At 37.2% G+C, this 144,179-nt stretch overlaps 6 protein-coding genes across 9 annotated transcripts in view; 4 read left to right on the top strand and 2 right to left on the bottom strand.

Annotated features, from left to right (window-relative positions):
- The window catches only part of cpped1 (calcineurin-like phosphoesterase domain containing 1), a 46,840-nt gene extending 1,512 nt beyond the window's left edge, over positions 1-45,328 (top strand). Inside the window, exons 2-4 of the mRNA XM_052611216.1 lie at positions 4,188-4,406; positions 14,775-15,197; positions 43,232-45,328. Coding sequence (XP_052467176.1) covers positions 4,188-4,406; positions 14,775-15,197; positions 43,232-43,455 — 866 coding nt within the window. The 3' untranslated portion in view covers positions 43,456-45,328. The remainder of the gene's footprint in view (positions 1-4,187; positions 4,407-14,774; positions 15,198-43,231) is intronic.
- Positions 45,329-56,693: 11,365 nt separating this feature from the next.
- LOC128025162 (myocardin-related transcription factor B) lies at positions 56,694-85,764 on the top strand. Of its 3 annotated transcripts, XM_052611212.1 has the most exons (16): positions 56,694-56,845; positions 68,317-68,530; positions 73,287-73,352; positions 74,706-74,761; positions 75,018-75,093; positions 76,610-76,771; positions 76,876-77,045; positions 77,139-77,276; positions 77,374-77,624; positions 78,150-78,318; positions 78,975-79,763; positions 79,849-79,971; positions 80,867-81,034; positions 81,129-81,245; positions 83,487-83,547; positions 84,038-85,764. In XM_052611212.1, the coding sequence occupies exons 2-16, from the start codon at positions 68,395-68,397 to the stop codon at positions 84,526-84,528; spliced, it is 2,973 nt and encodes a 990-aa protein (XP_052467172.1). In that variant the 5' UTR covers positions 56,694-56,845; positions 68,317-68,394; the 3' UTR covers positions 84,529-85,764. The 3 variants fall into 3 exon arrangements, with proteins under 3 accessions (XP_052467172.1, XP_052467171.1, XP_052467173.1); XM_052611211.1 differs by having other exon boundaries at positions 76,876-77,276; XM_052611213.1 differs by lacking the exon at positions 79,849-79,971 and having other exon boundaries at positions 76,876-77,276.
- An 865-nt stretch (positions 85,765-86,629) lies between these two features.
- Positions 86,630-100,610, bottom strand: LOC128025165 (uncharacterized). Its single transcript, XM_052611217.1, has 9 exons — positions 99,692-100,610; positions 95,318-95,468; positions 94,819-94,950; positions 91,190-91,285; positions 91,043-91,084; positions 90,885-90,926; positions 90,727-90,768; positions 90,430-90,571; positions 86,630-89,833 (listed from the first exon to the last, which is right to left on the bottom strand). The coding sequence occupies exons 2-9, from the start codon at positions 95,454-95,456 to the stop codon at positions 89,725-89,727; spliced, it is 744 nt and encodes a 247-aa protein (XP_052467177.1). The 5' UTR covers positions 95,457-95,468; positions 99,692-100,610; the 3' UTR covers positions 86,630-89,724.
- Positions 100,611-104,207: 3,597 nt separating this feature from the next.
- Positions 104,208-113,582, bottom strand: ubald1a (UBA-like domain containing 1a). Its single transcript, XM_052611218.1, has 3 exons — positions 113,313-113,582; positions 112,715-112,774; positions 104,208-105,783 (listed from the first exon to the last, which is right to left on the bottom strand). The coding sequence occupies exons 1-3, from the start codon at positions 113,418-113,420 to the stop codon at positions 105,484-105,486; spliced, it is 468 nt and encodes a 155-aa protein (XP_052467178.1). The 5' UTR covers positions 113,421-113,582; the 3' UTR covers positions 104,208-105,483.
- A 443-nt stretch (positions 113,583-114,025) lies between these two features.
- On the top strand, positions 114,026-123,354 carry LOC128025163 (probable E3 ubiquitin-protein ligase MGRN1). Of its 2 annotated transcripts, XM_052611215.1 has the most exons (17): positions 114,030-114,735; positions 115,049-115,167; positions 115,257-115,345; positions 115,475-115,621; positions 115,947-116,064; positions 116,206-116,272; positions 116,373-116,416; positions 116,885-116,932; positions 117,470-117,538; positions 117,686-117,845; positions 119,041-119,153; positions 119,658-119,854; positions 119,938-120,052; positions 120,888-120,930; positions 121,127-121,243; positions 122,132-122,174; positions 122,517-123,354. In XM_052611215.1, exons 1-16 carry the CDS (start codon positions 114,648-114,650, stop codon positions 122,167-122,169), a joined length of 1,572 nt encoding a protein of 523 aa, XP_052467175.1. In that variant the 5' UTR covers positions 114,030-114,647; the 3' UTR covers positions 122,170-122,174; positions 122,517-123,354. The 2 variants fall into 2 exon arrangements, with proteins under 2 accessions (XP_052467174.1, XP_052467175.1); XM_052611214.1 differs by lacking the exon at positions 122,132-122,174 and having other exon boundaries at positions 114,026-114,735.
- Positions 123,355-124,330: 976 nt separating this feature from the next.
- LOC128025490 (forkhead box protein J1-B) lies at positions 124,331-128,149 on the top strand. The gene is made up of 3 exons (XM_052611903.1): positions 124,331-124,655; positions 124,787-125,373; positions 126,605-128,149. The coding sequence occupies exons 2-3, from the start codon at positions 124,819-124,821 to the stop codon at positions 127,403-127,405; spliced, it is 1,356 nt and encodes a 451-aa protein (XP_052467863.1). The 5' UTR covers positions 124,331-124,655; positions 124,787-124,818; the 3' UTR covers positions 127,406-128,149.
- Positions 128,150-144,179: the final 16,030 nt, after the last annotated feature.

Genomic DNA, 144,179 nt, shown 5'->3' with positions numbered 1-144,179 from the left:
ATGGATCCTCCAACCACAACACTGATGGAGACTGGCAGACCCACGGCGATCCTACCGCACATACAGTGGGCTGAGGGCAAGCAGAAGGGCTGTCTAGAGACTCCAGAGGCGATGAAGACTAGTACAGAGCTGGTGGGAGAGGGAGGCTGAGCGGGAGTTCAGGGGGCTCAGGAACTGTGTGCTGCCAGGCTTTTGCTCCACACAACCAGGGTGATGGTGGGATGGGCTCTGGATCAGGGGTAGACGCTCTCCAGATACCAGAGGATTGCCTCCCTCCAGCACAGTCCAGTGATGTCGGAGAGGTCAATGGTGATTAGCCTCCATCCTGAACAGTGGGTTTAGTGTCGCATCGTTGAAAGCTGTTAAAATGGTGAGCTTGCTGAACTCAACAGCATTGTCCAAAAGGGGAAGGCCTTGATGGGCTAGGGTGTTGAAAGTGAAAAGAAAAGAAAGTGACATGACATTCAGCCAAGTATGGTGACCCATACTCAGAATTCGTACTCTGCATTTAACCCATCCAAAGTGCACACACTCTGTGAACACACACCCGGAGCAGTGGGCAGCCATTTATGCTGCGGCGCCCGGGGAGCAGTTGGGGGTTCGGTGCCTTGCTCAAGGGCACCCAAGTCATGGTATTGAAGGTGGAGAACGGTACATTCACTCCCCCCACCCACAATTCCTTCCGGCCCGAGACTCGAACTCTCAACCCTTCGATTGCGAGTCCGACTCTCCAACCATTAGGCCACGACTTTTCTAATAGGCCACGACTTACCAATGAATAGGTCAGCAATATCCATAACTAACCCTGACAACAAACACGTTTAATGGTAATCCACAAAAAAGGGGTCTAACACAAAGAGTAACATCAACAATACCAGACAGGATATAGTGAACAGAACACAACTTAAGTAAGCTGGCAAATTAAAATAATTAACTAGACACACCTGAACCAAATGACATAATGAACAGGAGACAGAAACACAGAACATGGGGAAAGAAAACACAACAAACAGTCTAGGAGTGTGACAGATTATACTAGAGTAATGGCTGATGGAAATTCAGTTTTGCATCACAGAAATAAATTATATTTTATAGGATGTCAAAATAGAAACCATTATTTTATATTGTAATAAAATTTTGCAAGATTACTGTTTTTTCTTTTCTGTGTTTGTGATAAAATGAATGGAGCCTTGATTAACCTGATAACTGTCACTCACGTTTTTGAAGATAGACTTGAATGTGCATGATACAAACCTAAATTTTTATATTTCATGACTGAAAACATTTTGTAACATGATTTTGATGTGCCATTTACATGGTAATGCAATGTCTGATTTTAAAATGGGTTTTGAAGGATGAATTTTGAGATTTTATGTTTTCAAGTGATATATAGCTTCTGATGATTTCTAAAAAGTGATAGAGAAAAAGGCAACGAGGAAGTCTTTTTTTTAAACAAAGGTCAAAGCTCCTTTTGTAATGTAGATTTCTGAGGGTGCACTCTTGTCATAAATTGATCTATTACTTTTCCTACATAATTTTTAACAAAAAATATTGGTATAATATATATTTGGGAGTCTTAGACCTTTCCAACGATATATAGTTTGTCAAGATTAGATTAAATTTGATTGTAATATAGTATAGTCAACGTAGCTGTCCCGAATACGGGACGGGGTGACATTTAACAGGTTAACATAAGAGACTTCTTTAAAAAACATTACAAGTCTTACTGATCCCAAACATGTGACCGGATATAAATCATAGTGAAAAGGATCGTCATAACATTTTTGATGAAAAATTATGAGACCAAAATAAAAAATAAATAAACATTAATAGATAAATTGTTCAAAATGTCATCAATAATAATGCATTTAGAAAATATATTTATAATTTTAAATTTGTGTGGACTATAACCTTTGATTTGGTGTTTTTTCAGTGTGTATGTGTTTTGAAGAGTTTTGTCCCTATGTGGTTCCTCTGCTTGGCTGTTTATGTAAATCCAGTCTGAAATCTTTATCTCAGACTAATTTCTTGCTTATTCTTTGCTTTGTGCTGGCAGTGTTCCCCTTTTTTTGTGTGAGAAAAACCTACACTACAGCAGTGGCTGTTAGTGGATGCTGTGAGTTGAGTTGATATTTTAATGCTTTATCACAGGAGGCTTTTATCTTGACTTATGATTAGGTTAGCAGTATTTGAAAGCTCCGGGAATCATCTGAGATACCCCTCTGATTTATCTTTGCTAAAAGAGGCTTGTGCTCATTGGCTGTCATCGGAGCTTTGTCTGCTCCTCTCAATTCATGTTGTTTAAAGTTGCCTGAAAATAGTTTCCAGTCTCTGGGGACTGTACATGAAAGCGTTAGGCAACAAACAAGATTCCAGGCAGCAGATGGTACATTTTAAATGCCTTTAGAATTGGTCAGATATCATGTGTTTTTATTTTATTTATTTTATTTTAAGCAGGTTTTGTGCTTTCCCAAAGAGATGCTCGAAGCATAGCAAACCCTTCATCTTGTTAGAATGACAAAACGATTGGGATAACATGGTTGCTCCATGGGGACTGATGTTGAAACTTCATGGGCTGTACAACTAATTAAAATGCAGCTCATTTGGGAATAATTCTTTTTTATTTTTTTATAAATTACACAATAGTTTCCAAGAACTGATTCTTATTCAGAATTCCTTTTACAATTCTTCCACAATACCATGCTGAAATACACTGACAGTTTCCTGCATTACTTATTTAATGGTGCTTCAACAACGCTATCTAGAGTGATGAACAGTGAGCATACACCACAACCTATGGCTGCACGATATATAGTTTCAACATCGAAATCTCGATGTGCGCATGTATAGTATAGCTATCGTTTATCCATATGGACCAGGTACCAGGGTTCGAAACTCAGATGATTCTTGGATTAATTGCAAAGTTTAACCATCATACGATGGAGGTTCATTATTTTCATGTGTTTTAGGTCCTGTTCGTTTAAACATTCAAGAAACCAGTCGAGCGTGAGAAGGCGCAAAATAGAGCTCAATTATGAACATACGTACAGAGCTATACAGATGCACATGAACACAGAAATCCATTCATTTTCGCGTGTAAAATGGTGTCAAAATGCATTTCCCTGCAAGTATCCTTTCCTTGTATACACATATGGCTTAGGTGAAGCTAAACAATTGAGAAAGAAAACGGATGTGTAATAGTATATTGGTTCACAGCAGTTGAATGATCCTGTTGCTTGATTTGTGTCATGAATTTTGATCAAACAACAAAACACCAAATATCGCAATGTGAATTTTTTTCCAATATCAAATCTAAAACATACTGTGCAACCAGTGTAGTCTGATTCCACAACAAATTGCTCTTATTGAGCTCTTTTTTGGACTGTAAATCGAAACGCAGTGAATCAAAACTGCAACAAACGGCACAATCTGTGTAGTCTAACTCCACAGCGAATGACTTTTATGAGCTGGGTCTTTTTAGTGAATCATGCAATTTATAATTAATTTGTGAGACATAAATCTTAGAGCTTATTGACAGTTGTTCACATGAGTTCACAATGTGTAGCTAAGGATAAAACGGAATCTTAAAATTATTTTTCCTTCTAGGCTGCACTGTCAGGATCAGGAACAGAAAGGAGTTCTCTATTTGTCTTTTAGCTTTTAAGGCTTGCTGCTCTGTCAAAAACCTTTTCACACACTCAGTGTAAGTGAGTTTAGTGGAAGGCAAAGACAAGACTTGTATGATGTTCCCAGCGGGGGTATCTTCTTCATTTATATTTTGACCAAGTTTTAATGCTGGAAGTTTCTCAAAGAATCACGGGTAAAAACTGTTTCTGAGCTGCATCTGTGCTGTAAACCCAGAGGTGTGAAAATCAACTTTTTTTTTTCCTGCCGTTTTTGTTTCCTTACAGCACAAGAACTGCTGTGAAGGTGTTATTTACAGCTGAAGTTTCTATACGACAAGCTAGACGAAAGTTTCCACACGTTCCAGGTGTTGGAGCTGTGCCCTTAACTGACTCTCTCACTTGAGATAAAAAAAATTATAAATACTTTTAACAGTTTGATTGTTAGCATCTTATGTAATTTTCAATTGTGCAAAACATTGTATGCATTATCTACAAATTTTTTTTGATATTTAAAGTAGATAGTTTGTCATCTTTTGGTTATTTTTCTTCTGTTCTTTCCAGATGAACAGAAGGAGTGGAGTGGGCCCTTTTACTTCATCCAGGCTGCGGACCCCCAGCTTGGCCTGATGAAGGCCTGGAGGATAGGAGACTGTGATTCAGGAGGGGATGAGTGGACTGAGGAGGTTCAGCTCACAAAACAGGCAGTTCAGGCAATCAACAAACTACAGCCCAGACCTCGCTTCTTGGTCCTGTGTGGAGACCTGGTCCATGCTATGCCAGGTAAGCCACCCGTTCCACCGAAATGGTGCTGATGGAATGCTAAAGTATTGCTTTCTCCAGAAAGTTTAGACCTCTATAGTAAGAAATATACTTTAAAGGGTTCTAAACGGGGCAATTTAGTAGAAGGAACATTCTGAGTACTCCAAAGAACCTTTCTGTGAATAGTTTATAAAATAAGTAAAAGAAGAACTATTCTTAGTTTGAATAATATTTGAATAATCTGAAGAACCTATATATATATATATATAAATAATATATAAAAAATAATATATATATATATATATATATATATATATATATATATATATATATATATATATATATATATATATATATATATATATATTATTTGTTTTTATTTATTTTTTTAGATTTGGCCAGTTACACGTGAACTCTCTTAGTGTAGCAGTATTGAGTTCTATGAAATAAAGCTGAATGTGACAAAATAAGCTGTGCAATAGTTTTGGGCACATTTGTGTAGATTTGAATACTTGTAGTCACTTAATGTTGATTAATTGCAACACAAAAAAACTGATTTGATTGACTCCGTGAACCATACCACTGCAAACACAAGTCCAGCCAATCATGAAAATGGATGTTAAAGGTACTGTAGCTGATTGCTAGCTTTGCTTCTCTACTTGATAGTAACAGCATGGGAACCATAAAATAACTCTCTAATGACCTAATAGGCTAATTCGTCCATTTTAATTAGGAGAAGGAGACAGAAATTATCACAAAGGTTTAAGTTTTCTGTCCCCACAGTCAGAAATATAGTTAGAATATTGAAGGCCACTGAAACAATCCTTGTGAAGGAAAGATGTGGTAGGCTGAGAAAAATATCTGAAAGTCACAGAGTGGTAATAATGGTCACAGACAAACCACAGACCACCACCAAAGAGCTCCAAGAACATGTTGTTGTTAATATTGTCATTGTACATCTATCCAAAGTCCAGTGCACTTTGCACAAGTAACAGCCCATTGAAAGGGTGATGCTTAATTCTGCATACTGCCAGCAAGCCATTTGAGTTAAGCAAAGGCTCATCTGGACAAACCAAATCATTTGTTGTGGAAAGATAACGCAGATAGAGTTATATGGTCACAACCAGAGATGCTTTGATTGCATGGTGTAAAAAGAACACCATATTCCAGGAGAAGAACCTGCTCTCTTCTGTAAAATTTGGTGGAGGGTCCATCATGCTGTGGAGCTATGTGGCAAAATTCCAGCAGATTATACAATGGAATTATGATAATTATTAGGGGTGCCCAAACTTTAGCAAAAGACTATATGTAGTGTGGCAACAATATTAAGTGTGAATCAGTAGAGATTTTGCTATATTGTGTATATTGCTACACAGTAGGGCTGGGTGATATATCACATGTGATGATCACACGCATCTCATCAGTAAAGTCTGTTCCATGATTAGCGGTAAATCTCCATCACCTGCTTTCAGATGGAGCGGCATTTAAAAGACAGAACCGTAGTTCATTGACAAGCTACACCATATCGCTTTCATTATCGAAGAGTCTTAAAGTGATATCACTATAATATACCTGGTGTTAGTTTGAATCAAACTACAAAAGAAAACAAAACAATAATTCACTGCTCTTGACACAATCTTTGTTAGTTGTAATAAAGATCAATATGTTTCATTCATACTGTGAAGACTATGCACTGTTTAATTTTTTACATTTGATTATTCAATTTCTATAGTATTTCGTACCTGCGTAGTACTGCTGCCAGATAGAGACCAAACCCTTTATTTCTTTGTCTTATTGCCCTGTAATTTGCTCATATTTTTTATAACAAAACTAAAATAACAAAAATATCTAATAATAAACATGAAGAAATGTTTACTTGCGAAATGCTTAGATTCTACAATACATTTTATTTACTGTATTTAAATAATATTAAATAGTTTAAATATAAAATTAAATAGTATTAAATAGTTTAACATTTCAAATACAAAATTCTATATTACTTTTTATATGTTTTTATTATTAATATAATGCTTCTTTGCAACAAAATAAGTGTGTTGAGTTGCATATTAGTTATTTGAAATAAGAAATCATGCAATTGAACTGGTATTGCTGTTGACTATACTAAAAATTTTGAATAGTTAGACCAATATAAAAGATTAGATGCAGAATATAAATAAGAAACAGGATTATTTGTAGAACAAAAAGGATTGAATTTATTAGACAAAAAGCTCACTTTAGGGCAAGAGGCAAGAGTCTTTTTTTCAAGTCCGTTAAAATGGAGCTTGTGGAGCTGAGGGCCATCTACAGTCTCGGCACCTATCTAACTGCCTCCGCTCAAACTGCACAGCACACATGGAAATAAAAACTTACCTCTGAAGGCTGGGCGGTAGTTATCCTGCACACATGAATGTGCTGACTGGAAGTCACCTGTGAAGGTGACGAGAGTGTTTGTAAATTAGGTTTCATGCTTTGGGCCTCTGAGTCAATATTTCTTGCACTTGAATGTCTTGCACTTGAGTGCCAGTATCAAAGTGAAAGTACATTTAAAGCTGTCATAACTGTTTCTCGCCGCATGAATTTAAATCACCCAAATGTTGACAGTAACTGTTTTTTCAATGGCTGATTTATCAGATTACCCTGTTTTAGGATCCGAGGGAACTCTGAAGTGTCTTATTTGCTTGATTTAATATGAGCCCAGGTTTGTGGCTTCCCTGCTGGATGTAATTTATAGGTCAGGTTATGATAAGCTGCCTGTAAAGGCACAGCCATGGAACTTTATGAGGTTTGGAGACCTTTAAATGGCCTGGTGTCAGCACCCATTAGTGTCAGGCTAGAAGAGCAGGCAATGGATGCCATATGCATTACACGCCATGTCCGTCATGCAGCGTGTTTCCTGTCTCTGCACCGCACAGGCTTCACCAGACTTACACCACCTCCTCCTCACCACTTCTTCATTAAGCATTAGGGCTTTAATAGCAGAAGTCAGCAAAAGAGAACAGTTAACTCAGCATTTTATTTGCCTTTGCTCATCTTTGATCTTCAATCAGAATAAAAATCTGAGAAATCTAACAACACACCTACAGAAAAATAAAAACAGCAGACAAATAAAAGAAAAACAGGAGTGTGACTCTGATGTGGCAGTCTTGGGTGATGGTTTGTGATATCTAGACAAGGCTACAAAACGTGTTTTGACAAAGCTTTTGATTCAAAAGAAATGGTTTTGTTAAAGTCCACCTAAGAGTCAAGTCAAGTCACCTTTATTTATATAGCGCTTTAAACAAAAAAAAATTGCGTCAAAGCAACTGAACAGCATTCATTAGGAAAACAATATCAATAATGCAAAATGATAGTTAAAGGTAGTTCATCATTGAATTCAGTGATGTCATCTCTGTTCAGTTTAAATAGTGTCTGTGGATTTATTTGCAATGAAGTCAACAATATCGCTGTAGATGAAGTGACTGCCAACTAAGCAAGCCAGAGGCGACAGCGGCAAGGAACCGAAACTCGGTTGACAGAATGGAGAAATAGAAAATAAAATAAAATAAGGTGAAGTTGTTGTGAGATAAACAAGGAAATAAATACACATTTTTAAGATGCAGTTACAAGACTAAAATTGCAATTTGTGAGAAACAAGTCATACTGTAAGATATAAGTAAGATATAGGGCCCTATTTTAATGATCCAAATGCAAAGTGTAAAGCACACGGCGCAGGTGCACTCAGGGCGTGTCCAAATCTACTTTTGCTAATTTAACAAAGGAAAAAAGGTCGGGGCACATTTTTGGAATGGGTTGTCCCTACTATTCTTTTAATAAGTAATGGGCATAACGTTCAATAAACAAATCAGAGTGTCATCTCCCATTCCCTTTAAGAGCGAGATGCGCTCGCACCATGGTGGGTGCTATTTACATGGCGGAATTTGTTGGCGGAAAAGCTGAATGCTTCTCAAGCGAAGAAACCGATCTGCAAGCAGGCATCCACCAAAGCTTCCCGAAGTGAAGAAGGCTTGGGATGAATTAGAATTTCATTCATCATCATAAGTAGTAGAAATAGACTGAATTGCAAATAGGTAGCCTAATTCTAATACACACAATCACTATCCAATATTACATTTTTATATTTATGTAGGCTACACAATAATATTATTTGACACCGTAAACCTTTTGTTTTTTATATTTGGCATATTTGTGTGATGCGCATCCCTGTGTGTAATAAGCAAAGTCTGTGCACTGTGGACCTGCCCAAAGGCGCATTTTCTACCAACGCGCTCTTTAAATAACAAAAAAATATTGTGTCATTGACTTTAGACTTTAGACCAGGTTCGAGTTGGTCTATGGCGCAGTCTATTTTCAGCTCCTTAAATTAGTAATGCGCCAGCAATGCGTCGGAACACACCTCTTTTTTAGACCAGCACCAGCAAATGCATTTGCTAATTAAACAACGTGGCGCTGGATGGAAATTGTGAATGGCGCCGGACTGAAACTAGCAAACACACTTGCGCTGCGTCTTGTGTTCCATTGTGCCTGGTGTATGATAGGGCCCATTTAGTTTTTTTTTTTTAAACCGGTGGCTTTCATGTTATTTTTTTTTATTAGCACCTTACCCCTTACCTTAAAATCTCCTATTTATCCTATTATAAATTGTTTATTGTTAAACATCAAATCAGATACATGTACAAATTTTTATTTAAATGTAATATAAATGTAATGATAAGCCAGTTTTTGTCTCAAGAGTAAACCTAAAAAAAGTAAAGAGTTGTAAGTCACACTATGAGATATTAAGTAACAATCATGACTGTAAAAGCTTTAATGTACCTTAAAATGTGCACAGAAATCATTCTATTATTCATTTATTACTGAAGTTATACTTAAAATAATTACTTATTCAGCAGATGCACTGCCAAAAAGATGTTCTTGCCTACCCTGGTGTTAACAGCAGGTGCTGTTGTGTAACCACGTGTAAACATTGCATAACCTATGGTTTGTGTCTTTTTGAGTTATACACATGACTGGGTGATGAATAAAACTCCGCGCCATGTTAAAAACAAACAAAAAATATAGTTATGAATTAGAAGGGAGCAAGTAAGTGTTAAAATTCCTCCACTATATACTAAAGTGCAAATTCTGAGGGGGTGCAAAATGTGTTATGAAGTTCATATGTACAGGAGTCCTCATTAAGTGTATGGATAGTTTGGGTGAAGGAGCTCCTCCAGAACCTCTTAGTATTGACCCCAAGGCTTTCTTACTGCAGCAGTGAGAAGAGTCTGTTGTTTGGATGGCGGGGATCTGTAATGATTATTTTGGCTTTAGTCCTTTTTATCCTGCAGGTTGGGAATTATACCCTCTGTGATTCATTCAGACTATCACACCTTGAGCAGGTTCTGTGTGGTGCAGCTCACACAATAGACAGTAATTCTGCTGCAGAGGAGGCAATAGTACACTTAGTATCTGTATCTTGGGGGACACCCTGAACTTTTCCTGGGGAAACAGGCATTGCTGTGTCTTTGTGATCGACTCTATCTTTTGACTCACATAGACTCAGAGCAGAACTGAATTCTGTAGTTTCAACTGCTGGAAGCTTGCTGTATATTTTTGATTGAGGATCTTACAGAGCTTACATATTTCTCAATGCTTGAATTTGTCAAATAATCAGGTATCAATTTGTCATCCTTAAATGGAAGTTCCACCCCAAAATAAAAATTTTGTCACCATTTACTTTGTCATTAAAAAGCATTGTGACCCACTCCACACAGTAAAGTTGAATGGTGACCAGATGACTAAATGTAAAATAAAAGTAGTCCAAAAGCTTTTGTGCTGTAGGCCTATTCCAAGTTTTCTTATACCATGTGTTAGCTTTGTGTAAGCAACAGATTCGTAAATTAAAATTGTTATTCAGGAAATTGTCTCTGCAGTTCTTAATTCTGAAAGAGGTCGGTAAGATTTTATGTATTTGAAAGAAACATTTTATTTAATCAAAAATACAGTAAAAGTAGTAATATTGTGTACATTATATATGTCTCGTAAACATTTGTGACACACTTTGAATATGTACACATTTAAATCGCATTAATATAATGACATTTTTCAATTAATAATTTGTTAGTGTCATCTACTTTACCATTGGTCACCATTTACTTAAATATAATAAGATCTATTAGATACTATTAGATCCTGCCTAATATCTCTTATTGTATTTTATGGAAGAAATGTCCTACTGTAACGACATGAGGGTTAGTGGAAGAATTTGAATTCTTATGACCGTTGTATTGGCTGTCTCATGGTTTCGATCAACCCTGTCAGTCAATATTGCCTTCATTAAACACATGTTTTAACTCTTCAGACGTCATTGGCGACCTAATCTGATTTTATTTCAGCCATTCTACCTCCTGTGTTCTGCTTGCAATAATGAACAGTCAGCGGCAGCATGTTGAACAAGCAAAGATCCACTCAGTAATTGAAGGGCTGCCCCTTGATATAGGCACAGAATCCTTGTGAGCTTTCTGGTTCAAGGACTTCTCCTGACTGGCAGCAGGAGAGATCATCAAGGGTGGTGATTAGATTTGGAGAGCACTTAACCTGATGCTTTCCTTATGGGGACTATAAAAACGTTTGCCTGCTGCCTGCAGTCTTGTGTGTGCTTTGGTAGGGGACAACTCAGAAGGTGAGGTGGTTTTCATATCCCTCTGTTTCCTTCCACACACGTTAGGTCTTTAATTGCTGTTGAAAGCAGATAAAAGTGAAGTTCTCTGAGGAGCTGCTGCACATCAGTGGGCTGACTGGGGGAAATCAGCTCTTGAAGAGCCCTCTCTTCTCTGTATGTTTAGCAGATAGAGATCTCTTTTGGGAGAGATTTTAATAGATTTCTGTGGGATTTGACACAGCTGGGAGAAATGGGGGACCTGTTGAAATTGAATGTTACGTAACTCAGAAAGAAAGTCAAAGTGAGGCTCAGTTTCAGGTATTGGGCATTGATAATGGCAATGTATCACAAAAGTAAGAGTAGTAATTGGCCTATTGCTTCATTTGCTATATGCTTCATTTTGATTTATTTTGATTTATTTGAAGCCATAATGAACATTCTGTAATTTATTATTAAATAGTAATTTATTATCTTTTTTATTTAGTCTATTATCTGTTTTGAAACCTGTATGAGCTTTGCAACACACACACAAAAAAAATAGTTATATACTTTTTTATTGTTTGCTTTTTTTTCTGTGGGCATGGAAGTTATTAACCATTGTCTTTTTGTCAGTGGAAAAGATCTTTGCATTGCCATCATGACAGGACCATTTGGAAAAGAATGACTCGTGCGACTCTTTTTCGGGTCGAGCCTTTTGTGAGGTATCGCAATATTGAAGCAGGGCTACGAACCTATTTTCCACGTTTCCCTCACTGCGCATGCGCGAAACCATAAACGAAACCATGGTGACACGGCTTGTAGTGTGGACTGAAGTGATGGAGGGAAAACTTGTGGAGTAATGGCATTAACATGCCTTTTCGACGTGTCATCGTTAACTTAACCACGACAGGAATGCCAGAGAGAAGCTCGTATAGTCCCCACGTATAGTGTGAGCAGTCAAATCGTAACTCGACGATTGGACCGTACAGTGAGCACATAATAATCGTGAGCTTTGGCTTTACATCGCATGCGATCTACTCGTACAGTGTGAGTTGGTACATTGCCGAAATCGCACAGTGTATGCCCGGCTTAAGGCTATTTTAGCCTTTATCTCAGGGGTTCTCAACCCTAATCAAACCCCCCTGAACAAGCTAATCAAGGTCTTCAGGATCGATAGGAAGTTACAGGCTGCTGAGTTTGATCAAAGTTGGAGCTAAACTCCAACAGGAAAGTGGACTTCGAGGGACAGAGTTGAGAACATGGCTCGAACTCAGTGGCTATTGACAGGCATTCTTTAGATTTGGTTACATATGTGAGTGATTTGCTTGCATTGTAGAGGGTTGCTTGAGTAAGGTGTTGCAAAGGCAGTTAATTCTCTCCATAGATTAGAATCATGGTCTGTTGGTTTAGATTTCTTTGTCTAGCATTCACAACACCACAGTCACTAATGCCAGCTCTAATTTCAGCTCCGCTACTCATTGAGTTTCAAATTCACAGCAGGCAATTAGCAAGATGCCCTACTTGTCATATTAGAGCTAACCTAAGGCTGTTATTAACAAGCTTCAGAACTCATCGCTTGACAGTCTGCCTTTACTTTAGAGAAATGTGGTTAGACTGGATGCTTTCCTATCTTCTGTGAGAAACAGAAACTTTACTCTGAATCCTCCACATATTGCATACTTCAGTATTCTTTTGAAGATTGAGAGAGCCATTGAAGATAGTATTTATATACTAGCACATGTCTGGTGCTGTATCTTGTTTTCCACTGAAAGCCGACTGTTCCAGCTGTGTTCATAGCTGCTGTGCTCAATATTGCTCCAGAGGATTTAACTGTAGTTTTTTTTTTTTTTTTGCTCCTGTTATCCACAAATCATCTGTGCATGTTATTCCAGAGAAGAAAAAATAAATATATGTTTGGGATAATGTGTGGAAATATATAAAAAATGTCAAATGAAAATATATGTAATTTTGCTCTGCGTAAAACCAAGTGCCAAATATCCTGAATATCCTGTTTTAAGAAATGGAGCTCATTAAACAATTCAATTTGGTTGCAGGTGTTATTTTATTGACATACAGTATTGTTCAAAATAATAGCAGTACAATGTGACTAACCAGAATAATCAAGGTTTTTAGTATATTTTTTATTGCTACGTGGCAAACAAGTTACCAGTAGGTTCAGTAGATTGTCAGAAAACAAACAAGACCCAGCATTCATGATATGCACGCTCTTAAGGCTGTGCAATTGGGCAATTAGTTGAAAGGGGTGTGTTCAAAAAAATAGCAGTGTCTACCTTTGACTGTACAAACTCAAAACTATTTTGTACAAATATTTTTTTTTTCTGGGATTTAGCAATCCTGTGAATCACTAAACTAATATTTAGTTGTATGACCACAGTTTTTTAAAACTGCTTGACATCTGGGTGGCATGGAGTCAACCAACTTGTGGCACCTCTCAGCTGTTATTCCACTCCATGATTCTTTAACAACATTCCACAATTCATTCACATTTCTTGGTTTTGCTTCAGAAACAGCATTTTTGATATCACCCCACAAGTTTTCAATTGGATTAAGGTCTGGAGATTGGGCTGGCCACTCCATAACATTAATTTTGTTGGTTTGGAACCAAGACTTTGCCCGTTTACTAGTGTGTTTTGGGTCATTGTCTTGTTGAAACAACCATTTCAAGGGCATGTCCTCTTCAGCATAGGGCAACATGACCTCTTCAAGTATTTTAACATATGCAAACTGATCCATGATCCCTGGTATGCAATAAATAGGCCCAACACCATAGTAGGAGAAACATGCCCATATCATGATGCTTGCACCTCCATGCTTCACTGTCTTCACTGTGTACTGTGGCTTGAATTCAGAGTTTGGGGGTCGTCTCACAAACTGCCTGTGGCCCTTGGACCCAAAAATAACAATTTTACTCTCATCAGTCCACAAAATGTTCCTCCATTTCTCTTTAGGCCAGTTGATGTGTTCTTTGGCAAATTGTAACCTCTTCTGCACATGCCTTTTTTTTAACAGAGGGACTTTGCGGGGGATTCTTGAAAATAGATTAGCTTCACACAGACGTCTTCTAACTGTCACAGTACTTACAGGTAACTCCAGACTGTCTTTGATCATCCTGGAGGTGATCATTGGCTGAGCCTTTGCCATTCTGGTTATTCTTCTATCCATTTTGATGGTTGTCTTCCGTTTTCTTCCACGTCTCTCTGGTTTTGCTCTCCATTTTAAGGCATTGGAGATCATTTTAGCTGAACAGCCTATCATTTTTTGCACCTCTTTATAGGTTTTCCCCTCTCTAATCAACTTTTTAATCAAAGTACGCTGTTCTTCTGAACAATGTCTTGAACGACCCATTTTCCTCAGCTTTCAAATGCATGTTCAACAAGTGTTGGCTTCATCCTTAAATAGGGGCCACCTGATTCACACCTGTTTCTTCACAAAATTGATGACCTCAGTGATTGAATGCCACACTGCTATTTTTTTGAACACACCCCTTTCAACTAATTCAACTAATTGCCCAATTGCACAGCCTTAAGAGCGTGCATATCATGAATGCTGGGTCTCATTTGTTTTCTGAGAATCTACTGAACCTACTGGTAACTTGTTTGCCACGTAGCAATAAAAAAATATACGAAAAACCTTGATTATTCTGGTTAGTCACATTGTACTGCTATTATTTTGAACAATACTGTACTAAAACATATACAATACTTGCTTAAATTAGGCTTTTCAACCAAGAAAAATCTCTCTTTATTTTTCAGGATGTCCATTCAGAGAAGAACAGGTTAAGGACCTCAAAGAAGCACTGAGAGGAAGTGACCCCGACATTCCTCTAGTGTTCGTCAGTGGCAACCATGATCTCGGCAACACACCCACTCCAGAGAGCATAGAGCAGTTCTGCCGTGACTGGGGCGATGATTACTTTAGTTTTTGGGTGGGTGGGGTTTTGTGTTTGGTGTTGAACTCTCAGTTCTTCTTCGACTCATCAGGCTGCCCTGAGTTAATGGAGGCCCATGAGGTCTGGCTGGAGAGTCAGCTGCAAAGAGCCACCCAGACCCCCTCCCGTCACGTGCTTGTCTTCCAGCACATTCCACTCTTCCTCAATAAACCTGATGAAGAGGATGACTACTTCAACCTGCAGAAGGGCATCAGAGAGCGCTTGATCCAGAGATTCAAACAAGCAGGTGAGAAGAAAGCACTTGAGCTTTACACATCGAAAAGTCAATGTTGTAAAGTATCGAAGAACAATCTGTCTTTAGGAGTGCCATATCATCAGAATTTTGTTTAGCCTTTTCCCCAAAATTATGGTAAATAGTAATACAAATATTTTTCCAACATTAATTTTTTTTTATTAGGGCCCGAGCACCGAAGGTGTGAGGACCCTATTGTATCTGCTTCGTTTATTATTATTATTAGGGCCCGAGCACCGATGGTGTGAGGACCCTCTTGTTTCTGTGTTGTTTATTATTATTATTATTATTAGGGCTCAAGCCCAAAGGGCGAGAGGCCTATTGTTTTCCTTAGGATTATTTTTTATTATTATTATTATTATTATTATTATTATTATTATTATTTTTTTTTTCCAACGTCTCGGGGGCTTTTGGGGCCCTTAACGTGCTTAAAAAGTCTTGAAAATTGGCACACAGATTGGAACCTGCGGCCATTAGGGCCGGGCAGAGACTGATACACGGGCGTGGCACAGGGGCTCTACAGCGCCCCCTGGAATATGGAGGGCCATATATCATACATTCTTGCTCGTAGACGTATGAAACTCGGTACACATATAAATCTCATCAATCCAAACAACTTTTGTATTGCATATCATAGGCTCCGCCCAACAGGAAGTTGGCTATTTAAGGTTTAGTATTCAAATTTTTCGTCAAAGTTGTGGGGGCTTTGGGGGTCCTTAACATACTCAAAAACTCTTGAAAATTTGCGCACACTTTGGAATCTGTGGCCTTTAGGAGCCTGCAGAGGCTGGGACCCGGGCGTGGCACAGGGGCTCTATGGCGCCCCCTGGAACACAGTCATAAATGTTGATGTATAGCTCACACATACTTGCACATATTCATATGAAACTCAGTACACATATAGATCTCATCGTGCCGAACAACTTTCGTATTGCATGTCATAGGCTCCACCCAACAGGAAGTCAGCTATTTAGAGTTATGTAAAAAGCGCATGCTCTGGAATTTGAAATACTTGTCATAGGTTTTTTTCTCGATTGCCGCCAAACTCGGTCAACATGATCTCAAGACACTGGGGATGAAAAATTGCCAGGGGATTTTTGATATCTCGAACGGTTTGCTCGTGGCGAGGCGTTGAAATTATGGCGAGAAATGAGAAACAGGAAATGTCTAATACCGTCCACATACAGTTCCTGATATTAATCAAACTTCATCAGATTATTCGTTGTATGATGTCGATCGCATATATGTGACTATTAGGAGTCAAAGTTATAGCGCCACCAACTGGCAGAAGGAAGTGTGTCATTTTCAAAATGATTTGAATTCAGCATCTTATTATTACTCGATTTGCTTCAAACTTCATCAGAATAATGTTAAAACACAGCTGATATAAATCTGCAAGGGGGATATTGATATCTAAAAAATTGTTGCCGTGGCAACATGTCAAACTGGAATACTTCTCAGGTGATTTTGAGGCAAATAACATACTTAGAATTTCACAAAACTCTGAACACACATCAGTATTTCTGATAGGAACTTAAATTGTGAATGGATTTTGGATAGCTTGAATGGTTTTGCCGTGGTGATTTTTTTAAATGACCTTACAAAGGGAATCATTATTGTATTTTTAAATTGCAGCTTCCAAACACGTCAAAGAATTTTTTCATACAGATGAAAAAGTCATTCTGAGGAAATATGCATAGTTTCACGACTTTACAACACTGTATGGATAACAGAAAATTAAAAAACTGTCAGACATCTCATCTCACTCTGTCCCTCTGTTTGAGTATATGTGCTTCAGACTTCCGTTGTCTGAGAGAAATAGCGCCCCTACAGGTTCAATTCCCGGACTTTTACTTTCACTTTTAAATCGGTTAAAAATACAAACAAATACTTAGATTTAATTCACACTGACAAGCTAAACCAACATATCTGATTATTACCGGTTCAGGGCTCATGGATAAATTATTTCTGGCCAGAGATATGTGAGAAATAGGAGAGATGAATCACCGCTGTGATCACGAGCGTCTGGAGTAAAGAGCTCAGAGAAAACGAATTTATTCCTGTTTTAAAGCTTTTAAAAATAAATTATTACAGCGATATCACACAATCAACCAATTAGAACACACCAAGAGCTAAATTAAGATGTTTTTGAACTGTTTGTGTGAAAATGAAATATTTGCAGCTGCCTATCTGAAATCACCGCCTCCGATCAGCGCGTACAGTGTCCAGCTCAAAACAAACGAATTTATTCTTGTTTAAGAGCTTTTTTAAATAAAATATTACCACAAATGCACACAATAAACCCATTGTAACACAACAAGAGCTAAATGCAGGTGTTTGTGACCTGTTTAAGTGTGCAAGACTATTTGAAAGCGCGACTGGCAGAATAACATATATCTCTGGAGCTGCAGGATTCTGTCTTTCGTCGTACGAACGAACACATCACGGACAAGATTATTTCAAAATACATAATAGCTTGGCGACTATAAACGAAAACAGCCACGTGAACATAAACTGGATCTACTGGATTTGAATATTAAAGTGACCACATTTACCACTTGCTTCTGTCTTCAATTTTAATCTATATAAAAAAAGGAAACTCATTCGACTTGGCTGCTTTTTTAATGTGTGCGTATTTATTTATTTATCTTTTTATACATTTTGTATAATTTCATAGTTTGTGTATTACAATTATAAAAACAAAAATAAAATTAGCCACTCACATAGAAATAGCTTAGGCCTTAACCTTTTTCTGACAGTTTTAGGGATTTTTAAAAATCCTAAAAAAACCTTATTTGTGCTGCAAATAATAATTTAAAACTCATTTGATACTGACCTATGACATCCTGTGACATTATATTTATTTTAATTTACATAATCTCATGGATGTAACAGTAAATCTGTTCAGCTCACAGATCAATACTAAGCTGTAATGCAAGCAGAACTTTCACAAATGCTTATGAGTCATTTAAGGATTTGATAACACTGTAAAATAATGTCTAATTTGTTAACATTAGCAAATGCATTGATAACACTATAATAACTGCACTCATTAGTAAATAGTCAGTTCATGCTTTATAAAGCCTTGTCCCAATATTAATAGTCAGGAGTAAGCAGTTCATAAATACAGCTATAAATAGCTTGTCCTTGGTTTATAAGCACATTTATTAAAAAGGAGAGTAAAGGGTCAGTTATCTTCCTATGAAAAATAAAAGATAAAAATAAACAAACAACAACACAGATTGATACAGAACTCAGAAATTTTATTGTGGATTTATGATAAAATCAGCCTGTAAATGAATTCATACTCCTCCTCATACTACTCCATACTCCTTTTTCAACATGAAGCCAATATACTGAGATGTTAAATTGTGAATGGGTTTAGGATAGCTTAAATGGTGTTGCCATAGAGATTTATTAAAGTAACATAAAAAATACAATAATTATTTTACTATATCTTTAAAATTTTTCATTCTAACTCTTCATAATTTTTTATATAAGTAGAAGTCCTCATTTGAAGGAAGCACAGTAAGTTTCATAGCTTTATCATTTTCAAGAGCCAGCATAAAATTAAAACTATCATAACTTATAAATCAAGCTTGCAATTCTTAGTACCAATAATGGCCACCAGATGGAGCTATAGGATTACTTTTAAATATTTATTGTAGAAACGAGTATGATTTAAATCATTTATAGAAATCTTTCAAATAAAATAATATGTATTTTAGGAATTTTACTGATAAAATGATCCTCACTTAATTAGAATAACAAGCTGAAGTATTGTGAACCGTATATTAAGAATAATTCTTTATAGGCTTTATGGACAGATACGTTTTGAGTGACTCTTGAAGGTTCAGCACCACATCCTCTTTTACCACTGTTTAAAGAATTAATCTTACAGAACAGGTGTGAATGAATTTTGGATAGCTTGAATGGTTTTGTCGTGGTGATTTTTTGAAATAATAGTAAAAAAGGAACCAGTAAATGTCTTTTTATTTTTTTAAAGTGCAGCTTCTAAACACTTAAAAAAAAAATGTACACATAGAAGACAAGTCATTCTGAGGCATATTTCCTCAGAATGACTGGTCTCATGACAATAGTTTCATGACTATACAACACTATATGGATGATAGAAAATTAAAAAACTATCATACATCTGATGTCACTCAGTCCCACTGTCGGTAATGTGTGTGTGTGTGTGTGTGTGTGTTAAGTGAATTAGGTGTGAAACTATCAGGGAGCATTTAGTCTCCAGCGCCAACATTTTACAGAACTGCCACTTTCCTGGAGTCTCAGAATTACAATGTGTCAGGCTCTGAGAGACTTAAGATTCCAAAAAATGATTTAATTGGAATACCATGAAGTATTGTGAAATACTATATATTAAGACTTTATATATAGGCTTAATAAACAGATTAGAGTGACTCGTGAAGGACCAGCACCACCTCCTCTTGTTCGATGGTTTGAGGAATATATCTTCCAGAATCCAGGATTAAAATTTAGGAGCTCATTTTTATTCCACCTCCTTTCCTGAAAGTCTGTCTTGCAGAATTGACTAAAAATTTATCTTCACATTAATTCCTAATTATTTTGCAATTCTTTTTGTCAGTTCTTCTTGACCTGTTTTTCTCTTCCAGCTTTCCTGGACTATTGTATAGCACTCATAAATGATTAAATAAAAAATAATGGTAGTTATTAAGATTGATATGGTTTGGAATTGGTAAAATGTGCTTGGAAAAAAATCACAATAAAACAATGTTTTAATGTTTAAGTTTGGAATATTAACTGACATGAATGAATGCTATATAAATATTGTTCATGTTAACATAATGTTTATAAATGGAATCTTATTGTAAAGTGTTACTAAAGTTATATATATATATATATATATATATATATATATATATATATATATATATATATATATATATATATATATATATATTTTGTTCTGTGAATGTGATTTTAAAGTCTAGATGATTCGGATTAACCCTTTAACTGCCATATCCTTTAAAACCTCACTGCCAGAGGGATATTGTGAATGCATTTGCCCGCTGGGCACAGTTTACCTGATGCCACCGGGGTGGCGATGGCATTGGTGGCTTGAGCCCGCCATCGCTGCTTGCAGCTATATTTATTATTATTATTTTTCTGAAACTTTCTCGAAAAGTCATGAAACTTGGCAGACACGTCAGAGCTGGAAAAATATTAGGTATGCAATGGTTTGCTAAGGTGGGTGTGGCAAAATGGCTCGACAGCGCCACCTATAAATTTTCAACGAAGTGCATCTTGAGCTACGTTTCACGTTCTTGTATGAAAATCGGTACACACATGTAACACACCAATATCTACAAAAAAGTCTCTTGGTACGAAATCCAAATCCCAACAGGAAGTCAGTTATTATTTTTTTTCTCATCCGAAATTTTGTCATTTTTGCCATTTCCGGGGGTTGTACTTTAACGAACTCCTCCTAGAGATTTATTCAGATCAACACCAAAGTTTGTCAGTGTAATCTAAAGGCCTTTGCGATGTTAAATTGCGAAGATCTAGAGTTTTCGTTTGAGGGTGTGTCTGTGGCGGCTTGGTGAATTTCGATGTTTCGCCATGAAAAATGAAGTTGCTATAACTTAGACATAAAATGTCCAATCTGCACCAAACTTCACATGTTTGATAAGACTCCTGACCTGAACAGATCAACATTCCCAAATTTAGTTATAGTCATAGCGCCACCTGCTGGCAACAGGACGTGAATGCCTTACGCTGCAATGAACTACTAGAAATCTAATAAAATCTAAATTGTGTTATGGTCAGTTTAATCTAAAGGCCTTTGCGATATTGAATTGTGATTATCTTGAGTTTTCGATAAAGGGTGTGTCCTTGGCGACGTGACAACGTTTGATGTCTCGCCATGGGAATAAAATTTGTAACTCAGGCATAAAATGTCTGATCTTCCCCAAACTTCACATGTTTGATAAGAGTCCTGGCCTGAACACAACTGAAGGCCAATATTCCATTGGGTGTGGCGAAATGGCTCCATAGCGCCACCTATACATTTTCAACGGAGTGCACCTCGAGCTATGTTTCACGTGCATTTACAAAAATCGGTACACACATGTAACACACCAATACCTACAAAAAAGTCTCTTGGTACGAAATCCGAATCCCAACAGGAAGTCGGTTATTTAGAATTATCTCTGCAAAATTGGCGTTTTTTTTGCCATTTTCAGGGGTTGTACTTTAACGAACTCCTCCTAGAAATTTATTCCGATCAACACCAAACTTGGTCAGTTAAATCTAAAGGCCTTTGCAATGTTAAATTGCAAAGATCTTGAGGTTTCGATAAAGAGCGTGTCCATGGCGGCCTGACAAATTACGATGTTTCACCATGAAAAAGGAAGTTGCTGTAACTCAGACATACAATGTCCAATCTGCCCCAAACTTCACATGTTAGATAAGACTTCTGCCCTTAACAGATCTACATGCCCATATTCAGTTATAGTCATAGCGCCACCTGCTGGCAACAGGAAGTGATATGTTTTATGCTGCGACAAGCTACTCCTAGAAATCTTTTGACAGAAGTGTAATTTTTTTGTGGTCAGTCTAGTCTAAAGGCCTGTGCAATGTTAAATTATGGAGATCTTGAGTTTTTGTTAAAGGGCGTGTCCATAACGCCTTGGCACAATTTGATGTCTCGCCACAGCAAGAGAAGTTGTTGTAACTCAGGCATAAAATGTTCGATCTTCCCCATACTTCACATGTTCGATAAGAGTCCTTCCCTAAACACATCTGAAGGCCAATATTCCATTAAAATGATAGCACCACCTGCTGGAATAAACATTGATATATTCTACTTATATTTATGAGTTTAAACGCATATTTCTCACCGTTCACCTATTAACTAAAGCCACTCGCTGCCGGTGAGCCCGGGTGCGAGGGCCCGTTCATCGCTGCTTGCAGCTTTAATTAGGGCTCAAGCCTGGAGGGCGAGAGCCCTATTGTTTTCCTTAGGATTATTTGTTATTATTATTATTATTATTATTATTATTTATTATTATTATTTTTCTTCAAGGTTTCGGGGGCTTTTGGGGCCCTTAACATGCTTAAAAAGTCTTGAAAATTGGCACACACATTGGAACCTGCGGCCATTAGGGCCGGGCAGAGACTGATACACGGGCGTGGCACAGGGGCTCTACAGCGCCCCCTGGAATATGGAGGGCCATATATCATACATACTTGCACATAGACATACGAAACTCGGTACACATATAGAACTCATCAATACAAACAACTTTCGTATTGCATATCATAGGCTCCGCCCAACAGGAAGTTGGCTATTTGGGGTTTATTATTCATATTTGTCGTCAAAGTTGTGGGGGCTTTTGGGGTCCTTAACATACTCAAAAACTCTTGAAAATTTGCGCACACTTTGGAATCTGTGGCCTGAAGGAGCCTGCAGAGGCTGAGACCTGGGCGTGGCACAGGGGCTCTACGGCGCCCCCTGGATCACAGTTATAAATGTTGATGTATAGCTCACACATACTTGCACGTATTAATATGAAACTCAGTACACATATAGATCTCATCGTGCCGAACAACTTTCGTATTGCATATCATAGGCTCCGCCCAACAGGAAGTCAGCTATTTAGAGTTATGTAAAAAGCGCATGCTCTGGAATTTGAAATACTTGTCATAGGTTTTTTACTCGATTGCCACCAAACTCGGTCAACATGATCTCAAGACATTGGGGATGAAAAATTGCCAGGGGATTTTTGATATCTCAAACGGTTTGCTCGTGGCGAGGCTTTGAAATTATGGCGAGAAATGAGAAACAGGAAGTGTCTAATACCATCCACATACATTTCCTAATTTTAATCAAACTTCATCAGATTATTCATTGTATGATGTCGATCGCATATATGTGACTATTAGGAGTCAAAGTTATAGCGCCACCAAGTGGCAGCAGGAAGTGTGTCATTTTCAAAATGCTTTGAATTCAGCATCTTATTTTTACTCGATTTGCTTCAAACTTCATCAGAATAATGTTAAAACACAGCCGATATAAATCTGCTGGGGGGATATTGATATCTAAAAATATTGTTGCCGTGGCAACATGTCAAACTGGAATACTTCTCAGGTGATTTTGAGGCATATAACATGCTTAGAATTTCATCAAACTCAGAACACATATCAGTATTAGTGACAGCTAGACACTGGCAAAATTTCATAAGAGGGCGTGGAAGAGGCACTCTATAGCGCCACCTTTTGTCAAAAGTGGGGGGGTTAGTTTTAGCTACAGACACCAAACTCAGTACAAAAATTGTTCTTATCAAGACGGACAACTTTCTAATTCACAGTCATCAGCTACGACCAACAGGAAGTCGGCTATTTTGATTTGAATGTGGATTGTTTTTTACATTTAGCTGTGAATTAATGCATACTGCTCAGAGGAGAGTAACACTATACACACCAAACTTGGTGTACATGTTGAAAAAACATTGAGGAACTTAAATTGTGAATGGGTTTTGGATAGCTTGGATGGTTTTGTCGTGGGGATTTTTTAAAATGACAATAAAGATGGAATTATTAATTTTCCTGCATTTTTTAATTCCAAACACTTCAAAACTTTTTTCATACAGAAAAAAAGTTATTCTGAGTAAATATGCATAGTTTCATGACTTTACAACACTGTATGGATAACAGAAAATTAAAAAACTGTCAGACATCTCATATCACTCTGTCCCTCTGTTTGAGTGTGTGTGCTTAGACTTCCATTGTCTGAGAGAAATAGCGCCCCTACAGGTGCAGTTACCGGAATAAAAAAGGGAGGAGACTGTCTTTTGGTTTCGATTTTAAATCGGTTAAAATACAAATAAATACTTGGATTTAATTCACACTGACAAGCTAAACCAACATATATGATTATTATCAGGTCAGGGCTCATTAATAATTGATGTGTGGTCAGTGATACGTGAGAAACACGAGAGATGAATCACCGCTCTGAGCAGGAGCGTGTGGAATGATGAGCTCAGAAAAAAACGAGTTTATTCTTGTTTTATAGCTATTAAAAATAAAGTATTGCAGCGATATCACACAATTCACCAATTAGAGCACACCAAGAGCTAAATTCAGATGTTTTTGAACTGTTTGTGTGGAAATATTCGCGGCTGCCTATCTGAAATCACTGCCTCCGATCAGCGCGCGCAGTGTCACAAGTTCAAAACAAACGAATTTATTCTTGTTTAAGAGCTTTTCAAAATAAATTATTGCCATAAATGCACACAATACATCCATTATAACACAACACGAGCTAAATGCAGGTGTTTGTGACCCGTTTAAGTGCGCAAGACTATTTGAAAGCGCGACTGGCAGAATAACATGTGTCTCTCGAGCTGCAGGATTCTGCCTTTCGTCGTAAGAACGAACACATCACGGACAAGATTATTTCAAAATACATAATAGCTTGGCTAATATAAACGAAAACAGCCACGTGAACATAAACTGTTGAGAAATAAATCTGAAGTGGATCGACTGGATTTTAATATTAAGTGACCGCATATACCAGCTGCTTCTGTCTTCAATTTTAATCTATATAAAAAACTCATTCATCTTGGCTGCTTTTTTAATGTGTGTACGTATTTATTTATTATTTTGCTCTAACAAGACTTAATCTATATTTAATTAAATCAATTACATTTGATTTTACATTTGATTTGTCCATTTCTGCATCTAAACGCCTAAAAACCTAATACTAAAAATAATAAGTAATTATACTATTGTTAGCAATTTCTTTATCGTCCAATTTATCTGGTGTACACACTTTATTTTCATAATAAACTCGTTTGTTAGATTATACACAGTTATAGTGGTCTATAATAAATATTGACAGGTTTTATTCAAGCTGTTTAGAATGATTGCCATAGGCTAATTTTTAAAAATGTAAATCCCAAAAAAAAAAAAAAAAAAATTGTAAATAAATAAAAAACATTGGAAAAGAATAACTTGTACTTTTTTATACATTTTGTATAGTTTCATAGTTTATGCATTATAGTTATAAAAACAAACAAATTTAGCCACTCACATAGAAATCTTAGGCCTTATCCTTTTCTGACAGTTTTAGGGATTTTTAAAAATCCTAAAAAACCTTATTTGTGCTGCAAATAATAATTTCAAACTAATTTGATACTGACCTCTGACATCCTGTGACATGATATTTATTTGAATTTACATAATCTCATGGATGTAACAGTAAATCTGTTCAGCTCACAGATCAAGACTAAGCTGTAATGCAAGCAGAACTTTCACAAATGCTTTTAGGTCAATAAAATCATTACAAAACACTTACAAATCATTTAAGGGATTTGATAACACTGTAAAATAATGTCTAATTTGTTAACATTAGCAAATGCATTGATAACACTTTATAATAACTGCACTCATTAGTAAATAGTCAGTTCATGCTTCATAAAGCCTTGTCCCAATATTAATAGTCAGTAGTAAGCAGTTTATAAATACAGCTATAAATAGCTCATTTATTAAAAAGGAGAGTAAAGGGTCAGTTATCTTCCTATGAAAAATAAAAAAATAAAAATAAACAAACAAAAACACTGATTGATACAGAACTCAGAAATGTTATTGTGGATTTATGATAAACTCAGCCTGTAAATGAATTCATTCTCCTCCAAGAAGACACAAGTAGTTCACACCAAACTTTTTTAACATGAAGCCATATACTGAAGATGTTAAATTGCGAATGGGTTTAGGATACCTTAAATGGTGTGGCCATAGAGATTTATTAAAGTAACATAAAAAAATACCATAGTTATTTTACTATATCTTTAAAATTTTTAATTCCAACTCTTCATAATTTTTTATATACCTAGAAGTCATCATTTGAAGGAAGCACAGTAAGTTTCATAGCTTTATCATTTTCAAGAGCCAGCATAAAATTAAACTATCATAACATATAAATCAAGCTGGCAATTCTTAGTACCAATAATGGCCACCAGATGGAGCTATAGGATCACTTTTAAATAATTATTGTAGAAACAAGTATGATTTAAATCATTTATAGAAGTCTTTCAAAGAAAAATAATATGTATTTTATGTATTTTACTGATAAAATGGCCCTCACTTAATTAGAATAACAAGCTGAAGTATTGTGAACTGTATATTAAGAATAATTCTTTATAGGCTTTATGGACAGATACGTTTTGAGTGACTCTTGAAGGATCAGCACCACATCCTCTTTTACCACTGTTTAAAGAATGTATCTTACAGAACAGGTACGAATGAATTTTGAATAGCTTGAATGGTTTTGTCGTGGTGATTTTTTGAAATAACAGTAAAAAAGTAACCAGTAAATGTCTTTTATTTTATTTTTTTTAAGTGCAGCTTCTAAACACTTCAAAAAAATGTACACATAGGAAATATGTGAAATATGCATAGTTTCATGACTATACAACACTATATGGATGATAGAAAATTAAAAAACTATCATACATCTGATATCACTCTGTCCCTCTGTCACTGTGGGTAATGTGTGTGTGTGTGTGTGTGTGTGTTAAGTGAATTAGGTGTGAAACTATCAGGGAGCATTTAGTCTCCAGCGCCAACATTTTACAGAACTGCCACTTTCCTGGAGTCTCAGAATTACAATGTGTCAGCTTCTGAGAGATCTAAGATTCCAAAAAATGATTTAATTAGAATACCATGAAGTATTGTGAAATACTATATATTAAGACTTTATATATAGGCTTTATGAACAGATTATAATGACTCGTGAAGGACCAGCACCACCTCCTCTTGTCCGATGGTTTGAGGAATATATTTTCCTGAATCCGGGATTAAGATTTAGGAGCTAATTTTTATTCCACCTCCTTTACTGAAAGGCTGTCTTGCAGAATTGACTAAAAATTAATCTTCACATTAATTCCTAATTATTTTGCAATTATTTTTGTCAATTCTTCTTGACCTGTTTTTTTTCTTCTTCTTTTCTGACCTCATGACCCAGACAGCATTTTTGTACAATGGTCAAGTCTTAATTTATCCATTTCTGTATTGCATTTGTGTTTGATATTTCTCATGGGTATTTCATAATTTTCGACTTTGAGTTAAAACAGTTTGAGTTAAAACTCTTTTTTGGCGCATTTCATCTGTAAAAGAAAACATGCCTAATAATTCTGCACACATGAATATAAGGAGTTTTTCTCTTCCAGCTTTCCTGGACTATTGTATAGCACTCATAAATTATTAAATAAAAATAATGGTAGTTATTAAAGGTGCTGTAGGGAACTTTTGTAAAAAAATATTTTTTACATATTTATTAAACCTGTCATTATGTCCTGACAGTAGAATATGAGACATATAATCTGTGAAAAAAATCAAGCTCCTCTGGCTCCTCCCAGTGGTCCTATTGCCATTTGCAGAAAGTCATGCGCTCCCGGTAAAAAACAACCAATCAGAGCTGCGGTCCGTAACTTTGTTTGTGTTCAAAATGTAGAAAAATGAACATAATAAGCGAGTACACCATGAATCCATTTTCCAAACCGTGTTTTTAGCTTGTCCTGAATCACTAGGGTACACCTATAATAAGTGTTTATATTCGGACTATTTTAGATTGCTTCGGGGATACCGTGGCGGAGTAACCCAGTACCTTTGTGATTCTTCATAGACATAAACAGAGAGAAGTAGCTCCAGCTACAATGTTCTTCTGCAAGACGCGAGCAGTTCTGTTTATTAACCGCTAGAGCGTCAAAAGTTCCCTACCGCAGCTTTAAGATTGATATGGTTTGGAATTGGTACAATGTGCTTGGAAACAAATCACAATAAAACAATGTTTTAATGTTTAAGTTTGGAATATTAACTGACATGAATGAATGCTATATAAATATTGTTCATGTTAACATAATGTTTATAAATGAAATCTTATTGTAAAGTGTTACTAAATATATATATATATATATATATATATATATATATATATATATATATATATATATTGTTCTGAATGTGATTTTAAAGTCTAGATGATTCGGATTAACCCTTTAACTGCCATATCCTTTAAAACCTCACTGCCAGAGGGATATTGTGAATGCATGTGCCCGCTGGCCACAGTTTACCTGATGCCACCGGGGTGGCGATGGCACTGGTGGCTTGAGCCCGCCATCGCTGCTTGCAGCTATATTTATTATTATTATTATTACGGTGCCAAATGAATCGCCTTTTTGAAGGCCTAAACATACTCAAAAAGTCAGGAAAATTTGCACACACCTCCGAACTGGCGAAAATTTACGTCTGATATGGGTTTCAGAAGTGGGCGTGGCAAAATGGCTCGATAGCGCCACCTATACACGTTCAGCGGTGTGCGCCTCAAGCTACGTTTCACGCACATGCACGAAAATTGGCACACATATGTAACACACCAATACCTACAAAAAAGACTCTTGGAGCGAAATTCTAAACCCAACAGGAAGTCGGTTATTTTTAATATTATGAGCATATTTTGTGTAATTTTGGTCATTTCCATGTGTTGTATTTTAACGAACTCCTCCTAGAGATTTATTCAAATCAACACCAAATTTGGTATGCCTAATCTAAAGGCCTTTGCAATGTTAAATTGCGAAGATCTTGAGTTTTCGTTGAAGGGCGTGTCCGTGGCGGCCTGGCGAATTTCGATGTTTCGCCATGAAAAATGAAGTTGCTATAACTCACACATACAATGTCCAATCTGCCCCAAACTTCATATGTTTGATGAGACTCCGAACCTGAACAGATTGACATGCCCATATTCAGTTATAGTCATAGCGCCACCTATTGGCAACAGGAAGTGACATATTTTACGCTGCGACGAACTACTCCTAGAAATTTTATGACATCAATGTCTTTTTTGTGGTCAGTCTAATCTAAAGGCCTGTGCGATGTTCAATTGTGAAGATCTTGAGTTTTCGTTAAAAGGCTTGTTCATGGCGCCGCGACGAAGTTCGATGTCTCGCCATGGGAATAAAAGATGTTATAACTCAGGCATAAAATGTCCGATCTTCCCCAAACTTCACATGTGTGATAAGAGTCCTGGCCTGAACAGATCTGCAGGCCAATATTCCAGCGGGTGTGGCAGAATGGCTCTATAGCGCCACCTATACACATTCAACGGAGTGCGCCTCGAGCTATGTTTCACGTACATGTACAAAAATTGGTACACACATGTAACACTCCAATACCTACAAAAAAGTCTCTTGGTACGAAATCCGGATCCCAACAGGAAGTCGGTTATTTTTAATTTTCCCTTCAAAATTGCTGTTGTTTTTGCCATTTTCAGGGGTTGTACTTTAACGAACTCCTCCTAGAGATTTATTCAGATCAACACCAAACTTGGTCAGTGTAATCTAAAGCCATTTGCGATGTTAAATTGCGAAGGACTTGAGGTTTCGTTAAAGGGCATGTCCATGGCGGCCTGACAAATTTCGATGTTTCGCCATGAAAAAGGAAGTTGCTGTAACTCAGACATACAATGTCCAATCTGCCCCAAACTTCACATGTTGGATGAGACTCTTGACCTGAACAGATCTACATGCCCATATTCAGTTATAGTCATAGCGCCACCTATTGGCAACAGGAAGTGACATATTTTACACTGCGACAAACTACTCCTAGAGATTTTATGACATCAATGTCTTTTTTGTGGTCAGTCTAATCTGAAGGACTGTGCAATGTTAACTTGTGGAGATCTTGAGTTTTTGTTAAAGGGCGTGTCCATGGCGCCATGACGAAGTTCGATGTCTCGCCATGGGAATAAAAGATGTTATAACTCAGGCATAAAATGTCCGATCTTGCCCAAACTTCACATGTGTGATAAGGGTCCTGGCTTGAACACATCTGAAGGCCATTATTCCATTATAACGATAGCGCCACCTGCTGGCAACAGGAAGATTGGCACACATATGGAATAAACTTTGATATATTGCACTTATATTTATGAGTTTAAATGCATATTTCTCAACGTTCACCTTTTTACTAAAGCCACACGATGGCGGTGAGCCCGGGTGCGAGGGCCCGTTCATCGCTGCTTGCAGCTTTAATTTTATATGTATCTTTTTGTCATAAGAACAACAGGACTTAAATTATATTGATTAGCATTTTTCACATTGCTTTCACAAGGCATAAATAAACAATTTTAGTTCTCATTTATATAATAAGATAATAATATAAATCTGCTTTTCAGTAAGTGACTTATGGTTTTTTTCTGAGTGATTTGCCAAATGGTTTGATAAAAAAAAAAAAAAAACTGATTAATTTGTTTGTGAATTGGAGAGAAAGGGTAATATATCAGTAGTATTTATATATTTACTAGTCTACATAATGGAATTTTGAATAGTTTAGAACTTTTCATATTCCAGCAAAACAACTAATATATATATGCTCATACATACAGTTGTGGTTTTCACATAAATGACGCTTACATATAATCCACAAGAGAAAATAATATTCAAATTTATAAAAATGACCCTAGTTCTAGTGTTGTCACGGTACCAAAATTTCATTATTCGGTATCAATACCAGTGAAAATCCACGGTTCTCTGTACCAATTTCGGTACCCGAGCAAAATATACTTTCATTTAATCCAAACTGTGGACATATTTAATTTTAAAAGGCTTTTCAATTTTTAAGTAAATAAAATAGTAAATATCATCATGTCCTACTTGTTTATTTTTTTACCCTAATAAAAGTTATAGGAGCTTTAAATAGTTAAAGAAACTTCATTCTAATGCTCATTATATGAACGTTAGCTGCGCTTATGCTAACGATAAATTACTCTTATAACAGCGTTCATTTAAATCCGACATTCAAATTTAAACATTTTATATTATTCATAACAGTGTCGTTTTCTATTTGTTGCTACATATATATATGCAAATTAGGGCCGGGACTTTAACGCGTTAATTGAGATTAATTAATTACACAAAAAATAACGCGTTAACTAAGATTAATTAATTACAGAAAAAAAAATTCCCGCATTTTTAATAACGTATTTTTGCACCGCGGAACGTTTCTCACTGGATGAGTTTCGGCGGACCGATTATACTGGAGCACCAACTAGCGTTCGCATATCACTGCAGCACATCGAGCCTCAAGTATCACCTCAACGAAAAACACATAGCAGCTAACGTGGACTTTACACTTTATGTTGAACTATGTATTATTTTGTTGGTGCAACAGTTTATGTTGAACTCTTTTATTGTTTTGGCCAAGGTTATTGAGAGTTGGACTTAGTATGTTATGGCCTCTGAAGCAACAGAGAGATGTTTTCTAATAGTCAGTGTTTCCAATGTTCTGAATGTAATTGACAGTATTGTGTTTTACTTAAAAAACACTTTACAGAAGGTTCCAGCACCTATAAGCTTCCTGAATTTCTGAAATGTACTATTTCTAAATTGTTTCTAAATATGCTATTGCTACACTTAATGGCAAAAATTGCACTGGTCTGCTAGACTTGGTTGAACAAAAATAAATAATATTTTGTTGCTTAAGCTTATGTATTCAGTCATTATTCAATGGTATACTATAAATCCATGTGAAAAAAAATACTGTTATTAGGTCAAATATTTATATGCGATTAAAATGCGATTAATTTCGATTAATTAATTACAAAGCCTCTAATTAATTAGATTAATTTTTTTAATCGAGTTCTGGAGAGAGTGTCCTAATGCAAATTAATTCTCTGCCTGCAGGAGGAGCTTGTAGTGCAGGAAAGATATAGGTTTCTCCGGTAACGGCTGTAAACAAATAAGCCTGCGCTCACAAACACATTTTTTAATGTGTCAGATTAGTTTACTCTCTATTTATTTTCAGTTATACATCAGTTCTGACACCAGAAACCATTAAATGAGTCTCTGTCCTGTGTATGTTGGAAAAGTTATAAGTAAATCCAATGGGTTAACGATTATGTTAGCCATAAGGAAAAAATATAGATAATTATTTGTTTCTAAGGTTAGTGTTCAAAAGAAACTATATATATATATATATATATATATATATATATATCTTTGTATGGTCAGAGATGCATCATGGTGTGTTGATACTGAAAATCAGGCAAAACATTCAGTCTCAAAAAAACTAAAAGTGACATTGGATTCAAACTTTAATCTCATTTTATATACAGGTGCTGGTCATATAATTAGAATATTATCAAAAAGTTTATTTATTTCACTAATTCCATTTAAAAAGTGAAACTTGTATATTATATTCATTCATTACACACAGACTGATGTATATCAAATGTTTGTTTCTTTTAATTTTGATGATTATAACTGACAACTAAAGAAAATCCCAAATTCAGTATCTCAGAAAATTAGAATATAACTGAAGACCAATACAAAGAAAGGATTTTTAGAAATCTTGGCCAACTGAAAAGTATGAACATGAAAAGTATGAGCATGTACAGCACTCAAATACTTAGTTGAGGCTCCTTTTGCTTGAATTAATGCAGCAATGAGGTGTGGCATGGAGTCAATCAGTATTTGGCACTGCTCAGGTGTTATGAGAGCACAGGTTGCTCTGATAGTGGCCTTCAGCACTTCTTCATTGTTGGGTCTGGCATATCGCATCTTCCTCTTCACAATACCCCATAGATTTTCTATGTGATTAAGGTCAGGCGAGTTGCTGGCCAATTAAGAACAGGGATACCATGGTCCTTAAACCAGGTACTGGTAGCTTTGGCACTGTGTGCAGGTGCCAAGTCCTGTTGGAAAATGAAATCTGCATCTCCTTAAAGTTGGTCAGGAGCAGGAGGCATGAAGTGCTCTAAAACTTCCTGGCATACGGCTGTGTTGACCTTGGACCTCAGAACACACAGTGGACCAACACCAGCAAATGACATGGCACCCTAAACCATCATAGACTGTGGAAACTTTACACTGGACCTCAAGCAATGTGGATTGTGGCCTCTCCTCTCTTCCTCTAGACTCTGGGACCCTGATCTCCAAAGGAAATGCAAAATTTACTTTCATCGGAGAGCATAACTTTGGACCACTCAGCAGCAGTCCATTCCTTTTTGAAGTGAGGCGCTTCTGACGCTGTCTGTTGTTCAAGAGTGGCTTGACACAAGGGATGTGACAGCTGAAACCCATGTCTTGCATACGTCTGTGCATAGTGGTTCTTGAAGCACTGACTCCAGCTGCAGCCCACTCTTTGTGAATCACCCCCACATTTTTGAATGGGATTTGTTTCACAATCCTCTCCAGGGTGCGGTTATCCCTATTGCTTGTACACTTTTATTTTTACTACATATTTTCCTTCCCAGAGCTCTGTGAACAGCCAGCCTCTTTTTTAAATGACCTTCGATGTCTTGCCCTCCTTGTGCAAGCTGTCAATGGTCGTCTTTTGGACAACTGTCAAGTCAGCAGTCTTCCCCATGATTGTGTAGCCTACAGAACTAGACTGACAGATCATGTAAAGGCTTTGCAGGTGTTTTGAGTTAATTAGCTGATTAGAGTGTGGCACCAGGTGTCTTCAATATTGAACCTTTTCACAATATTCTAATTTTCTGAGATACTGAATTTTGGTTTTCCCTTAGTTGTCAGTTATAATCATCAAAATTAAAAGAAATAAACATTTGAAATATAACCGTCTGTGTGTAATGAATGAATATAATATACAAGTTTCACTTTTTGAATGGAATTAGTGAAATAAATAAACTTTTTGATGATATTTTAATTATATGACCAGCACCTGTATGCTGTGTGTTCATGGAAATCGAGTAGTGTGTAATGTAAATGAGTCGGGTGCTGTAGTGGGTGACAGAGAAGGGCTTGATCAGAGCATTGACACATCAACTTTTGCCATTTCAATTTCCACAATGATCAAAACATGAAGTATGCAAAATACTTTTTTGCTTAAAAAATAGAAAAAAAAGAAACCAATCCTCTTGGAGATCAGAGATCACTGTCAGAGGAAAACACAGCCGCTGCCCACAGACTAATTTTACCGGGCTCCTTGAGCTCGTAGATTTAATATCCTGCTGCAAATTATATTTGTATGATTCAAACCGCATTTTCTAAAAGGCAGCGAGGCTGTGAAACATCTGCCTTGGGTGGAAAACATTCTAATCACTCCAGATGTAAGCTTTTTGAGGTTTGTACAGTGGGTGGCATTTGCAATGGCTACATATAATATACAGTTCCTGATATCGTAAGCTGTTTACAGACCTATATTCCTCTGCATCACTGACATAGCAGTAAAATACTGTTAATCTCTAATGCCCCGTCCATCAGGTTCTCTGTGCTTTGTGTTAAGTTAGGGGTGTGGCGGTACTAGTATCAGTACCGAACGGTTCCCGGGAAAATTCCAAATGGAAGTGATCATCCCTATCCCCTTAGAGCGGGGACTTAGGAGTGAATAGTGCACGTGCATGCCATTTAGTCGTTAGGAATGCACTTTGCTAAAAGAACAAAATAATTTCCTCATCATCTTCACCTGGCATGTTCCTAGCATAGCATCAGCAGATGTCACTGTTTTACTGTCATAAATGTTTTGTTTAATTGTTGTTAAATAAACAATAACAAATAAACATACATTTTATATTTTAAAGAAGTTTTTAAAATCGCTATATATATATATGAAAACGAATATATATATATAAAACTTTTTAAAATATAAAATGTATATTGTGTTTATGTCGATGTCCATCAGCGAAACTGCTGACGGACACCTGCTGCGTTGTCACGGGAACATCCCAGCTGAAGATAATGTAAGACTAATCTGGTCTAAAATGTTTACAGCTACCAATAAGAGAGTAGAATTTGTAGTTTTTCTTACTGTATAAATACATTGCACATATTTTCTCCTTAAATCAGATATATTTGGGTATGATTGTAGGGTGTTTTGAACACTCATATGTACAGAAAAACCCATGAGACATTTTATTGTTTCACATTCAAGTCTATCCTAATGGCATCTTTTATAAGAGCCATGGTTAAGCGAAGTTGAAATGTTTGTGTGCTTTGTAAAAACCAATTGATTGCATCTTATTGGTAAATGTACTCTTGACAACAGTACTAAACACTCAAGTAGAAATAGAACTTGTGCTATCTTAAAAGGCAACTTGTGTTTTTGAGCCCGCATTGCATTGCATTATAATGCATAAACCTTTCTCACACTGCCAGTGGTGCTATCTTGTAGTGTGTTAATTAGCAGTGAAAAGCCAAGTGTTTCCTCTGCTATTTCAGCTGTCTTAATGCTCTCATTCAGCACACGCCAGTAGAAATGAGAGCGGGATTTGGTTAATCAACACAATGCTTGTCATCTGCTGAGAATTGTAGGTAAGCTGGCATGCGTGTTGTTTTAGGCAGACATTGAAGAATAGTGTGTTCTGTGGAGGTTACAGTGTGATGGAGTGCCCATTGTTATCAGATTTCCTTAAGGAGAGCCTTGGCTGTGCTTTTGTGTCTCTTAAGATCTTGCATCATTGTACGGAATGTTTCAGGGGTTTAAAAGATAACTAGCAACTGAACATTTAGCAAAAAATTACTCAACCTGGTCGGTCCACAAGCCTTTGACTGCATTTGGGGTTTCTTTGAGTATTATGTCTTTGATTGGTAATTTGGTTTAAAGGAATGGTTCCCCCCAAATGAAACTCCATTATTAATGCGTTAATGCATTTTAACTTTGCTTCTTGGAAAAGCACACAAGTGAGTAATTTTGGAACATCAAAATAAATAAAATCATGACACAAAACACGATACTTTCTTTTCTGAGATTAATATATCTGTTCTGAGACAGTCATGATTATACAGCCTAGAAAGTGCACAAAGAGCGCTCCCTCTATAATCTCTAAAAGCTGTCAATCACTTCAGTTTATCGCAATCTCATAATGTCCCGTGAATCATTGAAGCTGTCTGCATTGCACAATGAATCTCTTATTTAGATCGTATCTACACATTGATATCCTGAGAGGATTCGCAAGCTTGCAGAACTCAGCACTCTACAAAAACTTTGTGATTTGAGCGGTGAGTGAAAATTTGACACTCTCTCCAGAACACAAATACACCCTGGAGCATTTGGCAAATATGTTTCAGTAATATCAGATTCCCCCTGTTTTCTCAGGGTCCTTAGTGGCCTCTTACCTTGAATCATATAATCTGTTTATTGCAAACACTCAGCTTTTTGCTTCACAATACATTAATTGATGGACTGGAGTCATGTGGATTATAATCTGTTTGATGTGTCATTCTGTCGGCACCCATTCACTGCAGAGGATCCATTGGTGAGCAAAAAAGTGACATTCAGCCAAGTATGGCAACCCATACTCAGAAATCATGCTCTGCATTTAACTCATCCAAAGTGCACCATTTACCCCTCAAAACGTTTGAGTTTTTCATCAATCTTTGTACTGATTTAAAACTAATTTATCAGTTGTCATGTTATATCATCTAATAAATGGACATTATTAAAGTTTTTATTTTGTATAAATACATTTAAAATATAACTCTAAAAACTAAAATGAGTCATTTTAAATGCAACAGTGAACTGTCACAACGTTATAATATACAGTATACCGGTAGTATTAAATCTGTATATTCATTTTGACATTTATGAAGGTTGCTTTTAAAGGTGTTGTTAAAATTTGTGTTTTTAAAGAATACATAAGCAGAGAAAGTAATCTGCTGTAAATGTAAAAATTGAGAATATGAACATGATGATCATGTTTTTAAAGATAAGAAACAGCTCTGCTGTGTAAAGGAATCGGGTTTGATTGAAATTGCCAAGCACTATGCCAGTTGCCTTTCATGCATATATGGATGAAATCATAATTACACAACACACAAAACTCCATCGCCCATTTAGAGGATCTACAGTGATAAATGGGTGCGATATATGACCAGCATAAGCAATGTTCTCCTTGCACAAAATCATTTTGTACTTCCTTATGTCTTGCAAATTATTTCTGTCAGAGTTTGTGCATAATGTATCCCAGTGGCCTAATGACAGCACACACAAACAGGCAGAAACACACACAACCCTCAAACTAAACCGTTAATGCAGTCTGAGTAGTTGAATAGATGAGACGAGATGAGGATTTACATATCATCCAAATCTGGCAGATCCGTTAGTTCTGTGGCTTGGAATAGTGACTCTGGTAGCACTTTAATGTATCTCCAGAGAACTGAACACAGAGCGGCATCATACTTCCTTATTGGACTAGATCTCTGGCTTATTTTATGTGAATGTTTATTTTTAGTATGCATTATTCTTTCACATTCTCAGCAAATTTCACCTCTCTCAGCTAAAAGGCATGTTGATCCCTAGATACTACTCGTCTTGCAGTAATGAGCTCATTAATTAATGGGCTCATAAATGGGATTTTGTCAACTATATCTACAAGATGTGAAATAAAAAGCAATTTATGGAAATAAGTCGCTGCAAGGAGTGGACAAAGTTCAGGAGGAATTTACTGGAGAAGCAGTACAGAAGGGTGCTGCCATATTACTGCTGTTGGCGTTAATGTAGAATCCCAAAATTCCCAGCAGTTTGGCATTTTTGATCATCTTTAGATGGATATCTTCTTATAAACATGCAGAAACGTCTGACTTTACAACAAATCTCCACCATCACAGCTCTGTTTGTTGTTAAGAGATCACAGCTTATTAATCAGCCTGATTACAGAACGGGTGGGAGTATGGACACACTGAAATGTTAACAGCCAAAAATCACAACCGAGAAAAGAAGCGACTGCAAGCATGCTGAGACACTGTTGCAAAATTGCATTCATTTTTATGGCATGCAAAGCAAAACAATGTCCAAACAGAGACACAGACTAATGTGATTACATGAATAGAGGAAAAAAATTTTTTATTTTTAAATCTGGAGATGATTATGAAAAAAGACTGTTGTAGCGTAAAAGTCAAGTCAAGTCACCTTTATTTATATAGCGCTTTAAACAAAATACATTGCGTCAAAGCAACTGAACCACATTAATTAGGAAAACCGTGTGTCAATAATGCAAAATGACAGTTAAAGGCAGCTCATCAGAATTCAGTGATGTCATCTCTGTTCAGTTTAAATAGTGTTTGTGCATTTATTTGCAATCAAGTCAACGATATCGCTGTAAATGAAGTCACCCCAACTAAGCAAGCCAGAGGCGACAGCGGCAAGGAACCGAAACTCCATCGGTGACAGAATGGAGAAACAAACCTTGGGAGAAGCCAGGCTCAGTTGGGGGGCCAGTTCTCCTCCAATTCCAGGCTGCAGCAAAGTCAGATTGTGCAGAAGAATCATCTGTTTCCTGTGGTCTTGTCGTGGTGGTCATATGAGACAAGGTCTTTACAGGGGATCTGTATCTGGGGCTCTAGTTGTCCTGGTCTCCGCTCTCTTTCAGGGGTGTATAGGTCCTCTCTAGGTGCTGATCCACCATCTGGTCTGGATACGTACTGGATCCGGGTGACTGCAGTGACCCTCTGATCTGGATACAGACTGGATCTGGTGACCACGGTGACCTCGGAATAAGAGAGAAACAGACTAATATTAGCGTAGATGCCATTCTTCTAATGATGTAGAAAGTACATCTGGTGTTATGGGAAGTGTTCCCGACTTCCCGTTTCCGGTTTACCTAATTAATGCAGCCTAAAAATCATTTAACAGATTTGGATATTAAAAGCATATTAGTACTTTATGTGTATGCCAGGTTAAAGAGATGGGTCTTTAATCTAGATTTAAACTGCAAGAGTGTGTTTGCCTCCCGAACAATGTTAGGTAGGTTATTCCAGAGTTTACGCACCAATTAGGAAAAGGATCTGCCTCCCGCAGTTGACTTTGATATTCTAGGTATTATCAAATTACCTGAGTTTTGAGAACACAGCGGACGTGGAGGATTATAATGTAAAAAGAGCTCGTTCAAATACTGAGGTGCTAAACCATTCAGGGCTTTATAGGTAATAAGCAATATTTTAAAATCTATATAAGGTTTGATAAGGAGCCAGTGCAGTGTTGACAGGACCAGGCTAATCTGGTCATACTTCCTGGTTCTAGTAAGAACTCTTGCTGCTGCATTTTGGACCAGCTGTAGTTTGTTTACTAAGCGTGCAGAAGAACCACCCAATAAGGCATTACAATAATCTAACCTTGAGGTCATAAATGCATGGATTTACATTTCTGCACTTGACATTGAGAGCATAGGCCGTAATTTAGATATATTTTTGAGGTGGAAACATGCAGTTTTACAAATGCTAGAAACGTGGCTTTCTAAGGAAAGATTGCGACCAAATAGCACACCTAGGTTCCTAACTGATGACGAAGAATTGACAGAGCAGCCGTCAATACTTAGACAGTGTTCTAGGTTATTACAAGCAGAGTTTTTAGGTCCTATAATTAACACCTCTTTTTTTCAGAATTTAGCAGTAAGAAATTACTCGTCGTCCAGTTTTTTATATCGACTATGCATTCCATTAGTTTCTCAAAGTGGTGTGTTTCACCGGGCCGCAAAGAAATATAGAGTTAAAAGCATAAATACCTTTTTTTTCTTTCTTGTTTTTTTTGTATTTGATAAACTCTTATATAAAATGAAGCTACCAATTAAGGTCAAATGCCTGTCAGCCCTCTTTAAAATATAGTTTATGTGCTATTCCACCTATCATGACCTATACCTTGAGGTGGGTCTTGGTCTTCTTGAATTTATCCAGCAATTCACATTATGCAACAGTGTCAGATTTCGACAATCTGTTAAACTGATATTAAATAAATTCACGTTTTCTAAATGTTAAGCACCTACCTTTGCAGACTATTCATAGAAAACAACACAAACACAATGTTTTTTTTATAGTTTCAGGGCTGTTTTGTGCAGATTTGTGGAAAGAGACCCCTATTTTGTAGCAGGTTTCAGGCTGATGTGTAGTTACAGCCGTTGTATGCAGTCATTAACAGTATTGCATGCCTAATTATTCTATCCGTTAGTGCAGTAGAGAGGATGTCTTCAGAGAAAATGACTTAAGAAGTGCCTTGATTTTTCTTCCCCATCCTCATTTTCACATCTGAATTCTCCAGATAATTGGACACTTTTTTTCCCGTCATGTTTCTGTTGCTTGTTTCCATCTAGTGTATTAGTGTCTATGATATGTGAAAGATGCTTGAAATGTGCATAATCTTCCAATTTTACATGCAGTTATAATTCATTCTAATCTTTTAATTTTTTTTTTTTTTTTTTGGAAAGATTTCTGCTTTATGTGATGCACTAAGTGTTCAAGTGTCAAGGTGTTTGTAATTGTGTTGTTTCATTAGCAGTGTCCAACAGAGCATGAAAGCTATCGTGTGCATGTGGAACAAGAACAACTTGTGAAATTTAGATGAACTCTGACAGCAAGCAGCAATATGTAATTATACTTTTCAACATTGTGTTCTGTCATAATCATTTTCTCCTTTCTTCTTCTTCTTCTTCTTTTATGTATTCTGCCATCATCCCTGTGGTTTTTGCCACCTTTGTGCTGTGCGAATGAAAAATTCATGTGGAATTTTGTTTCCTGTTTCCAAATGCATCTATTACCTCGGTATGGGGGTACCACCTTTTCAGAATTCTCTTCAGAAAAGAAACCTCGGCTGAACTGTGGAAGAGCCACCTTCAGCCTCACATCCCTCACCAAAGAGAGCTCATTTGTGTGTCTCACTCTGGGTGACTTGTTTGATGAACTACAGTGATTCTGCATTCGGTCCATTGCTTTAAACCTCTGAATGGCAGACCCTCGGCCACTGCTGCAGAGGAGAGATGAGAAGCTTCACAATGGTTATGCAGATTTATGGGCAAACTGAATCCGAAGCAGCCTTCCCCATGTCCAGGTGTTTTTGCAGTCAGTTCTACCAGCGTGGAGACACAGTCTGTCAGATAGGAAATGCAGATGATTCAGTGGCAGTGTTGAGCTCATAGCCTCAAAGTTGGTTTGATTATAGTCTTGTGCATAATTGTGGTCCACATTGCAGCTCATGCTGGTCAAGACCTGACTACTTCGAATGGAACAGACTATCTTATTAAACATCCAAGTCTGCATTTATTTGTTTAAAAATACAGTAAAAACAGTACTATTGTGAAAAATTATTAAATTAAATTAACATTTATGCATTTAGCAGATGCTTTTATCCAAAGCGACTTATACGTTGCATTCAAGCTAACAATTTTCTAACAATTATAATTTAAATTAACATTATAAAATAACATTTTATTGTATATTAAATTAGCTATTAATAGATAATATACATTATAAAATTGTATAATCTATTATTAGTATATTCAATTTTAATAAATTTAAAAGTGTAATGTATTCCCATGATGGCAAAGATGAATTCACAGCAGCCATTACTCCAGCCTACAGAGTTCCATGATCCTTTTGAAAATATAGTAATATGCTGATAAAATACTCAGTAAAGAGTTGAAATAAGCTATGCTACTTAATGCTACGTAAACTTAATATAATAAATAATTAATTTCTTTGAAAAAAAAAAAACATTCAGGTCCTTAGCTTGACAGAACTGTCACCTATGTTGGTTTTGTTTTTAAGTGCCATTCAATGGTAGCATGACTACTTAAGACTTCAGACTTCTGCTCAATTTCAGTTCTGTACTCAGTCTGAGATAGCAAACCATCTCCCAGTTTTCCTCCGGCTCCAAAACAGCCTGGGGAGGCCAAAGTCCGGCAAGGCGATCATTTTGATTGTGTCCCCCTTGGTTGCTCTAATGCAGGATCAGGTTTAACAGGCAGCGAAACTCGCTTAATGTTTTTTTTTTCGCAGTATACCTGTGTTTACAGTGGAAGTGTGAGGTGGCTGAGCCGGCACCTAACACACGTCATAACCAAACGTTATGTGATTGGCTTATGGGTAACCAATGATTTTAAACTTCAGACAAGCACCCCACCACCAGAAAAAAAATGCTTGTCAATTATGCCCTTCCAGACTCTGTCTACGAAGCAAAGCAAAGTTTAAAGGTGGATTAGCTAAAATAGACTAGCACAATAAATTATGTGTGGAAGAAATTCCCATATTCACCTGACCTAATTTAAACTGGATGTCTCCCAACACCAAAAATGATTATCGGGTGTCTGTCTGCATCGGCAATAGCTCTGACTGCACCGGAGAACCAGACCTTAGACAATTAGGTAAAGAATTACAGCTACCCAATGCCTATGAGTCTCACTCGGAAGTTAGATGACGACTCGCCCCATGAACACTATTACTTGGGACTAAGATCTCTAGTGTTCCACCAACAATAACCAGACTCCAGATGATGCCTTTGGATATGCTTTAATTACAATCACAGAGAATCCATCCAGCAAAACAGATACAACAGTTTTTATAGAATAGGTGCATGAAAAAGGCAACATGCTTGTTGCATAATTTTTCTCTTAAATGATTGGATTATCTTAAATGTTCAGTTAAGCAACAGACATATAGCCGTCTTTTCCATATGCGTCAAGTTCTAAAAACATTAAGTTCTAAAAAAAAAAATTACTTCGGCCTGCAAGGAAGAGTAAAGATAGTTATGATATGGTTTAAATGATTCATTTTAAATTTCCTTTACATTTAACACACAGGACCTGGAGAAAACAACAACAACAAAAAACAGATATTATTTATGGACTGCATTTCTACCCATCCAAACGGAACAAGTACACAGACAAACTCAGAAAATAAAAATGAAAATGGATATGTAGTTTACTTAATTACCTCAAATAAAACTTTGAACATCTTTCAATGATTTTATGTCACTAACCTTTCAAAAGTTGGTAAATCCAGGGATTACTTCATCCTCAAAAAGACCCAGTATCAACCTGGCAAGTACACCTTAGTTTCTAGGTAGATTTAGATTTATTCACTTTTATTTAAAGATCGAACAGGTGCATCAGATTTGTTTATATGTATCTGGTCATCAAATGGACTGTGTGCATCTGTAGACATGAAACTGAGATTGATGTGGTCATGAATTAACTGTTTTGTGGGATTTCACAGGAGATATATTTTATTTTTAACTAGACTTCTATTATATGTCTCTCGTTTCAGGGGTAAAAGCTGTGTTCTCCGGGCACTACCACAGAAATGCAGGGGGCTGCTATGATGGGCTGGATATGGTGGTGAGCTCCGCTGTTGGTTGTCAGCTGGGAGATGACACTCACGGTGTGCGAGTGGTAGTAGTTACTGAAGATGACATCATCCATCGCTACCATAGTCTGGACCAATTAACCCAAAGAGGAATGGACGAAGACCTGAAGAAATTGTTGGTTTGAATCCACCTCCAGGTCACTAATCATGTGATTGCATCTTTATCTTCAGCATTCATTCTAGAAACTGAGCCGTTGATTGTACAGTTAGAGTTTTCAGGTGTGTTTTTTACAGGAATGAAAAGTCTTACATTCTGAATACATTAGCAAGCATTAAAAATTCGAACCAGTGACTCTTTTGATCTTTGATACTCACCTCCTCAGTCTCCCTACTTTAATCACGCAAATTTGTCTGAGAATTTCTTAAACACTGATGTTAAATCACCTCATGATACTAATGGAGTGAGGAGATGCTAGGATTCAATGGTAGTTTAATAGTGCTGAACATTTTGGATGACAGTTTGATGAGTTGCTCCTCTCTGCTCGTTACTCTGTTCCATCTCTGAGTGGAGGAAAGAGGCAATCTCCATGGTAACTATTGGAAGACGTGGCTGTGGTGACCGGGACATTGAGTCACTTGTTCTGTGGGTGGATCTCCGAAAACATAATTGCTGACCTCACCTCGCACTTAGAAGCGCCCGAAAACAGCAGGGTGTGACTGAACGACTTTGGCGGCAAGCATGCAGCAAGAAAGACATCTTAAAATGACCAAGCTCTTGTCTGAATCCAATCTGTCACCTCGTAGCTTCCTCACCAGTGTCATACATGCTAAAATTAAACTAGATATCTTCCAGTTATCTTTCAGTCTTATCATGTAATATTTAAATGTAATGTCTAATGCTATGATCATACAGAGGGGTTCAAAAGTTTTCATTTGAATGTCCAATGGTGTGACTTCTTCCTCTGGTTGTGCTGGTAGCAATGCAAAGGGAAAAGAGCAGGAATCTGTTTCAACAGCCTTGAGCATGAAGCGCTATAGGATGCTGATCCCCTGGAGCACCGAAGGGTCTTAAAATCTGGAACACAGACCTGGCCCTGGATTTGGTGGAGAAGGTCATGGAACATGCAGATGAAAGTACCTTGAAGTGGAGGTTTGCACGCTGGAGCTTAATCTTGTTGCAATGTCTGTATGTCTTGTGCCTCTCTTGTCTAGAGACTCAGAAGTGGGTCAGTCTGCTTTGTCTCTCTAGGATGTAGACTCAAGACATGCTGCATCTGTTTTTGTCTCACAACATCAAAAGATCATCGAAAGAATGGGCAGAAACTGCATTTTGACCAATGAGAAGTCCTGTTCTTCCTGGGCTTGGTATCAGATTTCCAGATCCAAAAAAATGTTGCAAAGCTTTGTCCACTGTTGTGGTCCCCACCCTAAACTGGGCCCGGAAGTGTGCTGTTCACTACAATTATGTAATTAGCATTCAGTTTGAATGAAATGTTGAAACTGAAAATGATTGTCAAATTGTTCCAGTATTTGATTTGTGTCCCTTTAGCACTTGAGCTGCATCTAACCGAACATGCTGGTTGCAAATTTACGGTACTACTTTACAATAAGGTCTCATTTGTTAACTAACATAAACTAGCAATGAGCAATACATTTGCTTTAACCTAATGTTCCAAATGCATTTGTTAACTGTTTGTGGATGATCAGAGTGCATTAACTAATATTAAGATATATATATATATTAGTAAATTTGGAAATTATTTTGAGACTAATAAAACCTTTATTGTATTGGTCATTTTTAGCTCTTATTAACTGATGTTGGTTAATAATGTTAACAAATGAAACTGTATTGTAGAATTTACTACTTTGATTAATGACCTAGAAACCTAAGTGCAAAATCTGAAACATTTCTTAAACTTTTAGATTGTTTCTATTGTTTAATAGTATTAGATTCAGTTAGATCTTGAATTCTGTACATGGTTTTATATTTGTACTATACTGTACTATACTATACTATACTATACTATACTATACAATGAAATTAATTGAACCATGTAATGCTTTGTTTCTGTTTTCACAAATTAGCTTTTCATTTGATTTATAAATCAAAGGCTTTAGACATCAAATAAAATTCACACAAATGCAACAAACATACATAATGTAGTTGCAACTGGGAACAATTACAAAAACTGTCTATGTGTCAGTTAATTCTTAGAACTGTTACTGAGTTAACAACTGACTTGTTTACTGTCACATTACTGTACAAAAATACAGCCAAGATCACTAGAGTGACAGCATCAAATGGGAAAAAGAACTGCGGTTATTAAATGAATCAGTGATAAAAAAAAACAATGCCTCACCAGCAAAAACATTCTTAAAAATGTACAGGTGCTTCTCAATAAATTAGAATGTCGAAAAGTAGAAAAGTTCATTTATTTAAGTAATTCAACTCAAATTGTGAAACTCGTGAATTAAATAAATTCAATGCACACCGATTGAAGTAGTTTAAGTCTTTGGTTCTTTTAATTGTGATGATTTGGCTCAAATTTAACAAAAACCCTCCAATTCACTATCTAACAAATTAGAATATGATGACATGCCAATCAGCTAATCAACTCAAAACACCTGCAAAGGTTTCCTGAGCCTTCAAAATGGTCTCTGACAATCATTGACCCCCTTCAAAAGGTGTGTAAGTCACAAAAAGTAATTGCCAATAAGCTGGCTGTTCACAGAGTGCTGTATCCAAGCATGTTAACAGAAAGTTGAGTGGAACAAAAAAGTGTGGAAGAATCAAATGCCCAACCAACCGATAGAACCCCAATCTTATAAGGATTGTCAGGAAAACTGGATTCAAGAATTTTAAAGAACTTCACAAGGAATGCACTGAGGCTGGGGTCAAGGCATCAAGACAGTTGTATTCCTCTTGTTAAGCCACTCCTGTATCACAGACAATGTCAGAGGCGTCTTACCTGGGCTAAGGAGAAGAAGAAATGGACTGTTGCCATTGGTCCAAAGTCACCTTTTTTTTAGATGAGAGCAAGTTTTGTATTTCATTTGGAAACCAAGGTCCTAGAGTCTGGAGGAAGGATGGAGAAGCTCATAGCCCAAGTTGCTTGAAGTCCAGTGTTAAGTTTCCACAGTCTGTGATGATTTGGGGTGCAATGTCATCTGCTGGTGTTGGTCCATTGTGTTTTTTGAAAACCAAAGTCACTGCACCCGTTTACCAAAACATTTTGGAGCACTTCATACTTCCTTCTGCTGACCAGCTTTTTGAAGATGCTGATTTTATTTTCCAGCAGGATTTGGCACCTGCCCACACTGCCAAAAGCACCAAAAGTTGGTTAAATGACCATGGTGTTGGTGTGCTTGACTGGCCAGCAAACAAACCAGATCTGAACCCCAGAGAGAATCTACGGGGTATTGTCAAGAGGAAAATGAGAAACAAGAGACAAAACAAAGCAGATGAGCTGAAGGCTACTGTCAAAGAAACCTGGGCTTCCATACCACCTCAGCAGTGCCACAAACTGATCACCTCCATGCCAATACTACCAAGTATTGAGTACATGTACATTAAATTAACATACTTTCCAGAAGGCCAACAATTCACTAAATTTTTTTTATTGGTTTTATGAAGTATTCTATTTTGTTGAGATAGTGAATTGGTGGGTTTTGGTTAAATGCGAGTCAAAATCATCACAATTTAAAGAACCAAAGACTTAAACTGCTTCAGTCTGTGTGCACTGAATTTATTTAATACATGTTTTTCACAATTTGAGTTGAATTACTGAAATAAATGAACTTTTCTTCTACATCCTAATTTATTGAGAAGCACCTGTCTGTGTGATGATATTTGTAATGATATTTAAATGGAACAGATACAGTCAGGATAACTTAAGAGTGACAGCATCAAACGGGAAAAAAATCATAAAATGAATCAACAACAGAAAAACTACCAGACATATTTTTTTATTCATAACACAAAACAATCTTTCCTATTGCTAGCAGCTCACTGCACAGACCTGACTCGCTGAACCTAGACATAAGATGTCCCTTGTCATGTTACCTTATTTTCTCTCCAGTTTCTTCCTTCAGTGGCTGTTGTATATTGAAAGCACCTTCCTGTGCTTTTTGTTCTGATCTCAAGCCCGAGGGCAAGTTATCAGCATGTCACTCGAAGTACTCAAGGATGTACAACATAATACAATTTGTCCAGGTCAGTGACTACACCGTATTAATGGCCTTTGTTCTTACATTGATAATTTTGGTATGTCACAGTAAGTCAGCTGTAAAGAGATACACAGGGTTTTGCTCAAAATTCAGTTTGCAAAGCACAGTTTTTCTTGCCCATCCCAGTTGATTCTCACACTGACAGGCAGCATAGCATGTAGATGAATTCAGCCTTGGAACAGGAGGACATTTGACATTTAGCAGGTTGGTTTTCTTCACACGGCAGAATGAACTCCTACACTGAGTAAATCACGGGGCATCAACAGCCTGACATATAAACCACCAATAATAACCACCTGCCTAATGGCCAAAACTGGCTTTATCTTAGTGTAAACTATCACTTATTCAACAGTTAAAACTTAATTCCTTTCCGCTAGACCAGTCAGATTCATAGGAAGAATTTAATTTAAGATTAAATGCAAATGATTTATTTGAAACTTTGTGTTGGCAGCACAAGACCAGACAAAGTTGACAGTTATTGGTTATAAAGCATGTGCCACTCAGTATTACATTCTTGCCACGAGAGAGCGAAATGCGGAGATGATAAAAAGGTGGCTAAAAATCTGTTGAAAGCCATCCATGAGCATTTCCAATCAGCCAACCAACCCCTAAAATTCCCTCTTCTCCAAATATATAAATAAAGGGTCCAAAAGTTTCTAAAGCACGATTTTTCCACAAACCAACACTTCAGGTTGTCAGTCAACCCTCACACAGACTTTGACAGATTGCTGTACAGTCTGCCCATCTGCGCAAGCTATTTTAGTGGAGTTGGACTGTAATAGAGTCATGTTCAGTATGCAGTGAGATGGAGGGCACATTAGCAAAGAGATCATCATTAAGATGCCTCATTGGCATTGCAAAATGACTTGGCCTATAAATACCTGTCTAAATAAGACTAGGAAACCCTATACATTTAAATGGATTGAGATGTTCAACTTCAAAAACGTGCTTCTCATAAATAATGCTGTGGAATGTGTGACCTTATATACAGTACAGTATGACCTTGCCTCTGATCTCTGTGATTAATTTAGTTACTTTAATTGTAATTTCAACATTTTTTTTTGTACACAAAAATGACTGGTATTCTATTCATGCAGAAGGTTTTCTATATTCTACATTGAACGTGAACATTAATCCCTTTCTTGCTGGTTCTTTTAAAATCCAGTACATGCTTTTTGAATGTAAGAAAGCAGTGAAAGCAGTGAAGTCGCAACTGTGATTTTCCCAAAACACTGTATTACTGATAGCTCATTTATCACGTAACTAGACTGTTTATTTTGTATCCTTGAAGCTTTAAATTCCCCCAAGAATGTTCCCTCAGTGGTTTTTTGAGTTTACTTCATCAGGCTCACACTGTTCTCACTGTAACTTCATTTGGTGTTTGCAAACCAAATATCCCGCAGTGTTAGTCATGTACCTTCGTGACTTTAATCCAGTTTGTGGTAGGCTCTGTCTTAAAGGTGCTGTATCTCTTCACCTAACTCCTAATCTCACCAAAACCCCACTCTCCTAGCACGTTGCCGCACACATGAGCCTCTTGTAATCAACCATTCCTTTTGTCATCTGATTAATTGATACTTCTTTTTTTTTAGCAAGTAAAAGGACTTTTAGTTTAATTCTAAAAATGTTAGTAATATTTCAAGATGAACACTGGACTAAAGCAACTGTAGGTTTACTTGACTCTCCATATACAGTACATTGTTTAAAGCATGTTAAAATGTATGTGTAAAATATGATTCATCAGGCTTTTGAGGAACGTCTATTTGAACTTTTCTTAATCATGGTGGTATGGCATTACAATATGTTTGCGCACCCCATACTAAACAATATTATTTTTAAATACAGAGTGACAACTAATATTTAAATGCATTTTGTGTAAGTAGTCTGCTATACTGTTATAAAGATTTCACTGATTTACATTAAAGTTATTGAAATTTATTTTTGGCCATATAAATGAAAATGAAAATGCATCAAATTGCATATTTTTACTCTTCTTGCTCCTCTGAATAAAATTAAGGTGTTTTTCCTTCTTACGTATATGCTCCATATTCTCATATTGTAATACTATAGCCCCCCCCAAAAATTAATAAAATAAATAAATAAAACACACACACACACACACACACACACACACACACACACACACACACACACACACACACACACACACACACACTGTCTAAATGCTCAGTGTTCCATTAAAAAGAAAAAAAGATTTTACTGACTATTATTTTATATGGTAGGCTTCAGGAGAGAACAGGAGCCATTTACAGTGAACTGATCATTTAGACTTGTTTTTAATGAGTCATTGACATAATGCTGTTTAAGCAGCGCACCTCCTGTCATCTTTAGAAAAGGCTGCTAAAATCCGGCTGCTCTCTGAGCCGGTGTCTTTTCCTGCCTCGATTAATCTCATATGCTTCTTCTTGACATGCCCAGTCATGGCAATGCTCCATTACTGCTTGGGACGAGTGTTTGTTTGCTTCCTCTAGATCTCCCCCTAACCTCATCCTTCCTGACATGGTAATGTTTGAGAATGGCTCATATTAAACTTTGTACCAGGAGGAATAAAAGGTTCATCCTGCTTTTATTTACTTCCACCATAAGGGCTTCCTCTCCTCAAGTGCTTAGTCAGTGACCTCAAAAAACAAAACAAGCTCTTTGAACAGCAGGTCCCTTCATTTTATTTTATTATTTTCTTTCTTACTGTCACTTAGATAGAGTGAATGAACAAGTGCTTCTCTTTCGTGTTATTTAAGGTAACCTGTGCTTAATTTCAAACAAAGAAACCAGAGCATTTGGTGAGTTAAGTGTTTCCTGAGATACACTCTGTTCATGTTTTTCCCTTTCTATTCATTTTAGCAAATAACCAAAATAAATAATGAAAGCATCAGAGAGACAGTAGAATGCACTTAAGATTACTGAACATGACCTTGAGTGATGCAGACCTGGAATCCACTATTTCACTCTATCTTGACAAGGTGCCTGTATTGAAAGCTGAAGTGCTATAACACCTTTAAATCTAAAGAGTGGATTATACACTGTGCAGAGAGTGGTTTGGTTTTAAACAGCAGTCATATAGCAGTTGTACATAAACGTCCTAGACGCATGAAATGTTGAAAACAACTGAAGCTGTTTGATACAGTGAGTTTCCAACTAATTGATCCGTTTTCATAGATTTTGTGTATTTGCTAAATAATATTTGTGTAACTATGTTGATAGCAATGATAACATTAAAGAGGTGTGTGAACTTGCAAGCACAATTTCAGATAGTTTAATATGATCTGGTCCGCTCCCTGTTTACCTTGGTGATGAGATACCTAGCAGATTGTCATCACTCAATGGCTGGATGTCTAAGTTGTGCCCACAGAATAACACAGGTTTCATAGACAATTGGATGAGTTTTTGGGGCAGACCTTACCTGTTGAAAAGAGATGGTCTTCATCCCTCCTGGGGTGGTGCTGCTCTTCTCTCTAGAAATATTGCAAATAGTCTTAGAGTTTGCACTTGACTAACTGGAGCCCAGGTCAGGAAGCAGACAGACTGGCTAAACTGACCGTCTGCTAGCCGCCTCATGCCACAGAAATCAGTTAATTCTCAGCACATATACCCTCTTTCACCTAGATATCACACTATAGAGACTGTGTCTGTTCCCCGAACTAGAAAATACAAAAAACATCCAAACCAATTGAAGAGTAACAATTTAATTGATATTTAACAAATAAAAAACAGATCTAATACAAATAAACAAATGATAAAGCTTAACTTATTGAATTATTAAACATAAGCTGCGTCCAAAAGGTAAAGGGGGAGGTGTTGCTAGAATTTATAAAAATATTTTCAGTATATCTCACAATGCAGGCTTCGGGTATAACTCGTTTGTAGTTATGGTGCTTCCTATAATATTATCCAGGGAAACAAATCTAAATTCCCTGTGATGCTTGTTCTGGCTACTGTATACAGGCCACCAGGGCACCATACAGACTTTGTTAAAGAGTTTGCTGATTTTATATCCAAGTTAGTGCTGGCTTCAGATAAAGTTTTAATTCCTGGTGATTTTAATTTCCATGTTTATAATGAAAAAGATGCATTGGAATCAGCATTCATAGACATTTTTAACTAGAAAGCATGTGTCCGGTCCTACTCATTGTCAAAATCATCACATACTGTAACATGGGATTTATGTTGATGGTGTTGAAATTATGCAGCCAAGAGATGATATCACAGATCATTATCTAGTCTTGTGTAAACTTCATAGAGCTAAAACTGTAAATTCTACTCCTTGTTACAAGTATGTTAGAGCCATCACTTCTACCACAAAAGACTGCTTTGAAACTAATTTTCCTGATTTATCTCAATTCCTTAGCACATCCAAAAACTCAGAACAACTAGATGATGTAACAGAAACTATGGACTAGCATTTTAGATACGGTTGCTCTTTTATGCTAAAGGAAGATTAAGGAAAACACTCTTACACCGTGGTACAATGACCACACTTCCACCCTACAGTCAGAAGCCCGGAAAATGGAGCGCAGCTGGAGGAAAACAAAACTAGGGGTATTTTGTATTACTTGGTGGGAAAGTAAACTATCCTATAGAAAATCACTAAAAACTGCTAGATCTGATTATTTTTCTCAACTTTTAAAAGAAAACAAACATAACCCCAGGTATTTATTCAATACAGTGGCTAAATTAATGAAAAATAAAGCATCAACAGGTGTTGACATTTACCAACAGTGCAGTAATGACTCTATGAACTACTTTACTTCCAAGATCAATACTATTAGAGATAAAATTGTAACCATGCAGCCGTCAAGCTACAGTATCACATCAGACAGTAACTATTATTGTAAGTATTATAAGTGATTCTTCTGACTGTATTATTTGGTCATTGTCATTAGGATATGTCCTCAAAACCTTCAAACTGGCTGTTATTAAGCCTCTCATCAAAAAACCACAACTAGACCCCAAAGAACTAGTTATCAGCTCATTTACCGTGAATGAAGAGGTATCTTATCGGTCACAAGTACAGTATGGAGTACCTCAAGGCTCAGTACTAGGGCCGTTACTTTTCACGCTTTACGTTACCCTCGGTAGATATCATCAGGAAGCACGCTGTTAGCTTTCACTGTTATGCTGATGATACTCAGCTTTATATTTCTTAGAGGCCTGGAGAAACATACCAATTTGAATAATTAACGAATGCATAGTCGATATAAACACCTGGATGAGGAGTAATTTCTTAATGCTAAATTAAAAAAAAAAAAGAAAGGTGTTAATTATAGGACCAAAAATTTTATAATCTAGAATGCTGTCTATGACTTGAAAGTTACTCTGTCAATTCTTCTTCATCAGTTAGGATCCTAGGTGTGTTATTTGATAGAAGTCTTTCCTTTGAAAGCCACATTTCTATTTTGTAAAACTGCATTTTTCCATCTCAAAAATATATCTAAATTATGACCTATGCTCTCAGTGTCATATGCAGAAACGTTAAATCATGCGTTAATAACCTCAAGGTTAGATTATTGTAATGCTTTTTTTGAGTGGTCGTTCTGCATGCATAATAAACAAACTCCAGCTAGTTCAAAATGCAGCACCTAGAGTTTTTACTAGAACCAGGAAGTATGACCATATTAGCCTGGTTCTGTCAACACTGCACTGGCTCCCTATAAAACATTATATACATTTTAAAATCTTGCTTGTTACTTATAAAGCCCTAAATGGTTTAGCACATCAGTTTTTGAATGAGCTCTTATTGCACTATAGTCCTCGTCTGCTGCTTTCTCAAAACTCTGGCAATTTGATAATACCTAGAATATCAAAATCAACTGCTGGCGACAGATCCTTTTCCTACTTAGCTCCCAAACCTTGGAATAACCTACCTATTGTTCAGGAGACAGACACACTCTGTCAGTTTAAATCTAGATTAAAGACCCATCTCTTTAACCTGGTTTACACATAACACACTAACACATTTCTAATATTCAAATCCGTTAAAGGCTTTTTAGGCTGCATTAATTAGGAAAACCGGAACCGGGAAAACTTTCCATAACACACAATGCACTTGCTACATCGTTAGAAGAATGGCATCTACTGTATGCTAATATTAGTCTGTTTCTCTCTTCTTCCGAGGTCACCATAAGCCACCACATCCAGTCTGTATCCAGATCAGAGGGTCACTGCAGTCACCCGGATCCAGTACGTATCCAGACCAGATGGTGGATCAGCACCTAGAGAGGACCTCTATAGCCCTCTACAGCAGTTTTGTTGACTTGATTGCACAGATAATATTTAAACTGAACTGAGTTGGATGATGACATTATTGAATTCAATGATGAACAGCTTTTTGCTTTATTGACACTATTTTCCTATTTAATGCTGTTCAGTTGCTTTGTTTTTTAGTCTATATTGTTAAAAACACGATATAAATAAAGGTGACTTTACAAAGTGAAAATGTTTTTCCCTCTAACCCCCCCCCAAAAAAAATTTAATAAAATAAAATAAAATAAAGATTAAGCATCAAAACGTCCTAGTGCATGTTATATTCTTCATAATAGCTCTTAAAAAACCATTTCATGTTTATTTTTAAGCATGCCCCATTTAAGCAGTGATAAACACTCTTTCAGCAGCACTCCACACAGAAGTGCTCTACTGCTCTCTCAAGGCCACTAAGTAGCAATGCACCCACTCATATAGTGATTCATGGCTTTTGAATAGAATAGAATAGAATGGGTTTGCGGTACATGCTTTAGGTTCAACTTTGGGACATATATGAGAGTGTGTGAATGTGCAAGTGTGTAGATGTAATATGTGTTTGTTACCGTGGGCAATGAAAAATACAGTATGCAATAGTCTATACAAATGAGCAATATTTTGAGAACAATGTACAATAGCCTACAGTACACACACTGAACACACTAATAGTAGTATAGGGTCTAATAGTGCTAATGCTACTGTTTACTTGATTAAATCTGAAGCATGGAGAGACATACAGTAAAAACGTATTATAAACAAATATGGAGAATCGTAATTTCGATCTCCTTCCTAAAGTCATAATGAAGATTATTTTATAATTTCGACATTTTTCGTTTTTGTTAACTTCATTATATGTCATAATTATGTTTTACCAAAGCATAATTTTCTTTTCTGAGGCGACAATATCCTTCCACGCATCACAGTAATTTACATATCATGGAAGTTGGAAAAAAATCCAAGCTATTTGTTTATTATCAAAACAGGAATCCATAAGCAATTTAAGTGGTTTTTCTTCAAACAACACTTTCAGTGAAGTACACTCTCCGTTTTAGTGACCTGAACGAAAGAATGTGCAGTTTGGACATTTGGAGTTTTTGGAGTTGTACAGGGAGACGCCAAAATGAATTAACGTTCTAAACACCTTGACATCACGTGACATAATACCTTTCTGAAACCGTAACGAAGGAGAATAAAACTTGTGAAATATGAAGCCTTATGAAATAATATTAAGTTTTACTCACTTTTTTTGTGTGTGCACTACCGGCAAAATATAAACACGAAATAGTTGGGTTATTCTTTGGTTCGGCAAGTTTAACTGAGAGACTAACTTATTCATGTCATTGAACTGAGGCCAAGAAAACCTCTTTGGTGTGTATACTGGCATGGAGTAAATGTATATTTCAAGAAACAGTTTCACTACTGCTCAAAAGTTGGGGGTCGGTAATCATTCATCATCATAATCATTCCATTGATCAAAAGTACAACAAAAAGGTAATATTGTGACATAGTATTACAATTTTAAATAGTTGTTTTCTTTCAACTGCAAAACTTTGTGATGCCAAAGATGAACTTTCATCAGCCATTACTTCAGTGTCACGTGATCCTTCAAAAATCATTATATAATGTTGCTTTGGTGCTCAAGAAATTTAATTTTTATTATTATCAATGAAAATGTTGAATGTTGTGCTGCTTAACATTTTTGTGGAAACTTTTTTTTTTTTTTACAAGCTTCTTTGATGAATAGAAAGTAAAAAAAAAAACAGCATTTATTTAAAAACAAATCTTTACGATTGCCTTTACTGTCACTTTTGTGCAATTTAATGCATCTTCGCTAAAGTATTAATTTCTAATAAAAAACAAAATCATACTTACCCAAACTTTTGATTAGTATCATATAAATTTAGATATGTTTATAAGTTGAGTTGAGTTGAGTTTATATAAACAATTTGATTTATCTATATAAATATATATTTTTTTTTTTACCATATTTCCATTTAATATAAAAAAAAAAAATTAAGCTTTCCTGATTGTTTTCCCCTTATGTTTAGTGTGTATTTTTTTATATATGGAGGATCAACAGAAGAACAGAAGTATCTTACAGTCTTGAGCAAAGAAAATGCATTCATCTTTTTGTGACAGTGTTTATCTTAAAAGTTTTTTTTTTTTTCATTAATTTAAAAATAGGGAAAAGGGCACCATGGTTGGAAGACACCAACCAAGATCTTGTCCGCAGTCATGAACCTTAAAAGCTCCGACCCACACCCACAAAGCAGGTAAACCTTCACTATCACAACAGACTTATTCACAAAATATGGTTTTGTCAGTTCTACTGTGATGTACTGGTTGGTTTGTTCATTTAGGGGTTTATGAAGAGGTTAAAGAGCCTCAGTGAATCATAGTTGACATGTGGGACTTTCAGAGTGAGCTTCCTTCCATTCTGGATCAACGGGGTCTCCACACATTCCTTAGATGTTGGCAACTTCATATTGACATTTAAATGTAGGTATTTGTTTGTTGAATTATTTTCTTTGGTTAGAGGTAAATTTCCACTCTTAGAAAATGTGTAGCTTTTTTTTTATTTTATTTTTTGTTGATAAAATTACATTATTTCTGTTATCATATCCGTCTGTGTATTCAACACGAAAATGAAATTCAGTAATTTACTCATGCCTGAAATTGTTCCAAAACGTTTTCTTTGACTACTTTCAGAATGACTCACCTTTTCCATACACTGAAAGTGAATAGTGACAGATGTATATATGGGAGTTAACCGTACCATTAAATAATATTTAGTAAATTACAGTTTATATTAAAGTTGTACAGAAAAAGACAGACGGAACACTAGCGCCCCCTGATGGTGACTGGCCTATATCACCTCTGTGTGCGTCACTGAGTTCAGACGAATAGCGGCCATCTTGTTTCCTCAAAAAAAAAAAAAAAAACTTAAGTCCCAAAGCAAAACAGAATCAATCACTGGATACATGGGTGACCACATCAAGGACAGTTATGGAGCATTAAACCAAGGGGCTACGACAAGCAAGCTAGACACAGCTATAGGAAACAGGGTAACTTAAGAAGCGGCATTATATGACAGTAAGTGATTTAATGTGTAGCGCTGGAGTTCTCTTGCTAGCCTGTTAGCTGATGTGAGGATTGAGCCATTAGAAATACAGATACAGAGCACGACTGTCATGTACACTCGAGATATACACGCTAAAATAAAAACATGAACACGACATTGAATATTCTTGGCCGAGCTTTACATAATTTGTATGTCGCGAAATGTTATATATTTAATGTTGGCTGCTAGCATGCTAACTTACAATATTGTCTGTAAACATTGAGTCGTGATGTTTGGAGATCAACACTGCTGTTTCACATGATGTTTTTGGTAAGACAGTGGGGTTTACATGTTGAACTCCTGAGTGGAAGATATTGTAGGCCCAGGAGGAAGAGTCTGCTGATAATTTAATCGTCTGCATGGCAGAAAGGATAAACACACTGGGAGTGTTTCTATCTTGTTTGTTTCTCATTGACTCTCCTGGTGAAACTGAAACTCCATGTGAATGAGAGTAAACAATTTAACAGATCTGCAGTCTTCAACTCGTGAGTCATACACAGGTGCAATTTTATATGAGAAGCTCATAAACTAGACTCCTGGCATCTCCACTGCAAGTCATGAATGTCTAAAATCAAATTCTGTAGTGCTTGTATGCAAGATTAATGCTCTGTGGTGTGTTTTTTATTTGAAATATAAAGTTAGCAACCAAATCAAGAATTCACCTGCTATTTTTTGCTTGATTTGTTGGCTACGCAAATGTAGTTTTACCCACGATTTTTTATAAATACAGAAATCAAGATTTTATTTTTTTTTACCAAGTGTATCCTGTATTCTCAGCTGCTGACTATAAGATACGTGAGTTTTAATTACTTGACTTTTTTCTGACAAAGGACCCCTAGGAGAGACATACTGCAGCATTTTATTTATTTCCAAATTCAGTTATAAAATTTTTCTGGATTCTGTTTTTCCATTTAAATTTTTCTCCACTCCTTTTAAATAGTTAAATTAAAGTTTATTAAAATAATTAATATTATTATTAATAAAACAAGTGTAATGAATTAAAATCTTGAAACTTGTACATTTTCACACAAATTTAATTTCTCACCATATTAATTTTTTTATTGTTACCAAATTCTGTTTTAGCATGTCTAATTATTTGAACGCATAAAACAACTTAATTAATTAAAAAAAAAAAATTCTTAAAGGTGCCATATGCAAAAATTGAGGTAAAAATATCCATAACATGACCTACACGCATCAAAAGAATGAGAAGAAATAAGGGCGATGATGTCATAAATTTTCTTTCAAGTTATAGTGCTGCAGAGATATCAACCTTAATTAGCATTAGCATTACTAGCCACGGCCCGACAGGAATCGTAATACCAGTTTCGGCCATGGGAGGCGGTATGCGGGCAACATAACCACCAGCCAACCTGCAATACACAAATAACTCGCAGGGCTTGTGGGCGTGTACTTGAACCTGATGTCAATCGTGTGGAAAGTACAGCCCACTAGTTCATTTCAGTTCAGGGAAGAGAGTGTCACCCGCTACAGGGAAACAACCGCGCTCGGAAACACAAATCAAGAGTTAACATCGGCACTGCTTTTAATCGCTGGAGACAACTGATGGACCTGAAAGAAATGAGGTTTCGTTTTTTAGCAGGGTTGCCTTGGTATAATTCGCATTTTAGGGGCTAAAGATCACGTTATTTGTATTGGGGTCGCTGTGACCAGCGGACATGAAAAACAACCACCACAGACTTGGCAACACTGGTTGGCATTTACTACACGGAGCCGTAATTCACTGACAATCTACACAAAATCGATGTTAAAATCGCAGGCGATTCTTTGTCGATTTTGAAAGCGGCTCTGTGTAGTAACTGCCGCTCCACCTGAACCAGTGTTGCCAAGTCTGCGGTTGTTTTTCATGTCCGCGGTTTGAAGCAATCCCAATACCAATAACGTGATATTTAGCCCCTAAAATGCTAATTTTACCAGGGAAACCCTTCCCAAAAATTAATATTTTAATCCCGGAAGGCAAATTTTATCGGGGAACCTCCCGGAAACGCGATTGGGCTAGTTTTGGACTAGTTTTAAGAAGCAACTGGGCAGGATTTGTTGTGAGAACCTGGCAACCCTGATCTGAACGTACATGCTGGAGATATACTTCTAATTACAGGAGCGTCTTTACTGATGATAGGTGCATGAAAATCGCATTCGATTTTTTGCACAGCCCTATTATATCATAACTAGCCTGCTCTGTCTAGTCTGTTGGTCTCTGTGTCCTCTTTGCTTCGTGGTCTCAAATGTACGTGAAAAAAATTGATGTGTGGCGTGAAAGCGTGTGAAAAGAGTCAATTGCGTGTGTCTCACGGTGAATGCTTGAGAGTTGGCACATTAGTTCTCAAGCAGAATAAAGGACAGGTTGATTATTGCTGTTTAGCGTTTGTATTAATCTATGATTTGTCCCTGTTTGCGTACAGGGACATAAAAAATAAATTAAAAGTGATACGTGGACCAAGGTGTCTGAGATTGTTCATTTTAAGTAAAGGATCATAATATTTTGTCCACAACAATATTTAATGAGGTTAACTTATAACTCCTTGTGGTTAGTCTGCACGAGATCAACAAAGCTTGTTTGCTTTGCGGCCGCTTTAAATACAAAATAAGCATTAGATCTGCGTTAGAGCGTCTGAGCGCTCACAAATCTTTCTGCAGCGTCATGAGCAGAGCAGCAAGAGCGATTTTTGACGCTCTAGACGCCGGCGGTCTATATAGTGTTGTTGTGAAAGTAGGGGCGGTTTCTCGTTTGTTACTCTAGAGTAGACCAATTCACTTTATTTAGGCATACTGCCCCCATCTGTTATGGAATGTGGAGTATGACTTGATTTTTTTTGCCAAACATTACAGATGGCACCTTTAAAGAAGCCTAATGATTTTTTTCCCCTCAAAAATGTGTGTATTTACATTTTTATTGTTATCACATCAAGGCACGAAACATTAATTTTATTTGTCTTTTAATTAAAAAATGTAATAAATGTTGTGTGGTTATTCCTTAAAAAATAATGTTTGTTTCATTTTAGTAGTAGTAGACTATGTACATTCTACTGAAAAATAGACTTCAAAACCGGACTTTAAATTTGACGGGTTGCCGTGAAATACCTTTACAATTCTGTGCATGTGATATGATGCTTTTGCTCAAATCAAACAGTCAAATGCTCATGAATTGACTCTTCATGGGTTTTCATCTTCATTTAGTGAGACGGCAGACCGGAAGCATCACACACACTAAACCGTGAATTCAGTTTTTATGAATGGATTCTGCGATTCCGTCCGCGTTTTCTGCATCGCGGAAAACATAGGGCGAAACAATTATACCAGCTTCTATTATTGAACACTTAAGTGATTATCTAATCAAAATAAAAGAACAGCGCCGAGTCTAGGAGAACTCACCAGTATCACAAACACTCCAGACACGACGCGTTTAACTCAAGCAGCGATCTAAAACTGTTTTATTTATTCACCAAATGGACACAAGTTTACTTCAAGAATGAGCATACAGACTTTATTAGAGCCACAGAGAAAGAAAACGTTTAGATGAAAATGCTCTATATACAATTCATTACATTAACAACGATTCGGGGCGAATATAATGTAATTAATAGGATTTTCTGTCTGAAGTTTGTCGCTCTGTTCAGTGTGCAGCATCATGTGTCTAAACAATATATTGTGATACACTGTGATACTGTAAGCAAGACGAAGATATTGGGATATTTCTTATTTTAGGAATAGGATATATTGCAAGGAAAGCTGTCATTTAGAACACACCACCATATGCAAACCTTAGCAATAAATAAACAAATAAATACAAATTATTTAACTAAAACACAGTGGGTTCTGCATTTGCAATAATCAGTCCCTGTAACATTCAACATTATTGTACCACTTTTTGTGCAGTATGAATAAAGGGGGATAAATTAAAGTGCTTGCTGTTAAATGTATAATACGTATAAAATTTATTTTATAAAAAGACCATTTTTTGGACCTTGCTTTAAAGGTTCACAGTTTAAGTTTACAATTGTGACATTCAATGTCATAACATTTTGATCTGAACATAAAAATGACATCTGCTTAATAGCAATGAAAAATAAAGTGCTAACAGGATTCTTAAAGAAAACAAAATAATTGTAAAACAATAAAATAAATACAGATGTTGAACCTTTCCCCTTGTATTTCACAGGTTTTTCAGTTTGTATTTATGTTCCGCGTGGAATCGCAGAAACCGCGATGCGAGCACCACCAGCTGCACAAGACTTCCCTAAATGAGAGAAAGCTGCAGCCGCGTGGCGACCCTCCCGCCTATGGCTGCGTCCCATGCGAGCCTCTTCACATGGGACATGGCAAGTGGCGGAACTAAGGCAGTGGCAGTGCCAGCACCACAGTCCCGCAGTAAATGTTACCACAAAAGCCCAAATGACGGCACACTTCAGCTTTGTAGTTTGTACACCGAAACATAAACTGGGACAATTCTTTCAACCTCCATTACTAGCAGCGAATTATATTAACGCTAACATTAGTGGTGTGCTCTAATGCTAGTATTTCCTGTCACTCAGGATTTGTTCAGAGCTGAAGACTGCCATGAATCTTGTATGATTATATATATTGTTTTAATGTTCGATATTACGTTTTAAAAAAATGTATACAGTATCGCCAAACAAAATATTGCGTTACTCACATGTATCAATATTTTTTTTACACCCCTAGTACACTTCGGTAACTACATTACAATGCACAATTTGTACCTATGCAGCTGGGACATTTCATAACAAATGTTTTAGTGTACATAATAGGGCTGTCAACGAATATTATAAATTAGAATATATATTCAAATAAAATGTTAAAAAATGTGAATAAAACACCCACAGTAGTAGAGGCGTGGCTGTCTGCTTTGTGAGTGGGCACGCTAGCACACCTGAGGGCAACTCGACCACAGCAGAGAAAGCGATTTTAACCCCACAAAATCTAAAAAGCCATGTCTTGAAGTACTTTGGATTTTGGTCGGTTATTTTTCACATTTCTCTGAATTGTGTGCCTCGTTGTATTTAACGTTAAACAGAAACATTACTTAAGTGTAGGCTACTGTACTGACTGAATAGATACTGCATGAATAAAGGATAAATGCACTGCTTCAACTGGTTTGATTATTTACCGTTTCAAAGTTCCATGTTTACCACAGCACAGCTCACTTGGAGCGTTCAATGTCAGTTCTATATGCTGTAAAACTTCAATTAATATTAATAATATTTGTTTCAATCACTGAATGAAGCCTGCTATATTTGGGACAAGAGTCCCGACCTTAAATTGCTTGCAGAAAACTCTTGATCAGCACTCAAAATGTGTTTGTTCATTTAAAACGTTATGCGCAGAGAGCGTGAGGTTGAGGGTGAGAGAGAGTGAGGTCTGCAGTCTTGGCCATTAATTGATTTACTTGTTTTTGCGTAGGTAATACGTTGTCAAATATGTTTAAACTTAAATAGACTACCTATACAAGTAGTTATGTCTCTTTTTATTAATTTGTCCTGTTATTTACGTAATGCGCAACTAGATGTTCGAATAGTTCGAATATTTGTGTTTTTTTTAGGGAATATTCAAACATCATTTTTTACTAATTTTGACAGTTCTAGTACGTAAATATTTTAATGAACCCATACATTATTAATGGACCATTCGTAAAAAGTAAATCGTAAAGTTTGTCATTCACCCTCTCTGAGGAAGTTGAGCACAAGTGCTGGGCTGAAATAAACTAAACATTTATCTTGTGCCAGCCCACCTTCTTACTCTCCTTTGATGAACACATGGAAATCATTGCTTGTGTTTCCAGCACAACACATGAAAAGGATAAAACATCTGGGTTTTAATTGGAGTTTGATATTTTCCAGGGTATTTAGTCATGGCTCATAGAAAGCTGTCTCAGCAGAATCAGGTTCAGATCCCTGACATTAAAGCCTTTTGAGACAGATGAAATGTTGGCCACTGTGAAGGAGAAGCTGTTGTGCTAATAGTTTGAATGGAGAACTAGAGCTTGAGGGCACACCTTCCTAAAGGAAAACTTCCTTACTAGAACAATGTAAAATATATTTTTTTATATATATAATTTACATTGTAAAATATTCTCATTTTTTAATGGTGGTTATAAGTCATTGAAAACTCACCAAACCCAAGACTTCCACTCATCTTCGGAACACAAATGAAGATATTTTGAATGTTCTCTCATCATTTTTGCCCTTTCATTGACAGTACACACAACCAAAATTTCCAAGTAGGGGGGGTGTGATATTTATAGTCTACAGTGATATCTTAGTTGTTTTATCAATATACGAGCTAACATTATCAAATGTTACTTTTACAAATAGCACTTTGCAAAAAAAAAAAAAAAAAAAGCATTCACTGTGTGACGAAGTCTATTGGAATGCAGTAAAAAAAAAAAAAAAAGAATCCCTGTATTTTTATATTTCTATAGTTATGTAATATCACACAAGCAACAGTAGCATTTTTTCTAATCATTAACCTGTGCGCTTGATCACATGTGAGATTTTTAATTTTGTACAACAGTTCAACAAGTTGAATATATAAAGTGAGTTACATTTTAGGCACATTATTGTCGGGATAATTATTATAATTTTTTTAATAGCCTAGTTCAAAATAGTTACAAAGCTAGAGCAGAACATTTGTGCATCTCAGAGCAACACTGCAATGTTTCTTTCCTGAATTAATCTGATTTTGAAAGAATAATTTGTGTCAGTGATTCAGTGATACATTCATCAGCAAACGAGTCTTTTGCTTGGTTCTAAATCAATCAGCTGTATTAAACGAATCATTTGAATGAATGATTCACCCACTGGTCATATAGCGTCATATTTATTTCTCATTGAGCCTAAACAAGCCAAGGTACCTAATACAAAATCACACTCATTTTAAAACTTAATTTATTCCTGATAATTATTGAGATATATATATTGTAAAAATAAAATCTCCATAACTATGTGTGTTCAGATCAGGGTTGCCAGGTTTTCACAACAAATCCTGCTCTGTTGCTTCTCAAAACTAGTCCAAAAATTATCGCGATTCCAGGAGGTTCCCAGATAAAAAAAATTGCTTCCCGGGGTTAAAATATACGTTTTTTTTTTTTGGCATGGTTGTCTTTTAAACAAATCGCATTTTAGGGGCTAAATATCACGTTATTTGTATTGGGGTTGATTCGGACCGCGGACATGAAAAACTACCGCAGACTTGGCAACACTGGTTCAGGTGGAGAGGCAGTTACTAAACAAGAGCCGTAATCTACCGACAACTAACAAAAAATCGCCACCGATTTTAAAATTGATTTTGTGTAGATTTTTAGTGAATTACGGCTCTGTGTAGTAAATGCCAACCAGTGTTGCCAAGTCTGTGGTCGAAGCGACAATACCAATAACGTGATATTTAGACCATAAAATGCGAATTTTAGCAAGGCAACCATGCCATAAAACTTACATTATAACCCCGGAAAGCAATTTTTTTATCGGGGAACCTCCTGGAAACGCGATTTTGGACTAGTTTCGAGAAGCAGCTGGGTAGGATTTGTTGTGAAAACCTGGAAACCATAATCTGAACCCACGTGCTGGAGATAATACTTCTAATTACAGGAGCGTCTTTACTGATGAGATGTGCATGAAAATCACATTCGATTTTTTGCACAGCCATCTCCCTCGGCCCCGCCCCACTCGTCACATATATATATTTTTTTTTCATTATCACACATCCCTATTTCCAAGCTTCATACCCTTTATGAAGACATTGTAAAAGTAATCCATATCAATTAATATAAGTGGTTTAATCCAAGTTCTCTGAAGAGGCATGCTCACTTTATAAGATATAATTTAGTCTTTAATCAATGCACATACATAGAGCTCATCAAATATGGTAAACACAGAAGATCCAGCATCATTTTTTAAAGAGCAACATCCTTTGAGATTTGTTCTCCATGTCAAACATATATAGTTGAGTGTAGAGATGCACTGATTGTAATTTTCTTGGCCGATTACGATTTTTTTGTAAGTGTGATCTGTCTTTACCGATGTTGGCCGATTCAAATTTTCTTTCTAAGAACTATAATTGACAGCATATAGGAACAAAAATGTACTTGTCTTCAAAGCAAAATTTTATTTTCACAAATAAATTATTAAACATAAAAAAAAAGTGCTCAGTGACTGGAAAGAGGTAGAAAATAAATTACTTAAATTGTCCTTTTTCACTCACAGTGAAAAACTTCTACGCCAATGACTGTTTGCATGCGGCTGTAAGCCACATGTAGACGGATTGGCTCAAAATTGGAAAGACGTGACACTGAATGTCCGATTACTGATCAGGACTGATGATGCAGAAAATCATCCGAATCCGATTCCTGGCCGATTTATCGGTGCATCTCTAGTTGAGCGATGTCTAGGCCAATATTTACTTTTTGAAGCATGGATATTTTGGTTGCGTTAGCAAAAATTATGAGAGAATATTACAAATATGTGTACAAATTTGTGTTCTGAAGATGAATGAAAGTCTGGAATGACCTGAGAGTGAGTAATGATAACAGAATTTGGCATCTCCTGACGTCAACATGAAGGCCGGTCATTTCTCATTGAGGTGCCATTAGTTTACATGTTTAGTTTGAGCAAACCTCTAGATCTTGCTATTTCTAAAGAAAACCTAGTCATTCTTGTTTTTTATCCTGGCTGCTTCTAATGTTGATGTTTACTCTTAATTGCCTTCAGTAACTTAACTGAAATGATTGTGATGCATAGTTTGCCACTCATTGATAGTTTGATGTGTATGTGGTTAGAGGGTTGTATGGTTAATGGTTTAGCCATGAGCTCTAACAGTAATGCATGACAGTAACAGCAGACCACAGAAGCAGCACAGTCCCTCTGTCTTCCTTATGTAAGATATACATTGTAACTATCCTTGTAATGGAGAGATGTATGTATCTCATAGATCACTGTAGCGCATATTTAATGTGGTGTTCCAGATGTGGACTGTCTGAATGTTATTCTTTGACGCGGTGGATCCACGTCAGACGGCAGTCTTCAGTATTTGGTGGATGATATGCATGTGTCTGGAGTGTTGCCTTTTGTACAGCGTCATTACTGAAGTGTTATTATTGCATATATTGTATATTTTCATATCAGTTTTGCCTTGGCAATTTCACAGTTCATGGTCAGCTTGTTGCTTCGTATTGCGTCACCATTGCTTGTGGCAGTGAGTATGCTCATTGCATACAAATATTCACATGGTGTGACATTAAATCATATGCTCCATAAATTCGTCCTTCCATAGAGTATACACGCGTAACAGTATTTAGGATATCATTGCAAATGAACATCAAATTAAGATACTGACAGGAAAATAGTTAATAAATTAGAGATTGTCATTCTAGTTTAGTTTATCCAAATGAATCTAAAACTAAATATTTTGAATGTGTTTGCCGACAGAGGCTGTCAAGTCAAAAGGATTGTTCTTCTTATTGAAAAAACAAACACTTCTGAGATTACAAAAAAATCAAATTAATTTCTTATATTAAAACACACACACACACATTTAGTGCATTGTTTCCCACAGACTTTCACTTAACTTTCACTTTCCCGGGGGAAATAAAGGCTTTATATAAAACAGCAAAAAAAGTTTACATTTGACCCCGTCCTGAATGAGTGATCACTAAACCGTGTTCTTCTGAGAGAGGCAGAGCAGCTTGAGTTTATTTGTGTGGGAGGCTGCTTAATCCTAGCAGCAGTGACTATCAAGGACTAATAGCAGACTTCATTACACACACACACACACAGTGTGCTGAATGTTGGCAACACTACCCTTCGAAACATAAACAATTAGTGTATTAGTGTATTGTGTTGACTATCAATCATAAGATCGTATAGTGATGTTAGAAATTCAAAAATAAAGAGGATGAGTAGATGACATTTGCTGGTGTGTTATGTAAGAACACATTATGTAGTATTTGTAGCTGCATGCGTTTGTGCAAGAGTGTTTGTTTGCAGTACGTTCTGTTCAAATCCCTGATTGTTGATCTTGGTTTGGGCCACTACTCATTATGGATGCTTAGGATATGACAAAGATAGAAATGAGTTGTAATAATATACAAATCTCCATATTCATCAGGAAGAAGGAGGCGGGAACCGGCGCACAATCAAAACATAATTTTAATATTCAAAATAAACACAAAACAGCGCGTCAGCCCCTCACGGCGACTGACGCGCACAAATAAAAGCCAAAACATAAAATAATGTCCCAGGCCTGGTCCTCTCTCGTCCTTCACTATAGTCGCTCCAGTTTTATATCCTTCCATCTCCTACGTGGGACTCGATACTGGCGGTGGGGCGCAGGTGTAGCTCATCTCCAATCACTACACCTGGCCTCACTCCTCGTTCCCACGCCTCTCGGCCCCGCCCCACTCGCCACATGAGTGTTTGAAGCTAAGGTACAAACCGTATACTCTAATACGAAACACTAGAGAATAGTGTTGTCACGGTACCAAAACTTCAGTATTCGGTACCGATACCAGTGAAAATCCACGGTTCTCTGTACCAATTTCGGTACCAAAGCAAAACACAAAAATATGCACATGGGGTGCACGTAATTTTTTCAGTCTGGTTCTCATGAGAGCATCTGGAGATTTGGTTTGGTGCTCACACTGCAAATATAGTGTGTGACCTATTAGATATAACTATATATATAAAAAAATTTCTTGCACATTATTTAATTATTATAAATACAAATAAAATAATAAGAGACTGATTAATAAGTAGATGCTGCTAATGCTGCAAAATCCATCATTGGCAAAATAGAGTTTGTTAGTTAAATAAAATACATCACTGTCCACTATGAAATATTTCATTTTGATAGAGATCAGTTGCTTAATTTATCTGCCACTAAAATTTGTATTTGTAAAATTAGCAACAGAGAAATGAGCCTCTATGTTCCCATGCGACAGGAGGTTTTGAATGGACGAGTGTTTCGTTGGAATGAATGATTGTGGTTTGTGCTGATGTGGTCATAGTGTATTCTAGCATTTTACAGCACCATGGTGAGTGCTGTGTTTATATATTTATTGGTTTCCCATCTAAACCACTGGGATGATGTAAAGTTGAGTAATGACAAGCCAGCAAACACAACGTCTATTCATTCACCGTATGTGGAAAGGCTGATTTTATTATTTGTTAGCACTTTGATAGATGTATCAACTGTACATGCCATAGATTCAGTACATCCTGTGGTTTTGCATGGCTAAAGTGATATTGCAGACCCTACCACATCCATGACCTATTACATCATTCCCAAACTCCCCATTTCACTAATGATTTCAAGTATTGCTTATACACAGACTGCCAGCTTCGGACAAAATTCCTTTGCTGTTTACTTTATTTGTCTTCAACTGAATCTTAACCGACCTTGTCTTTTGCAGAAACTGAAGTGAGAAGCTTCCTGTGACAATATCGTCTGCTGATCCCCAGCGAAACCCTTGACTCCTCACTGAGGAGACATGGAGGACCAGGGGGATGCTGGGATTGGGGGTTTGTTGGCGCCCAGCCCACAGAGTGAGGTTGTGATCCATGAGATGGGCGAACTGTCCCTGCACCCCAGCCAGAGGCTACCCCCCCTCAACGAGCGCAAAAATGGTATGTCACTTGCTCTGATGCTTAGAGGTGTAACCATATACAAATGCCAGGGTTGGGATCATATCATGGTTTTTGAGGCACGGTAAAGTTCTGTTTGCTGTGGGGGTAGGGTTCATTGCATGACACCAGCAATGCTAAAGTACACTAGTTTCACTTTTAACTCAATAATAACAACAATAATTACTCTCTGTTGGTTCATGTTCATTAATGCATAAACAAACGAGACTTTAAAATGGGTTGCCTAGAAATCAATTGCATTAAAAAAAATGTAATCAAATAAAATAATGCTTAAATAATGCAAGTCATCTGGCATCGTTACTTAGGCTACATATAAAGATGCATGTGCCGTGGATAAATAAAATGGAATAGCCGGACAATAAGGAATCGATTTTAATCAAATATTTAATAACTCCGTCTCAAACACTCAAGAGGTGGCTGTGCGCTTTGGCTTAGAGTGCATTAAAGACTGTCGTTCAGAGAAAATGTATTTGAAATTAGCTTGACTTGCAATGACGTGCATGTGACAAGTCTGTCAACTCTCAGAAACACACTTTAGCAAACTTAACGTTGATATTATGGATGTGAGGCCATTTGTGCATTTTGAGAGAGTGGCAGAAGACATCTCAATCCACGGTTCATACAAGATACTCAAGGTGTCTGAAGTACTTGGATTTGACTTTTTGATATTTAAGTCTTGGAAAATTATGCTAAATTAACAATTCAGGATGTCTGAAATAGTGTGTCTTTTAGCAGCACACGAGATCTTGCAGTATTACTCCTTGATGTGAAAAGCAGTCTCGCAATATTAGTATAAGTTTGTGTTTGTGGTAAAACTGTTGAATTAAGGAAAGCAATAATTTTGCCATAATATCCTTTAAAATAATAAAGTTCCCACAGTCATTGCATACTTTTTTGCTGCACTTTATTTGTGCCATTTTGTTTTATTAGTTTATTAGAATTTGAAAGATAATAACAATATTGTTTGATAAGTGAGACCTCGGATTTTAGTCCTTGAAAACGCAAAAAGTAGTGCTTGAAAAGTCCTTGAAATTCCTGGAATTTCATTTAGCATTTTCTGTACAAACCCTGTCAATCCCTGTCACTCACACAGATTGTGTAATTCCATCTCACAGAAAGTTTTAAAATGACTGATCTGCTCTGATAATCGTAACAACATGCTAAAAACATTAGCTAAATGAAAAGAATTCACTATTTTTTGTTTACAATAGTGCTCCCATCATAATGTTATGTATATGACACAGTCCTAGTCATTAAAGCTGCAGTAGTTAACTTTTGTAAAAATATATTTTTTACATATTTGTTAAACCTGTCATTATGTCCTGACAGTAGAATATGAGACAGATAATCTGTGAAAAAATCAAGCTCCCTATTGCCATTTGCAGGAATCCATCGCTCTCGGTAAAAATTAACCAATCAGAGCTGCGGTCCGTAACTTTGTTTGTGTTCAAAATGTAGAAAAATTTATATAATAAGCGAGTACACCATGAATCCATTTTCCAAACCGTGTTTTTAGCTTGTCCTGAATCACTAGGGTGCACCTATAATAAGTGTTTATATTCGGACTATTTTAGATTGCTTCGGGGTACCGCGGCGGAGTAACCCAGTACCTTTGTGATTCTTCATAGACATAAACAGAGAGAAGTAGTTCCGGCTACGATGTTCTTCCGCAAGACGCAAGCAGTTCTGTTTATTAACCGCTAGAGCGTCAAAAGTTCCCTACTGCAGCTTTAATGAGCTGCACGCACTGAAGATCACCAGTACAATAAAGCATATATATATATTAAAAAAAGATTTAAACTTAAGATATAACTCCGTGGACGCATTCTTTCCATAACAATGTGCTGAAACATGGCCTATTCTTTTACAGTCGTGCTCTTATTATAATTTTATGTACCGGTAGCCTATTTGCCAGTTTTGTTCTGCACATGTTGCTGATATTGGATATTTCATTGATGATTTTCACTTTTAGATTAACGTTGCCATCATCTAACACTCATATTAAGTTTAAATCCTAATTCTCTTTAAAAATCAAAATGTTAATACCTAAATTGAAGATGCTAGAAGTTAACCGACAGATCAGAAAAGCATAGTTTATACTTGACACATCTGATGTGAGAAACAGCTGGCTTCTGAGACTGTCTAAAAAGTACAGAGAGGTACTAAGTTGTTTGTCCTTCAACAAAATTGCAGGCAATATCTGATTTAGATGTCCCTCTTGGCTTAACGTTCACCATTGGTCAGATTTCTTTGCCCATTTTTGGTGAATTTATTGTGAGATTTAAAATTTGCCCATGTTCTGGAATGGTATTTGTTTGGCCGGTTGTAATCACAGCCTAAAGCATAAATTCAGCTATTTAATTTTGGCTCCTGAGTTAGCTGCCTAGTACAATTCACATTACATCCTGATTAGTTTTGCCTCTGTTTCCAGGTGAATAGAGCACATTTTAATTCTGTACACACACTGAAAAAGAGAAGAGAATCCTGACATTTCTTTGCCTCTTAGTTTGGGCACAGTCTTTTGATTGACATGTGAAAGGTCACAGGACAGAGCTGTCTGCATCCGGCGGCTCGCAGCTCTGTGAAGACTGCTCCTCTAGGTCTCTAGCTATGCTGAGGTCAAACCGTCACAGCTAGTGGAAATGTAAACCACTTTGGCAGAGCATGGCCCGTGTCAGTTACTCACTCTCTGGCTGTCTGTCAAACAAGATGTTTGCCTTGTTGATGAAGAGGAGGATTGTTTTAATTGAGTCTCAGCTCCCCAAAATAAAACACCCATGATCCACTCATCCATTCAGAGAAAGTTCATCGTTCTTCGAAACTATAATAAATGATGTAAATTTGAACTTCCAATGGCTGGGAGGGGTTAACCATGAGCGGTCTGGTCTTTCTGCTCCCTCCTCTCTCTGTCTGCTGGTGGAGCAGAGATGTTGTCTCCTCTGTGGGAGTCCCAGTTTCACTGGAGCTGCTAACAGTGAATGGAGAGCCCTGAAGAACAAGGTCCTTGTGCTTTTTTAACAAACCTCTGGTGCTGTCAGGAGCCCACATTGAGTTACTCTGCGCTTACGGCTGGACGGCCAGACAGCATGGCCTGCTTAGGACTGGAGACTCACAACATATGCAGGGGAAACTTCATACCAGGTTCTGCAGCTGGCTGCTCGACTCTGAGAGGTGGATATGATTCTGAGAGGATATAGGTCCAGCCTGCTTTTAATGGCTACCTGAAGCTTTGTTTACCAAGCATAGGTTTAATGGAAATTTGCATGACAGCAAAGAAAGCTACTATCGTTTGGCTTTTCGTGAGAGAGTTATGTGCATTATTCTGTGGATAATCAAGGTAATCTGCTGCAAATGGTTGAGATTGTCCATCAGATGCACAACAGGAAGGTCAGTGATTGTTCCAAATAATGGCATCTCTCCATCTGAGCAACAGACACGGGAAAGATTGGCACGATATCGATGTATAAAGATACTTATTTTCAAAACCGTCTAGTTAGTTTATAGGTCTTAATGAGGTATAATTTGGCTGGTTTCATAGCTGAGTCTGATTGGATGCATTTCTTATGGGTTGTTTTACATAAAATGTGTCGCTGAGTTGCTGAATGGAACAGAATTAAAACTAATGGTGCCATGCTCAAAACAACATTAGATGTGATGCTGCAGCTACTAAGATGCTGGCTAAATGGCATTAGGAGGAAGATTTCAGCTTTTATTTAGCCTATTATTTACTTTAAATAATAATTTAAAGTAATTGCAAATTTGAAATAACCGTTTCTGTTTTTAAACACTTTATATTTATTATTATCTTCTTTATGGTACATTCATTCTCTTCTCAGAGCTGAAGTATGTCCTTTTTACAGTGTGAAATACTTTCCCAGTCTTTCAAAAGTATTTATAATTATTATTCATTGTTCCTACAGTTCTCTTCAGATACACAAATGGAGCAGAAATTGCACACTTAAGCTACACCGTACACCGATTCATAGTGAAAACAATAAAATACCAACCATGCGTCCTCAGCACCTTCCAGAGTTTCGTTTACTCGACCTCAGCTGACCTTGTTAACAGTAAACTGACTCATACTGGCAAAAAAAAAAAGTTTTTCTGTGAGATTAAGCCTTTCTGTTCCGGTATTTAAGCGTGTAGAACATAATTTTATGTTTATGCATTTGACACAGGCAGACTTACAGTAAGTATTTTATCAATATGCTTATAATGTGTGTGAATAATGTTAATAGTGCCAAGTTGAGCTTTAAGATCAAGTTCTTTAAAAAGATTTCAAATCACCTCCTGCAGATATTGGCATGTGTTGAACTTGCTATAATGCGTTTATACATTCTCAGCTAATAGAGCTCATGATTGTTGATAAATGTCAGACATTATCATGTTGTCTTTCTGACCAATTTGAGCTGTTTTTATAATCAGCCAAGTAAATCCAGGAACCTCAGCCAAGACGGCAAAGAAAAATGTCTTGAATTTTCCCAGGAAGTCTTCCAAACAGCAAGAGGGTTCAAAAGGGTCGCTCAAGAGCCAGTTGTTTAGGTTGCAGGAAGAACGTCTAGTTTTTGTTTTATAATGGTGGCTCTTATGTGAAGCTTGAGAGGAATTGTGTATGATTCCCTTTGTTGTGTATGTGTAGGTGTGTTCAATAAAAAACTCTGTTCTGTGTGTAATGTTGACAAGCCTGATCTAGAGGTTTGGTCAAGAACATAACGCTGCTTCTGCTTGTCTTCACCAGTTCTCCAGCTGAGGCTACAGCAGAGACGCACTCGCGAGCAGCTCGTTGATCAGGGCATCATGCCACGTGAGTACAGCCTCCATCATCTAATACTGCTGTGTGCACCAGCAAAGGAGGAAGAGGATGATTCATATTTACCCTTGTATGAAAACTGCTCATTTTAACTAAACATGTTTTTAGTCTTAGTCCTGAAATTCCGTTTTGCATCCAATGTTTCTTTTTTTTACCGACTGAATAGGAAGGGTTAAAAATTAAGAGAGACTCAAAATACAGGATCCAAAATCTTTTTTTTTTCATTACTATCCAATATGCACAATAAGACCAGGAATATGCAATAAATGTTATGTTGACTTTGCATGACTTTATACGAATATCGAACTCATACGTAATGAATATTAATTCCTCTGTGTAAATGTGAAAAGTTATTTCACATTGTTTAAAATGATCTTGCTCCCAATCAACATGTGCTACATTTCAAAAGTTAGCATTTTATTAAGATTTTTTTTAGTTTAGCAGCAAGTACATTTATAATGTTAAAAGCAAATTCTGTCAAATTAAAGCTGCTCTTTTGAACATTCATCAGATCCACACACAAAGTTTCCACACATACACAAAAATGATTTCCACAGGAATAAATTATAATTTAAAATGTATTAAAAATAGAACTTTTAAAATAAAACAATTATTTAAAATGTTTTTAAATAGTTCAAACTATTATTGTTTTTGCTGTATGTTTTTAATAGAATAAATGCTACTTGGCAAACATAAGAAACTTTCTCTAGTGTAACATCCTCTGTGTTAATTTTCGATGTCCATAACCAAAAGGAACCCTCACTTAAGGCTGCCTTGTAAATACCTTTCTGTTTTACTGTGCATTTAAGAAATGAAATCAGTTGGTGCTGTGGTTTCTGTACCACATCTGCTTTTGAATCCGTTGTTTATTCTCACAATAACAACCAGGCATAAGGTGACCAATGACTTTCCAAAACGCTCACCTCTCTCCTCACCACTGCTCATCCTGTTATTGCTCATAACCACTTTTCCGTTCAACCAAGTCACAGAGAAGTGTGTGAGATCTGTCACACTTACATAAACATACATAGTTTTTTTCCCCTCTGGCCTTCTCTAATCTGATTGATGAGATTACACTGCGCGCTGTCTCATAGCTCAGTGTAATATCAGGCATAGATTCTGCTGGAATTAAGAGGTAGCTGTCTGGTTTTGAAGGGCACCATGTAGTCTGTGTGCTGATCTCTGTGTGGGCCCACCATCACCTCTCTGAGTAATATGTGAGACCAGGCGCTACAGCTTTTAGAAAGACTGCAGGAGATGAAAGAGCTGTGTGTGTTTGAAGTGTGGGTGATGACTTTTTGTCCTCATGAGACTGATGCTCTGCTTTTTTTGTGTGTGTGACTATAGCCCTGAAGAGCCCTGCAGCATTCCATGAACAAATCCGCAGCCTTGAGAGAGCCAGGGTAAGAGCCCCAGACCTACTACACTTGCCCCAGCCATCTGGGCTCTATGATCCTCCCTGAAATCTCTTCAGGGTTCTCCAGCTCTCTGTAATGGGACACATGTGAACCTCTCAGTTGATTCAATAGCTTAAGCCTTCTGTTTATGTGTTTGCTATTTGCAAAGCACAGGGGAGATCATTATAATGTTTACTTTCTGGTCCCTGAATTACAGAGGGATTCCGTTTTCTAAAACTCTGCATCCTTTTTCTCTTTGTAGACTGAAAATTTCCTAAAGCACAAAATACGCAGCCGTCCAGAAAGGGCCGAGCTGGTCCGCATGCACATCTTACAAGGTAATTCTCCATTCACAATAGATGTAATGGCAGCTAATCTGCCTGCTGGGAAAAGTTTTGCTGAATCTGCTGTTTCTAAACAAAGCTGTAGCTGTAGCTCTCAAATCTTTTAGTAGAGCTGGCCATCAATACAGATTTTCTGATTCGATTTCAAATACAGAACCATTGATTCAGTTTGATTTTGAGTTAATTCTGAATCATTTGGGAGTGATTTATGATCCATTGTACTTATATGTAAATAAACATTCTCTCTGCTACTGCTAATGCTGTTATATATATATATATTATTACACCACAGGGCCGTTGAATGCTTGAATCTAATTGGCTGACGAACGTTCTGAGGTGTGCAATTATTTTCATGGAAACGCACGGCGAATGTAGTTCCAGGCAGCTCTCTTGACCGCATTACAGTTCCATATCACTTCGCATAGTTAACAGTAATAACGGTCACGCAGTTTGCACAAAAAGGTGTTGTCAGCACTGCCCTGACAATTTTATCAGTTAGCCTACATATTGCACCAACTTATAGGCTACACATCACATTTCTCACTAGCGAGGTAATAACAGCGCTGTTTAGAGACGCTGCGGCAGAAGAGTGTTTAGAGACGCACAGAGGTACGTTAGCCTAATTCACACAAGCTCGCTCTGTCTCTTTATTTATTTATCTCTGTGTGTCTCTGTCGCTCTCACTTTCTTTCTAATAACTTCATTAATAACTGCATTAGAATGCTATCAATGGCCAAAGCCTCTGTTACCAGCTTTAAAACAATGTTTTGGTACTAGCAAAAGAAGTGAGATGCGGAAGAAATAGTCCTACTCACAGTAGCAATTTAAGTACAAAAACAGGACAAATCCCTTTAAATAAATCATCGGATCAATGTCTTGAGTAGTTACCACACCTCAAGAGTTTTACTGTTAAAGGCCTAGCCTGTTTGGACAAAACAGCTTGATTCATATGAATTTTTAGGAACTTTTTTTGATGTGTTACATTTTTGGTGGAATGGACTTTAAGTGGATGGACAGAAATCTCTCGGGTTTTAATTATGTTTTACAAAAGTCTCATGTATGAGTAATTGATGACAATTCACATTCTGGTTGAACTAATAATTTAATAGACATTTCATGGCATTATATTGCTGTACACAGTCTTTTTATGACATAACTTATATTCAGAAATGTGTTATTTTGCCATGATGATGAAAATTCAACAGTAGAGACATGTTCAGTAGCACTGAAAACACTAATAGAGGAGGACTTAACTTGGTACATTATAAAAATATGAATTTTACCAAACTATGCCTTCAAGTTAGTTCAGCATCAGCTAAATCAGTCAGAACAGCTTAATTAAAAGCAAGAAAAAACATGTTCAAAATAGTCATCCAGATGCTGTTCTTTTCCTTTATTTACCTCTGTGATTGAGTTGACCACTGTGTGATTGCTTTGGTGGTTGAGGAGGGGTGTGGGTTGAAATGATTGCTTTTCTGATTGTCATGGGTTATGGGATATGGGTTGGCAGAGACGGTGGCGGAGCCTTCTCTGCAGGCCACTCAGCTGAAATTGAAGAGAGCTCGATTGGCTGATGACCTGAATGAGAAGATCGCTCAACGCCCCGGCCCCATGGAGCTGGTGGAGAAGAATATCCTGCCTGTGGACTCCAGCGTAAAGGAGGCAATTATTGGTGAAAATGCAAACTATTATTATTGTCTTCAATAAACATGCATGTGGAACATACAGTATATTGAGTTGAAGTTTGATATATTGTCCTTTATGTTAACTGGGTAGATGGTCAGATGCAGTACCCTAAAACTCTAGAGGAACTGGCTGATGAGGACAGTGGAGATGCTTTTTCACCTGAGCAGCCAGCCAGTCAGGAGTCCCAGGGTTCTGTAGCCTCACCGGGAGATGTCCGGACTATTGAAGAGTCCTCACCATTGTCTAATAACTTGTTACAGGTAGTCCTGCCACCTCCTTTTCACTTCAGGGACGAAACACTAAGAGCACATGGTGCCAAAAAAACAGAATTTTTTAATTCAGGTTTTTCACAGCACTTCCCTGCAGTGACCACCCCTTCAACAGATTTCCTCAAGCCTTTTTCTGCCAATGAGCAATCAGTTATCCCTCCAGCGCCCATGCCACAGCTAGTCACCGTGGCCCCTGTGAAGTCTGGACCCACCCTTGTAAAGGTCAGTAAAGAACTGAAGAAACAACAAAAAAATTATTAAATCATCTTTTTTTGATTTTGATGTAATGCATAATGGGTAATCTCTGTTCAATTTACAGCAAAGTCAGCCCAAGTTACCTGGGGACAAGAGTCGCAGCAAGAAGAGTAAGGAGGCCAAGCCACGTGTGAAAAAGTTAAAATATCATCAGTACATTCCCCCAGACCAGAAACAAGAACTCAACCAAGCCCCGATGGACTCCTCATATGCTCGTTTACTACAACAGCAGCAGCTATTTTTGCAGCTACAGATCCTGAGCCAACAGCAACAGCAACACTATAACTACCAGACTATCCTTCCTGCGCCTCTCAAGTAAGCTAGGAGATACAGATATGTGTGTTTGTTATTTGTGTAACAGGCCCTGTTGTTTTCAGTATGTACTGCTTTACCAATCCTGTCATTGGGTTTGGTGGATGCAAACCATTTGGCCCTGGTCTTGGCTAATTTGGTAAAGGTCATCTTTTGCTTTTGAAGCTAGCCGTATTTTGTCAACCATTAGTATAATGACTGCATATGAATGGATTTTTGGTGGAAAATGTTTTAAAACACTATTATTGTTGCGAGTGGCCATCAGGACCATTACCTATTTTCCAATAGCAAATCCTGTTTAGTGATTTTCATTAATGGCAGGAAGTCGATGAGGTTATTACTCTGCTTCCTTTTCTGTCTCATGTGGAAGATTTATTTTGAGTCATTTGTTTTGGGGTTTTTTTTTGCCTCAGCATTGTTTAATGGTGTTTATTTATTGAGAACAAGGGTGAGCAGAACCAATTTTTCCTTCTGTGATGTTAAGTATTGTTTCTCCCCTTTATTCCCATTTGCTTCCCTACTCACCAGGCCTGTGTTGGAAGGCCAAAACAGCAGTGCTACATTGGCTATCAACAGCGCAAGCAGCCTTCCTGCCTCAATTGTAGTGTCTCTGCCCACAGCAACACCTGTGCGGCCCAACAGCACCCTTTCCAACCGCAAGGCAGGGACACTACCTGCCAATCTGGAGGAGATGAAGGTACTGCTAGATTCTTATTTTCCACAAAAGAAAAGAAAAGAAAGAAGTCTCTTATTTTCATCAACTCTGCATTTATTTAAAAATACAATAAAACAATAATATTTATAATTACGCAATAAATAGCATTTTACATCCTGTGATGGCAAAGCTGAATTTTCGGCAGTTATTAATCCAGTCTTCAGTATCACAGGATCCCTCAGAAAACATATTGTAAAATAATATGACTTGATGCTCACTAAACATTTCTTATTGTTTTCAGTGTTGGAAACAGAAAACATCTTTAATTTTGTGCAAATCACGATACATTGATTTCAGGACTTTAATAAATAGAACGTTCAACACAATATAAGCATATATTTAAAATTGGAAATCTTTGACATTATATATATCTTTGTCACTTTCGATCAATCTAATACATACTGGGTTGCATAAACTGTTTAGACTAGTCTTAAAAAGTTAGTCATCTAATTTATTTTCTTCTGTACTGGTCATAACTTTTTAAAGTCTTTATATGACTTTTCCATTATGGAAAATTTAGTTCAGAATGTTTGTCTCCAGTAAATGTGCATCTTATTCATTAAGTGTCATAGAATCTAGATAATTATTAGCAGTTTATATGGTGGTATATTTAACTAATAGTGACTTTATTTTGGCAGGTGGCAGAGCTGAAAATGGAGTTAAAATTACGTGGTCTTCCAGTGTCAGGAACAAAAATAGATCTTATTGAACGGCTTAAGCCTTTCCAAGAAAACAGTGTCACTACTACACCCAAAAACTGCGCAGGACCAAGCATACAGCCCTGTAGCACACCTATGGAGGTGTCCAGCACCACAACAACTCTATCGCCCATCCAACAGCGCTCTGAAAATCTGAGCTCCACCCCACCTGTGTCTCCTTGCTCCTCAGAGCTTCACAGCAAAGGTGACGCATCCACAGAGGAACAGGCAGAGGGCCAACACCGCAGTTTAGTAAAGGCAGCTCCTGTTCCCGAGGAGCAGGACCGAAGACTACATGAAAAGGAGCGACAGATCAGGGAACTTCTGCGTAAACTGGAGCAGGAGCAGAAGCTGGTGGAGGAACTGAAAATGCAGTTAGAGGTAGAGAAAAGGAGCGGACAGGTCGTTCCACCTGCAGAAAATAACAACAATTCCACTCTAGCCACCATGTTGGCCTCTGTCAAAACAGAAAACACTGTCCTTCCTAACTGCACAGTGAGTTCACACACTACGCCAACGCTGGTGAAGCTCGAGGAGGCCCATCCCAACCAGGTGACAGCTACTCCTGTCCATCAGTTCATTATCAGCCACCAAGGAGTTCCACAGGTCATAGGGCAGCCCCAGACTCTTCTAACCACTCCGCATGGGGGCACTCAGATCCTTCTTCCAGTGCCCCTGGCAAATAATGCCACTACTATCCAGCTACCCAACACTAATGTCAAACTACAGGTAACAAAAATCTTGTGTGTGTATGTGTTAGGTACAGTATATACTAGTGTCATTACTTAAATGTAATCTTGATGTCTTTTTGTAGCCAGTTTTGCAGACTGTCTCTCCATCAGGGCAAGGTCTAATTCAGACCCCCCAAATACAGCCCACCAAAGCAGAGAGTCTTACATCACAACAGCTGCTTATAGCTCACAACAACATAGTTCAGGTCAGTCTAACCAAATGGAAATAATTTGCTGCAGACTATATAATTGATCAAATATAATAGCATAAATACTATATTAAAGATTATATGTGTTTTTATATAGTATTTAATTATGTAACTTACTGATAATACTAAGAATTGAAACTTCAGCACGAAATCAGCGTGGGATTTCTGAAGGATCATGTGACACTGAAGCATGGAGTAATGACTGCTGAAAATTTACCTTGGCTATTTTAGGAATAAAATAAATTATAAAAGATATTCAGACAAGAAAGAGTTATGCCATACTCTGCCATACGGAAACACCGCCCCTGCTCAAGACGACTAAATGTCAAACTATTAATTGGCCTGGCTTATTTATCACTTTTATCCACCCTACAGAGGTTTTAGTTGTTTTTTTACAGAGTATTGAATGACACTGGAATCTGAGTAGGAACAGGATCAGTGCCAGCAGGAGCAATCAGAACAAGTGAACATAATCTGTGAGCTCCGGGGTCATCTAGATTTTTCTGTCCAGCAGAGTCATTCATCAGTGAGATGGATGGGAGTTGCTGGTCTCATTTTTTCTAGGCTTTCACTCTACTGTAATTGGCCTGTCCTGGCAGCAAGGGACCATGCTATGGTTTCCCAGCTAGATGTCTATTACTTTGGCATAGTGAACAAGCCTGGCCTGAGTCCTGGATGACTAGAGTAACTAGAGCTCATTGGTTGTGATGAGCTGATAACGTTTTCATTGACAGCCGTGCCTGATGGACCCATGCCAGTGTGACCTGAGGAGGCTTGTTCTCATACCAAGCAGAGAGATCATAACACAATCCAGACTGTTTAGCATATGCTCTCTAGGATGCTAGTGGGTATTTCTGGATGCTCATGATCTATTGGTTTACTCTTTACACAGACCCTGCCTGTGGGCACCACCAAGAGGTCCGGTTTCCAACACGGTACCAATGAGAACCCAGCAGGCCTGGAGATACCTCAGTGCTTCCTCAGCAGCTCCCCAGATAACAGGATCTCACCTCTGACATCCCCCATCCCATCATCCCTTATCAATGGGCCACTAAACAAGGTAGCAAATCCTGCTTTTTTTTTTTTTTTGTTAGATGTTTTTAGTGTTGCTGTTCTGTTTTGAGTTGAGTGTTTACTCAGTTTTTTATCCCCAGACCTCCTTCATCCATCAGTCCCCAGTTTTCAATCAGACGCCCAAGAACAGAGAGCCGCCCGGTTATGAGGAGGCTGTCAAACAGACCCGCAGCCTACAGAATCCTGCCGTCTCAGAGGTGATGTCTCTCTGCTTTCTATATATCCATGCATGCTCGTACACGTTCTGGGTTGAATAGTGGGTGAAGCATACTTCTAATGTTTTTCCAAACCTTTTATTTGTTCTGTGAAACACAAAATGAGATCTAAAGGAAATGTCAGAACCTCTGTTTTTCATTCATGGAATGGGGATGGTGAGCTATACTTCCAATCTCCAAAACAGAAAAAAAAAATGCACCAATTATGTGCAGTAGTCCATGTAACTCATGCACAACAGGTCAGTCCATCTCAAGAGGTTGCTTGACCATTTGTAGCCCTTTCACACAATATGTTTATAATATTACAGCTGAGTGATTAGTTTGCACTGCATCACATAGAATCAGAGTGTATCTGACAGATTTACAAAACGTTAATTCATCTAGTTCTCTGAAAGTAAGTGGCTGGTGAACTAGGAGGAGAATAGAACTTTAATACCCTACACAATGACTGAATGACATTTAATTGAAATATGTTGAAATATGCTATTAAATCATGTTTTAGTTTTTTTTTTTTTTAAGTGCTTGTTTAAATGTCTGTATTTAAACTTGAAATAAACCAGTTATTGAAAACACTGAACAGCTGTGATAATTTGACAAGCTCTAAGCAAGACTCGCTCTGGCTCGGTGCCAGTCAAAGCATGAAAGCATATTTGAATTCAGCAGTTCATCACAGTCCACTGGACGTACTAATCAAAATGTTGTGATTGTACGTGACAAAGGGTTAATTTTTTATTTTTATTTTAATGATTACACTATTGGTATTATTTTTGTTCTCAGACTTTGAACTTTGATCGAAAATTCTACTTTTAGGGTCAATATGCAATCGAAAACCTTTTGTAGGGGGTACCTAGAGAAGTGAGAATTTGCACACAAAAAAAAAAGAACTAAAAAAATAAAAATTATTTTTTTATTTTATTTTATTTTGGTAACAGTATTTTGCAGTACCAATACATAAAGGTAACCTCTCAAAAAATTAGGAAAATAAAACAAAAATTAATTGGAACACTTATGATGGACTGAATGTATTCCAAGTTCTCTGATGCCATATGATGACTGAAGTTATTACAGACTTACATAGTACATAAGTACAAAAACAAAATATATGTATACCAATGCCCCAGTGAAAATAAAAAATTAAGTACTTTCAATATACAATAAATGCACTCTGTCACCTATCACTAAAAAAAATCTGCATTCTGTATCACTATTTTGTGTGAAACTTTGTTTACTCTAAAGAACTCTACCTTTAAGACTCTTTGTTTGCAGTTAACTAGAGGTAGCCCTTGTCCATTGTTTATTGCTGCGATGACTGTAGTTATTTTAGTTAGAATTTAACTGACTGTAATTATTGCTGCTTCTTGATTGCCCTTTCTTCTGTGCTGTCCTTGAACTAGAGGTGGGCAGTATGGCCAAAATCGTAAATCACGATATGAGTCATTTTACATCACGGTAACAATATATATAATTATATACCATATTTTCCAGACTATAAATCTCACCTTTTTTCATAGTTTGGCTGGTCCTGCGACTTATAGTCAGGTGCAACTTATTTATAAAAATTAATTTGACATGAATCGAGAGAAATTAACCAAGAGAAATGAACCAATAGAAAACATTACCGTCTCCAGCCCTCTCGCGGCTGTAGACGGTAATGTTTTCTCTTGGTTCTTGGTGCTAAATAAATGCGACTTATAGTCCAGTGCGACTTATATATGTTTTTTTCCTCATCGTGACGTATTTTTGGACTGATGCGACTTATACTCAGGTGCGACTTATAGTCCGAAAAATATGGTAGTTATTTACACTACACTATAGTTATTTATACTACAGTAGAACAAATAAATGAATGACTGCTGTCACTTTAAGAGCTTCCCGGGTCCAATATACTGTTTAACATTTCATGTAAGCCCAAAATTACTTTGTTTATGAGGATACTTGCAAATTATGTCAAAGGCTTATAAAGGTGCAAAATAAATCCGATCAGTACTCCCATCCTCTATGAGTACCATCTTCATGTGTGTGCATTTCTCCGACAGCGCTCGGAAACAGTCACCAACAGCACGTGCATACAGTATTGCGGAATGAGTTCTATTTTGCTGCTTATTGCTTTTCAACGCCTTAAGATGACCTGTTTTTAAAACACAATGCTTAAGAATGTGCGCTAACTGTACGTTTCCGTTACCTTGAACTGAAAAGTCATTTACATTTTTTGTCATTCTGCAGATTCCCACAGCAACGAGTCAACAGATGGATGATCTCTTTGACATTTTAATAGAAAGTGGAGGTGAGTTTGTCATTTTGTTGCAGACTGCAATAGATCAGGTTCATTTGTCAACTCAAACTATAACTCCAGATACAGATGTCTATTTTAACAATTGTCTGTGTGGAGGCTGAGAATGTCAGACTCATCCTGGCTACATTTACCAGAAGCCCCTTTTCCACCGCTGATTGAAGTAACAGCCTGGTCTCTGCAAAATTCAGTGACAAATACTACCGTTCAAAAGTTTGGTGTCAGTAAGATTTTCTTTTTGAAAGAATGTTATACTGTTATTCATGTTTATTGAATTTGGTGTTCAAGAAACTTGGAATAACAGAATTCGTTTCTTAATAAACGTATTAGAATGATGTCAGACTGAAGACTGGAGTAATGGCTGCATAAAAAAAAAAAAATCCCTTACCCTAAACTTTTTGTGTAGTTTGATTATCTATTAAACTTTTTTTTTTTTTCAACCTTTTAATTTCTTGTGCTACCTCTTTTATTTTGTTTTCTGCAGAGATCACTCCCTTTAGTCAACAGGACCCATCTGTACCTAAGATGATGCCCGTTACGGCCAGCATCACCACCCTGCCTATCAACACCGCCCTGTCCCGACCACCTGCCCAGGTGCAGATGGCACCCCCGCCGGAGCTGATGTTGGAGCCCATGCCCAGCCTGGCCTCCCTGGACTCTGACAACCAGTTGGAGGCTCTGCTGGAGGGCACGCTAGTGGGGGACGCAGAGCCAGAGCAGAAGACTTTGAGCCTGCTGGAGGAGCTGCAAAACCAAATGCTGGAGCACCCAAACTCCCCTATGGACACGTCTGAGTTGGGATTCAGCGACCCACCTGCACCTTCCTCTTCCCTGTCCTTTAGTCTCCAAGACACTGGCCTGGACAACATGGAGTGGCTGGACCTCACAATGCCTGGGCCCATTGGCGGACTCAATCCATTGGGCATCACCTCAGAATTCCTGGACACTCATGACCTGCAGCTGCACTGGGACTGAGAGGAATCGCTTCAAACACGGTTATACTTTCACTCGCACAACAAGTCGTGTGTCTGTGGGGCGTACAGTAGGGGAAGAAGGGATTGTCATTGTGGCGGCGGTTCACGTCTGGCAGCTTTATGTGACTAGACTCCAGCTCAGCTGTACACTTCACTTATGCTGGTTCTAATCACCATCTGTTCTCTTTCACATTATTGCTCCTGTTTGATCAGAAAAGGCACACAAGCCTTGTGGGGAATGCTGGCTAGGTGCTGAATGTGCTCTCTTTGCTGTGCCATTCTGAGAGGGAGTTGCTTTTGGGTAGATGGAATTCTGCTGTATTGCTATTTTGGCTTTTTCATTCATGTGCCATTGATTTCAGATTGGTTGCAGTGAGTCTCTAAATATCCTCACTGCTAATTTTAAGGAAGGGTAAGCTGTCAGTTCCAGACGATGTGGCATCACAGTAGAGTTCACTATGTTTGCCAAATAATGACGCCATTAGTGCTCCGGTACGTAATCATGAGTGTCTGTGTGGAGGATGAGAATGTCAGATTCAACCTGGCAGTTAAGCCACATTTCCCAGAATCCCCTTTTCCACTGCTGACTGCAGCAGTAGCCTGTTTTCTGCGAGATTTGCTGGCAAATATACTACCATTCAAAAGTTTGGGATCAGTAAGATTTTTTAAAACAGAAATTAATTTTTGCTGTTCAGGAAAGTGACATTAAAGACATTTATAATGTTACCAAATATGTATCAGAAAAAATGAACATGAAAAATTTCTCTGGACTGTTGGCTGCTGAAAATTCAGGTTTGTCATCACAGGAGTACATGACATTTTTGATTATATTAAACTAGGAAACAGTTATTTTATATTATAGAAATATTTTACAGTTTTATAGTTTTTACTATACTTTGATCGAATGCATCCTAGTGAGCATTCAAATTCTTTCCAAAAACAAAACCCCCAAAAAATCTTACAGACCCTAAACTTCCAAACGGTAGTATAGTTTGAGATGACTGGCTGCTGACCAGAGGAATGCATTCATGTTTTATAAAGTGGCTTCAATTGCAGATTTTCTGTAAACATGAAAAACTAATTTGGATGAGGTTGCAAAGAGCATTTGGTTTGATTGGGATCTGAGAATTGCAGACTTTATTTTTTAAATCCTGGACACATGGAAATTTTGTTTCAGTTAATCTGCCATCTCAATTTCAGCCCTTTATATATATATATATATATATATATATATATATATATATATATATATATATATATATATATATATATATATAAAGAATAGAAAAAAGAAAAAAGAATTTTGTCTGACTTGTTGGATGTCCGACCCCTCGTCTTTGTGAATTGTTTGTGAATCCGTGTGTCTGTGTGTGATTTTTTTTTTTCATCACTTCAGTGGAACGTTGTGTGTTTGACTCAACTGACTTTAGGTGCATCATACTGTAAAAAAAGTTCCAGTTTTTTTTTTTTTTCAATGTTTTTCTCAGTTCGGTTCTTGTAGTGGTTCCTATATTTTGAGTTCTGACTGATATATGTATTTTTGATGCCATGGAACAAATTTCCATTAGAGATGCAGCTATTGCAAAGCGATCATGTAAATGAAGCCATCCGAAGTGACAGTCGACACTAAAAACAGTGATCTCTAGCAGCACTATATATATTATGTATGAACACGGGGCATCTTTGTACTGGTTATTCCTCCTGTAAATGGAGTTTTGAAAATGCAAAGCTCTCTGGAGTTTTAGAAGTGAAGCCGACAGCTGAAGTGGTAACTGATGACTTTACTCCATGTTAAATGTCACTTGCAGCTTAATAATTTGTTTGTTGAGGGAATCCGAGAACAAATTGATCCAAATTTGTCTGCTTTTGTTGTTCTGAATTTTTTAACAGGCCTGTTTTTTAAGGTTCCTATACTAAATATTTGCATGTTGGGTGCTTGTGTTTGTACGGCTGAGCGTCTCTGTCTGTTTTACTGTCTTTGTTCAAGTTGAACTGTTCGAAATTGCTACAGACCGTCCAAATGTTTAAATGAACAACATTTTATGTTTGCAAATATCTTGGCAGCATGTGAAAAAAAAAAAGTCATATTTAATGATATCTTTCAGAAAAACATCCTCTTGGTGTTTTTTTCTTCTGATTTTATCTGTGCTTTTCTTTCATGATTTAATGTTGTCAACCACTTAATGGATTGTTTATGTACCTTTCCATTCAGCAAGGCAATACGCGTCCACTGGCTTTGAACTAACATCTTTCAGATTATCAGTTTGTTCTGAAGGGACACATTATTTGTACAAGTACAAGATGTACAGCACTTTCCTGCTGCAGTGATGAACTGCTCATCAACGTTAGATCAAACCGCACAACGTCAAAGCGTCTTTACAGATGCGCTTTTATAAAAGAGAACTTTTATCAGCTTTTTGTGCTTCAGTGTTACGTGTGTCGTCTGCTTACTAAACGAACGATTAACAATGCTCATCGGCTCTGTTTTTAAGGCTTTGTTTGTAATGTCCACTCTGCATACTGTACAAATTTTGGCCTCTCCAGGGAAGAACAAAATTCCAAATACTAGTCCTAACTAGTATAATCTTTCAGTTTGGGGGCAAATTTAGTCCAGTAAGGAATAATGCACGTGTCGGACTGTTCAGAGCAGTTTTTGGCATTGCTCGTGCAATATTTTAATAAAATATTACTCTGACAAGCAAGTGGAGGAGAAAGAATATGATACAAACTGACGTGGCTAGGTTTCTGTCATGTGATGTTATTAAGGCCTTTTGTGGCATTAAAACTTATAAACAAAGAGCCCAAATATTGTACTATGCCGCTTCATGTAGATACATACAGTACTGTTCAGAAATTCGGGGTCAGTAGGTGTTTTTCCTCCTAAGAAATTCATACTTTTATACAGCAAGGGCACCTTAACTTGATTTAAAGTAATAGTAAATACATTTGTTACAAAATATTTATATTTCAAATAAATTAAGTTCTTTTCATATTTCTTCCACAAAGATATCAGTATTGATAATGTTTCTTGGGCACCAAATCAGCATATTAGAATTATTTCAAGGATAATTTGACGATGACTGGAGTAATGGAGTAAAAAATCTTCACAGGAATAAATCATTTTCAACTGTATTATTTAATAGAAACAAGTTATTTTAAAGCAGCTGTATGTAAGGTCTTGAAAACTATTTTTTAATTGTATAATGATATCTAATAAGACGATGGCTTCAGTCCCATGCCCCCTGAATGTTCGTTCTGGGAGTTTGGAAGTTCGGTAAGTCAGTCCGAAAAGCTTTGAAAAGGGCAGATTGCTTTGCGGCAGCAACAAATTCACGTGTACTAAAGAACACTACAAAGTCACAAAACTACATACAGTTGCTTTAGTACTGTATTTTTTCTTAAACAAATGCAGCTTTCGTGAGAATAAGAGACTTTCAAAAACAATAAAATAAATCGTACCCTTAATTTTTGAACGGTATTGTAGATGATTGAGGATTTTTCTGTTGGACAACCATTGAATTCTCCATTGAATTTAGATGACTAGATGAAAAGAGTCTATATAAGTTTGTTGTTTCATTGCGCAGTTGGTGAGTAAAGCAATAACTTGTGTTTTATATACAGTGCTGTATTGTATACAGTATATGCAGAAGATAGATATCAGAGCATCATTTTAGTTTTACATCGTCTATTTGCATGGACACCTGTCCTGGCTGAGCTCTAGAAACCCGTGGCTTGCGTTTTTTTCCATTTAGGATGTCGAAGTTCAGCTTGTGTTGAGCATCATTTAGAGATTTAGGAATCCTAGCTCCGTATTTTCAGCAACATCTGCTGGACTCATCTAGCTTTTTTCCACACATTGATGTATATTATGTATCAGTGGTGACGACACTGGGCGATATTTACTGCCGCCTTTCAACGTGCTCCAAAGCGGTTGATCAATCATTTGTATGCCATATGTTTTGCACATTGTGTATATATTTTAATGGATGTAATACATATTTTTATACATGTTTGGCGCATCCATGATCTCTATTTTGTGAATAGTTTTAAAGATAAAAGTATATATATGCCATCATGTGTCAATGAAAATCGATGTATTGTGAAAATACTGTCGTAGAGGATGTTTTAGAGTCTCTTAAATATACCAGAGGAATGACATTCAAAACTGTGTCTGCTTTTGTTTATTTCGGTCATAAGAGTTACTGGAACCATGTTTTTTTTATTCTGAATATCTAATATTATACATATTTTAGGGTTATCTTAGGGTTTCCCATGATAAAGTTTCAAGTACAAAAATAAATCCATTGTTTTCATAGTGACATTTGATACAGCATTCCTCTTATAACAGTTCTTCAGGTTATCTAACTGTTACATGAATGCAAAGAAGTATTGCATTCATAGAATCACAAATGTCACTCAAACCTGGAAATTTGGATATCAGTTAATTTTACTGTAGATGTTGCAATGATAAACAAGTTTTGTTTCAAGGGACCCGATTGTTATTCAAACCAATGTTACTGTCCACACTTTTTTTTTTTTATTTACCAAGAAACCTTCATATGAAAATGAGTATCTTTATGTATGACATAGTAAGCCTACTATAAGTACTATTTCTCAATTTTCTTACATGCACTGCACTATACTTTAGATAAACATGTTATTTTATAATGAAAAAATAGTGAACCACTCCAAGATGTGATAGTGATGGTCATTTGGTGAATGAATTGATTCTTTTCAGTGAACCATTTAATTCAGTGCGCACTGAATGAGTCAATTGTGAATTAAACTGATCCAAATGTTAACAACTCTGATTCAGTCTGGTCAGAGTGAGTCCAAACCAATGATTTGGTCATGTCACACTCAAAATGAGCCAGTAGTACATGATGTGTACTTCTTCCACTACAAGTCATTACTATGATTCTATCACCCTAAAAGCCTATTGGAAGTGGTTCATACAAATGAATGTTAGCCACTAGCACAATATTAGTGTAGCACATTAGATCCCCTTAGACCGTTATTAATTGCTAGTTGAATTCATTTGTACATATAGTTTTGCCACATCTGAAAGTCTACATATTGACTTCCCCAGCAAAGAGATACAAATCCCTTTTGACCATGTCCTGTGCTCGGCTTCAAGGTCTTCTGGAAGTTTTCACAGTCATGATGTTACAGATTATTAACCGTATTACTTTTTGCTTCAAATCCTATTAACCAAACAGATATCTTTGTGGCAGGATGGACACCTGTGGACGACATCTTTGAAGCGATTCATACAGAAGGGGACCAGGCAACATCCAGCCAGACACCTATCCCAGAAACAACAGGATGACAATGTAAATGTCTGTTTTTTAAGTAGGCTAATCGCCTGTTTAGCAGATTCATATACAGAGAGAAACTTAATACGATATGTTCATGTGACCATTAATACAACAGTTCTGGGTTTTGAATCTGATTAGCTGAGCGAACTGTTCGATTCAGATATTTCCCAACAAAAGTGCAAATATTTAGCAATGGGGTTTTTGTTTGACTGTTTGTCTGTGTTATTTAATTCCGATTGAAACCTAAGTTGTCCTTGCAAACGTACTCACGGATACACTAGTAGGTGTTGACAAGTTGCTGTGTGAGTGAATTACTGAATCATTCATCGAATTGTTTCTTTCAAAGCAATGATTCATTCAGCAACAAATGAAAGTTCCTTCTTCGTTTACTGTCTTTCTAAGCTCATGTGAATTTCTTTAGTGAGAATTGTCTGTTTTTTTTGTTGTTGTTTATTTAAATCCGTTGTCCCCAAAACTGTGTGGTTATCCAAAAATACAAATTTATTTCAGACCACTTGTGTGTGTGTGTGTTGCTCAGAAACACACATCATTTAATGATTGATTATTCACTATAGAATACTTACCCTACCACAGATAAGAGACAACAAAAGACGAAGGCATTGCTGCCCAGTTTATAGTCGATCTCAGTGGTGACAATCTTAAGGCAAGCAGGGCACTTCACTTTGGCAGGGGACATGCTGACATCGTCCAGGCTTACTAGAGTCTCTGGGAAGGCAAGACATGTTCATCTGTTTATTCATAACATGCTAAATGTTTCTATGGCATTTTTAAACTTGATATATGTCTGTGGGTTTTTACCCTGCAACTTGTCAGTTGTGAGCAAGTATCATATGTAATGCAACCTAATTATATTATTTTACCTGTGTTTTTCTCTTTCTGAGCAATGGTTGGAGATACAGTTTCTGTTAGAGAAATATGGAGAATGATTTGTCTCTGGATTGGAGCTTTTTAATTTGAGATGGAGAGTATATCATACAAGATAATCAGTGTTACATTTGCAACATGACAATAATTTTACCTATGTTTTCTTCTTTCTGAGCAATGGTAGGGGATACAGTTTCTGTTAGAGAAATATGGAGAATGATTTGTCTCTGGATTGGAGCTTTTCAATTTGAGATGGAGAGTTTATCATACAAGATAATCAGTGTTGCATTTTCAACATTACTATTATTTTACCTATGTTTTCTTCTTTCTGAGCAATCGTAGGGGATACCGTTTCTGTAAGAGAAATATGGAGAATGTATTGTATAGTCTCTGGATTGGAGCTTTTCAATTTGATAGATATTTAGATATTTTGAGATGGATACATGACTATTATTTCACCTGTGTTTTCCTCTTGCAGAGCAAAGACAGGATAATTAGTTTCTGTAGAAGACACTGGGAGAATGTAGAGTCCTTGGATTGGAGCTTGGATTGGATCTGTTATGAAGAGTAGATCATACAAGATTAATCAATGATATATTTGCATACTTCTTACTAAAGATGTTCCTTAAAAGCTACAGTATTGCAAAACAACGCGTCAAAAGAAGAGACAATAAGTTAAAACTTTTTATCAGGAGGCATTTTTTAATGTTAATTACAATAAATTACAGCTTCATCTCAAATTAGAATGTTGTGGAAAAGTTAATTTATTTCAGTAATTCAACTCAAATTGTGAAACTCGTATTAAATAAATTCAATGCACTCAGACTGAAGTAGTTGAAGTCTTTCGTTCTCTTAATTCTGATGATATTTAACAAAAACCTACCAATTTCACAAATCTCATCAAATTAAAATACTTCATAAGATCAATTATTTTTAGTGAATTGTTGGCCTTCTTGAAAGTATTTTCATTAATTGTACATGTACTCAATACTTGGTAGGTGCTCCTTTTTCTTTAAATATTGCCTCAATTCGGCGTGGCATGGAGGTGATCAGTTTGTGGCACTGCTGAGGTGGTATGGAAGCCCAGGTTTTTTTGACAGTGGCCTTCAGCTCATCTGCTTTGTTTTGTCTCTTGTTTCTCATTTTCCTCTTGACAATACCCCGTAGATTCTCTCTGGGGTTCAGGTCTGGTTTGTTTGCTGGCCAGTCAAGCACACCAACACCAAGGTCATTTAACCAACTTTTGGTGCTTTTGGCAGTGTGGGCAGGTGCCAAATCCTGCTGGAAAATTTAATCAGCATCTTCAAAAAGCTGGTCAGCAGAAGGAAGCATGAAATGCTCCAAAATTTCTTGGTAAACGGGTGCAGTGACTTTGGTTTTCAAAAAACACAATGGACCAACACCAGCAGATGACATTACACCCTAAATCATCACAGACTGTGGAAACTTAACACTGAACTTCAAGCAACTTGGGCTATGAGCTTCTCCATCCTTCCTCCAGACTCTAGGACCTTGGTTTCCAAATCAAATACAAAACTTGCTCTCGTCTGAAAAAGGACTTTGTCCCACTGGGCAACAGTCCAGTTCTTCTTCTCCTTAGCCCAGGTAAGATGCCTCTGATGTTGTCTGTGGTTCAGGAGTGACTTAACAAGAGGAATACGACAACTGTAGCCAAATTCCTTGACGTGTCTGTATGCCTTGACCCCAGCCTCAGTCCATTCCTTGTGAATGGATTTATCTTGACAATCCACATTTTTTCCTTCCACTCAATTTCTGTTAACATGCATGGATACAGCACTCTGTGAGCAGCCAGCTTCTTTGTCAACTGTCAGATCAGCAGTCTTTCCCATGATTGTGTAGCCTAGTGAACCAAACTGAGAGACCATTTTGAAGGCTCAGGAAACCTTTGCAGGTGTTTTGAGTTAATTAACTGATTGGCATGTCACCATATTCTTATTTGTTGAGATGGTGAATTGGTGTGTTTTTTTTTTTTTTAAATGTGAGCCAAAATCATCACAATTAAAAGAACCAAAGACTTAAATTACTTAAGTCTGTGTGCATTCAAGTTATTTAATACATGAGTTTCACAGTTTGAGTTGAATTACTGAAATAAATGAACTTTTCCACAACGTTCAAATTTATTGAGATGCAATGGTACATTTTAATTGATTATTTAAATGTTATATTTTACTTTTAAGTAAACCATTTAAATTGATTTTTTTAATACTTATATAATACACAAAACAAATTTATAAACGCAACACTTTTGTGTTTGCCCCCAGTTTTCATGTCCTGAACTCAAAGATCTAGGACTTTTTCTATGTACAGGAAGGCCTATTTTTCTCAAACATTAATCACAAATCTATCTAAATCTATGTTAGTGAGTACTTCTCCTTTGCCAAGATAATCCATCCACATCATGGCATATCAAAATGCTTATTAGACAGCATGATTATTGCACAGGTGTGCCTAACAAAGTCCCTTTTCAGCCTAACAAGACCAGGCTTTTATCTAAATTAATAGTCAGAACTGCACTTTCACTGGTCATAAAAACTGAATGTATAGAAACAGCAGTAAAATATGATAAAAATTGCTGAAAAAGTTGACTTTTCCCCAAAATAAGGTTTAAAATGCCTTTTCCCCACAGTTTATACTTTTACTACGCATGCGCAAGGGTTCACAACACCAACTTCATTTACATCTCTACCAGAATGCCGGTGTCTTTTACTTAGAATGTAAGGTAACATATTTGTGGTCTATATAAAATGCTTTAACTGGTCGTCCGGTGCCTTCGCGTTGTTATCACCCTCTTCTACCTCATACAACATGTAACCACACCAGCCAAAGACATCCACATACAGCTTCTTCACATATCGTCTGAGACCAGCCACCTGGACAGCTGCTGCAACAATCGGTTTGCATAACCCAAGACTGCACAAACTGTCAGAAACAGTCTCAGTGAACCTCATCTGCATGCTTGTCATCCTCATCGGGGTCTCGACCTGACTGCAGTTTGTCGTCATAACTGATTTGAGTGGGCGTCTGGCACTTTGGAGAGGTAAATATGAATATGCAAATACTTATATGGTATGGGCAGGCGTATGTTTTGGACAACGAGCACGGGTGCATTTTATTGATGGCATTTTAAATGCACAAAAATACAGTGAAGAGATCCTGAGGCACATTGTTGTGGCATTCATCTATGACCATCACCTCATGTTGCAGCATGATAATGCATGGCCCCATGTTGCAAGGATCTGTACACAATTCCTGAAAGCTGAAAACATCCCAGTTCTTGCATGGCCAGCATACTCACCGGACATTTCACCCATTGAGCATGTTTGGGATGCTCTGGATCAGCTTATACAACAGCGTGTTCCAGTTCCTGCCAATAACCAGCAACTTCACACAGACATTGAAGAGGAGTGGACCAACATTCAACAGGTCACAATCAACAACCATATCAACTCTATGCGAAGGAGATGTGTTTGCACTGCTTGAGGCAAATGGTGGTCACACCACATACTGACTGGTTTTCGGACCCCCCAATACAGTAAAACTGCACATTTTAGAGTGGCCTTTTATTGTGGCCAGCCGAAGGCACACCTGTGCAATAATCATGCTGTCTAATCAGCATTTGATATGCCACACCTGTGAGGTGGATGGATTATCTTGGGCTAAGGAGAAGTGCTCACTAACACAGATTTAGACAGATTTCTGAACAATATTTGAGAGAAATAGCCTTTTTGTGTACATAGAAAAAGTCTTAGATCTTTGAGTCCAGCTCATGAAAAATGGGGAAAAAACAAAAGTGCTGCGTTTATAATTTTGTCAAGTGTATGTAAAAAGGAATGTGTTTTCAGGACAGGTTTACATCAAAATTACCAGTAAAATTAAATATGTACTGGACCCTAATTTTTTAAATGAATGTAAAGTATGTAGAGTATGTCATTTAAGTAGTAAAAAAAATATGAAGAAAAAAAACATTTTACATTGTGCACAACTTTGTTTGTGCCTTTGTTGCTCTCTCTCTCTCTCTCTCTCTCTCAGTGTGAGTGTGTTTTGTTATGTTTATAATCTAGACATACCTTTGTCCATGGACTGTGTTGTCGAACTCGGGCTTTTTTCCTTAATAAGATCATTCTCTTTTTGCTCCAGTAACTTCAACTCCTCTTCTATTCTGTCCAGTTCTGAAGGGCCCTCTTCATTTGCGAGGTATTCTAAAACAAGACAAACAAACAAAATATGTAAAACAACCAATTCATTGTTTGTACTAACTAGTCAAATGTAAGCATGCAGAATGATTCCAGCCAAGAGTGGACTCATTGCAATTTGAATGGCCATTTCCTGGTTCAGTAGCAGGCTCCTTTTGTATTACGAGGAAAGGGGTAATTATATTACATAGTTTGCATGTTTTATTGTGCAGTAAAATAATCAAATGTTGTTCTTGTCCTTAAGTCTGCAGGGCGGACTGAATGTAACATTATTTCCAGGGGCCAGTTCTAAAGTTTTAACAACTTGTCTGACCAGTTAGCAGTCACCAAGGGGAAATGATTTGTATTTTTTCAGATTTAAATAAGACCTTACCTTCTATTTTGTTGTTCTTCTTTTGGATCGCCTGTAGAAACTGAAGCCGGTTCTGGAGCTGTTGTCGTCTGAAGTGGATGTTCCACAGGTTTGTGGGATCTTCATCCTGTTCAGAGTCCTGTGGCAGCACTGTTGTCATAGTCCTGCTGCCCTACAGGACAAATTACATTCATTGATTTGAAAGGTGCAGTCAAATTCAATGAATTTCGCTGGCAAAATGGTCTGTTGTCCTTGTCCATTATCAATAGTGTAGCGGAATGCACGTTCATACACTATACAGTTTGTCAGATCCCCAAATTTGCACCACCAACTTGAGCGAAACCTACATGGTACACTTTTTTGCCCATTAGCGAAACTCCCAATCACATTGATTCCCTTTGAAATTAATGGCATTGGCCAGCTAAAATTTCACAGAGCAGTAAATGCGACCGCCCTACAGATTTTCATGTGCAGTCATCTGCGGATTTAGTCGCAAGAAGAGATTTGTGAATTCTCATAAACAGGTTAGTGAAAAGTTACCTGGAATTCTGCATTGCTTACTCTGTGAAAATGTGATCTGACCTTAATTTAAGTCATAGTTATAGACCAACACAATCTGACTAAACTAATAACAAATAAAATAATGTATATGTTGTACACATTATTTGAATACAGTTATTCTCAATGCAGGGTGGAGAAAGTAAGGGAAACCTTGAACAAATAATAACAAATAACAGCAGCTAAACCTGATTTTATTTTATTTTTTAAGCTATTTACAAAAGTTTTGACCAGTTTTGGACAATCCACCCTCATAAATCTGATTTAGCTTATTAATATTGTTAGGCTGTAGCCAGCTAGATTCTAGCCCTCTTTATAGGTTATGCCACAGCTTGGCTTGAGGTCAGGACGTAGGAATTGTGTGCTTTGGGCCACTATTTTGTTGCATCACCCAATGAATCTAAAGACAATCTTCTGTAAAATGTCTTGATGCACTTATGTGTTATTTCTTCCTTCGATGATTGCAAAGTGACCTGGCCCTAAAGCAGTAAGGCAGTTTAAAACCTTGATGATCCTTCCACGGTTCTTCAGTTGGGATGGGGTTTTGGAGTTGGTTTGCAGTGACATTCTTCCTCTAAACAGTGTTGTGCAATTTTGCCAAAAAGTTAAACTTTTGTCTAAATTTCCACAAAACTTTGTCCCAGAAGAACTATGAAAAAGCCAGATGTGCAAACATGAGACATGCTTCAATATTGTTTAAGCAGTTTCTTGTTAAGTGTTTTTCTGATAGTAGACACATGAAGAAATACTTCAGCAGCAGTTTGTAAAGTTTTCTGGAGGTCTCACCTCTTTCAAGATTGTGTTCTTAGAGATTTTAAGGGTTCCTTCCGGTTTGTCACAAGTTTCGGAAAGTTTTTTTCGAGTATGGCTCTGTGTGACGTTAGATGGAGCGGAATTTCCTTATATGGGTCCTAAGGCACTTCTGCCGGAAGAGCGCGCGCTCCCATATAGCGAGGCTGAGCACAGACATTTCACTGATCAGAGCGATTCACTGATCAGAGCGAGAGCGTCGCGAAAAGTCACAAAAGAAGTGTGTTTTTGGTTGCCAGGGCAAGACAATCCTGCACAGATTACCAAAAAAAAAAAAAAAAACAGCATTAAGGGACCAGTGGATGGAGTTTATTTTTACAGAGCATCAACGGAGTTGTGCAAGTGTTTTTGTTTGTTCCCTGCATTTCAAAGATGCTTGTTTTACAAACAAGGCCCAGTTTGACGCCGGATTTGCGTATCGTTTATTTCTTAAGGATGATGCAATCCCAAGGAAAAAGGGTCACGATCGTGTGTTGGAACCGCAGGCGGTGAGTAAAACTGCTTCAAATATCTCTGCCTTCTTGTTAGTGCATCCCCTCCCATGCCGGAGACCCGGGTTCGAGCCCCGCTCGGAGCGAGTCGTTGCTGCTGCTGCTCTCGTTCAGTTTCAGCCTCGGGATCTGATTCTGGATCATAAATAAACGGCTGAATCTGACTGTTAGCCATGGTTTGTTTTGGATGGTTTTTCCCTCACGGTAATGTCACAGCCTCCACACACTCTCAACGCAAAAGCCTATTTGCGCTCGTGATTCTTTAGCTCCGCCCACACGTCACGCCTCCAGCCGGTCGTGTTTTTCCGGGAAAAATCGGTACAGATTATCTTTCTCTTATGAATATAATAAAACTAAAGACTTTTTGGAGTTATGAAGGATGCAGTACTACTCTATAGGTACTCAAGATTAACAGGATATTGAGTGAAAACGAGCATTTCACCCCCCCTTTAAATATCATTATTTTGTGTGTTTGGGGATACAGAATATGTTGACATGCTTTAATGTTCAAAAAACAGTGCATTGTGATTGGCTGAACACCGCAAGCACTCGTCAGAAATGTAACACCCCTTTCCATAATCTTTCAAAATAAATGTAAAGACAGTTAATAATGTCCTTAGTTACCATTAGTACCATTAGTTCAAGCCCAAAAAGGGAACCAAGTCACGTGACAGACACATTGATGAAGCTTGTATGTGTTTGCAGTACACAAGCCACGGATGGTTAAGACAATTTTCAAAAGACGTCTCTTTCTCTCTTTCTCTCTCTTTCACACACACATACATGCAACACGCAAAATTCCTTATTAGAACAGTCAATAGAAAATACTTAAACTAATAACAAAACATACTTACAGTAGCTGATTGTTTGCGCGAACATTTAGGCGGCATTATGCAAATTGTCACATCGTGATGTAGACGTGGCAGAGTTTTAACTTTGATAAAGAATATCTCTTTTGTTTTTGCAACTTCAGGGATCTTATCTATGCACAATTTAAATTGACTCCAATGAGTATTTATATCCTGCACTGTGATCACTTCATCATTTATTGGATGATGTTAGTCAGATTATGTTTGTCTATAATTGTGATGTAAAATTAAGACCAGACCACATTTTATGAGTAATCGATCCAGAACTCCAGACCTTTAAAGTCAAACATTTAGACACACTTGACTGGAAAAAAAGAGAACTTTTTATCTCAAAGGGATAGTTCACCCAAAATTCTGTCATTAATTACTCACCCTCAAATCGTTCCAAACCTGTAAGACCTTCGTTCATCTTCGGAACACAAATTAAGATATTTTTGATGCATTCTGACAGCTCTTTGACCCTCCCATAGTCAGCAAGGGTACTACCACAATAAAGGTCCAGAAACGTAGTAAGGACATCAGTAAAATAGTCCATGTGACATCAGTAGTTCAAACGTTATTTTGTGAAGCTACAAGAATACTTTTTGTGCGCAAAGAAAACCAAAATAATTTTGTGGTTTGCCTCCATTTTGGAGAGTATCGTGACGCATGCGCACACTTCCACTGCATGTGAACAACGAATACGCATGCTGGCAAGTTTTGTGTCGATATAAGCAGCAGCGCAATTATTTACGTGCGTTATTTACATGAAGCAGATGTGTGTGCATTTTTTGGTCAACTATTCCTTTAAGGATTTTGCTTAAATGCTTAATTTGTATTATAATTTTTTTTAGGTAAATATACATTTACTTTAAGCAATTCTTTACAGAACTACAATTGAGTTCATGTTTTAAGTGGACAATTTGGACCAGAGAATGAATAAAAGCAGACAAGTGCTGAACGTGAGGTCCTTCAGTACTATTTAAACTGCTAATGAATGTACCTATAGATTTTATTTTTATTTTTATAACTTTTTCAACATTTATTTATTTGTCTTTTTTGGGCAATGCATAATTGTTTTGTTATAGTATTCATGCCATTACTATTATTCTAAAATGTTGCAAATATTAATAATAAAGAATGAATAGATGTGTGTCTAAACCTTTGAACCGTAATGTGACTTTTTCTAGATGTATTCGTTATGCTTTGTTGTTTTATATTTGGTTAAATTATCTTTTGCAAAATGCAGGGAACATTATTACACAGTGCTGCCATTTTTAGACTTTTGACATTCTGCTGGTCTCAGTGCATGCCATTGACGTCAGAAACAGTGACATTTCAACTGCAGCAGACAGATTTTTAGGTATTATTTTTTATCTTTGAAGAAGAACATTTTCTAATGAAAATTCAAATGATAGTTCTCCTGCATTCTGTTAAGTAAATAATATAAATTTGTGTTCATAAATTTGCCTAAAGAAAGTGTCTGCCATAGTTGCATTACGTTTTAAGCAATCCATGCATGAAAAGAGTGAAAGCATGAATAGGTTTATGAATGTTAGGTCATTTCAGCGCATCATTACATTAAAATTTTATGCATATTACTTCAATGTTTCAGGCATCCCATTTAAATAATTATTGTCCATCACCAAACACTGAAAAATCTTTAAATGATGGGTACATCACATTACCTCTAGGCACTAGGATGCTGTTTGTTCGGTGAGTCGCAGTCCAGCTCCAATAATGGAAATGTTGACAGTACTGAGGAATTTGGGAGAATGATCAGGTTACTCAACCTTTTTTATTATTCCTCTCGCAGTCCTTGTTTAGCAGTTCTCCTTCTTAGAGTATTTAGTCGTCTTTGAATATGTCTCCATAATCTCTTATGCCTTCCTCTTCATATTGGTCTGAATGGCAATCAAAGCATGAGATGACATAAAAAAAAAAAGAATAAAAGAATGATTGTAAAAAAAAAAAAAAAATTCAGAAGGCTTAACAGTAGACTGCACCTAATCCTTCGGATAATTTTCACCTATCTTTCACCATTTGTGTTTGTTTGAACTAAACAAGCCAAGATACTATTTCCATCTTGGTTTGAATGTATTTTCATAATCAAATTTGCAGTAAGGGGTGACGTTCAGACTGTAAAGTGGTGTGTGTGTGTGTGTGTGTGTGTGTGTGTGTGTGTGTGTGTGTGTGTGTGTGTGTGTGTCGTAAATGTTTAGTGTTTGTTTCAGAAAGGAATATGATGATGCTCAGAGATAAATACCACTTCCTTGATTATATATTTTATGAATGTTTGATCATTCATCATCAACATCGTGGAATTGTTTATTTTTTTAGTTTTAACAATGGATTTTTTTCCATAGTTCTAACTAGTAGAGTTCCAGAATAGGAAAAAAATTGGCTAAAACAAAAGATTCATTCGTCCTTTCCAGTCGGTCACCTCTAGAGGTCAGGCTTTCACAGTGACCGAGTGGACGCTGTGTGAGGAGCGGTTCGGGACCGCTGATGTCACTGATTTAGCCAATTTGAACTTTAAGAATTCGAGTTGAAACGGACTAAATGAAATTCATGTACAATTAAAGTCTATTTTAGTGGCTTTTAATGGTTTAACTTATAATAAAATATTAGAAAAGTACTTTATTTTATTTAATAACATGTGTCAGTTGGTGTTGACTGAGCGTGTCCGTGAAACATTCAGAGCCACTTCCTGTTTGAGAGAAAGCAGCTGGAGTTGATCTGCGAGTAATGAGTGACGCATGATGAGACAAATGAGAACCGGACAACATTACTACAAACCCCCATATAACTCTTCTAGCTCCTTTTTTACCATCCTCCCCACATCCTCTGTTTCTCTGCCTTTTGCTCTTTTCCCTCTTGTCAGTTTATTCCAACTCTCTCTGTTCTATCTATAGACACAATATGTCACAGACAGACTGGGATGTCCAGTCTCTGCTGCAGGCACATGTGGCAAACGTGATCTAGGATGATGATGACATCAATGGGGGGAGGTTCTTGAACAGGCAATGGGATGAAGCGGGGTGGGAGGGACAAAGGGGGCAAAAACAGTGAGCAACCAAGCAGAAAACAAAAACCCCATAACACATATTATGCAAATATTGTTGCTTCAGTCTTTAATTTGTCTGAGGAAATATAAAGTCATTGTGTTGCTCACAGCAACTGTTGGTGTGGATTAGGTCATTGGTCTAACTCTCATTTGAAGTGAACCCAGTGGTTTTTACATCTTCAAATGCCTCTAAATATTTGTTTTTGACCTGTATTAGTTTCTGTTCGCTTTAAAAAAGCATAATGGTCAGTTTATTTGTGATCCAATTTGCATTTGATTACAAAAACAGCTTATTACAAGGCAGTTGATTTGAATCGAATAGACCGTGCGGATTAAACTAGAATCACTGCAGATAGTGCTGGTGAGGCAGCTGTGCTGATTTGTCAGTGACGTTGCTTTAATCTGCTGCGAGCGAGTCGGTCCAGACCCTCAGAAATCAGAGCAGGAGGGAGCTTGTGCGTATGTGCACATGGGGGAGGAAGAGAGCGGACAAATCAGATCTTCTGTAAGCAGAGAGACGTTAAGATATCTGCTTGTGTTTGCAGTCATTACCCCTGTCTGACCAAACACAAACTCATACCAATGGGTGTTTAGCAGGCGGACATTCAGTATAACCATATTCCTGTAGCTCAAGCAGAAGAGCACGGCACTAACAAAGCCAAGGTCATGGGTTTGTTTCCCAATAAATAAATAAATTGATTCAAAACAATGTATACCTTTGATTTCAGTGTGCATAAATGTTTCTGCAGGACTATAGTGAACCCCTTGCTTGAAGTTTTTGTTAGCATTGTTTGACCTTATACCTCCATTTTTATGCATTCAAATGTAGATGTGTGGGCTTCAGGGACTTATTACACATTGTGTTAATTTAGTTTCTTCAGATGCAATTTTGTTGAAACGGATTTACAAAAAATGACTTGAACTTTGTATTCGTCAAAAAATCCTTAAAAATGTTTCCCCGTTTCCACAGAAAACACAGCTGTTTTCAACATTGATGATGATGATGATGATAAAAATAATATTAAAAAAATGCACCAAATCATCATATTAGTATGATTTTTGAAGGACATGGGACACTGAAGACTGGAGTAAAGGCTGCTGAAAATTCAGCTTTCACAGGAAAGTTAACAGGAATTACATTTAAAAAAATAATACATCGAAAATAGTTAATAATATTTTTTATAATAGCAAATTATTTCATTCATTCATTTATTATATATATTTTTTATTGAATTTTTGATCAGATAAATGCAGCCTTGGTAACCCCTAGAGACATCTCTGAAATCTATCAATCAGTCATTGATTTCAAAAAATGTTGTTAGTTAAATAATTTTTGGTGGGCCTGGTGAAAATGTTAGCAGAACAAGTAGCTTGACTGGGAAAAAATTCTTCCGCAAGCAATTAATCACAAATATAACATTGCAGCATTTTAATGGACTTGATTTTCTCCCCATCTGCGATCACAGATTGGGATGGCTAATGAAGGCCTTGTGACTGTGTGTGTTCTTTTTGTGCCACCAGCCGGTCAACACCATGATATATGTGGATCAGAGAAATAAGTCACATAAAATTATAACTACAGTGTTTGGCTTAAAAGAAAGTGCCCAGAATCGACTGCCTTGAGCAAAGAAACCAACAGGAAGGTCGTGGGAAAAGGATATGCTTGCAGCTTCCAGGAGGGCCACTGAGCTGAACGGCTGTAGTAGGTGTTAATGCAGCAATCAGATCTCTCACCTGACTTACTACATCCTGCTGACTCGTGCCCACTCGTTCATCCAGCCCAAACTGTAGCAGACATCCCCTGACAGGCTCCTGGAGTGGCAGTGTGAGTCATCTGATATCAAACCTTTTCTGATTCATTAAGCCCCTGTGGCCCCTCCCCTTCCTCATCCCAAACCTTGCCGCAAACTCCTTTACAAAAATGCAGCACGATGTTCACACTTAGTAGGAAGACATCTGCGCTGTCCTTCTCCCCTGCTATGCAGAACATTATGCCCTGAACTTACGAATGTGGGAACAGAACGGAGAGCAGGCGACCGTTTCAGAGGCCAAGATGGAGACGAGAGTGGTGTGGGATGTTACATTTGACTACAGATCAAATTCAGGTTCTGAGAACGAGTATCGCCACAGGCCAAGGTTCAGCTGGCACCATGCATTCTAACGGCAGTTAACTTGGCAGTGTTTCGGTTTCCAAGTCACGCCCTGAAAAATATACAAACACAGAGAACAGTAGCGCTGTGATAAAGAGAACGAAAGGGCGGAAGCATGAGATTGGGCTCAATTCAAGCTCTTTCTCTCTCTTTTCCTCTCAATGTGTTTGATTCAGAGGTGAACAAGGACATCTAACCTGCTGACCTCTGGAGTGGCCATGTGTTAACCAGGCGATATTCTCTCAGGAAACACCTGCTGTAGGTTTATGCATATATTTCATTATTATAAACAATTTAAAAATACACCATTCAACAATTTGGAGGCAATTTCATGTTTCAAAAATACAGTAATAGTGTAATATATTACAGTTTAGATGATCCTTTTTCTATTTTAATTTTAAATTAATTTTAAAATGTCATTTATTCCAGTGATGTTATTGTGCAGTTGTGCTGAATAATATTTTTGTGAAAACTGTGATGCATTTTTTCAGGGTTCTTTGATTAATAGAAATGTCCAAAAGAATAGCATATAAATGTCTTTACGGTCACTTTTTGTCAATTTAACAAATCTTTGCTAGTATTAGCTCTACTGACCCCAAACTTTTGAACACTAGTATATAGGTACAGGATGTTTTTTTATTTTTTAAATAACAGAGTACTGAATCTGAAATACTGATTAAGAAAATTATTTTTGCACCAATCCTAATTGATTCAAAGTATGCAAAGATTCATAGTCCGTTCATCATGTTATGATGATTTGACTTTATTCCATACATTATGCATCTCTTGAGTAAAAGAGAAATTGAAAGTAATGTATTTTTCTTGTAATAGGCTCACGTCAGTCTCACTTCCTCAATTTAAGTAATTCCTATCCTCCTAGAAGCAGAAATAACGACTACTCCTACCACTAATAAGATTTAGTAATATTTCTATTAAACCTTTTTGTATAACAACAGTCAACCATCAGTTCAAGAACAGATCACACCATAGGACATGGAATATTTATTTAAGAACACAAACAATGATAAGTTAATTATCAGGTAGTCCACAAATATTGTGGGAATGATATCAACACAGTCAAACAGGAGAAAACATACATGGAAAACCATTTGGGAACAAGAGACCCCAAAAGAAAAGCTTGATCAGAAAATGAAAAAGAAAATAAGCGATAACCAACACCGTTGCTTTTTGAAAATAATAATTTTCATCCTATAAGTAATTACCCCCCCATTTTTTAAATCAATGTCACATATAAAAAGCAGATGGGGCCAGAATTAGAACTTGTGTTGGAGATCTCAATCTTTTTCCAAACTTTGAAATGAAACCGAATTCCCGAAAAAGCGTTCATGTAGAATTTCCCCCAAAAGCAAGAAACTACAAAATATTATACACATATGAATACGTCATGCAAAGTGGCCAACATGTTGTACAGTAGTATGGTTTAATGCATCTTTAGCGGCATGGATTTACTCTCTTCAACTGAGAAACAAAACTCAGATAAACGTCCCTAAACCAGCTCCCCCAAAAACTGATTTAAATAAAACTAGGAACAAAGATTATAAAAAATCCAGATATTTCAGAATCAGATTTCCAACCAACGTTTACAATCTTTGAGGATATCATTGAGTTACTGTGTAATGGACAAAGCACGGCATCATGGAAAATCCGGTTTGTGTGAAAAAAGTGTGTTCATCTAGTGAGATTCCCTGATTGGTTGAATAGAGTCAGGAGACCAGTGAGGTACGAAAGAGTCCCATTATCCAACGGGTAGAGGAAATGTAAGTCCGATACACAATGTTTGAGTGTGTAAGTTTCACACACTGTACACATGAATGCTTGCATTGAATACTAAAAAGAGGTCGCTAATCCACATGCAACGTCAACTCGCGTCTTGCATAAAGAACACCAGATAAAAGAATAAAAAGTAAAACGTGAGAAAAGTTGCTGCCTTAGATGCTAGACATCCATCTTTGAGAAAATACCAGAAATAATCCGTAGGCGCAATGATCGTAGTCCCATATACGTTAAACTACTCTTTTATTATAGAAAAAAGCTCTGTAAATTTCTGTTGCTTAGTAATACAATGTGCGCTTGTTTCTTTATTTCTCTCATTACCTTTGTGTTGGCTTTCACTCCTCTTCTGTAAATGTCCATGTTGCTTGGTTATTCTTGGTTGAACGCTTTCCCCCTCCATGTTTGGTGAGTGAGAGAAAAACGAGTGCCCCTGACCCTCCCCAACCCTCGCTCGGTGTAGTCCAGGCCCTCATCTCTCGGCCTCCATAGCGACGCTGGCTTTCTGTTCGGTTGTCGCTTGCTGGTTGACAGCTGAGGGCCAGCCTGGGGGCGGGTGGGATTGTTGGGGGGAAGGCCCCTGAGTCCATAAGCCCTGTTGGTTGGGGATGGGTGGGGTCATGCCCCAGCTGACTGGAGGTGGAGGAGGTGAGGTGGCCATGCTGGGACTGCTGCTGCTGTTGAAGCTTTCCGAGGCTTTGAGTCGCGAGAACATGGTGAGGGCGTCAGGGAAGTTTGGTGGCGTTGCAGGCGTGTTGGCGGGGGTACACATCTAAAAAAAACAAATGGAGAGTCACAAATGTATTCTTGGATAATGCACATCATTTATTCTTTAATAATAATACAAATAAAATTAAAATTTTAACTTGCAAAACTGTTCAAAGGTTTGGAGTTATGAAGATGTCTTAATGTTATGGAAAGAAGACTCTTATGTTCACCAAGGCTATATATACACACACATAAAACAGTAATATTGTAAAAGTTTATTACAATTTAAAATATGGTTTTCCATTTTGAAAATTTGAAAGGTAATATTATTCCGGTCATGGCAAAGCAGCAGTCATTACTCTTGTCATCAATGTCACATGATCCTTCAGAAAATTGGAATATGCTGATTTGGTGCTCAAGAAACATTTCTTATTTGTTGTCAATAAAATTAATAAAAGTATTTAATTCAAAATCTTAAAAACCCCAAAAATGTAAACAGTAGTGTAGAATTTGTCTCAATACACTTTAATCAAATTAAATCAAAGTTAATCAAATCTTGTTGCATCTCGAAAATGATTTCCTTTCATTTCGTGATTGGGACTTATTACGTCTCAAACCGATCATTCATATCATATAGAGGCCTCTGACTTAAAAATATGACAAGCAGCTAAAACATTTCAGTGGCAAAACTGAATTCTGCTAAGTTGTCCCAGCAGATCATTCCGACATTCCCTCACTTCCTTTGCATTCTTTCTGCTTGTGTTGATTGGAGCTCTTCTAACGGTTCAACTTCCTGTTTCTCATCTCTATCCTGGCATCACCTGCTCTGCCTTCCTCTGTGTGCCGTTCGGTTATTCCATTACCTCTGTGACCTCCCCATTGTCCCCTCTAAACTCGCTCTCTTCTGTCCGCAGCAATTCATGCATTTACAGAGGTACACAATAGGCCTCATGAGAGCACCCACGCCATCCTGCAATGTTTTCGGCGGTAGGACAACATCACCAACATTTCAAAGGTTGCCACAAATCTGCACAAGGAAGCAATCTGTGTGTTTAATTGGTTTAAGGACTAATTTGTGGAGAGAAAGAGATTTTGTCAATGAAAGCTAAATGAATGGACAGCATTACATTGGGATACTTCCTGGTGTGTCCTTGCACAGGTATGAGAAACAGGTCCATATTGTCTTACTGCAGCATTCACACTGGCATCCTCGTCCCATCCTGTCAGCAACCTTGAATAATGCCGCCCGCAGTTTTTATTGACCCACCGTAAGGAAATCTCTCAAAAAACCACCACAATCACCCCATTGTGGCCGGTCAAAAGTCTCAAATGGACCTCATTGTCCCTGGATTGCTTTAATGCAAAAGAGTGTTTGCAACAGGAAGTCTGGATGAAGGGGTTATAAGCCCTTGGTTTGGGAGAGTCGGCACAAAATTGCATCCAGCAATGCATGAGTCTACTGGACAGCTGCTGCAGATGTGAAGACGACAATCAGCGGCTTAACACGGTCGTCAAACCGAGAGCAGATGCATCTGCAGATCCTCCATAATTCAGAAACTTTGGCAAAGTGTGCTTCAAGAGGTGTGGTGTACATAACAAACATGTTCTGGCCGACAGCTGGGTTGCTATGGAAATATTTTGGTTGTGAAGACAGATCTGTTGATGAGAAATGAGGTCAGGGTTGGCGTAGAAAAAAAACTAAACCTGCGCTGCGCAGCCCAGTCCACATTGTTATACTTGTTTTTTTTTTTTACATCCGATTTACTCAAAAACCCAGAGAATGTTATCTCTTTAGGAACACTGTTAAAGCATTTTATACACACACACACACACACACACACACCAGTTCTTTCTAGTTCTCAAATCTGTTTGACAGAGCTTTTTTCAGGTGTGCAATATTCTAGTGATAACAGATTTCAAACCCACTACAAATATAAAAATGATACTTTTGTGAATGTAGTTTTAAGGATTTTTTAGGCAAGAATGTAGTTGTCTAGACTTCAAGTATGCAGTTTGCTAATGGAGATAAGCTCTATTTGAAAATTGGCTTCAAATGTTTTCAGAGATGTGAGCTCCAGGGCATCAGCGGCCGTTCAGTGCTCATGAACCCACTGAGGGGAGCCATGAGGGGGGGGGGGGGGGACGCTTGGGTTCCCTCATGATTTTGAGTGATTTCAGTGTTTTAAAACAAAGACAACTTTTTTGGCTACCTTGTTTTTGGCTACCTTGTTTTTGGCTACTTTGTTGCTTAAAGAGTTATAAGCCATGAACCAGACCAATCTGCTACATTGTGAGTCACAAATTACACACTTTGACTTGAGCAACAAAAAAAGTATTTGAAAATCGTCCAAAAAAGGCAGAAAGACTGCAAGTAAGAACTGCAACCCCATTAAGCACTGCAAATGGCATAGCTGATTTAAAACCAATAGTGAAATATATAAAACTATTTAAAAACTGTTGTGTTCTAGACTTCAAAATGCGTGAAATGTTTTTGTGCGTTAGGTACACCAAGCACATCCGTAAGCATTTCAGGGGCATAATATTAGGCGGCACCAACCTTGTTCAGTTTACTATTGTTCAAAGAGCCAGACTGTTCCAATCCACAAACAAGCATTTTCCGGATTGGAACGCTCCTCCATTCCACTGAAAATAGCTGGAAATATATAACATATAACCAAGGAAAGCTTTGAAAATCCTTTGAACTAAAACAGTGATGCAATTCACCCCTCCATGTGTTTACGCTGTCTCTTGAAAGTTCTAGTACAACCACTGTTTTTGACCACGAACCACTGTTTTGCATCCTTCACATGCATGTCTACATGACTCTGGACTGGATTTATGGAAAGTGAACACACACTGTGGCAGATGAAATATAATGATAAGGTTTGTAATGAGATAACTGACAGTTCACTGCAGTGTTCCACTGTAACACCACAGCCTGATCTGCTGTGTGCGGCTCTGAGAGAAAGAGAGACCAAGCTGTCGTCAAGCAGGCAGACAATGCCTTTAGGAGGTGCTTTGATATTTCTGACAGTAATTTGTAATCATGTACTGCAGAGATGCAGAGGTTTTTCTGATCTCTGCACTCTTATTATACCGTGTGTGTGTGTGTGTTTGTGTGTTCCAGTGTTTGCATATATGTGAACAAATGATCTCTCAGTTCAAGGCTTGATTATTAACCTGAGTGTTTACACAGTACAGAGGGATTTCAGAGCAAAACAATAGGCAAGTATTGTCTAAAAACGGCTGGTTTTCACAGAGAAAACAAGACTTGATTCATACTTATGTTAAAATCAGGGACGTGATTCTACAGCCAATACTGGCTGCAAGGTCTTCTGCCAAGTGATCGTAAACCAGCAAAAGTTGTTCAATCAGAGCAGTTTAAATGTCATCCAACTAAAAAAAACATCTAGGAGAAGACGCATTGGTTGCACTCAAAAAAGAGTTTGGTTTAAGTGGACTAAATGATTGGAGAATTACTGCATACATCACCAAAGACATTTTACTAGAATGTCCAATTATGATTTTGATTAAACATTACAAGTTAAAAAGAAACATGCATAGATTAATTATTCATACGATTTATAACATGCATTTAGAAAATATGGTGAATGAATACTATAAAAACATAAATGGAGAATGCTCTGTTTATTATAACTGCTTCAGCTCTTTAAAGCCTGGTGGATTCTGAATGTACATCAGCTGGGAAAACTATTTTGAAAATTTGTTACAACTATATAATTTTTCTGTGCCATTACCATTATAGCTGTGGTGTGAACAAATGGCTCATAGAATTACAATTATTATTAAAACTTTAGATATAGTTATTGTCCTTGGTGTGAATGGGCATTAAATACTGTAAAACAATATATGTATTACAAATTATGTCAAAAATCATATTATATAACTGAAGCAATAATTGTTCAAATTAAACGTTTCTCATTCTGTTTTTCCATTAAATCACAAGCTAACGCTAAGTCTTTTTGCTGCCACCTCGGCATTCCACTTACCGATCACATTTAGTATCACAAGCAATTTACCATTCAAGACACAACGATATTCACAGTTCTGCAGTGACATGTTTCCATATGTCAGCATAGAAATCTAGTTCAGACGAGGAAAGGTAAAAGATAATTTTTAGGAAGTACCTTTGACTCTGACTCTGGCAAAAATGTGCCTGCTTTCATTGCTCCCAAAGAGTAATCGGGAAGGCTATTTAGATTATCTAAATAGAAGAATATAATGTGGTATGTTTTTGAACAGAAATTAAAAACGGCTAACTTTGGGGTTTTGAATCTGCAGGGAGCTACTAGCAGGGGCAGTCTAACCATGTTAAATCTTAACCTCTTGGATTAATACACGTGCCTTGCACGTTACTTCTTGTACATCTGCATGCCGGGAAACATTGCCTGTAAATGTGGTTTACTCTTTCTGGCACCCACCATGACATCAACTCAAGGCCAAATACACAAAAATAATCATTGTTTCAGAGTAAAATACTGTGTGTTCACTGCCTTTGATTAGACAATCTAGTGTCTCTTAAGTTCTTAGCCTGTATTTTGTCTTTATAATATTTCATACTGATTGTCCCACTTCCCTAACTCACAGCCTTGACAAGAGAGGACATCTGCTTATTTTTATGGGCTACATGACTGGAAGGTTGTCAAGAGAGGAGCTTCACTCCATGATCCTTTGAATTAAACTGTCAGTTATCTGCAATTAAAGTCCTGTCATAACTCTAACCTTTCCCCAATCTCTGTCTGTAAGGTGCAGGATTTCAGCTTTAATTCTCATCTGAGAATTTAAATATTGCCAACACCTCCTTAGGTCACACTCAGGAACAAACCACAGTTAAAGTTACCAGAACTTGTACCCCTCCTCCTCAGCCCCAATGCCAGGAATAGAGCCTTTTCTACTCTTTGTGTGTTAAATCCTGTTTTAATTACCATACTTTACCAGAGGATAACTGGTCATCTTACTAAGGCTTTTCTTTTTTCTTTGGACGTGCAGCGTCACTGGGCAGAATACAAGAATTCCTTGGGCCAAATGTTAACTTCTCAAACTGTGAACATTGTGCTCTTTACAGAACATTATTCTTTGGTAATGAAACTTTAGTTTGAGGTCTAATACTCGATTACAGACATCTATAGAACAGATGTAAATCCTTCTTTAATAATTGATTACCGAAATTAAATTACTAGACTAAAATCATGTCATAAATAAGAATAAAAGTACTGAATCTAAGTAGTCAATTATTTAATATTGAAGATTGAACATTTTTATGGCTCTGCAATTGAAAAAAACAAAATAGATGCACCCCTCTCAATGCCACAGTAGTTTCCACTTTGCTGTAAAAAAATAAATAAATAAATAAATAATTTGATTTGGACATTTGTCAGGAGTGTATTCTAGGTCACTATTAGTCATAAGCAATACATGCATTTATTTGAATGGACAAAATCCAGAATATCCATCTTTTTTGTCCTACTTTCTAATAACATTGAAAGGGAGCTATTTCAGTGTGCATGACTTTTTTCAGTTTCAGAACCCATATTTCTTCATAAAATACATAGCTAAGTTTGAAAAAGCTTTTTCTGTGTGACACCCAACTTTCTGTTTGACTATTCAGCTCAGCGGGTGAGTTATGAGCAATTATTGTAGGACTACAGCAGCAGGGTCACTCTAGGAGACAAACATCTAACGTTACATCTGTCCAGAGCATGATCTCAGCCCTTGACAATCTGCCCATTCACGACAGTTATTTCCCAATAAATTGTTTAACAGTAAAATAAACATCAGTACATACAGATGTTAAGCTTCAGAGGCCTGAACATGTGGCAAACTTTAATTACGGCTGTGATGTTGTGCTTTAAAAATAAATGATATAGTTCACCCAAAACATGGAGTGAACTGCTATCTGAAATATTGCACAACCTGATGTGTAATATGTAACTGTACATAAACAAATGCCAAATCGTAGTTAAATAATTTCTGTTTTATCAAAGCTAGTTCTAGTCATTTGTGATTACGAAGAATTTTTAGAAATCATTTTGACCATTTTATGATCCAGTTTGACCGATTCACAGACTCCAAAGAATACATCACCCACAAATCACAACAGCGTCATCTACAAGATAAAATATTTAATAGCAAAACATAAATGGAAAAAGTCTTCACTATACAAATTTCCATCACTTCCACAATTTTCAGGACTTAATAACAGAATTGCAATAGTTTACAATAACTTTACAATAAGGTTTCTTTGGTTAACATTAGTTAATATAAATGAATAAAACAATTAAAGAAATATAAAATATAATATAAAAATAAGCATTTATTCATATTTAAAATTAATGTTAATTTTCATAATTTAATAATACATTATTCAAATCATACCTTGTATCTGTTAACATTATTTACTGGACCTGAGCTAACATGAACTAACAATGAAAAGTTTGGTATGTATTAACTAACACTGACAAAGATTAATAATTACTGTTACAAATGAATTGCTAATTGTGAGTCATAATCAATGCATTAACTAACATTAACTAATGGGAGTTTATTGTAAAGCGTTACCTAATATTTCCAGGTTTTTCACAGAAGTGGAAAACAAAAGAGACAATGGGATATTCCAGAATTCATATTCATGATGCACATCAAGGAATTAAACAGGGATACACTGCTTACTGCTTGTGAGACTTTAACTTTGTGGTCATTATTTCATTTCACTGCAACACTGAAATACTGCCTACCTCGGCACACTACAGTAATAACAGTGAACACGCCGTCTGTGTGTGTGTGTGTGTGTGTGTATTTCTGGAAGCCCCGTCTCTCCGCAACATGGCCGACACTATGGCTACAGCTTTACATTGTTATTGTTACAGCCACGATGTATACGGAGCACATATAGTCACACGACAAACACATGCAATATAAAAAAAGTTACATGTAATAAAGCAAACACTTATAAACAATTCTGATTTCATACTCACCATTTGATGATGGTGACCGTACGGGATATTTGTCTCTTGAAAGAAGGCACTAAGGGCTGTCTGCGAGTGAGAGATCATAACACAGCATTACCTTACATGCCGAGTAATATGCATTTAAACATATTTAATTCACGCTAGACTGGAGACCGTCGGAGTTTCACTTATTTCAGAGAGCTGAGAATGGCTGCAAGATTAAGGCTGATCTAAATGAAAAATGAAAGCACACCATGTATCAGTGTTGAGCTCTGCTGGAGTGTAATCTGTCAGCGGTCATCTTCATTGCATAATGGCATGGGAAGCTAGTACAGTGTGTCATGGGGAAGGATTATAGTATTTAATCTGGAGTGAACACTAATTGGATAGTAGCCTGTCTCTGTTAAGATTTTCGCAATTGTTATACTATAGAGATGTGTTTAAGTGCCGTTTTTTATTCCTAATTAAAGCACATGCAGACGGCAGCGATAGCTCTGAAATGTCCAAGGAGGAAACTAAAACCTATTTAGGTCATGGATATTAGTCAATATTAAGGAATGGCAACCAGACACGCGACAGAGTATGCAATGCATCACATGGACAATGCACATGCAAATGCGCTTACCTCAAACTGCCAATGTGCCGCTTGCAAAAGCTGTTTCGCCTGGTCTGCGGCACATCCAGCTGTCAGGACGAACTGGTTTATCATAACTTGATGTTTGAGTTCATCCATAGTGGCTGGGGTTTATTTCCGAGCAACGAACAATAGTGCTTTACCCGGGACTGTGTTTTTTTTCTATCTCTTTCTTTTTTGAGATTTAGTCTCACCGCTTTTCTCTTTCAGTCGTCCACCATTACAGCCGGTTGAGCAAACACAAATATTTACTGTAGGAGCGCTGGCGTAATAAACGCCATATGATTGGCAGCAGGAAGCAGCCAATCAGAGCGCGGCGGAGGTCATGGGAATTGTATGCGTCGGGATCTCACGTTTGTTGTGTTTCTGATGACACTGCATTTGTTTGCCGTGTACGCTAAAGCGCTCGAGATAGGTGTTTGCGATTTGCTTATACAATGCGACGTTATCCATTCCGAGACAAAGAAAAGTCATGTGTAAACTACACGACAAGGATAAGACTGAGTGAGTGTGTGTTTAAGGTGATCGTTTAAACACCAAAACTACACATCCCGTCATGCAACGCTTTGTTTGTTAAGTTCTAGTAGGCAGAATTTATGAATGACGGTCGCTGCCGTCCAATTCCCATCCGAGCTATGCCACAACCTTCCCAAATATGGTAAACAAATCTTTCAACACCAATTGAATCACTAGCATCATAACAGAAGACCCAAGATGTACTTTAGCGGAGTTCTTTGTAGTGTAGCATGTGACGACAACATTTACATTGATTTTACTTTTAATAACAGTGCATGCCTGCGCGTGTTAAAATGATATGCTTTAACTACAAAAACGCATCACATCTTATACACAGACAGAAAATAAACACTATTTGATTATTTAATTGTCATCCATAAGGTTTCATTTTAAGCTTTTGTGGTGTGCCTTCTTTCCAAGTCAGCTGAGAGCAGGAATGGATGGAAGGTAGACTGGTACAACATATCCCAATATCCTTTGCTCTCAGAAAATCCCGCCTCGCGAGAAAATGGGTTTCTCAGAAGAGAGTCTTTTTCAATAGTCTTGTTTTTGTTTTTATTTTGTCCACCGATGAAAAGTCGTTTATTTGACGTCTACTTTTGAGTTAACTGATTTTACTCAAGTCACTGTTTTTTCCACAAAAGCTAAAACGCAAACGCAGATACAGAAGTTGGTTTCTTGCAGTTCTTGTTGTCGCCAGAGATGGGAATGTATCCATAGCGGAGGAAGCAAACCGTATCCAGCTAACTGTGCAAACAAATCTTCCTTTATCCACATATATCGGTTTTCAGGAGCTATTTACACTTAAACATGGGTTCAATACTGAGCAGGAGGATTGCTGGAGTTGAAGATATCGATATTCAAGCCAACTCGGCGTACAGATATCCTCCCAAAACAGGTAAAATGCCACGAAAGTACAGTGTTGACAAACGTTAGCTTCATTATGAAGTCTGATGCAGTGTGCATTTTTACCGTTTTTGGTGTCAATCATGGATTGTCACACAATATTTACATTTGTTACTTTCCATTTAAACATTTTCTTTTAAATGTCTAATTCTGCTTTTTACATTAACTTTGGCAGTGATTTAATATGTAGAAATTCTATACTAATTTGAAGTCCTCATGGATGCATTAAAACATCATCCTGTGTCAACTTTGTCTAATGAACACATCCATCGCAGATAATAATCTCCCTAATGGCTTTATTGCAGGAAATTATTTCACCAGCCATTTTTTCATGGGAGGAGAAAAGTTCGACACGCCCCATCCTGAAGGATATCTCTTTGGAGAAAATATGGATTTGAATTTCCTAGGCAACAGACCTGTGCAGGTGACCAAAATTAAACGAGCTCAAAACTTTCAAGAGTTTGACACGTTATGTCATCCTCACACATTCGTTTTTTGCCCTGTTCTCCACAGTTTCCCTACGTGACCCCGGCACCGCAGGAGCCTGTGAAGACGCTGAGGAGTTTGGTGAACATCAGGAAGGATTCATTACGACTTGTCAAGTATATTCTGAATATAGTTATGGCTTGAGGGGGCTGCTCATGACCCCACACTGTAGAATATATGCTGAAATAAGAGATAAATGTGTGGATGTTTGACAACCAACTTTTGTATTTTGATTGTTTTTGCAGGTATAAAGATGATTCTGACAGCACCCCGGAGGACACAGGAGATCCTAGACTCCTTTACAGTGTTGAATTCTGCTTTGATACTGATGCCAGAGTGGCTATTACATTATACTGTCAAGCCTTTGAGGAGTTTGCCAATGGGATGGCAATGTAAGCTTCCGCTGAGTGGTACATTGGGTAAAGTTTCTGCAGTTGAAGGATGCTAAATCAATATGCTTGTTGTGTAAACTTTTGTAACTAAGTGAATTTCTTATAGAGGAAAAGGATTAGATGATAATTAGAAGTTTCCAAAGAAACATAAACCAATGGAATCTAGACAACAACTTAATTAATTCCTTGGAAACAGCGGTACAATGAGCACTTGGTCTATATACAAACGATTAAGCCCTTTTACAATGGTCACTATGTTTTACTGTACATTATTAGAAATTGATATTAAGTGTTGGTTATTATCACTACAATTTTATTTTGAAAGATACAGCCCCAAGAGCCCTTCAATGGTGTCTGAGACGGTCCATTATAAGGGAGGGATAAATCAGCAATTTTCTCTACCTTCCTTCAAGATTGATTTCACCAAATGGAAACCTGAAGAGGTGGGATTTTCTGAGATTGTGTTTCTGTAGACACTTAGGGCCTTTGCATCAGTGTCATGTGATGTGATGTTTTTAAAAAAACTATTGCGTACAGTTAGGTGTCATGTGTTTTGAGAATTAAACATTGAAATATTTCTGTAGCTGAACTTTGATCTGGACAAAGGCGTTTTCCCTTTGGTGGTCAAAGCAATAGTGGATGATGGAGATGGTTGGTGAAAAATATTTGATCATGAAAAATATAATCAGTTAGAATTATATAATATCATTTAATACTGTTATCTCACAAAACATTGTGTTTTCTGTTACAGATGTCACCGGGCATGCACATGTTCTCTTGGCGGCTTTTGAAAGGGTGTGTATTTCTTTAGATCTGTTTTCCACTCAAGAATGTCAGCTGAAGGCTCGTGAGCATTTGGTAAAGTTTTGTAACACTGAATAACGTTGAGTCAGTCATTAACCAGGCAGGATTTTATAGAGGCAGGATGGTTTGAGATTCATGGTTCACATGATCATGGAAAAGCTTAAATGTTTTCCTTTTTTATCAGGCTCTTTAAAGTCACTGTCAGAAATGCATTGGTCAATAATAGCTGGAATCCTGGAAATTGTTTTGTAGTCAATTAGAAAATGAAGATAGACAGAATTAACATAATTTAGCCTTGTGTAGAACAAAAGTTCCCACAGAAAGCATCACGAAGAGCCTGTGATGTTTTATTTGCGTCTATTTGATCTCTCACATTCTTGGTGCACTAAAATCTTTACCTTATCAGCTTGTTCTGTTGTTTTTATAATAGTAATGCTTTATATATTCCCTCACTTACAGCATGTTGATGGCAGTTTCTCTGTGAAACCTTTGAAACAGAAGCAGATCGTAAGTATTTTTGTGTCTCTTTATTTAATGTAAGAGTATCAGTATTCAAAATGTTATGTTTTATAATATATCAAGACATTATGTGTGCATTTGTAAAGGTAAATTCAAATATTCAGATGTAAAAGCTGATAGAACACTAATGAAAATATTGCTTCGGAAATAAATTGTTTGCACCACCAAAAATCTTTTAGTGGGGATATCTTCTGATTTGAAAAGTTCACTGTATATTTTAGTAATAAATGTATTGCAGTGATGATAATTTGTTTTCTTTTTACGTTAAACACATAAAATATTCTATATGTAATATAATGTGTATATCCATTACAGATTTAGGTATGATAAATAGGTATGATATTAGGTATGATAAATAATTTCGTATGATCCGTCCACACTCATGCACACTTATCCACTGCACTTGTGTGGAAGCAGTAATCAGGCCGTGTATCTTCATGAAAAAGATAATGAGTGTTTTGATCTGTGCTGTGATGTTTCTCATGCCAGAAATCTTCATTTATGTATCGCATGCTCGTCCTTTAGGTGGACCGGGTGAGCTATCTTCTGCAGGAGATTTACGGCATTGAAAACCGGAACAATCAGGAGACAAAGGTAAATCATGTCCCCACAGTGTGCCAGAGAATTTCAGGCAAATGAGATATGACACGCACAACTGGTAATACAGTATCCATCCTGCCTTTTTCGGTCTCTGTTTTCACGTACTGTTTTACAGTGTTTTGTTTTGTCTTCTCCCTTCAGTCCACGGAGGATGAGAACAGTGACAACAGCAGCGAGTGTGTGGTTTGTTTGTCGGACCTGCGTGACACACTCATTCTCCCTTGCAGGCACCTGTGTCTGTGCAATGCCTGTGCTGACACACTGCGTTACCAGGCCAACAACTGCCCAATCTGCAGACTGCGTAAGTACTCATTAATCAACGCCTGAGCTTCCTGTATTGTTCCTCCATTATTATTCAGATTTGCTCCGCTAAATGATCCGAACCTTTAAAGTGGGTATGGCCATAAAGATAAAAGGCTGAGGGATCATTTTTTAAATCGAATATGTAGTGATTTACCATTGTGCTTTAACCCCTTGCCCCTCTGTTATTATATTTTATCGTTCTTCGTGATGAATAGTCCTTAGTGCGGTACAGATCATGTGACTGTTGAACAGTGCCATCTGCTGGGGATGTCATGTACTAAGGATTATTTGATTTAGCTTTTCTTCCCATTTGTGAAATACTGTAAGACATCAAGGCATTTTCAGTGGATATATTGTAATAAAAAAAACACATTTCCTTGATGCTTCATAGGGCTAGTTCACCCAAAAATGAACATTGGCCGAAAATGAACTGAAATTTAGATGAGTTTGTTTGTTCATCGGAACAGATTTGGAGAAATGGAGCATTACATCACTTGCTCACCAATAGATTCTCTGCAGTGATTGGGTGCCGTCAGAATGAGAGTTTGTAATAAATGTATCATTAAGATGAATGGTGGTGCATTTTGATATGGAATTACAACAGCGGATGGATTTTTTACTGGAGAAAACATTATTATGGATTATGGACTGTTATTTTGACCAGAAATGACAGTTTAAACATCTTAATGATAGATTTAAAAAAAAAAAAACCCCATCTTAATGATACATTTTTTAGAAAACCCATTGCGAGCAAATTATCTCATTCAAATTTTCTCCAAATCTGTTTTGATGAAAAAGCAAACTTATCATTTTTTTTAATCATTTTTTCTTATTGTGTGCCAATGAGTAAATTCTCAGCAAATTTTCATTTTTGGGCAAGCTATACCTTGAAGGAGAAGCATGCTAATAAGATACTATTTACAGCAGGACTGTGGTGAGTTGGCCACGCTTTAGTGTACTTGCATAAAGTGTTTCTGCCCTATAGAACTTCTTCACTGAAAGAATGTGCACTGATTTTGCTTCAACAGGAAGACCAGCTGTGCAAATATTTACCCCCTTTTTAGTAGCCAAATGAATCTTGTTACTTTTAAGCTGCAATGTGAAGATGCAGCACCTGTGTTTGTTTATGCACACTGCACTTGTTTGTATCCCTTTACCCCACCTGACCTTTTCTTCTCCTCTCACTGCCCCAGCATTCAGAGCCCTGCTCCAGATTCGAGCCGTGAGGAAGAAAACAGCTGCCTCTCTCTCACCAGTGTCCTTTAGCCCAGTGTTGTCCCAGAGCTCTGACCATACTGAGCATTCGGTAAAGTTCACACTCATACTTCATCCTGTCCTCCAGATTATTAACACATCCTGGATCCTTTTCCACTGTGTTGCTACAGATGTATTGATTTTGTCCAGTGGAATCATGTTTCGCATTTCACTCCAGTACAGTTATGAATGCTATTTCAGGTTTTCAGTGGCGTATAGCCATTACTCATTTATTTGTTCCAAAATACAATAAAACAGTAATGTTCTGAAATATTACAGTTAAAAAGAGAAAGCATATTCAAAATATAGTATATGCTGATTTGGTGCTCAATAAATTTTTTTATAAGTATTGTTAAAAACAGAACAGAGAAATTTTTTTGCAGATCTTTTTTTTAAAGATTGTTTGATATATCCAAAGTACAAAAGAACTTTAATATTAACATTAAAAAATATATTTCCTGTCATAATTCTTAAAACAAAACCTTCAAATTATTTTGCCTCTACATGGCAATATGTCAGAAGTTTACTATTGACACAGATTTTTTTAAAATCTCAGAATGCAGACAACATTCCCCCTGGCTATGAGCCTATCTCACTTCTGGAAGCCCTGAATGGGGTGCAACCCATGTCCCCTTCAATCCCATCTGCACCTCTCTATGAGGAGATCCAGTTTTCTGGGGAGATGGGGGATCCTCTTAACCTGAGTGCAGAAACCACATCGATGAAGGGCAAAGGTAGCAAGTCACCAGATGGGTAAGTCCGTATTGTGAAAATATTCGCTCTGAAAATGCTCAAAAAATGTAGTTTTTTCCAAGTGACATGTGTTATGTTTCCAGGTCTACACGTTCTTCCTCATCCCCCATACAGGAGGAGGAAGACGAAGAAAAGATGTTGGAGCTCTCTGATGGCCAGCCTCGGTCTGTTCTGCCCTGTAGTCTCAGTCCCACTGAGGTCAGCCACTGTCAGTTTCTTCTCTGTACTTGTGAAATGATGCCCACTGACAAGCCGGTAATGGGTAACACTTTATTTTAAGGTATTGTTACACATTACAAGTACTTACTATAGTAATAACAGTTAATTATGCATAATTACAAGAACTAACCCTACACTAAACCTTAACCTTATAGATGGGGTTCTCAACTCTGGCCCTCGAGGTCCACTTTCCTGCAAAGTTTAGCTTTAATCTTGATCAAACTCACCTACCTGTAGCTTTCCAGTAAACCTGAACACCTTCATTAGCTTGTTCAGGTGTGTCTGATCAGGGTTGGAGCTGAACTCTGCGGGAAAGTGGACCTTGAGGGCCAGAGTTGAGAAGCTCTGCCCCATAGTACATGATTTAGTAGAGTAATAGTGCATTAATATGACTTGGTCGGTACTGTGTAATTACTGTACGCTATAACAACGTCACTTTAAAATAAAGTGTAACCCAGTGAGCAGATGGCTTTATTTTAACAGGGTACTTAAAGGCAAGCAGAAACTACTGTTTAACGAGAAGTTTTCATACTCTAGTTCTTGTTTGTGGCATAAAAACTGTAGAATAGTTTTTAGTTTTATTAACAAATTTATTTCCTGTAAACGATCATTGTGTTTGTGTGTGACTCGTGGCACGGATGAGCTGACTGTGTAATTCCATGAATTAGTTTGCATAGTTCTGTGGGTTTTACCTGGTTCCACACGACTGATAAAGAAATGCAAACTAGCAAACAACCTACACTGCTTATCATTTTCCACAACCTGAAAAAAATAAAAATAAAAAAACAGCTCATCCTAATTTATTTCCCAACAGGCAACAGAGGGTGTGTCCACCAAACCAGGATTCCCAAATTCAGGTTTGCAAACTTGATGTGCAAATCAGCATTAAAATAAAGCATTTTATGTAAAGTGGCCATGCTATTTGAATATATATATATATATATATATATATATATATATATATATAGACTTCCATCATCTCAGGCTTTGGTTGTGATGCAGCTGTGTAACAGTGATGGAGAACAAACCATGTTAATCATGTGATGTTGGCAGGTTCAGAGAGCAGATCGCTGAGTGTGTCTGTGAGTGAAATCCTACAGGACTGCCACAGTGAGCGCAGCAGCCTGAGCCGGACAGAAAGTGACCCCTCAGCAGACCTGGCCCTGCCTGGTGAGCCACTAACATACACTCAATGCCTCACAATCCTGACACCCCCATTAACTAATAGTAAATAGTTCCTTTGTGTCCTTTTTCAAAGGTGGGGTGTCTTTTACACCCTGATTGACTTTGAGAAAATGCAAAAGTTGAAAAAAATCTAAATTCAGGCAGAACTGATGCTGTGCTGTGTGAACCTTCTCTGTTATTGATGCTTTCTTTGCTCAGCAGTTCTACCAGGAAAGCTTCTCTTTATATATATATATATATATATATATATATATATATATATATATATATATATATATAAAAATGTCAGTCTGTAAAAGCATTTTTACTGTTCTCTTAGTGTAAGTCTTGAAAATGTGTTTGAGATAAAAATGTGATTTGATTAAATGTTTTTTTATTTTACAAGTTTTGTAATTATAATTTCAAAAACAGTACACAGGATTAGTATTTTGAATAAGATATGAATAGTTTACTATTATAGTATTGAAATGTAACTTGTAATTAAATCAGTCTGTTAAATTTCATAATAAAATGTTTTGAATTTTTATTTTACATTTAACTAAGAAGAATATATATTGTGCTATAGTCCATTTTCACCACATAAACAGTCGAAATTATGAGATACTAAGTCATTATTGTAAGTCAAATTTATAAAATACTAGATCAGTATGACAAAAAAATGATTTGGGTTCATATCAATTTCAATTTTTAATCTTAATGACATAGTATCCCATAACTTTGATTTATGATTTACCAAAGCAGGATATTTTTTCCTCATGTGGCAGAAATGAGCTTCCATGCTGGTTCTGTGTGTCTGAAGCATGTCTAATGCTGTACTGTCTCCTAACCCTCTCTCTTTCTTACTCTAACTCGGCTTGCTGTTAACACACATAGCGTCTGAGTCATGGTCCACTGCTGTAGAGGAATGTTGACTCTGGTAGGTCATCAATGTCATGAATATTTCACTCCTTTTTTTTTTCCTTTTTTTTTTTACTGGTTTTCCATTTTTCTACCAGTCGCTTTAATAGTCCGTTCATAATAGTTATTTCTAAGTCACATGTAAACACAATTATATTACCACAAGTTTGGACACACCTTCTCATACTATATCACCATGATAGATGAAAAACTGTTGTCAATAAAGAAAATTCAAATGTAAGACCAAGCTGGCCTGAACTAATAATTGTAACCTTAAGCCCTTTTTATTCAAGAGATCTTGAGAAAAATCAAGTGAATTTTCTCCTCCATTCTCACTTCACTTATATTCACCCTTCCTCAGGGTCATCGGAGTCCATAGAAAGCCTGAGGAGTCAGAGCACCAGCAGCTCCAGTCAGCCCCTGCTCTGCCTCCCCAGCACCCTGCGCATGGAGGATGAGCGGCTCACTTCATAAACGCCCCTGTTGTGCCAGTTTCATCAATCCGCTGTTTCAATCTCTGCTACGCAAATCACACTATTCCCATTCCAGCACACTATTGTTCATGAATGCTACCCTGTCTCAATTAAGACAATTACTTCTCGAGTAGAACGATCAAAATTGTGTATTAAAGAGTCCTAGACATTTCACTGTGTAGTAGAAAAACTTCACATAAATCTAACACACTACCTTCAAGAAAACTTAAAAAAGAATCTTTATTTATAAGACGCTTATAGCTTTTGCTGTGAGAGTTCAGAAATTTTGAATGATTCAAAATCTTTTAATGGATGCCCAATCTCTTTGATGTATGCAGCTTCATGGTGATTTATGACTGTGTACTTGTTAGAATTAAAAAAAAAAATATATATATATATATCACTAAGTGCATCAGATTGCAGTATGATACGGGCTATAAACAGTTATCCAGCTGAAGTAATCCTCTATGTCTGTATCTTATTATTTTGTTTTGTGCCTTATAGTACTGTGTGGCTGTCCCTTCATGTGGAAACATAAAAAGCGGGAAGCTGTAGCACTTTTTGAAGCTTTAATAAGTAGTTTATAGAGGGATCTGCCATCATTTACAGTGACATATGTGATGCTTTTTAGTGAATTCACTGCTGCTTCTATATGTCAGGCACCTTTAAAAGTGATGTATATTTGTATGTAGTCAAATTGTTTTATCATAAAGTGTTGTACACAAATATGAGTCACTGTGGTTATTTATTTTAAGTCATAAATTATATGAAATTATTGATGATGTTTTGACATAAACCCTAATTCCAATAAATACACTAAATATAAAATGTAAGCTTTTGAACTTTGTATCCATCAAAGAATCCTAAAATATGTTTTCCACAAACATATTTAGTAAAACTGTTTTCATAACTGAGCACCAAATTAGCGTGTTAGAATAATTTCTAATGTAAACCGATAATTTTGTGACTCTGAAGACTCAGATAATGGCTGCTGAAAATTCCACAGGATTGGAATAAATGAGACAAGACAGATATTATCTGAGCCTACTGTAGTGTGAAAAACATATTAAGCCAGATGGTGGCAGTGTATTCACTGTTTTATAAAAACGTTCACGTATTTATTAGACGAAACGGCTGTAGTTTATGCTGTAGTTTCTCCTATCACCTGAAATATTTTACCAAAATACAGAGCCCAACTTTAAAAGGGTTTAATGAGCCTAACGGCTATTTGTTGGACAATGCGGTGTTTAAGTCACTGCTCTCTGACTGTGACGAGAGAACAGAGGTCTCCTCCGGCGGGATGAGTGGCGCGCTCCTTTTATTGCACTTCACTCTTTTCATTTGTGCGCCTTTCTTAAACTCTTGGCGCGCGCGCCTCGTTTATTACCAACGACATTTTAACGACTCACTTCAGACATGATGAAGCATCGTAAAAAGTAAAATTTATGTCGAGAAAGAATAATAATAAAAATAAAAAAGATAAGGATGCTGATAATAATAATAATAAATAAAACTCAAAACATATTAATGTATATGTTTATGGGCTGCACTTAAATTAGTAAATATGTGTCAGTTCACGAGGTTTAAAAAAGAATGCTTAATTTAATCATTTAATAAATTGCTATAATTGCAAAATAAATGAGCACCTGTCATATTTTGCGCGGATGTGTGGTTGAAAGCACTCCTCGCGAGGGACAATGACATGTTGAACTCTGGAGCTCTCAGCCAATCAGAGAGCGTCAACATTTAAAGGGCTATTAAGAAACAGGCAAAACGGCAGAGTGCAAAGCCTACAGCTCATTTCTCTCTTATTCACTCGCTTGCGAAAACGTAAAAGTGTTTCTACATGGCTTTCTTAAAGACAGGAATGGAATGATACTTTTACACAGTCGATGTCAGGACATGTCTAATTTTGTGGATCCGCTGCACTTGTTGCACTGAGGCGAACGGGCTGTATCTAACGGACGGAGAGATATTCACCGTTACGGGTCAAACCGAAAGGTCCTCGGTGTGTTTTCATTGCGCAGGTAGGCATTTGATTTGAGGGATTTCGTTTTGCCCAACCTTGTGATGGATTATACGCTTACAAAATACATACTGTTCATTTTTTATTAACTGTTAATTTTTGAAATTTCAAGCAACGCTGTCTGTTTTACAGATCTGTTTCTTCAAAAACACTAAATCGTGCCCATGATGCCAGTGTTAGTGAGTCCCGAGATAGCGAATAAATTCAAGGAGAAATGGATGATGCTCCATCCGGAGGATCAGGACAATGTGAGCGGCTCGGTTCACTTTGACGACAGTCTCACCAGTCTGCACTGGCTGCAGAACTTCTCCATCCTCAGTGCCAATCCTGAGCGGACTCCCAGCTCCGGCTGCCATCCGCAACACCTCTTCTACAACAAAAACCAGCAGGGGGGCACCGACTCGCCCTCCAGCCCACCTGCTGGAGATACCGCCGCCACAGGGATGCCACAAACACCTGGGAATCCCACGACGTCCTGCAGCAGTTTGACGAATTCATACGGGCCCCAGCAAGCGGGGCTCTACATAACGGCGCAAACAAATCCGTCTGAGGAAATAGACTATAAAACAAACCGCCATGTGAAGCCACCATATTCATATGCCACGCTGATTTGCATGGCAATGCAAGCTAGCAACAAAACCAAAATCACTCTGTCAGCCATATACAGCTGGATCACGGAGAATTACTGCTACTACAGATACGCGGAGCCAAGTTGGCAGGTAACTTCACCTGTTTATCTTTGAGATCCACTTAATGATTTTTTTTTCTGCATTGAAATGCAGTATCTTTAGATTTTTAAAACAGAGAAAGATAAACAGCATTTATTTATTTATTTATTTATTTTGTGAAACAGGTGCACCTACGAGTCCTCTTAACATTCAGGTTTCTTAACGGCTCTTTTAACGATTCTTTTAGTACTTTTGTAGGGGGGAAAGAAATACAATTATTTTTGTTAAAATTATTTTATTCAGTCTCTTTCTAAATAAGATAATCGCAGATTATTTTTCAATTGCAATTTTCCAGACCAGATATAAAAAAGTTAATGCATTTCTTATAAGAAGTGTTTACTTTTTAAACCTTTTGAATCAAACGTAAAGATAATAACTTGCTGCTCAATTCATTAAATTTCAAGGTTTATGATTCACTAAAAACAGTCGGGATTCAGACTCCACTTGTATGACTTTATGTTTATGATTCACTAAAAAAGAACCGACTCAGACGAGTCATTCATTTGATAATCGTACTGCATTTACATATCTGTATGTTTCTGATTCACTGAAAGGAACCGGTTCATAAGTGTCAGTAGTTCTGCACTCACAATACACTTGTAGCTCTGTATATTTAAGATTCTCACTATAAAGAACCATTTCAGTCATTTGTTTGGTAATCGAATATTTCACTGTATGTTTCTGTTTTTTCTGAAGAGTCATTCATTCGTGAGTCAAAATTGACACTATTAATTGGTGTTTGTTGATACAGCACTACCAAAACAGTCCTGTGCACTCATCTATAGATAAGTCAGGGTGACTGATGATGGAAGCTGAGACCACTATACCCAAGAGCACTAGGTTTCCTGAGTCCTCCTTCCGTAATGAGGGATCCTTAAGGGAGCCACTGATCATGTGAAACTAGAAGCGCTGCATTACTAGAGAGCGTCTGCCTTATTCCCCACGTTTCATCTTCTGTACACATCCCCTTCCCCCATTTGTCTCTGAGCCAATGAAATAGGACACCTCTACCTGTTGCACACTGGGATTTTATAGGGACCTTTATGCGTGCTGTCTTCTTCAGTGACTAAAAGTTATCGCGTTTATATTCTACACTCTATCCAAAATTAGGCTCTGTATTCAAACAGCTTAGTTAAATTAGCTTTTTTTTTTCAAAAAAAAAAAAAACTGCTATACCTATTGTTAACTCGTAAATAAACAGATTTTTCTTCTTTTCTTTTAGAATTCAATCCGCCATAACTTGTCCCTGAACAAGTGCTTCATGAAAGTGCCCAGGCAGAAAGATGAGCCAGGAAAGGGAGGCTTTTGGCAAATCGACCCGCAGTATGCTGACATGTTTGTCAATGGGGTTTTCAAACGGCGGCGAATGCCTGCCACAAACTTCAATACCCAAAGACAGAGCAAAATGTTATCCTCTCCCAGCTCTTCATACGGCTCTCAGTGCAGTCAGACTGGCCAACAAATGGGAATGGTCCACTTCCAAAGTCCTGTCCCGGGAAACAAACGCAAGCAAGTCTTCCCCAAACGAGGCAGCAAGCTGGCCAGAGTCTCCAAGAGCCCTCTGTTAACCACCGACATCAAAACTTCAGACATACTGAGAGGAGATTTTGACCTGGCATCTGTTTTTGACGATGTGCTAAGTGGGAATGACAGCACTTTTGAGGATTTGGATATCAACACAGCACTGAGCTCGCTGGGATGTGAGATGGAGCTATCTTCCCAGATCCAGCACGGGCCTGGCTACAGCAATGAGGACGAACAGGCCTGTGCTTACCTAGAGGCGAACGGCATGATGGGATGCAACATGGAGGACTTTCACCAACAGCACCACCAGCAGGTACAGGTCCATCCGCAATATTACGAGGGAATGTTCACAGATCAGTTTCACCAGCATCAGCAGCACCCTTGGGAGATTAAAGAGGAAGTCCAAGCCATCCCACTTACCTTGGATCATGGCTATGGGCTTTGTGAGGGATTCTTCTCGGAGATGCAACTCTGGGAAAGAGCCGAGTCATATCTGTGAACATGTCTGAATACATACGCACTGTCTTTGCTCGTCTGAAGACCTAATGACTTTTGTTTTGCTACATTAGCATGAAGAACGTGAGAGGTTATGTGTAATTATTCTTTGTACTTCTTTTGCATTTTGTAAGAGCATATACTGATTCATTTATAATCACTCTTGATCTTTGAATTCTTGATTTGTTTTTTTTTTGTTTTTCAATGGAAAATTTCTTAAAATGGATAAATGTTGTGGGACAAACGTAGTTATTTAGGATATTGACATTTCGTTCCTTATTGATTAATCAATCTAATATATCCGTTTTAGTTTACTTGATATTTTAGGCAATGCCATGCTTTATATAATTCTAACAAAAACAAAAAATATATAAAAATCACATATTTGAGAGAAAAGGGATGCAACGAGCCAAAGTGCTTCACAAAATCATTTCCAGAGACAAAATAACCCAGCACAAGCACTTTGAAACATTAGCTCCGTTTGTTGCCCAGTGATCTAGACTCATAATTTATTTTCTCCCTTTTATGATAATCTTTGAGAGTGCAACGTGTCCCACAAGTGCTCTCCTACAGTTCAAAATGTAATGCATTAGTCTCAGATTTAGCATGAATTGTGGGTGGCAGTCTTACAAGGCAATGACTTCTAGAAGTGTACTTGTATCGATTCTTTGAGAAATGGACTAAAATATGCAGCGTGAAACAAAATAGATGCTGTACTTGAATAAAAATGTCAATCTGTACAACCTTTTTCAGTTGATAGCTTTTGATTTTTGGATATGGATATTAAATAAATGTACATTGTTTCCATAGAATTTTTGCGTTTTTCAAAAAATACTAATTCTGTTCCTCAAAATTCCACATACAAGTTAGTGGACAACATTCTTTGTTTGCCATTATAAGAATAAGCTAACGCTATATGTTTAACTATTTATAGCCATTGTGGTACTTATATTAATAATTCAGATTTTGATCAGTTTTTATAAACACCAAAACTTTTTTAGTCTACATTCAAAAGTGCACACACCTCAATAAGTACTTCACGTACTAAAAATGTGTGTTCTCTAGAATTTAGCCGATCAATTTCATGGCAAAGATTTTCTAATAAAGTCCCATTGACTTGCTAGCTGGATACAAAGGCTGTATTTTGATTGTTCCTCCTATGTCACAAAAAAATAACAAACAAAAATCTCTCCTTCATACCACACCTTAAACGGGAATCCATCTTGTCCCTTTTCACAAAGCTATCATGATTTATTGTCAGAGTGGTTTGATTGACATCATTGATACAGTAAAATCATGCCCAGATGGGCCTGCATTTCTCCTTACATTACCATGACGTGTCAAAGAGTGACAAGCATGTCTAAATTGACAGTCTGGCACACAGGCTGGTCCTATACATTGACAATGATTTAGTCAAAGTCACTGTAAGGGTATTCAGAAGTCTTTGGTATGTTTTATATAATATGTATTATAGTGTGCATTGTCCCTTGATTTTGGATGGCCATCTTTGTTTTAAACAATGGACGGCATTCAGATGGAGCAGTCAAAGACTAAATAGCCAAGAAATGCTCATTTTAGTTATTTGTGTTTTATTTTCTGTCAAGTTAATTTCCTTGCTGTGCCTCCCACCTTGAATAATCCAGCCGACTTGAATATCTGTGAAAATCCACTGCATTTGAGGCAAAAAAAATAATACTTTCACACTTAAAATCTCTTTTTAATGAAAAAGAAAAAAAGGAAAGAGAGGATTAGTCAATTTCATCGGCTCTGCCTCCTTCTGTTGGAAGTCATGTGTAGAGACCCTTCTGAATCTGTGGAGTAATTTACATTCCTTGAACACCAAGATAAAGCAGAAATGGTAATCCCAACTAGCTATGGTCATGGCAAGGGCATATATTCATACACATAAACATATATTCAGTGACCAGTAAGTGATCCTCTGCAGTTCACGAATTCTGTTTTCACCACAAAAGCATGCTTCGAGTCTCTGTGGACATGACAGAGGTGACTTAGTGCCAGGACTGCGGTGTAGGCAGGGTGAGAGGGGAGGTGTGGGAGCGAGATGCCTTATGCTTCTCAGGGGATGGGTTTTTGTGGAGGAGGGATGGGAGAACTCCTTGACGCTGGAGATAACATTATCTCCCCGGAGGCAGAGATTCCTGCCTGTATTTACACGGGTGCTGTCACCGCTCCAGCCCCGTATACAGACCTGTCAGCTTGAACAAGGACGGCTGTCACGGCGGGGCATCTCCACACTGCTTTATGTCCCCCGTGGACCGCTGGCAGCAGCTGATTACAGGTGTTATGTGAGATGTGTCAGCCATTCTGCTGGAAAAGTCAGCAAAACGCTGGTGTCAGCACTCAATGTGTGTATTTTCACCCTGAAACGTACTCAATGACATGGCACTTTTTTTGTTTTGTTTTGTTTGATCTATTAATTTATTCAGCAATTAATTAAATGACACACAAAATGACACAAATACTCTTCTGGTATGTATGTATATCTATGATTTTGGGTGTATATGACTTTCTTCTTTCAGACAAATACATTCAGAGTTACGCTGCGCCAGCCGCTGGAATGTAACTCTCTCATGTATGTATTTGTAAAGATTTAAATATGGATATTTTTCTTACAAAAAGGCGTCAATTCACTTCAGGAAGCCTTTATTAACCACCCAGAGCCGTGTGGGATACTTTCTATGATGGATTGGCACATTATATTAGACTTCTGTTGGAGTATTGAATATCAACCAATCACTGCCATTATAAAGCTTGGAAGAGCCAGGACATTTTTTTTACTATGACTTTGATTGTATTTGTCTGAAAGAAGAAAGTCATATACACCTAGGATGCCTTGAGGGTGAGTAAATTATGGGCTAATTTTCATTTTGGGTGAACTATCCCTTTAAATTTGAATTTGATAATGTTATGGAGGCCAAAAATTCCTGTTCTGTCCTGACATCACCATAAAGGGAAAAGAAGCCTCATTAAATACCGCATTAAAGGGGTCATATGATGCGATTTCAAGTTTTCCTTTCTCTGTGGAGTGTTACAAGCTTTTGGTGCATAAAGAAGATCTGTTAAGTTGCAGACCCTGAAGTCTCAAATCCAAAGAGATATTCTTTATAAAAGTTAAGTGTCAACCACACCCCTCTAAAACGTCTCGTTTAAACACGCCCCCACATGTCTACATCACAATGTGGGAAGATTTGCAGAACACCGCCCAAATATTCAGGCAAAGAAAGAAGGTATACCTTTTATTCTCGCTCTAGTATTGTTGTTGCTGCCGGGCCCATGTAATTGAGACGCTGTTTCGTTGTGAAAGCAAAAATAAATAGTTGGTTTCCAAAAGAAGACAGAACTAGAAATTAGTGGTTAAGTTGAATTTACAACACTGTTCCAGAACAGTTCAACCCAAATATTTAGATATGTGCAACGCATTTAATGGAGGACTGTTTCCTGATCCTGGCAGAGTAGACCGGCTGTTTTGACCGGGACACAGTATGGTAAAGTGCTTAACATTTCCGTCACATGTTTGAGGCATTCGGCCAATCACAACGTACTAGATATCTGGCCAATTAAAGCACACCTCGCTTGTCAGACCGATGAGCTTTGTAAAAAAAATGACACATTCCAGAAAGGCGGAGGAGAAACAATATACAGTATGTGGAATATATATATTTTTTTTCCTTAAACTGCATAAACACATTTCATTACAGCAAATACACAATGTTCTTTTTAGCAACATCATATGACCCTTTTAAGATTAAAAAAGCTTTTGCAAGTTTAAGTAATTTGGCATAATCTTTTATTATTATTTCTTAGAGAAAAAAAGTTACAGTATGTCTGTTGGCTACCGAAACAAAGTTGTGTGGTTCAATAAACAAGCAGTTGAACATGCAAAAAATTAAATATTATCATAGACTTCAATAAATCTCTTCTAATGTCAGCAGGATAAAGTATAAACAAATACAAATAAAATCATCATGTTATAATAGTTCTTGATTTGGCTAAATGTAGTAGGAAAGGGACATTTGTTTACCTACCTAATATTACCTAACATTCTTCCTTTCTTTCTTTCTCACACTGAAGACTCTTTATATGAGTTTGGATATATAAGTCACACACACATACAGTATAATCACATAAGGGCTATATAACTTAGCTGCTTAATTGGTTGCATCTTTGCAAAAAGTCTATTAAATGAGATTAGAAAACATGAGGATATTAACATCGTGATTTTCTGAAAAGCTTCTTTCTTTATTGTGAAAAGTGCGTACAAATACATTTGACTTGACGTGAAGGTATCATGAGCTTCTTCATGAATTCCTTTCATGCATTCAAAGCTTGCAGGGACATTTTTTTTTTGTTAATACCGCTGCCTTTTCATGAGTCACAGATGTAGCCAATGAACAGTTGGAATACAAAAAGCCCCATAGTGATTGTGAGTCGTTATGGCTAATCTTATTTTAAGCTTTACTTAACTAAACAAACCCTTTCATTCCAGGCTGGATCGGCCAGTGGTTCCCAACAGAAGCAGGTTAAAGGGCAAAGGTAATAAAATGACTCTTATCTCACTGAACTACAGAGCAGTTTGTGCGATAATATTTTTTGACAGATCTGCATCAATAAAAATTTGGCAATTAAACGTGTTTTTCATGTATTTGAGCACACTCAATCATAAAAACCAACATAATGTTGTCATCATAAGTGTAAAAACATCTTTACGAAGCTTTCTATACACTATAGAATCGAATTGGAAAATATCGTTCAAAGTTATAAGATACGCATTAGAATGAAAGTTTGTAACATATACTTATTCTGCTAAAAGCCTAAATAATAAATAATTTGGAATAAATTAAACTATATATATATATATATATATGATATATATTTGATCAAAAATACATAAAAAAAGTAATATTGTGAAATATTACTACAAGGTAAAATAAATATTTTTATTTATTTATTATTATTTTTATTTTGATCAAATAATTACAGGCATGCAGAGCATAAAAGACTTCTTAAAATTTCATTATAAATGTAATTATTTTGAACTTTTATTTGACCATTTTATTTGACCATTTTTATGCGATTTTGCTTTTTTATTCTGCTTGTTAATTAATACATTTTAAAATAAAGATGCTGTGTTCGGTCTTTGCATCAAGCAGCAAAACCAGTTAAGAATCACTACTGATCTAGCAAATATTATGTTAAAAATGTACCATTTTACAATCAGTTGTACTTTCAATCATGATTTTATTTGAAACAGCCCAGTTTTGTTGCCTACATCGCTACTACAATTGCCAGGTTTATTTTATCCTTCCTGCTGTGCTAATTTTATTGATTGCGTGGAAACCCAAAATAGACGCAAGTCGCAATAAACTGCTATGCATTCTAAATGAAAGGAGATGCTATTAGGAGACACTTCAGAAGGGGTGAAGAGCCCATTCAGAGGCCGCCTTTCATGAAGATATTGAATAGCATTATTTTGTCTCCTAAATATGTCAGTATACAGATATGATAAATATGTAGATATAACTTACTCAGTGACAATTTAACAAGGGAGAAACAGTCCCTGATCAATGCTTGGTGCGATTGCATTATGAAGACATATGTCATATTTCCCTCTAAAATCTTGTGGTGAGATTTCACTGCTTATTGGCTGTGGAGGTCTTATGAAATGATTTATTGTATCGATTTATCTTAACTGTGCTTAAACTCATGCAAGCAGACAGAAAGAGCATTTCCCAAATGCAGCGTACCAAAAATATGGCTCGCTGGGTACGAGCCACAGCCGTGATTGGAATGCAGAATTAGTCAACACAGTCCTCCTAAATGTCACTCCTGCCTGCTCCTTTCATTTCTTCTCCATATCCTTTGTGGGTTGCTATAAAGCATGGTGCAGGCCCAGGACGGGTTGGCAGGGTGGCTGGTGAAAAGCATTCCTCAGGGGTTTCTTAGATCTCTGTGGCTGAGCGAGAGAGAGCAGCCAGAGGGCATAGTGTCGGGACGCCCCGAACCAGAGGCAGTGCCCTGGAGCCCGGCCACACACACTGCTGCCCCATGCCAGTCAGCAAAGAGAGAAAACAAATGCAGAGCCATTCTCTGAATCTTTTACCAACTATCCAGCTCGCTCAGACTCCATTTATATGGAGTTATATGGAGATATTTTGTGTCTCTAGTTTGAGGATATAGAACTGTGAATTAGTGCGGTATCACTTAGATCACTTATAAATGAAAATTAATCATCCTCTATGTCATTCCAAACGAAATTTGACCTTTTTTTCTGTGGAACACAAAAGGAGATGTTTTGAAGAATGTTTGTACTGCTCTTTTCCATACATTTAAAGTGGACCTCAGAAAAACACCACAGAATGTGAGAAACATATTAAAAATAAATGAAAATGTTGGTTAAAAAATAAAGTATCATGGATTTTCACCACATGACATTTACCGTACCTTGTTATGAAAATATAAAACCTGATATTTTATTTTTATAACTTGACATGCTGTCAGGGTCTGCTCCTCACCGTGATAGAATCTTTCTTTCTTTCTTTCTTTCTTTCGTGCATGGCTGCATCCAAAATACTGCTGCATCCATATATGCTCATCCAGACACCTTTTCATTTAATAATATTAATGAGGATTTTTTTCTTCATTAAATCAAGACAGATATCATATTAAATTAATACAGAAATTTAAATTAAGCTCATCAGAGAAGAGTTACGTGATAGATGGGACAGAAAAAAAATTGTGTCATATAATTGACCCAAGTACTTTCTTGTTTTCGGAATAAAGTTATGAGTGTTTGAAATGACAAGCGTGAATAAATATTGAGTTTTATTTTTAGGAGAACTGGTTTCTACAGCTATATCAGGTTATTGACTAGTGTTCCATTACACCTTTGTCTGTTAGCATGGTCCAGTCATTTCCAGCCCTTTCTTTGTGTTTTATCTCTGTATCTTATATGATTAGCTGTGCTAACTCGTGCGCTCTCGTATGTAGCACTTTTTAACTGCTCTCATCCCATTCTCATTAAAGCCAGCTGCATGTCATTGCTTCTGCTTAATCACATACTGCAATGATCTCGTCTCCGTCACCTGCCTGCTGGTTTGGCCCTGTTCAAACTCTCTCCTCCTACACTGTCTGGGCGAGTGGGCCGGGAGCAAATCTCATTTGCTTTAGCACTCACACTAAATCACTGAGAGAAATAGCACCTGATTGCATAAGCATGACTCCACATGGGGAAATGTGAGCCTCAGTCTCCGACACCTCTGTCGAACGTGTCGCTTCTCTTCTTCATAATTGATGACCGACCCGCACATTACGTGTACGGGCTCGGTGCCGAGATGAGGTGTTCAGAAGCTTAAATGAGCTTGAACTTGACACTTGGCTCAGAGCTAAAGCCCACAATGTATTGTGTCTCCTTCGAGTCCTGCTAATTGAGTGCAGTTATTGTTGTGTAGCTTTTTGACCAGGAAAGTTGTAACGCTTTTTCATGTCAATGTCTGTCATTTGAAACTAAAGTCTACATTATCTACTTGAAACTAAAGTAATTTCAAAATTATTATTATAATTCCCTTACTACACCCCCATTTTATTTTAAGCATTTTAAAATCAATTTTGTTCTCAAACAGCATTTTATTATAAAATAAAATGATTTGGGAAATACATAAATAAAAAAAATATAAAAAACAGCAGTGTGTTTGCTTGTTAATCTCTATATGCTCATCACTTTTTTAATCAGTAAAAGTACAATAATGTATTGAAATTATATTGTTGCAATGAATGTATCCATTGATGCTAATACGGGGTTAAAACATAAATAAATAAAATCAGTAAAAGTAAATGAGGAAATAGTGTTAGTATCCTCGCTGTCTGACATATTTTTTTATATTTTTTTTATTTTATAGGCCTATATAAAACTAAACAAGAAAAGTGGCATGCATTATGCATCGCATGTTTTACCATGCATTAACCTGCTTGCAAATGAAATTATAACACAACAGTAAAAAGTGAAGTCAATCCTTTACATTTGTACAGAGACACATAGTTGTCAGTCATTTCTCCCTTGTTTCTAATTAGTTGGTAAAAGTGAATGTTCATGTCATGTTACAACCATTTTCAATCTCCTCTATATCAGTCTTGGAGTCTATTTAAAGAGCTCTTTCAAAACATGTTTTGTGGTATTAAATCTCAACAAATTATTCTAGGCACCTGTGAATTTATCTTATGGCCCTAGGTGATACAGTTTGACATGTATCATTGAGCTGCAGTTGTTTTCCTGTTTGTTGAAAAGAAAGATTTCTTCTTTTGCGGCACATAAAAGCTCTCTGGAGATGCATCATTTGTATCTACATACACCCTTGTGGCTGCAGGAATGCTATGGGACTCTGTGCTTTTGGGAAAAGATTCATGTTATGTCATGTCGATTTAAAAAGAACATTAGTTCTCCTTCCGTGACAATCAAGAGCTGATAATGCTAACAATGCATGTGTGATTTATTAAACAAAGACTATTAATCACTCTTTTCATTTATTCCCGTCCATTTACTTGCTGAACCTCAGGTGCAAGCAGCACACAGCTGATGAGTAAATGCTCAGTAAATTCGATTATAAAACTGCTAGCGCTCAGAGCTGAATCAGAGAGATGGTGCAGTGCAGATATACTTGCTGATACCTGAGAGAGGGGTAGAGCAAACATCAGCCTATTCCTGTAGAACAAACCCTACCACTAGGGCTTCATTAAAACTGATTGGACCCACAGGGACCACACCTGTTCCAGGCAGGTTGGGATCCACACACACACGCATATACTTTGTGGCTTCAGCTTTCAGGGGAACTGGGTTAATACATTGCAAATACACAATCAGGAGAACACAAGTGCTCTGGATTCTCAGAAGCAGTGGGAATCTCTGGAAGGCGCAGTACACGGATGTGCGCTTCCATGCACTTCCATACTCCCCCGGTTTCTTGTAATCAAGCTGACAGCAGGTGGATACTAGGGGGCACGGGTCACATGACACCCTCCCATAGTGTGTTAGTGGATACTAAGCATGCTAGTGAAAAATATCCTGCACAATGTTTTCAATCTTCATTGCAAGTTTAGAAAGACTAAGTGTTTGTATAGTTTAGTCAACTTGAAATGCTTAGTTGTATTTAGTGACAACTTCACATAAAAGGACATAAAAGTTGAGTCTGGGAATTCATTCTAATGCTAAGTTTTAAGTGTGATCGCAAATTGCAACAAACATATTTTACAGTGGAAAGAAAGATGATCAGTGATGTTCAAAGTAGTTCTGTTCCCCACTGACATTCAAAATATCTTCATGTGTTCCATCTGGAATGACATAAATGACAATGAACTGAAATAAAGAATTTCCCTTTACAAGACAAGCTCTAAGCACACATACATATACACATGAATTCACATGCAAATGTACATACAGTCATAAACACAGTCAAACGTACAGTGAGTGCAATAGGATAGTAAGGTAAAAGTGAACACCTCTGATGACACAGAGCCTTGTAATTGGGCCCAGGAGGACTGAGGTGGATAATAATTCTCCTGCGGGACGGAGATGAGAAGTAGAGGGGGAGAAACATAGGGAAGTTGAAGCAGGGAAATATACGGAGAGTGTGATTTGTGTGTGCCCGTGTGTTAAGTACTGAACTGTTTATAATTAAATACACGTTGTTTGACAACACACCACAGTGACGAGAACGAACAATATTACTGTAGTCATTTGAGTGGAACACAAACACAGGGTCAAAGTATTATTGTAACTGGCTTGCCACAATGCCAGCTTGTATTTTGTTTGTTGTGATGTATGTGCTGCATTTTAGCTTGACTGGTAGAGCATGCAAGGTTTGATTCCCAGGGAACACGCACACTGATAAATGTATGCCAAAGGTTGCTTTGCTTAACAGTGTCTGCCGAATCAAAAAGGAAGTATATTGCAATTTGGCACACATGAGAGCACATATGTACTGTAACCATTGGTTCAGGATCAAGACTGGTGTGGGTCTTCTTCTGGTCCCATTCCTGTAAACTTTTATGTCTCTTCTACAATACATCAAATGCCAAATAAATAATACTTTTACTGTATTATAATGACAAATTATAGTTTTATAAATTGTTTCAGTAAATGTATCTATATCCATATATGAATGCAAAAAATAAATAAATAAGGAAATATAAAATGAAATAAACTTAAATTCAACCCTGATTGAAAACTTAACATACTAAGATATTTTGTTATATATATATTTGTTTATGGGAGACAAAGAAACTAAAGAATCGGTTCATTTATTTATTTATTATTATTTTTTTGCTGGAATATGTTCTCTGCTATGTGAATGTTTTACAGAAAGAATATAAAAACAGATTCAAAACAAGATAAATTCACTTGAATTATTGTTTACTTACTCTCATGTCATTCCAAATTCCAAACTTTCTTTCTACAGTGGAACAGAAAATTATTTTGTGAAAAGATTTGTCCATACAATGGAAGGAAACCTTAACTGCTTGGTTTCCAACATTCTTCAAAACGTAAATAAAGCTATACAGGTTTAAAACAACATAAGGGTGAGTAAAGTATGACAGAAGCCTTATTTTAGGGTGAACTATAGCTTTAAGGATAAACCCTGATAAATGTGTTCAGTTTACTGTTAGATTTTATTTTACCATATGCAATAACTTTCCACAATATATGCTCTGTCATTGGCTGAAGGGGCCTGTGATGCTGAGATGTCTCTGTGGGCTACAGGTTTGTTGCACAGATGAGTAATTAGAGGACAGGGGACAGAAGGATGGGTAAAGACGGGAGAAAATTACAAGCATTGGGCCAGTCTAATGATAGTAGAGGTATCATTAGAAGAGGTGAACAGGAGTGACAGTCCTGTGGGATCTCTACTTTCCTATCACAGCTTTCACACAGGACAGGACAGCTATGCATCACTCACCCTGGCCAGGTAAGACTGTCCATTGAAACAGAAGGCCATGTGGTCTCAACTAATGCCAATTATCTGCTGTATGAGAACAGTGAATACAGAGGAAGACAGAACCACCACAGCTTTAGCCAAAGAGTTTAGAGCCCATCCAAGTTCTGTCATTTGACTAATAACACCACAGCAGTTGTCCTTACTCTGGGAATCAAAAGATTCAGCAAAACAACTGCGATATATTTGAGCCAACAAGCTGAAATTGACAAAGCAGCCATTGACTAAGATGAAGTTTTGTTGTTCTGACATGCAAGTTTTGCTCGTCTAGTTCTGTAAAAGCAGCAGTTGTTAAAAGGCTGATCATTCCAGGACATTTGGAAGTGTAGATTCACACTCTCCAATTCAGAGAGGACTACGGGACGCATTGACTCTATTCCAGGCAAACTCTCAAAAACACTTGGGAGCATGCAAAGAAACTCAGTGTCAAGTGTACAAACTGATGCCAAAGATTCAACTCCATTGTGAGCATGGGTCCTCACATAGAAAATATACAGATGTTCATAAAACGGTGATCACAATATACATGCCGTCATGAAGTTCAGCCTGTTCCAGAAGAGCTCCTGTGTGCCATTTATATCTAATCAGCTAATTGTTCTGGCCTTTTGGCCAATTGAGGTCATAGAAACAAAGTCTGTGCAAACTTTTAACTTGTTTTTTTGGAATGACTCCCTTGTGAAGCCTCAAACAGATAGTGCCAGACTGCTCTCTATGGAGCAGTAGTGTTTGAATAGGAGAACTGAGCAAAACAAGCCACACAGTCCTACAGTGCAGTATAATATCTGCTGCTCATGGGGACGACAATTATTTCTCAGTGTTTTTAAATTTAAAATTAAATGTATGCCTTTAGCAGACACTTTTATCCAAAGTGACTTACAGTGCATTCAGGCTATCAATTTTTACATATCATGTGTTCCCAGGGAATCGAACCCCCAACCTTGCGCTTGCTTGTTTGTTAGTGCAGTGCTCTACCAGTTGAGCTACAGGAACACGATTTAATGTGCTTTACTGAAACTTCTGCATATTTAGTGTCAGTACAGAGTCAAATTTCATTTAAAATAATAATAATTATAGTTCACCCAAAATAGTTCACCCAAAAATGAAAATTTGCTGAAAATATATACGCACTCTCAGCCCATCCAAGATGTAGATGAGTTTGTTTCTTTATAGATTTGGAGAAATTGTAATTAGTGCTTGAACTGTACATATTTCACTTCTGACTCAGACGAGATGACTTTCACTGTGATGCAAAATTTCTCTAAATCTGTTCCATTGAAGAAACAACCATCTTCATCTTGGATGGCCAAAGGGGGAGTTAATATTTAGCCAATTTTCATTTTGGGGAAAACTATTCCGTCAATGGAAATGCATGCCTTATGAAACATTTCTTAGGTAATCTGAAAAAAGTTTATAAAATAGTATTTATACTGCTTGATATGATGAAAAAATCAATGCTATCTCACGGCCAATTCGTACGTATTTTACGAGGTGGCTTATTCGTACGAATTTGTACGACCTCACTCGTACGATTTTATACGATTTGTCTAAACCCCAGTGACGGTTAGGTTTAGGGGCGGGGTTAGGTGTAGGTCATTCGTACAAATTCATACAATTGTGCAACTCGTAAAATTTGTACGAATAAGCCATCTTGTGAAAAATTTACGAATTGCCGTGAGATCGGGTTGGAAAAAATATATTTTAATAAAAGGTTAGTTCATAAATTAAATGACTGTCCTGACTGTTTTTTACCTTGACCTTTTTTTTCTGCAAAACAATATTCTAAAGAACTGTCCTACAAGGAATGTCAGTTGGGTCGAAAAACAACACTGGACCCCATTCATCATATTCATAATAGGATTATAATAATAAATTCTGTATGATCACATATTTGCCCGTCTATGCTAAATAATACAACTGCAAACACTTTATTTCTTTATCACAGTGTTTTCTTTTTTCGGTAACGGACACACTTCTTGGGCAATCACTACACAGCTTATTAAATGCTTCAGTAAAAAGCTGCTGTCATAAAAGCTCCTTGAACATGTTGTTCCTCTCAGGGTGACGTCTGATGGAAGGGGAGTTGCTGTGATTCCTGCCCTCTCAGTCTCTCCCCATGTCTTATCCTTTAAATGTGTATCCTGGCTCCCTGATTCTGTTTTACCATTACAATGGAGGCCTGCTGAGTTACCTCCCAAGGCTGAGCCTCATCCACCGGTGTGTTCATTCACTCGAGCGACTCACACCATATTGTAAAGCTCTTGTTAAGAGTCTGGACCGAACGGATGAGCCTCATCTTTAAACGGGGACAATGCATGCCTGATTTACCATACAGTCGTGCAGCGGATGGCACGCCTGTTAGTTTTATGAGACGGCTCGAGTTTGTGTGGTGCTTTCAAAGGTCGGGGCCAGTATTTTGGATGTGTTACACTCGAAAGAAATGGATAAGAAAGAACTGACGGGTGTGCGTGACAGGATATCCTTTAAAGACTGAGGCTAGTTGTCACATAGAAAAGGCAGAATCTATACGTTTTTGAGTTCAAACTTAAATTTCGGAGAAATACTTTTTCTAGTCTCTATATTTTAATCTGAACTCTTTTTATTTCAAACAGTGGGTTAGCCTACATATTTAAATGGGGTTCTTTATCAGCAGCTGAGAGGATTGTGACTTTTGCTGAAATAATCTTCCCTCTGAACTTTGAGTTTCGTTGAGAGTTGTGAGCTGCGAAGACAACACTTGATTATCCTGTTTAGAGAGCCACTCCAGTGTAAATCAGCAAAGCTGTAATTTAGTTGGCAGGCCATCCACTGTGACTGCAGGCTGTGATTTGGTGAGAGCTGCTCATGGTACAACGGTCCACGTGCCTGGTCCTTGGGAGGGCTCCTCGAACATGTCTCAACTCGCCCTGGCAATGTCATGCCAGTGTCAGCCCTGTAACCTTAGAATGATTTGCAATGGATGGTCAACGAAATCATAGTACAGAACAAGGAGCTCACATAGCACACAAAATCACATGGTTTATGAATGGTTCCCAGAAATGTCTTTCATTTAAAGCAGGAAATGCTGTTCTGCTCTGTTATCTCCATCGGGAGATTCATTCAGCTTGAGTTACTGTTGAGAAGTGTTGAGGTCTTCAACTGTACAAGTCAGGCTAAGAGGTCAGCAAGGCTGTGAAAGTTATCTGAAAGTATATCTTACTGATTCTAACTTATAGAACATTGAAAAAAGTGATAGAATAGAAAGATATAGATATATATACATAGAAAAGGACAGATAGTTAAACATTTGCATTTATTATTTCTATATATAAATATTATCTTGACAGACAGACAGATAGATGTCCAATTAAATGTACTTATTTCTCTCTCTGTGTGTGTGTGTGTGTGTGAAAGCAATGGCCCCAGAGGATCTGACTGAGAATCTATAATCACTTTGCCTGAACCAATTACATTGTCATGAGGTCTGACGAAAAACTGAAATATCTTGCAGAAGAAAGTGTAAGAGCTGGATACACACTAGATTTCATAAAACAGTCAATTAAAATCAAAAGAGAAAAGCAGTTGGCTTGAAATCTGTGTGGTGGGTCATGTCAAAATGCTCCAGTCTCAGATATCTCAGATGATGAGCTTTAATGAAGTAACTGAAGGGGTTATGAGATGAATGTTCTGAATCGAAATATTAATCAGCTGGCTCACGACAAACCGGCTTGGCATCCATGACTTTATAGAGCTCGTGGATGACAAACAGCATTAGTGCCATCTACTACAGAGTTAAGTTCAGTTGCGACATTCTTTATTATGAAAGAACTATCGTCTGTACGCAGTGATTCAGAATGACCCCCTCAGAGTGAGATGCTCCAATATCTTTGACAACCTCATGCTCCAACCAGTCCTTTCATAACGCTGATCCAGCACAGAACAACCTGAGACACAGGCCGCTCCTCGGGTCGGGGCAAGCCCACACATGCTCTGTTTACTGATTACACACGCTGGTCGTGAGGGAGAACAATGCTCCATTCCTCAGCACAATGGGCCAAAAAGCGTTAGGGAGGTCCAACTTGTAATACTTTCTGTTATTCCGGTTATGAAATGGACACTTGTGCCGTAAATCTGAATTCATCATTAGAACTGATGCCACTTTTGGAGTGGGTGGGGAGTGGTAAACTGAGATGTTGCAGAACCAGTATTAAATTTAGTACTTACTGTATTTGAGTTCCTTAAACCATGAAGATGGTCTAATGCAGTGTTTCTCAATCTGTTTTGACTAATCTACACCAGCAATTACCTATACATCAACACAAAACCACTTTTTTTCATTTTTAATATAATATCTATCTATAGTCATTTTTAATAAGAACATTTATGAGCTCTTTGAATTGTATGATTTATTAATGTATTATATAATAAATATTATATAATAAATATATATTCATCTATATTATGATTAACAGTACAGTTAATAATAATAATAATATGATTAATAATTATGTATATTATAATGTTTATCTAATTATTATTTACATTAAATTAATAATGAGTTTTTCATATTATCAGACCCTTACAGCCATTCTGTATCCCTTTTTAGTAATAAAAAGTAATATCGGTTGCGCTGTTAAGCATATTCTCTTCCTCCTTAAAAGGAAATTGAGTAACAACAAAACTGGATTGGTAAACACTGGTGTAATATTTGCTTACATATTTGCATTTCAAATATTAAATGCATGTTTTCTTGAGGCAATTGTCAGGATATGTGTATGGATAATTGGGTGTATATAAACAAACATCAGTTAGAGTGGATTAGTGCTGATGATCAACTGTGCATCTGCTACGTTGAGGTCATTCATTTTTTCTTTAAGAGGGCATTGTGTGGGCTTGGAGGAGCTTGTTAAACTCGTCCCTAACTAGCAGAAATGTAATTTACAAACAGAGGGTTGTGGAGCCAGGAATGAAAGGTTGAGGATCAGTGCTGCTGGGGGAGACAGAGCCGTCACAGCCTGAGGCCTGGATTTGACAGCTGAGTAGACAAATGAAAGAACCAAAGGAGATGGAAAGCATGACGGTTAACTCTTGAAACACTGAACCTACAGGGCTGCCACACAGAATTAAGCAATACTACTGTTTTACTGTATTTTGGATCTAGTAAATGCAGCCATGGTGGGAATAGGAGATATAAAACCTCTATAAAATATATATTTTTTTAATCTTAGCAGCCCCAAACTTTTGAATGGAAATGTATATGGTGCACCATTTACTTTATCAGTAAAAAAGAACAATACTCTAATATTAGAACATTATACAATAATATCAAGTCACATCAAAGTTTCATGAAGTTCTTATACATTTAAAAGGTTAACGTTGTCATTACAATGAAACATTAACTTACATCGTCCTCCCTTCATGACTTTACTGTTCATTTTTTGTGACTTTTTAAACCATAACTTTTAAATCATTTCTTAACTGTAAATTATTTTCTAATCCAATATTTTTTTTTGAGGAGTGCTTCCCTTGTCACCTCAGACTAACACCCGTGAAGGACAGCCATAAACTGTCATAAACCTAAATAGCATTTATGATGATTGGTTGCTATAAAAAAATTCAAATTAACTCCGGTATCAATCACTTTCATTGGGTTTAATTACCGTCACTAGATAATAAAAAGTTTCAAAGTGAGGTCAATGGGCTATATTTAGCGTGTTTTAATAGATAACCCTTTAATTTCATCTACCTGATGCCTCTCGCCCCCTTCTTAAATGACGGGGGCACGGCACAGGTGGCAGA

This window comes from Carassius gibelio, chromosome A12 (genome assembly GCF_023724105.1).
Source record: "Carassius gibelio isolate Cgi1373 ecotype wild population from Czech Republic chromosome A12, carGib1.2-hapl.c, whole genome shotgun sequence".
NCBI classification, from domain to species: domain Eukaryota; kingdom Metazoa; phylum Chordata; class Actinopteri; order Cypriniformes; family Cyprinidae; genus Carassius; species Carassius gibelio.
The sequence above is the reverse complement of the archived record's forward strand: the minus strand, read 5'-3'. Positions and strand labels throughout refer to the sequence as shown.

Bases quoted from the DNA above. Each gene is read 5' to 3' on its own strand.
- ubald1a (XM_052611218.1), bottom strand. From the start codon at position 113,420: ATGGATGAACTCAAACATCAAGTTATGATAAACCAGTTCGTCCTGACA. The intron at 112,775-113,312 runs GTAAGCGCATTT...TCTCACTCGCAG, and splicing joins CGGCACATTGGCAGTTTGAG to ACAGCCCTTAGTGCCTTCTT. The intron at 105,784-112,714 runs GTGAGTATGAAA...TGTTTTTTTTAG, and splicing joins ACGGTCACCATCATCAAATG to ATGTGTACCCCCGCCAACAC.
- LOC128025490 (XM_052611903.1), top strand. From the start codon at position 124,819: ATGATGCCAGTGTTAGTGAGTCCCGAGATAGCGAATAAATTCAAGGAG. The intron at 125,374-126,604 runs GTAACTTCACCT...CTTTTCTTTTAG, and splicing joins ACGCGGAGCCAAGTTGGCAG to AATTCAATCCGCCATAACTT.
- LOC128025162 (XM_052611211.1), top strand. From the start codon at position 68,395: ATGGAGGACCAGGGGGATGCTGGGATTGGGGGTTTGTTGGCGCCCAGC. The intron at 75,094-76,609 runs GTAATTCTCCAT...ATGGGTTGGCAG, and splicing joins CCGCATGCACATCTTACAAG to AGACGGTGGCGGAGCCTTCT. The intron at 81,246-83,486 runs GTGATGTCTCTC...GTCATTCTGCAG, and splicing joins AGAATCCTGCCGTCTCAGAG to ATTCCCACAGCAACGAGTCA.
- LOC128025163 (XM_052611214.1), top strand. From the start codon at position 114,648: ATGGGTTCAATACTGAGCAGGAGGATTGCTGGAGTTGAAGATATCGAT. The intron at 114,736-115,048 runs GTAAAATGCCAC...GCTTTATTGCAG, and splicing joins CAGATATCCTCCCAAAACAG to GAAATTATTTCACCAGCCAT. The intron at 116,933-117,469 runs GTAAGTATTTTT...CTCGTCCTTTAG, and splicing joins CTTTGAAACAGAAGCAGATC to GTGGACCGGGTGAGCTATCT.
- LOC128025165 (XM_052611217.1), bottom strand. From the start codon at position 95,456: ATGACAACAGTGCTGCCACAGGACTCTGAACAGGATGAAGATCCCACA. The intron at 90,927-91,042 runs GTAAAATAATAG...TTTCTCTAACAG, and splicing joins TCAGAAAGAAGAAAACATAG to AAACTGTATCCCCTACCATT. The intron at 90,769-90,884 runs GTAAAATTATTG...TTTCTCTAACAG, and splicing joins TCAGAAAGAAGAAAACATAG to AAACTGTATCTCCAACCATT.